Raw genomic sequence first — 144,179 nt, forward strand, 5'->3', positions numbered from 1 at the left:
GTCTTCCATAATATCCTTTCCTTTCCCCAGCAGCAGTGCTATCCCCCAGCATGGTTGGAAGGTTGTCGTTTTTCCCCCCGACAGATGACTTCCCAGTTGAGTCAGTTTCTCTGTCATTCTGAGGACGTCAAATCAGCAAAGCATCCGCAGCAGAGTTGTTGCGTCTCCCCACAGAGTTGGAAGATCGAATCAGAATTGTGTGCTCAACAGAGTGATCGTGGGCTTTCCCTGGAAGGAGTTTCTATCATTTACATCTTGCATGTAGTAGTCATTTGCATTTGCATCCTCAAATCGCGTAGCATTTCCATTCGGCATGGAGCATTATGCCATAGAAAAACTCAAACATATGCATACATGTGTTAAACCAGATTGAATCATATCCCCAACAGATGCAGATCATTTTTCAACATCTGTACGGCACATTTGTTACAGTTGCCCCTGACAGCATTCAGAATCGATGATCCCCAGAGAGGTTTATTTCCTCACCCGTCCGTGAAAGGAAAATTTGATTCTCCCCAGTATGGTCCCCGGCAGGTGTCTGCCTTGTTGTGACATATGTGGATGTCATCCTTGCGATACCGGTAAGTGTCGTGTCGACCCCCGTAAGGTCTGTTTTTTTGGGTGTCCGTAAACATCATCGTTCGATGTCGGTAAACATCGAGTCGTTTGTTAACCATCGGTAAATGGTTTTGTTGTTTCAAATCCCCAGCAGATTTATTATCTGTGGATCCCAGTCATCGGTAAATGTCTGGTTGTGATTCATTTTTCCCAGTCATCGGTAAATGTCTGGTTGTCTTTTTTTGATGTCGGTAAACATCATCTTTCGATGTCGGTAAACATCGAGTTTTTCCCAGTCATCGGTAAATGTCTGGTTATGTACCTTTTTTTTTTCCAGTCATCGGTAAATGTCTGGCGGTGTGCCTTTTTTCCCAGTCATCGGTAAATGTCTGGTCGCCCTTTTTGATGTCGGTAAACATCATCTTTCGATGTCGGTAAACATCGAGTTTTTCCCAGTCATCGGAAAATGTCTGGTCGTTCCTTTCTTTTGGTGTCGGTAAACATCATCTTTCGATGTCGGTAAACATCGAGTTTTTCCCAGTCATCGGTAAATGTCTGGTTGTGTACCTTTTTTCCAGTCATCGGTAAATGTCTGGTCGTGTATCTTTTCTTTGATGAATATCAAAATCCCCAGTAGAGTCGTCGGTAAACGTCTTGCCTGGTTCCAGTTGTAAGTATATCTTTTTCCTCCCCAGTGGAAGCCGCCATCGGTAAATGACCTTGCTTTCCTGCTTCCCAGCTGCCATCGGTAAATGGCATCGCTGACTTTGATATCAGTAAATATCAAATGTTGTTTTGAAGCTACCATCGGTAAATGGTCTCGCTTCCTTTGATATCGGTAAATATCGAGTGCCCAGCTTAGCCGCCATCGGTAAATGGTCCCGCTATCTGTAACATTTGTTCCCCAGCAGCCATCGGTAAATGGTATCGCTGTCTTTGATATCGGTAAATATCAAAAGATTGTTTTGAAGCCACCATCGGTAAATGGTCCCGCTTCCTTCTAATATCAAACCCCGTTTTGAAGCCCCCATTGGTAAATGGCCTCCGTTTCTTCACGTCATCCCCCGCAGAGTGCAAATTCCAGGTTCTTTTGGTATTCAATCCCTGTTTACCTTGAAGGTCTGACAGCCGTTGCTCTCATCCAATCAGGTTCCCAGTTGATTGAATAGGGGCAGCTGTAGCACCTCAAATTTTCACCCCCTACTCATGCATTCATTTCATTTTAGGTCATTGATATTACATTAACATTGCATAGTACATTGCATCTTATCAGTCAAGAATTGGCATCAAGAGGATTCATCAGTGCAAGAGACCAAGCATTTCCTTGAGATGAAGGCCCTATGGTTGTTCTAGAGAGCTTATATGAATCAAGGTTCATTTTGAAGCAACTTTGCCAAGTGCTAGAGGCTCAAAGTCCAAAGTGCAGTTTCAGGTCATCTGGGGCCCATGAAAGTCAACTGCAAAGTCAACTGAGGGCTAGGAGGTGGAGAAATGGTTTGAGACACTTCACTCATGTCCAAAAGAGGTTTATTCATCATGTCAAACATGTACCTTTAAGATTTCGAAGTCAAATCAAAAGTTTCCCAAAATGGAAGGTGACCTGTAATTTCAAGTTTCCAAAAATGGCAAGTTTTTGGACCACATTCAACTTGACTTTCCAACATCAAAGAAGCTTCAAATGAAATTTTTTCCAACAAGAAAGTTGAAGATCTTTCTCTTCCATTTCCAAAAAGTCCAAGATCATGAGCATCTGATGAATGGTTGAGGAGATATGATCAAATCATTGCCAAGTGTGCATGGAACTTCAAAATGCCATAACTTTTGATCTAAAACTCCAAATTGAGTGCCTCTTTTTGCATAATACATGTCATGACCTATATTTTCCAAAACCAACATTGCATTGCATGAAAGTTGTTCACATAATCATTTGGCCATGCATGTGATTTTTGGAGGGAAAATCATGAATTTAAAATTGGTGCATCACATGAGCTTTTTGATCATTCCATGGTGTTCATAAGTGGATTTTAAGTGTAATTGAATGGTAAGGTGGTACTGTTCACGTTCATGTTGCATGCATGGGGTGAATTTTCCAAATTTGCACTACACCTCATTTTGCATTAAAATTTCATTAGCCATGCCTAAGTGTAATTAGCAATGTGATTAAGGAAGCATATAAAAGGCTAATCATAACAGAAATTTTCAGTTTCATTCATTCTAGATCTAGATCCAAGTTTTCCCTCCAAAATTTCTCTCAATCATAATTCAAAAATTCTTCAAGTAACACATGATTTTTATTGCATATTCTGGTTTCTTGATCATCATTTGGTAGAATTCAAGCTCTTGATTGAAGCATTTGGTGAAGAATCAAGGTGTGCAAGCTCAAGAACATGAAGATGGAAGTGGCAAATTAATCAAGATCTAGTTCGTTTCAAGCTTCAATTTTTACATCAGACTTCATAACAAGGTTGATAGAAGACATTTGGACACAGCTAGGCCTTTGAATCCACTGCTGCCATTGATTGATCTTCAAGAGGTGTGAATTTCGAACCTCTTAATTCTCTTTTTTATGCACATAGAGTTGTAGATCTTTGAATGCTGGTTGCACTGATATAAATTTCATGAAATTTGGTTGAGAATTGGCTGAGTTATGTGAAATTAAAGTTTGTGTGTCAAATTTGGTTTTGTTCGATTTGCATTGTACATGATGTTTTAGACTTAATTAATCATGGATTCGTGTTGTACATGTTGAGAGCTTTCGTTCCATATAATTTTCATGAAAATCTGGAAAAAAATTTGTTGTTCACCACTGTAGCGCCACCGTCTTCATGAAGAAGACGGTGGAAACCACCATAGCCTGGCCGTGTAATGTAGCTTAGGGTTTGCTCTGGTTCAGCGTGCCAATGGTACTGTTTGAACGCTATTATCCAACGTAACCTGCGTTCGATTCCATCCCTGAGCGTTTCTTCGTTTTCATTTTATTTTCCTCATTTAACAAAACGTCGTCGTTTTGAGAGGCGCTCCTAGAGCCTCATGACCATGGTTCGAATCTGGCTGTGGCTTGTTTCCATTTTAATTCTTTTCAATTAATATTTTCATGTGTTCATATTTTATCTCATTTCTTTCATGATAATTCCATATATCATAAAAAATTGAAAATTGATCCAAATCACTCCCAATTTTTTTCTACATGATCCTTGAGATGTCTAGTATTTTTATGGTGTGATTTCATGATTTTACCATGTCTAGATTTTTAATTGTGTTCGCTTCTTTGGACATGTATACAAAAGTGACATGCTTCATTCATTCTATTGTGAAATGCTCAATAATTGTCCAAATGCCATGAAATTTTATGTGCTGATTCCCAATATATTGCATGATTTTTGAGGCTTGGTTGTGCATTTTTAGCATTTTTCATCTCTGTTTTAGACACATGATTGTATGGTGTGACAATGTGTGTCACACAATTTGATGTCATACTTGTGCATTTTCATTTCCATATCAATTGAGCTCTATGGATTCTAATTTTTGGTATGATGATTGTGTTTGACATGTTGTGTGCTCATAAAATTTTTTATGATTGTTTGATTCGTTTCTGTTTTGATATGGAATTTTGATTCTTGATGTCCAATTGATGGTTACATTGTGTGCCTTTGCCATATCTTGCTCATGAGATGACTTTGCTTAATGCTTTAGGCTTGGTCCTTTTTAGGACATGTTATTAATTGATTAAACATGCTTCATGTTGAATATTGATTGCTGTTTTGACTTTTTGATTCACCTTTAACCCCAGGCTTTGCCCTAGGGGTTTATACTCACAATTTGAGCTTTGTATTTCAGGTTCAAGCCTTTAGCTCCATGATTGATGTTGCCTCACCATTTGAGCTTTGCTATTTTGCTTTGTTTGCTAACCTTTGGTTATATTGTAGGTCCTTTGGTAGTGAATCACTTGAGTGTTTGCCTCTTGTGGCTTGCCTGTTGCACATATTGGAAATGTCTGACTGTTGTTATCTGTTGGTTATTTGGATGGATATCATACTGATTGTTTAGCTGTTCTTACAGGTACTTTAGCCGCTTTAACTCATTGCTTGAGTTGCTTTGCTTTGCTTGTGGTTGGCATACCACTTAGGTAATTCCCCTATTCTCCATGTAGTCTAGAAGCCCTGTCGTTTATGTTTGGCAGGCATTTGGCTGAAGTCCTCCTTAAGAGGCAATGACTGTGTTTGTTTACTTTTGTGCCATGTACTTCAAGTCCTCCTAAGTGAAGAGGCAATTGGCAGATAGAAGGGACTAGCAGTCAGTCCCCTGCTATTCAATTGAGTCTTTCATCTTGCTCGCACTACGTGCTGATGCATTTGAATAAACACCCAAGATCATTGTATATAGAGTCAGTCAAGTGGAATAGAGTTCCTCATTCTGGACTCCCACACCTTCATTGATTCAAGCTCACCCAGGCCCGGGTTAAGAGCTATGAGGTCTAACCCTCATTACCTTTTCATCTGCTCACCCCGACGGTCAATGTCAGTGGTTAAGAGCCCCCAGATACCCTTCCAGTGCCGACTTATTTATCGAGGTTGATATGACTCCTTGACTAAAGCCCCACCCTTGGATGTTTGAGCCCCTTGTTGGTGTGTTTACTTCAGGTTGCATATGTTTGTGTGGTGTGATTGTATCCCTTAGGTTTGCTAGACTTCGCATAGTCTCTCGTTCGCATGTCAATTAAGGTAGCACAGTTCCTTCGTCTAGGACTTCCTTTCTTGCGTGAGCTTTCCTAAAACACAAACAAACTTGATCTTCTCTTAAGGACACATTAACTCCTTCTACTACAGGTGAGTAAGTCTCCCAAGGTCGAGCATCCGATAGATTGCGTAGTGACGTTGTTCACCTAAAAAACACAACAAACAGAAGTAGTTTAACCGAACTACGGCAACTCTGATTCTCATGTTCAGATGAGATACGTAGGCACGAGATGCGATGTCTTGTCGAGTTTGACTAACAACTAACTTTGATCCTTTTCTCTCGCCCTCGTTGCGATTGAGACCTTCCCTTTCTCTTGCCCTGGTTGCAATCGAGACCCTTCTTCTTCTTGTGTGTGTGCTTGGAGTCTGATGTAAGTCCAGCGATTGGCATTCGGTTTCCTATTGGTGTTTGTTTGTTCGGAGTCTGATGTAAGTCCAGCGATTGGCCTTCGGTTTCCTATGTTCTTTTGTGGAGTTGGATGTAAGACCAACGATTGGCATTCCATTTCCAGTTTGTGTTTGTGTGTTTGCTTTGACGTCTCAGCGTCTTCTTTCAGTGTTTTGTTTCGGCGTGCATTATCCGAGCTACGAGTGCTCTGATTCTTACTCTGGTTAGAGAAGATACGTATGCATAGGATGCGATGTCCTAGCGAGCACGTTTCCCGTTCCCCCGAACTACGTCGACTCTGATGTTTGTGTCTGACAAACTACGTAGGCCCAGGATGCGATATCCTGCCGAGTTACCTTCTTCCGTCTCCTTTCTTTGTGTTATATCCAGTTTGTGCAGTTTTTGAGCAGTTATTTAGCAACTTTATTCTATTCTTTTGAGCGTGGATCCCGTCGAGTACGACGGATGCGTAGGGGTGCTAATACATTCCCTTCGCATAACCGACTCCCGATCCTAGCAATCTCTGGTCGTGAGGCCATTCCTTTCCCTTTTCCAGGTTTACTTCGAGCGTTTCCTTTCCCTCCTTTGGGATAAATAACGCAAGGTGGCGGCTCTGTGTCTTTTCCCGCCGGTTGATTTTCGCGAATGGGACACAGATGAATTCATGTGGATCCCAATACTTGCATTAGATGAAAGCTCAAATCATAATAACTCGGTCTCAGAAATGTTGGCATTGGCCAAGTCCTTTTGCATATTGAATGTTGCCTAATTCTAAGTCCAAAAGTTCAGATCAAACCCAACAGTCCACACAAACATTTTTTTAGGTTTTTTTGTTGTTTATTAAGTATTTTAAGGTCCTAAGACCACAAACACAAACAAAATACACAAGCATATATACACAATCATAACATATGGCTCAAATGAGCAAAGTGAAAATGGCATAAACATAAACAAGTTAAATGATATGTAAAATGACAAATGAAATGGTAAATGACTTGAACTTAAATTGCATAAAGTAAATGACTTGAAAAATAAAACAACATTAATACAAGTTAGTCAAATGTTAGTTGGTTAGATGTTAGTGATGTTTTGCCTTTTAATTGATTAAGTCATTCTTTGGAGAACACTCAACCCTCTATTCACAAGCATGTATCCTTTAACCAAGACATCTTCCAAAGGAAGGGAAAAAAGGGCAAGTTTCCACACAATACCATGTAATGGGGAGACTTACAATATCAGTTACTAGAATGTTATGCCTTTAGGGTCAAATTTAGCTCTATGTTAAGCAATTGTAATTGGACTTATGTAGAAGTCACAACTATCTGAGACCGGGCAATAAAAATTTAGGTGCTAATGCATGTTAGAGATTTGGTATGATGAACCAAACTCCTAAAACATACCACAAACTAAAAGAAAAGATCAAAAGGGTGGACCTATCTCATCCATACTTGTATTGGTTCATCTAACACAAAGTTATTGATGAACCAATTAGCCTTAGGATATTGAGAATTCATTGGTCAATAAAAGGGATGGGAAAGAATGGGATTGAAGATGAAGAGGGAGGGGGGATGATAAAAACACAAATTGGTCATGGGAGGAATTTTATCAAATTAAAATCATTCATTCGTTTTAGGAGGTGAAATGTACATTTCATCAATCCCCTAAATCCAATGATTTTAACTTAACAAAAGTCAAATCAACCTTGACCAAGACCCAAACACATAGTCAAACATCACAAGTCAATAAAAATGGCTCAACATAATTTCTATACAATTAATCAATTAAAAATCAAATTAAAAATGCATTTAAATTCAATTTAGTTTGGTCAAAACCTAAAACCTTTTCAAAACACCAAATAAATGGTCAAGAGATTTATCCTAGGTCAAACAAGGTCAAAGGACCTTAGACAAAAAATTTCATAATTTTTGAAAAGTCAGAAGTATTTTTAAACAATTAAAAATATGCACAAAAATAATTAATTCATGAAAAATATCAAAATTAATCCAAAAAAAAATTTAATTCAGGAAATGAAAGAGGAAAATATTTAAAGATTTTTGGTGAAAGTCCCATATTTTTGGATTAAAAATGATATTAATATGAATTAACCAAAATAAATAGATTAAATGAAAAATCAGAAAATAAGAAAAAACAAGGGCCATCAGACCTCCCTCATTAATTGAGGTGGCAGATCTGATGGTCAAGCGCGCGCGTTCCTTGATGCACTGCAGTCAACGCATCACACACTTGGTAATCAGAACCAAGGGCTAAGATTAAAACAATTTAAATGGATAATGTGGCTGGGAGGTGTGACAACACACCACCGGAGCTAGGGCTTTGGCCTTCTTCTCTGGTGGACCTCACCGAACTGGTGCACCATCAACCATCACCAAAATGAAAAACAAGGACATGGATTCAAATAAAAAATGCCCAGGAGCTCGGATATGGCTTCAATTTTCTCCAATTCCAAGTATATAAAAAGATACAGGGATTTGAGTGTTAAGGATCATGAACTGAGTTGCTTCGATTTGACCTCAAATCAACTCAATCTTCTTGCCTACATTGGTAGGACTTCAGCCAACCGAAAATCACAAAGGATAGTGAAAAATTGAAGGAAAATCGAAGAGATGAAAATTCTAGAAAATTACCTTCGAGGGAGCTTCAAACTTGCTTGATCTTGATTCTAATTGTGCTTGGATTTGTTTCAAAAGCTTGTAGGAAGTGATTAGGATCAATAAATGTCCTGGACTCTTGGATTTTCAATCTCAAAACAGATGGAGATATGAAGCTCGATTTTCAAATGAAAACCTTCAAGATTATCCTTTAATGGTGAGGGTTTGGATTGCAGGTTCAAAGCTTGGGCACGAGGTTCTCAATTCTAAGCAATGAGGGTTGTATTTATAGCCAAAGATATTCATTTCCACACACTTCCAAAAATTGCCAAATTTAGAAATTCTCTTTGCATGCTTGCATGGGCGTGTGATAGGCCCATCAAGTGATGTATTTAGATCCAAAAATGAGTGAGAGTCAAGCTGAAATCATGTCATGTGGCCATGCATTTGTGTATGAAATATGGAAGTGAAAATCATCCAAATGGTACCTCACATTGCACCCATGCGCAAGTCCTTCATTATTTGGCTAAATGAGGTAATTTTGGACTTTTTGGAAAGGTGAGATAAAGGGGAACAACTTTCATGTTGAACACTTTTTAATTTTAAGCTTGGATCATGATGAATTTTGAGGTGGAAGTTTGGGAAATCAAACATATTTGAAAATTTTCTAAGTCCCAAGTCAAATGTTCACTTCTTCCACCTTGAATAACGTTTTCTATGAACTTCAAATGAAAACCGTTCCTTCATCAAATTTGTAGCTCTTTCAAACCTATTAAATTTGGTCACAAATTTGACCTCATTTTGATTTGTCATAATGGAGTTATGCACTTTAGAAGTTGAGGAAAATCACTTATTCAATGGTATTGGCCCAAAATGACCTATAATGTTTCCTCTTCGCACATGCATATGAAAGTTGAATTTGAACTTCCTACAAGCATCAAAGTTGAAGTATACATCTTGAATTTGATCATGGAATTTTAATGGCTTTCATATCATAAAAATTGAGGAATTTTTGGCCTTGGGGAGTTGACCTCCAAACTAGGGTTCAAACAAAATGACCTATAATCTTTAACCATAAAGGATGACCTTACAAGAAAAACTAGCTCTTGACTTAAACATGAACATTGTTTGGAATGTCATTTTGAGTAACTTTAATTTTTGAATCATTTTCATATGAAAAATATTATAGGAGATAGGGTCTAGGGAAACCTAGTTTTGACTAGTTGACTTTCTCTAGTCAATCACCATGAACCAACTTGCTAGCTTGATATTATCTTGAATTTTGGGACTCATGGAGAATCATATATGCATAAGATAATGTAGTATGAAATATCCCTTGAAATATTTGATCAATTGTTGAAGAAACTTGTTGAAGAAGTCACACAAGATACCCAGATGAACATAGGGATCCATATATGATGCTTAGAGATAATGTGAACCATTTCTTGATTGAACTCCTTGCATTGAGGGTCTTAAACCCTAGATATAAGCTTTATAGAGCATGGGTGAACACACACACTACCTACAAAAGTAACAAAATATACATTGACATATTTTTGGTATTTTGGTTAGTAAATAATGAAAAACAAAGTATGATACAATCAAAAATGCTTGGTGATCTCTCCCAATTCAAACCCAATGAGTGAGAGGTAAGGAGGATGCCAAGGTGTGATCCCAATGCTAATGCATATGATGAGATAGCATGAGGGATCTTAGGGTCAAAATTGGGGTCTTGCAGCTGCCCCTATTTAAGGACGTTCTAACTAAGGAGATGAAGGTTAAAATCTTCTTATCGACTCAGTAGAATGGACTTAAATAACAACATATAGAAACAAATTTTGGTCTCTAAGAGACCTCATGATGCATATGATATGAATGTTAAAAAGAATCTTTGTGGGGAAAATGTTTCCACAAAGGAAAAAAATCCGGAGAGACTGAAAGTCCATAGGAGTATAACGCATTCCATAAGGAGAACTCATTGGGGAGATAGAGACTCTGGGGAAAAAGTTGTGCGTAGGCCAGGCTACGACTTAGAAACTGCTGGGGACACGAGGGTACTACCATAAATCAATGGAAAAACTTAGCTGGGGATAAAGGGAAAATTTACTAGGGAAGCGGGTAAATCAGAACAAAACTGAAATACTCGAACCAAAGAGGGGATTGGCGACTTCACTGAGGAAATGCGCACTCAAACTCAACTGGGGAAGAATGAACTTTAACATAGGAGTACCAAAAGTATATTATCCATTACCAGTCACTGGGTAGGAGGATAACATAATCTGACAGAGAAACATCCGTTACCGACTAGGGTAAACATATCAAGGATGACTCGCTGAGGAAATAAGGTATGTTCGTCACCGGCTACTGGGTAAGAACAACCTGCTAGGGAAAATATCAAATAGGATTTACAACTACCGATTACTGGGCAGAAGACCAAAGAAAGAGAATATCCGTCACTGGTTAAAGTGAACATATCAAGGATAAACTCAAAGGGAAGAATATCTGTCATTGGTTAGGATGAACATATCAAGGATATACTGTCGGGGAAAAGTAGGAATTACATCTATCAGTTACTGGATAGAATCCCAAAAAGATAATATCTGTCACCGGTTAGGATGAACATATCTAGGATAGACTCAGAGGGGAAAGCAGGATTTACAACTACCGGTTACTGGGCAGAAGACCGCAAAAAGAAGAAAATCTATCATCACTTAGGATGAACATATCAAGGATTAACTCTATGGGAAATGAAATAGGGATTACAACTACCTTTTTACTAGGTAGAAAACCAAAGAGAGAATATCCGTCACCGATTGAGGTGAACATATCAAGGATAGAATCAAGGGGAAGAATATCCATCATCGGTTAAGATGAACATATCAAGGATAAACTACCTGGGGGAATGCAAAACGAATTCCCTGGGGAAAAGATATGAGGAAGTAGATTACTTTTACCGGGTATTGGGTAAGAGTAAGATACTCGCAAATTGAGAAGAATATTACCAGCTGTCGGGTAATAGGTTCTCAAGGGACCAAAGCATCTATCTAGGTAAGAGCTAGAAAGAAACGGTCAAACAAAGACTCAACCTGGTGAGGATATAACTCAGGGGGAGTGGTTCCATCTAGATAATCAACTGGGGAGGAAGCTGAAATAATAACCATCCACGAGGAAACAACTCAGTGGGGAATGAGAAAGGCTAAATTTTTTCTTCTTAAGGGGATGACACTCTACAATGGAGGGAGGACAGACACGCCAAATATGTATGGGGAAGAATAATGTCACCATAGCAGAGGATCAGAAAAATAATGAATAAAAAAAAGTGATAATAATGCATAATGAAATATCTAATGGATGAATGTATATGTATATGTATATGTGATTGATGATTATGTTGACAAAATAATCACAAAGGAAACAGATGTCACTGATCTGAATCGTCGCTACAACACTCGGCTAATCTCGACAGGATGGAGACATCAACTGGAGAAAAAGTTAAGGATGAACATAAATCATCCATCTCTGAATATCTCAAATACTGTTGAGGAAGGAGAAAAGATCTGCTGATGATTTGATTCATCAACTCTGTGGGGAATTTTAGATCAAAGGACCAAAAATACTGCTCAAGAATCAATGCTGGCAAGGATCAGGAGTGAACTCCTGCTGGCAACCTGAGGGGAATAAAATCATATGCTGGATTTATGCAAACCGTTGGGAATATACGCCTACAACTAAGCTGAGGAGGCGCTTACGAAACATGGCTGAAGAAACTGAATTGTCGTTGGGGAGGAAAAAGTGACCAAACCAACTGCTTGGGGAAAACCAACAATGCTCCACACTTTGGGACTCACCTGTTCTTAGGCTCCTGTTGATGTTCCTTATTGAAATCGATTACTTTTAAAATTAATTGCTTTTTATTATTTTAAGAAAAATGATTTTTATTTCAAAATTTCAATTCTATTTAGCTGAAAGATAAATAAGAGTAGAAACAATTGGTTAAAAAGCTCAACTTTATTTACTAGGATGGTAGTCTGTAAATGACGAGGCTCCACAGATCTTTACAAAAGTTGAAAAATAGTAATTTACATGGAAAAGGGCTACATTGAATACAATGATCACTAATCCTTCTACCAACTTCAATATCCATTGTGCTCTTGGCTTCGATTGAGGATGAATCAAAGTTGATTGGCTTGCTCAAAACTGTTCTCAATATCGGGGTCCAACCGAATGCAGTTACTTGCTATAATCCCTATTTTTTGCATAGGTTGCCCCAAGGTGGGGTACTCAATCTATCAGGATAAATTTTCTCTTTTATGTCTCTAATTTTTTCCTGGATCTCCCTTTCAGGTTTTCAATCCACCGAGACACTCATTTTTGCCTAAGCAACCCTTTCGTGTTTTCAACTTAGCGAGTTGTTCTTTTCTTTTTAGGCGAAGTATTTCTTGACTGCATCGGCATTTACAGGACGAGTGAACTCTTCACCATCCATAGTTGTAAGAATTAAAGCACTGCCTGAAAAGGCTCTCTTAACAACATACGAGCCTTCATAGTTAGGAGTCCTTTTGCCCCTAGCTTCTGGTTTAAAAGATAGAATCTTCTTGAGCACAAGGTCACCTTCTCTAAACATACGAGGCTTGACCTTCTTATCAAATGCTTTCTTCATTCTTTGCTTGTACAATTGACCATGGCACATGGCAGTCAACCTTTTCTCTTCAATCAAATTCAGCTGGTCATATCTAGTTTGGCACCATTCAGCTTCTATCAACTTGGCTTCCATCAAGACTCGCACTGATGGGATCTCAACCTCTACTGAGAGTACAACTTACATACCATAAACAAATGAGAAAGGGGTTTCCCCTGTTGAAGTGCGGATGGATGTACGATACCCATGCAAGGAAAATGAGAGAATCTCATGCCAATCCTTGTATGTCACAACCATTTTCTGAATGATCTTCTTAATGTTCTTGTTTGCAGCTTCAACAACCCCATTCATCTTAGGTCTGTAGGGATAAGAATTATGATGTGCAATTTTGAAGTCTTTGCAAAGAGCTTCCACCATATTATTGTTCAAGTTTGATCCATTGTCAGTAATGATCTTACTTGGCACACCATACCTGCTTATAATCTGATTCCTGATAAAACTCACAACAACTTGCTTGGTTACATTCACATACGACGTCGCTTCAACCCACTTTGTGAAGTAATCAATAGCCACCAAAATGAAGCGATGTTCGTTCGAATCTTTAGGCTCAATCATGCCAATCATATCAATTCCCCGCATGGAGAAGAGCCATGGAGAGGAAATGACATTCAACAGTTTCGGAGAAACATGAATCTTATCTGCATATATTTGACACTTATGGCATTTCTTCACAAACTTGCAACAATCAGATTCCATTGTCAGCCAATAGTAACCTGCCCTCAACATCTTCTTGGCCATAGCATGTCCATTGGAATGAGTACGAAAGGAACCTTCATGGGCCTCAGTCATCAATAGGTCTGCTTCGTGTCTATCGACAAATCTGAGAAAAACCATATCGAAGTTTCTCTTGTAAAGCACATCACCATTCAGGTAGAAGTTGTTAGCTAATCTTATCAAAGTCTTCTTATCTTTAAAAGATGCCCCCTGTAAGTGTTGGTGTAAGCCCTAGAGGCCAATACTTTTGGTACTTGTATCGAATTATTTATTAATAATAAAAGGCTTTTTCTTTATTACGTTTGTTTAATAAAGTCCCTAGAATAGTTAGTCTGTTTAATGTATCAAGTATGACTTAATCATGAGGTCACATTAAACATAAGGACACTATTCTTAAAGTATCCGTAGTCGAGCTTTAGTGTGAAGTGGGATAACATTAAAGCATTAAGACTATTATGTTTGTAGACTAATGATCACATCTCATGGATCATGGATAAATAGTTATCAAGTCTTAAACATAGGTATGAATATTATGAGTAATATTTATACCGGATTGACCCGCTATGAGAATACTATATATAAAGTTATGCAAAGTGTCATAAGTTATTCTCATGGTGATAATGGTGTATACCACTCTTCGACCTGAAACCACCATGGACCCTAGATGTAGAGTCGAGTGCTTTATTGCTGATCAAACGTTGTCCGTAACTGGATAACCATAAAGACAGTTGATGGGTACTCCACGAAGCATGCTGAGGGACATGAGTGACCTAGATGGAATTTGCCCATCCTGCATAACAGGATAAATGTCTATGGGCCCAATATTGAACTGGACAAGGATGACACGGTCTATGCCTTGTGTTCAATATAGACATAAGGGCAAAAGGGTAATTATACACATAAGTACTATCACAGAAGGTTTTGTCAGATCACATGACATTTTCGTGTCTTGGGTAGCAGTGATGTGTTGCTAGATACCGCTCACTATTTATTATGTTAAATACATGATTTAATATAATTGCCAACGCCGCGAAAACCTACAGGGTCACACACAAAGGACGGATTGATGAGAGATAGAGTAACTAAGGAATACCGTAAGGTACGGTGCCCTTAAGTGAATTATAGAACATCGTAAGGTACGGTGTACTTGAGTAGAATACGAAATATGGTAAGGTACCATGGGCTTAAGTGATTTTGGGCATATTATAAGATATGGGCCAAAATACACTTAAGTGGGCTTTTAGCTTGAAGCCCACACAAGTGGTTCTATAAATAGAACCCTTGTGCAGAAGCATTGGTAGCGGTTGCATTTTATTTTCGTTTTCTCTCTCTCTCTCTCTCTCTCTCACTCAAAGCCTTCATTCGTACCAGCTAGCACTGAGATTGAAGGAAGCCGTTCGTGTGGACTGAGTAGAGACGTTGTCATCGTTCAACGTTCGTGATCGCTTCGTGGATTTGCATCAAAGGTTTTGATTGTCACAAGAGATCTGCACCAAAGGTTTCAACCGTCACAAGAGGTAAATATTCTATCACTGATCATGACCATTCGTAAGGATCTCTAAAGGAGAAATTTTTTAATTTTCGCTGCGCTTTGGGTCGCAATTCTCCTTCAGTGGTATCAGAGCCACTTACGAAACCATGAATCAGATAGCTGTTTATTTTCTGTATTAATATGATTAAAAGACAGAATGAATCAATTAATTAAACGGGTAATTAAATTTGGCATCATAAGTGTACGAGTTGAATGATTGATGTTGACTATGCTTCGGAATCCGACATTAGTATGGTGAAGCAGCGATACATCGATCGTCCATAGGTTACGCAATTGAGACCGATCAACTTATATATGATATAAGTAATCCTAATGCAAAGTACGGTATATGTGATATACTGTTTCTGTTTCATTCATTCGAACACTAAATGATTGTTTTCCTTTGAGCGATCAATGGTCATTTGCTTCGGAATCCGACATTAGTATGGTGAAGCAATGACATGTTGATCAATCATACTGAATCAACAATCGAGGTGTGTTTGACAGTCTGAAATTGGCGCATTAGGGTTGGTGACGGCGCAAGGGTTGTGCCGTCAGAGAGTTGTGAATTTAGGGCTTTTGGAACACGTCTGTTGACTATTTCAAAAGTTCTGTTATTATGGCCGTGACGCTCGTGACAAGCTTGTAACGAGCGTAACATGATGGGCGTGACGGTCGTCACGTGCTTTGTGACGGTCGTCACATTCACATGTCCAGAAAACTAAGCGTTTCTGTTTTTGGCCCTGTGACGGTCGTAACGTGTTTTGTGTGACGGTCGTCACACTCACGTGGCCTGTGACGGTCGTCACATGCCTGTGACGGTCGTCACATGCCTGTGACGGTCGTCACACTCACAGAGTCAAAATTTTGGGGTTTCTGATTTTGTGCCTACGCAAGAGTTGTGTTGATGCAAAAATAATGTCCATTTCAAATGAATTGTTCATTAAAATTTTGGACAGGGGTGCTGCCCCTCCAACCCCGGCTAACTCTGCGTAGTGTGATCGGTCGCCGAAATTTAATTTGGTTTTAATTAATTAAAGGAATTAAAAATTAATAATAATAATAATGTGATTGTTATTATTGCCTTGTTGTGATCAGTTATGGCCTTAGTCTTCCTTCATTTTGTTTTGGGTTTTAAATACGACCTGCGTGTCGTGCCTCTCCTTTTGATCTCTTAATGTAACTTCTTTTCTCATCTCAAACCCTCGTATGTAAAACGAGTTTCTTCTGGAATGTAATGTTATGAAGAAAGAGAAGAAGACAATGTTATGAAGAAAGAGAAGAAGACAATGTTATGAAGAAAGAGAAGATTTCAATATCAAAGGAGGACAACCTTCAAGATCAAAGGAGGACAACCTTGAAGATCTTGCTTGGAGAAGCTTAGATCGTTATTAGGTTAGCTTAGGTTCTCTCATTGGCTTGGGAGAACAATTGCGCTAGGGGCCATAACTGTTTCATTGTGTATGTATGTTGATGCATGTGTATGTATGTTGATGCATGTGAATATATGTTGATGCATGTGAGAGACGATTTATATGATAAATAAGCCGGCGAGATCATAACGATTACAATTCCCTCAAATTAAATATTAAGTTTATGCTTTCCAAGTTTTAGCACTCATCAAGACTAGTATCGGATAATGTAGGTTTCGCCAAAGCGAGGTGCATGTTCTATATTAGTAAGGTGCGATGGGATAATTGTAATATCCAACTGCTAAAACAATGGGTCAAACTTAACTAAACAAATTATGAGAATATTATATATGTTTGCTTTCCAAGTTTTAGCACTCATCAAGACTAGTATCGGATAATGTAGGTTTCGCCAAAGCGAGGTGCATGTTCTATATTAGTAAGGTGCGATGGGATAATTGTAATATCCAACTGCTAAGACAATGGGTCAAACTTAATTATAATAATATCATATATGTTTTAGAAGCAAGAGTTGGGAATGATCCATATGATGGATTGGAATAAGGAGTTATTCACCCAACTGAAATTTCGAGAGTTGTATGAGATACAATTGGAAGGAGTTCCTACCTAAATAACCTAGTTTTGTGTAATCCGCCTACGCGGACTTAGAACGAAGTGAAATAGGGATCTCGACCCACTAGAAAATCTTCCAACGGGATTTTCCGAATCAAATGATGAGGGTCATTTGTTTTGAGTAAAATAGTGGGAGCATATTTAATTAAAGGCCAAATTGAATATGTTATTGATACTTATATTTTCATTAATTCTTATGTAGATTACCATGACAACAAACACCTCTAACAACATCTTGCGATCAATCCTTGACAAGGAAAAATTGTCTGGGACAAATTTCCTGGATTGGCACCGAAACCTGAGGATTGTCCTCAAACATGATAAAAAGCTGTATGTCTTGGAGACTCCTGTTCCTGAAGAGGAACCTCCTAGTTCTGCACCTAAGGCAGAAAGAGATGCTTATAAGAAGCATGTTGATGATGCCAATGAAACTGCTTGTCTCATGCTAGCTACCATGAACTCAGAATTGCAAAAGCAACATGAGAACATGTCAGCGTTCGATATGATCGAACACCTGAAGTTGCTTTATCAAGAGCAGGCAAGGCATGAGAGGTTTGAAGTTTCAAAAGCCCTTTTTCAAAGCAAGTTAGCTGAAGGAGCCCCTGTAAGTCCCCATGTGCTCAAGATGATTGGGTATGTGGAAAACCTTGACAGATTGGGTTTTCCCCTCGGAAAGGAACTTGCGACTGATTTGATCTTGCAATCGTTGCCAGATAGATTCAGTCAATTTGTCCTAAATTTCAATATGAATGATATGGATAAATCTCTTCCTGAACTGCTAGGCATGTTAAGAACAGCTGAGCAGAATCTGAAGACAAAAGGGAAGTCCATTTTGATGATCGGAAATTGAAAGAGACAGAACAAAAGGCCCACCAAGCAGGGTGATAAAGGGAAAGGCAAGCAAGTTGCCAAACCCAGACCCACTGTTGCTGCTTTGAAGCCTAGTGGAGGCATAGCAAAGGCAGGCACCTGCTTCCATTGCGGTAAGACCGGACACTGGAAAAGAAACTGCCCAAAGTACCTGGAAGATACGAAGAATGGAGTAGAGACTTCAACTTCAGGTATTTTTGTTATTGAAATAAATTTATCTACTTCTGCATCATGGATATTAGATACTGGATGCGGTTCTCACATTTGTACAAATGTGCAGGGGCTAAAAAGAAGTAGAGATTTGGCAAAAGGTGAAGTTGACCTACGAGTTGGCAATGGAGCAAAGGTTGCTGCTTTAGCCATAGGAACTTATGTATTAACTTTACCTAGTGGTTTAATAATTCAGTTAGAGAACTGTTATTATGTACCTGCAATTAGCAGGAATATTATTTCCATTTCTTGTTTGGACAAGTTTGGTTTTTCATTTATAATAAAGAACAATTGTTACTCAATTTATTTGAATGATATATTCTATGCTACTGCACAAATGAGCAATGGACTGTATGTCCTTGATCTCGAAATGCCTATATATAACATTAATACTAAAAGGATGAAACCTAACGAGTTAAATCCAACTTACCTTTGGCATTGTCGATTAGGCCACATAAATGAGAAACGCATTTCCAAACTCCATAAAGATGGACTCTTGGACTCTTTTGATTATGAATCATATGAGACATGCATATCTTGTTTAATTGGAAAGATGACAAAGTCTCCATTCACAGGAAAAGGTAAAAGAGCTAATGATCTTTTGGCCCTCATACATACCGATGTATGTGGACCACTGAACATACCAGCCAGAGGAGGTTTTCTGTACTTCATCACATTCACTGATGATTTCAGTAGATATGGTTATGTGTATTTGATGAAACACAAATCAGAGTCCTTTGAAAAGTTCAAGGAATTCAAGAATGAAGTACAAAACCAACTAGGTAAGAATATTAAAACTCTTCGATCAGATCGAGGTGGTGAGTATTTAAGCCTAGAGTTTGATGACCATCTGAAAGAGTGTGGGATCCTATCCCAACTTACTCCTCCTGGAACACCCCAATGGAATGGTGTATCTGAGAGAAGAAATCGAACCCTGTTAGACATGGTCCGGTCCATGATGAGTCACGCCGATCTTCCAAACTCCTTTTTGGGACATGCACTATTGACAGCAGCTTACACACTTAACCGTGTTCCATCCAAGAAGGTTGATAAGACACCATATGAGATATGGAGTGGTAAGAAACCACATATGTCTTACATGAAGATTTGGGGTTGCGAGGTTTATGTGAAACGACAAATTTCAACTAAGCTTGAGCCCAAATCTGACAAATGCTTATTTGTGGGGTATCCTAAAGAAACAAAGGGGTATTACTTCTACAATCCTTCTGAGGGCAAAGTATTTGTCGCTCGAACTGGAGTTTTCCTAGAAAAGGATTTTATTTCCAAAGGAACCAGTGGGAGGAAAGTAGAGCTTGAAGAAATTCAAGAATCACAAAGCATAGATACACCTATGGAGGAATTAGAGCAGGAAACACAAGAAGTTGTGGAAGAGCAACCTGCTCAAGTAGAACAAGACCAGCGTAGGTCAAGCAGGATACGTCAACTACCTGAGAGATATGGATATCTCATAACTGATCAAGGTGATGTATTACTCATGGATCAAGATGAGCCTGTGACCTACCAAGAGGCCATAACTGGTCCCGAGTCTGAGAAGTAGCTAGAAGCCATGAAATCTGAAATGGATTCCATGTACACAAACCAAGTTTGGACCTTGGTAGAGCCTCCTATAGGAATTAACCCTATAGGATGCAAGTGGGTCTTCAAAAAGAAGACTGACATGGATGGTAAGGTACATACCTATAAGGCAAGACTGGTTGCAAAAGGATATAAACAAATTCATGGGATTGACTATGATGAAACCTTTTCACCAGTTGCAATGCTTAAATCTGTTCGGATTTTACTTGCTATAGCTGCATATCATGATTATGAAATATGGCAAATGGATGTCAAAACTGCTTTCCTTAATGGAAATCTTCTTGAGGATGTGTACATGACACAGCCTGAAGGATTTGACATACCAGAGGAAGCCCAAAAGATATGTAAGTTACAAAGATCAATCTATGGATTGAAGCAAGCTTCCAGAAGCTGGAATCTTCGTTTTGATGAAACAGTAAAACAATATGGATTCATCAAGAACGAAGATGAGCCTTGTGTCTACAACAAGGTTAGTGGGAGCATGATCGTTTTCCTGGTATTATATGTAGATGACATATTACTCATTGGAAACGATATCCCCACCCTACAACAAGTAAAGTCTTGGTTGGGGAAATGCTTTTCTATGAAGGACCTAGGTGAAGCAGCCTATATATTAGGAATCAAAATCTATAGAGATAGATCACAAAAACTGCTTGGCCTAAGTCAGAGTACATACATAGACAAAGTGTTGAGACGCTTTAATATGCATGATTCCAAGAAAGGATTCATACCTATGCAACATGGCCTGTGTTTATCAAGAACACAATCCCCTTTAACTAAGGAAGAAAGGGATCGCATGAATAAGATCCCATATGCATCTGCAATAGGATCTATTATGTATGCCATGTTATGTACTCGACCAGATGTCTCGTATGCTTTAAGTACAACGAGTAGGTACCAATCTGATCCTGGTGATGCTCACTGGGTGGCTGTCAAGAATATCCTTAAGTATTTAAGAAGGACTAAGGACTCATTCTTGATATATGGAGGTCAGGAAGAGTTGGCTGTAATTGGATACACCGATGCTAGCTTCCAGACAGATAAGGATGACTTTAGATCGCAATCTGGTTATGTGTTTTGCTTAAACGGTGGCGCTGTGAGCTGGAAAAGTTCAAAGCAAGATACAGTTGCTGATTCTACAACCGAGGCCGAGTATATTGCTGCCTCAAGTGCAGCAAAGGAAGCTGTTTGGATCAAAAAGTTCATTAGTGAACTTGGCATAGTCCCTAGCATTGTGGATCCCATTGGTCTCTACTGTGATAACAATGGTGCTATCGCACAAGCCAAGGAGCCTAGATCTCACCAACGATCCAAACACATACTTAGGCGTTATCATCTCATTCGAGAGATAATAGATAGAGGAGATGTGAAAATATACAGAGTACCTACACTTGACAATATTGCTGACCCACTGACAAAGCCTCTTGCGCAGCAGAAGCATGATGGCCATACTAGATCTATGGGTATTAAGGGTATGCCTGATTGGCTCTAGTGCTAGTGGGAGATTGTTGGTGTAAGCCCTAGAGGCCAATACTTTTGGTACTTGTATCGAATTATTTATTAATAATAAAATGCTTTTTCTTTATTACGTTTGTTTAATAAAGTCCCTAGAATAGTTAGTCTGTTTAATGTATCAAGTATGACTTAATCATGAGGTCACATTAAACATAAGGACACTATTCTTAAAGTATCCGTAGTCGAGCTTTAGTATGAAGTGGGATAACATTAAAGCATTAAGACTATTATGTTTGTAGACTAATGATCACATCTCATGGATCATGGATAAAGAGTTATCAAGTCTTAAACATAGGTATGAATATTATGAGTAATATTTATACCGGACTGACCCGCTATGAGAATACTATATATAAAGTTATGCAAAGTGTCATAAGTTATTCTCATGGTGATAATGGTGTATACCACTCTTCGACCTGAAACCACCATGGACCCTAGATGTAGAGTCGAGTGCTTTATTGCTGATCAAACGTTGTCCGTAAATGGATAACCATAAAGACAGTTGATGGGTACTCCACGAAGCATGCTGAGGGACATGAGTGACCTAGATGGAATTTGCCCATCCTGCATAACAGGATAAATGTCTATGGGCCCAATATTGAACTGGACAAGGATGACACGGTCTATGCCTTGTGTTCAATATAGACATAAGGACAAAAGGGTAATTATACACATAAGTATTATCACAGAAGGTTTTGTCAGATCACATGACATTTTCGTGTCTCGGGTAGCAGTGATGTGTTGCTAGATACCGCTCACTGTTTATTATGTTAAATACATGATTTAATATAATTGCCAACGCCGCGAAAACCTACAGGGTCACACACAAAGGACGGATTGATGAGAGATAGAGTAACTAAGGAATACCGTAAGGTACGGTGCCCTTAAGTGAATTATAGAACATCGTAAGGTACGGTGTACTTGAGTAGAATACGAAATATGGTAAGGTACCATGGGCTTAAGTGATTTTGGGCATATTATAAGATATGGGCCAAAATACACTTAAGTGGGCTTTTAGCTTGAAGCCCACACAAGTGGTTCTATAAATAGAACCCTTGTGCAGAAGCATTGGTAGCGGTTGCATTTTATTTTCGTTTTCTCTCTCTCTCTCTCTCTCACTCAAAGCCTTCATTCGTACCAGCTAGCACTGAGATTGAAGGAAGCCGTTCGTGTGGACTGAGTAGAGACGTTGTCATCGTTCAACGTTCGTGATCGCTTCATGGATTTGCATCAAAGGTTTTGATTGTCATAAGAGATCTGCACCAAAGGTTTCAACCGTCACAAGAGGTAAATATTCTATCACTGATCATGACCATTCGTAAGGATCTCTAAAGGAGAAATTTTTTAATTTCCGCTGCGCTTTGGGTCGCAATTCTCCTTCAGTAAGACCCCAATTTTAACCCTAAGATCCCTCATGCAATTTCATCATATGCATAAGCATTGGGATCATACATTGGCATCCTCCTTACACCTCTTTCATTGGGTTTGTTTTGGGAGAGATCACCTAGCACTACGTGATTGTATCATACTTGTATATTTATCATTTTACTAACCAAAATACCAAAAATATGCCTTTGTATTTGTCTAACTCTTTTGTAGGTAGGGCATGATCCCCATTGGTCTATCAAGTTCATATCGAGGGTTTAAGACCCTCATGTTTAAGAGCACAACCAAGGATTGATCCACATAGTCTTTAAGCATCATATATGAGTCCACATGATCTTTACATGTTTATTTTGATCAAGTTTTCTTCAAGAGTTAGGAATTGGTTTGCCTTGGACTCATATATGATGCTTAAAGACTATGTGGATTCCTAATCTTGAGTTAGACATGTAAAATAAACATGTCAAAGTCAAGGTACACTTCAAAATTCATCAATATACATGTAAAGATCAAGGAATTTCAAAATTATATGATCAAGGTACACTTGCAATTCTCTTGACTTTTTAGGCTCATGGTAGATCATATATGCATAAGATGATGAATTTTGAAGTGTACCTTGAGGAATTTGATCAATATATGATGCTTGTCTGGGTATCAAATTCCTCAAGGTACACTTCAAAATTCATCATCTTATGCATATATGATCTACCATGAGCCTAAAAAGTCAAGAGAATTGCAAGTTAGCAAGTTGGTTGATGGTGGTTGGCCAGATGAATTCATCTTATAAAAACTGGGTCTCCCTAGACCCTATCTCCTACAATTTTCACCATATGAAAATGATTACAAAAGAAAAGCTACTCTAAATGACATTCCAAACAACTTTCATATTGAAGTCTAGAGAAATTTTTTCTTGGAAAGTCATTTTATATGTTGAAACATTATAAGTCATTTTGTCTAAACCCTAATTTGAAAGTCAAATTCCCAAGGCCATAACTTGCTCAATTTTTATGAGATGAAAGATTTACAATCTGCATAATCTAATTCAAGATGTCTACTTCAACTTTTATGTTTGGAGTTAAAGCTAAATCAACTTTTATGAGCATGTGATATAAGGATACATTATAGGTCATTTTGGACCAATACCATTGAACAAGTGATTTTCCTCAACTTCAAAAATGCATAAGTCTCTCATTCTAAATCCAAATGATGTCAAATTTGTGACCATTTTGAAATTCTTTTAAATAGATACAACTTTGATGAAGATACGTTTCTCATTTGGAGCTCACATAAAAAGTTTAGTAAGGTGGAACATTGAGGTATATGGCTTGACACTTAGAAACTTTTTCAACATGTTGAATTTTTCAAACTTCTACCTCAAAATTCACCTTGATCCAAGTTCCAAATGGAAAAGTGTTCAACATAAGAGTTGTTCCTCTTGATCCAAGATTTCCAAAGAGTCCTAATTCATTCATTTTGGACCATGTTTGCTAGGGATGCGCATGGTTTTAACAGGCCTGCATCATTGGTGGAAATCAAAGTTCAAATGATCACATAACATTGCCTTGCCATTCAAGCTTCATTCCAACCTCATTTCAGATGCATTTGGACCTAATTGGATTTCTTGATGGGCCTGTACACGCCCATGCAAGCATGCATCATGCAATTGCCAAAATTGGAAACATTTTCAAGTGTGCAAATAACACTTCCAAATACTATAAATATGGACCCTCTGAGCTCATTTGAAAGGATCCTTGTGCGCCAGCTTTGCCCCCTCTCTTCAAACCCTCACCATTCAAAGGAAAACCTGATAATTTTCACTTGAAAATTGAGTTTGAATCTCACTGTTTGGAGATTCAAAAACTCCAGGATCCAAAGCTTCTTTCCATTCTAATCCACTTCTGCAAGTCATTGGAGCAAGATCAAACAAGAATTGAAGCAAGGAATAACAAGTTCTGCATAGCATTTAAGGTATTTTCGATAAACTTTCTTCTATTCGATTCTCACTCAATTCTCATCAATCCTCTTGGATCTTTGGTTGTCTGAAGTCCTACCAATGTAGGCAAGAAGATTGAGTTGCTTTGAGGCCAAATCGAAGCAACTCAGTTGACACACCTCAAAATTCAACTCCTCATATCTTTCTATATATGTGGAGTTAGTTAAAATTGAGATCAGATTCGTGCTCTACGCCATTTTTTCTTTCAGATCATGTCCTCCTTTTTCGTTTATGTGATGGTGATGACTGAACCAGTCCGGCGAGGTTCGCCTAAGAAAGTGACCGGAGGTTTAGCACCGGTGATGTGTTGGACAGGTTCTGAGCCACATGATCAATTCAAAATGTTTTAATCTCGTGCGTTGTTTGTAAATACCACTTGTGTAACACGTTGACTAGTGACTATGGTGGAAAGCGCACTGAGGACCACTTGATATGCCACCTCAATTAATGAGGGAGATCAAGTGGTCCACGTTTTTTTGTATTTTCTGATTTTCATTTTATTCCTTTGATTTTCATTAATTCATACTAATTTTAATATTGATCCAAAAAATATGAGAGTTTCACCATTTTTTAAAAAATAAAATCCCCTTTCATATTCTGAATTAAAATTTTTTTTGGATCATTATTAATATTTTTCATGATTTAATTGATTTTGTGATTATTTTTAATTGTTTAAAAATACTTTTAAGTCTCTAAAAATTCTGATTTTTTTTCTCCAAGGTTCTTTGACCTTGTTTGACCTATGATAAATCTCATGGCCATTTCTTTGGTGTTTTGATGAGGTTTTAGGAATTTGACAAACCATATTTAATTTAATGCATTATTTTTAGTATTTTTAAATTGAATAAATGCCAAATATTTGTGTTGAGCCATTTCGATTGTTTGTATAAGTTTGACTTGTGTCGTTGGGCCTTGGTCAAGGTTGATTTGACTTTGTTAAGTTAAGATCATTGGATTTAGGGGATTGATGGAATGTACATTCCATATCCCAAAATGAATGAATGATCTTAATTTGGTAAAAGTCCTCCTTTATCCAATTTGAGTTTTATTCCATTCCCCTCCCTCTTCATCTCATTCCCCTTCTTTATGCATTCATATCCTTGGACCTATGATATCTCTACATCCTAAGGCTAATTGATTGCAAAATCAACGTAAGTATGGATGAGATTAGGCCACCACTTTTGCATATTCTTTTTGCGTGTGGTATGTTTCATGAGCATAGTCCATTATATTATGTCTCTAACATGCATTAACACCAAGATTCTATTGTGCAGCCTCAAATAGTTGTGACTTCTACATAAGTCCAATTACGATTGCTTAACATAACGCTAAATGTTTGATACAAAAGGCATATCATTCTAGTTAGTGAGATTGCAAGTCTCCCCTCTTTCATGGTATTGTGTGGAAACTTGACCTTTTTTCCTTCCTTTGGAAGATGTCTTGGTTCAAGGATCCATGCTTGTGATAAGTGGGCTGAGTGTTCTCCAAAGAATGGCTTAAAATAAAAAGCAAAAGCAATACTAACTCCTAACTCATTAACAACTAACATTTAATTTCAAGTCATTTACTTTAATGCACTTTATTTTTTTTAAGCTTTATTCATTTGCCATTATTCATACCATTCTAATTGTTTATGTTAATGTCCTTTTCACTTTGTCAATTTGGACCATATTTTGTGATATATTTTGCTTGTGTATATTGTGTTTGTTTGTGTGGTCTTTGATCATTAATGTACATAATAAAAACCAAAACCATGAAAAACATCTTGTGTGGACTGTTGATTTGATATGAGACAATTAGACTTAGAATTTAGGCAACACTCCCTATGCAAAGGACTTGGCCAATGCCAGCTTTCGTGTAACCAAGTGCTTGTAATCTGAAACTTCATTTGATACATCATTGAAGATCCACTTAAGTTCATCTGCAACATGATCATTGTGAATCTGTTATTTTAAACCTGTGACTTGTGGCATTATGGAATTCATCTGCTACATGGGCATATTTGAAGAAGATCATGGAGTTGCTAAGCTTGGATGTGGCTATCTTTATTTGATGCCTTGCTCTTCAAGTTAATATTGTGTGCGTTGTTTGTTGCTTGATTCTAATGTCCAAGAGAATTTGGGTTTCTATATGACATTCTTGTCTATTGGATTGCATCCCATTGGTCAGATCTTTTCAACTCTTAAATTTTAAATTTATGCTTAGGATTAATCTCTTCATCTCCTCCCCACTTCTTTAATTTCAAAATCTCTCTCTCCTTTTAAAAACTTCTTTGTTTGTGCTTGTTTTCTAAACTTAGACCATATTGCAAATTAGAAACTTTGGCCTTATGCCATTGCATTTTCAAACTTCTTCTCTTAATCAAACTTGTAAATAGACTTAACTATACTTGACCTAAAATTTTCAAAAAAAAGCCAAAAACAACTAACTCATTCAAACCATTTTTAGGCCTTTGTGCCTTTCAAACTTAAATTTTTGTTTAAAAAAAAGCAATGCATCCACTTTGAAATTTGTACCACGAACTACGAGGTTTTGATCCCTCATTTTTATGTTGGTACATAGGCACAAGTCCGAAGGTCTTGTCAAACACGAAAATATAATTAATAAATTCTTTTCTCATCCCCCCATTCTATTTTCTTGCAAACATCATTTGTACAAAACACATATGCACACAAGAAAGGGCTCCCTAGGAGTACCTAGGACACTTTGGGTGCTAACACCTTCCCTATATGTAACCAGCCCCCTTACCTTTAATCTCTGGAATTTTATTAGTTTTGATTTGAAAACTTCTTATTTTTGGGTTTTATTCGTACTTTTCCCTTTTCGCTTGGAAACAATAAAAGCGCGGTAGCGGCTCTTGTTATTTGATGTCTAGCTTACCCATAGCTTGATGATCATGAATTTACCACTACAGCCCCATGCGGGTAGATCTGACTTTGGAGAAAACATTTGATATCAAAATACCATGGTTTTTCATCTTTGACTTCTTCAACAGCAAACACATGAGCTGGCCTATCAAGACGCATCACAGTCAGATTAGGGACTTCATTCTAGAACTTCACCATAATCATTGAAGCCAACGTTGCAAGAGCATCTTCCATTCGGTTTTCATCTCGAGGGATATGATGAAACTCAACCTTTGTAAAGAAATTTTAAATTCTCCTTGCATAATCTATATATGGTATCAAACCAGGTTGATTCGTCTCCCATTCACCTTTGATCTGATTCACAACCAAAGCTGAATCTCCATAGACGTCAAGATACTTGATTCTGAGATCAATGGCCTTTTCAAGCCCCAGAATGCAAGCTTCATATTCAGCCATATTGTTCGTACATTTGAAAGCCAATCTAGCTGTAAACGGAGAATGAGTGCATTGAGGAGTAATAATCACTGCCTCAATGCCATTACCATACTGATTAACAACTCCATCAAATACCATGCCCCAACAGAAACCAGGTTCTGGCCCTTCTTCAAGCAATGGTTCATCATAATCTTTCATCTTCAAAAACAATATCTCTTCGTCAGGAAAAAGCATATTGCACTCACTAATAATCATCAATAGGTTGGTGAGCCAAATGGTCAGCCAAGACACTACCTTTGATAGCTTTTTGAGATCGGTATTCAATATCATACTCAGATAACAACATCTGCCAACAAGCAATCCTCCCAGTTAAAGTGGGCTTCTTAAAAATATACTTGATTGGATCCATTTTGGATATCAACAAAGTAGTATGATTCAGCATATAATGGCGCATACGCTTAGCAGCCCAAGCCAATGCGCAACAAGTTTTTTCTAGCACAGAATATCGAGTCTCACAGTTGGTGAATTTCTTACTGAGGTAGTAAATAGCATATTCTTTCTTTCCAGTTTCATCTTGCTGACCAAGAACACAAACCATACTTTCATCAAGCACAGTCAAATACATGATCAAAGGTCTTCCTTCAACGGGCAGAGACAGAATTGGGGGCTCAAGCAGATACTCTTTGATACTGTCAAAAGCTTTTTGGCAATATTCGGTCCAATCACAAGACTGATCTTTCTAAAGAAGCTTGAATATAGGTGCACATGTGGCAGTCATATGCGATATAAATCTTGAGATGTAATTCAAGCGGCCGATAAAACCTCTGACTTGCTTCTCAGTTTTGGGCGCAAACATCTCTTGTATTGCTTTGACCTTGGCAGGATCAACTTCAATACCCTTCTCACTGACAATAAAGCCCAATAACTTACCAGAACGAACACCAAAAGTACACTTATTGGGATTCAAGCGGAGTTTGTACTTCCTCAAACGCTAGAATAACTTCAACAAATGTTTAACATGTCCTTCTTCATCACTTGATTTGGCAATCATGTCATCAAAATAGACTTCAATCTCTCTATGCATCATATCATGAAAAAGAGTAGTCATAGCTCTCTGGTATGTTGCACCAGTGTTCTTTAAACCGAAAGGCATCACTCTATAACAGAATATTCCCTAGGGTGTAATGAATGTGGTCTTCTTTGTAACACCCCGATAATAATAAAATAATTATTTAAATTGAGTTAATAATTTATTTATTAATTTAATTAAATAATTGGAAATTTTATTATTATTATTATTGGATTATTATTATTAATTGGAAAATATATAAGTTGGAAATAAGAGAAAAGTCTCATTTTTGGAAAAAGGTTTTCACGTGAAACTGAGAAGCTGCAGAGAAGAGGAGAAAGGGGCAAAGAGGAAGAACCAGAGAGCAAAGGTTGGAGAAGAGCTTGGAGCTTAGAGATTTTGCCGGATTAACTCAGGTAAGGGGGGTTTATCGTCGTTTAATGGGTATTATGGGTTAGCATGTAATGGGTAGTGATAAACCGTGAATTGACCCTAATTGGGATTCTGAAATGCTGAGAAATTTTGATGAATAAGTTGTGTTAGACTGTAATTGAATCTGTGTTTGGGTTGGTTGTAAAATTCCGAAAGTGTAGCTTTTTACGGAATCGAAATCGGAGGTCCGGAAGTCCTCCAATGGCGGAAAATGCGGAGGATTCTGCATTCTGCCTTGAGTTAGCGCAGGAACAGCTTCTGTCTTGCGTTAACCGGTTAACCCAGGGTGTTAACCGGTTAACACTGTGTTGAATTGTGAAAATGTGCTGTTTTGCTTGCGTTAACCGGTTAACCCAGGGTGTTAACCGGTTAACACTGTTGTGTTTGCTGAAATATTGCTGTTTGTGCTGCGTTAACCGGTTAACCCAGGGCGTTAACCGGTTAACACTGTTAAGTTTTGAGACAGAAAGCGTGTTGTGCTGCGTTAACCGGTTAACCCAGGGCGTTAACCGGTTAACACTGTTGCAGAGTGGAAAAATTGGCTTTTTAATGTTGTGTACATAATTGAGAGTTGGCCTATGTTGGCGTATGATGTAATAGGGATTATTTCCCGCTGTTTTGAGCAGTATAGGTATTAGTAGAGTGTGCTAATACTGTGTTTAATTGATTTACATGATAATGATGTGTTGATACATGTGTTGATGATGTATGATGGTATGCATAATGATGTGAATGTATGTATTATGCATGTATTTGTGAATGGACTGTTGTATGGCTTAGAGTGTGAGCTTATGTCCATTGTGAATTGTTGTTGATGCTGCATTGCTAGATGATTAGCGTGCATAGCATAGCCTTCGGGGCTGTAGCTAATTCCCATGGTGAGGAATTAGTGAGTGAACCATTGTGGGTTTGTTGTTGATGTTTGCATGCTAGATGATTAGTGTGCATAGTCTAGCCTTCGGGGCTGTAGCTAATTCCCATGGTGAGGAATTAGTGAGTGAGTCACTAGGTCTCAAATGAGTGGGACTAGTGAGCTTAGTAGCCGTATCTGGAGGGATCGGTGAGCTTGAACTATATGTTCAAGAATAGTCGGTACCGCATGTGTGGAGTCTCATTGCATAATGTATGTATGGCGTATAATATGAATGGATGTATTCCAATATTATACGTGTGTTTGTGTTGTTGTGGAGTATGATTTGAGATTATACTTATGCTTTATGTTGGTGTTGAGTACGATGTTGAGCTGATGTGCTGTTACTGATTGTACTGTTGTGATTAGGGTGATTAACGTGTTAAATTACTTAACATGACATTATATTCTATAATGCTTATTATATTGATTGAGGAACTCACCCTTACAACTATTTTTCAGGTAACGAGAAATGAGTTGAGTAGAAGCGAATGCTTGGAGTCTAGTGTAGTCTCCTTAGTGGGTCGTGCTCTGATAGATGTAACATCGGGATGGGATATTTGCCTTGTTGAATAATTCACATGTGAATGTTACATGTTTTACATGATTGAGGAGATCTCTATCCGTTGCGTTTTATGCAATTGTTTAATGTTTTGAATTAATAAAAGAGCATGACCGTTATATTGTGAATGGTGGAATATTGTGTGTGACACCCTTGAAGGGCATAATTACTCTGATTGTTATATGTTTATTATTTTTAATTAAATAATTTGGGGTATTCTAGAAGGGTGTTACATTAGTGGTATCAGAGCATAGTCGGTCGAGTCGAGTCGTAATTATTCTGTTCCCCTGTACGGTATAGGTGTTGTGTAACCCTATCAGTACTTATTGTTTTAATTTGTTTGGGTTTTCAGAATAGAGATGGCTGGAAGAGGTAGAGATGATGCTGCGATTGCTGAGGCTCTGGGTATGCTGGCTGGAGTACTTGGAGGAAATCCGAATGTTGTGGGAATGGGAGCTGCTCGTCAACTGAGTGAGTTCCAGAAGAACAATCCTCCAATGTTCAAGGGAGCATACGATCCAGATGGCGCTCAGAAGTGGTTGAAGGAGATCGAGAGAATCTTCCGAGTAACTGAGTGTGCCGATAATCAGAAGGTCAGGTTCGGTACGCATATGCTGTCAGAGGAAGCAGATGATTGGTGGGTTGCTACCCGCACTGAGTTGGAAACTGCTGGGAATGCTGAGATTACTTGGGCGGTATTCAGAGAGAGATTTCTGAGGAAGTACTTTCCAGAGGATGTCAGAGGAAAGAAAGAGATAGAGTTTTTGGAATTGAAGCAGGGTAACAGGTCTGTTACTGAGTATGCTGCTAAGTTCACAGAGCTGTCAAAGTATTATACTCCCTATAATGAGGCTGCTGGAGAATTTTCGAAATGTGTGAAGTTTGAGAACGGGTTGCGTCCTGAGATCAAACAGGCTATTGGATACCAACGGATCAGAGTGTTTTCTGACTTGGTTGACTGTTGCAGGATTTTTGAACAGGATTCCAAAGCCAGAGCAGAGAGCTATCAGCAAAGGGTTGATAGGAAAGGCAAGAGTCAGAATGATCGTGGGAAACCGTATGCAGCTGGCAAAGGTTTCCAGAAGCAGAGTGGGATGAAGAGGCCTAGTGGGGGAGACTCTAGTGCCCCTGCTAAGTGTTATAGATGTGGTCGGGCTGGACATCGTGTTCATGAGTGTACCAGTGCTGAGATGAAGTGTTTCAAGTGTGGAAAAGGTGGTCATTTGGCTGCAGAGTGTCGGTTGAAGACTGTAACTTGTTTCAACTGTGGAGAGTTGGGTCATATCAGTCCACAGTGTCCTAAGCCGAAGAAAGAGAATCAGTCAGGAGGCAAGGTTTTTGCCTTATCGGGTTCTGAGACTTCTGCAGATGATCGTTTGATCCGAGGTACGTGTTATATTAATGGCTTTCCTCTTGTAGCTATTATTGACACCGGTGCTACTCATTCCTTTATATCCTTGGATTGTGCTGTGAAACTTAAGTTAGAGATATCTGAGATGCTTGGAAGTATGGTGATTGATACTCCTGCGAAGGGTTCAGTGACTACTACTTCAGTTTGTTTGAATTGTCCTTTGAGTATTTTTGGTAGAGACTTTGGGATAGACCTTGTGTGTCTTCCATTAGTGCAGATTGATGTTATCTTGGGAATGAACTGGTTGGTGTTTAACCGAGTTTCTATCAACTGTTTTGATAAGACTGTGATATTTCCTGAGATTGAAGAAGGGAAGAGTTTGTTTCTATCAGCCAAGCAGGTGAATGAGGAAGTAGCAGATGGGGCAGAGTTGTTTATGCTGTTAGCGACCTTGGAGGCTAAAGATAAACTAGTGATTGGCGATCTAGCAGTGGTGTGTGACTTTCCTGATGTATTTCCGGAAGAGGTGAATGAGTTGCCGCCAGAGCGTGAAGTTGAGTTCTCGATTGATTTGGTACCTGGTACTAGACCGATATCGATGGCTCCGTACCGTATGTCTGCTGTTGAGTTAGCTGAATTGAAGAGTCAGTTGGAAGATCTGTTGGATAAGAAATTTATTCGTCCGAGTGTGTCACCGTGGGGTGCACCAGTGTTATTGGTTAAGAAGAAAGAAGGTACTATGAGGTTGTGTGTGGACTACAGGCAACTGAATAAAGTGACGATCAAGAATCGGTATCCTTTGCCGAGAATTGATGATTTGATGGATCAGTTGGTTGGTGCGAGTGTGTTCAGCAAGATAGTTTTGAGATCTGGGTATCATCAGATACGTGTGAAAACTGAGGATATTCAGAAGACTGCTTTCAGAACAAGGTATGGACATTATGAGTATTCTGTAATGCCTTTTGGTGTGACTAATGCGCCTGGAGTATTCATGGAGTATATGAATAGGACTTTCCATCCGTACCTGGACAAGTTTGTTGTGGTGTTTATTGATGACATTTTGGTGTATTCGAAATCTGAAGAAGAGCATGCTGAGCATTTGAGAGTGGTTTTAGCAGTGCTACGAGAAAAGAAGTTATTTGCTAAACTCTCTAAGTGTGAATTTTGGTTAGAAGAGGTTAGTTTTCTTGGTCATGTAATTTCAAGAGGTGGTGTTGCTGTTGATCCTTCTAAGATAGAAGCGGTGTCTAAGTGGGAAGCTCCGAAGTCTGTTGCTGAGATTCGAAGTTTCCTTGGATTGGCTGGTTATTATAGGAAGTTCATTGAGGGATTTTCTAAGTTGGCGTTACCGTTGACGATGTTGACTAGAAAGGGGCAAGCGTTTGTTTGGGACTCAAAATGTGAAGAAGGTTTCCAAGAGTTAAAGAGAAGGTTGACTACTGCTCCTATTCTGATATTACCGAGTCCGTCGGAATCATTTGAGGCTTACTGTGATGCTTCGTTGTTGGGTTTGGGTGGTGTGTTGATGCAGAATAAGCAGGTTATAGCTTATGCTTCGAGACAGCTGAGGGTTCATGAGAGGAACTATCCGACGCACGATTTAGAGTTGGCAGCTGTGGTATTTGTTCTGAAGTTGTGGAGGCATTATTTGTACGGGTCAAGATTTGAGGTTTTCAGTGACCATAAGAGTTTAAAGTATTTGTTTGATCAGAAAGAGCTGAATATGAGACAGAGGAGATGGTTAGAGTTTCTGAAGGATTATGACTTTGGTTTGAATTACCATCCGGGTAAAGCAAACGTAGTAGCTGATGCATTGAGTCGGAAATCATTACATATGTCTATGTTAATGGTTAGAGAATTGGATTTAATTGAGCAGTTTAGAGACTTGAGTTTGGTGTGTGAGAGTACTCACAATAGTGTTAAATTGGGAATGTTGAAATTAACAAGTGGTATTCTGGATGAGATCAGAGAGGGTCAGAAATCCGATGTGTTTTTGGTTGATAAGTTGACTTTAGTGAATCAAGGCCAAGGTGGTGAATTCAGAGTTGATGAGAATGGTGTTTTGAAATTTGGTAATCGGGTGTGTATTCCGGATGTTACCGAACTTAAGAAGAGTATTCTTGAAGAAGGACATCGTAGTGGTTTGAGTATTCATCCTGGAGCTACGAAGATGTATCATGATTTGAAAAAGTTATTTTGGTGGCCGGGAATGAAAAGAGAAATTGCAAGTTTTGTTTATTCCTGCTTGACTTGTCAGAAGTCAAAGATTGAGCATCAGAAGCCGTCTGGGCTAATGCAACCGTTGGCTATTCCAGAGTGGAAGTGGGATAGTATCAGTATGGATTTTGTTTCTGGTTTGCCGAGGACAAATAAGAATTTTGAAGCCATTTGGGTGATTGTTGACAGGTTGACAAAATCGGCCCATTTCATTCCGATCAGAATGGATTATCCGTTAGAGAGATTAGCCGAGTTGTATATTGAGAAGATTGTAAGTTTGCATGGTATTCCGTCTAGTATTGTTTCGGACAGAGATCCTAGATTTACATCGAAGTTCTGGGAAGGTTTGCAGAGGGCTTTGGGAACTAAGCTGAGATTGAGTTCTGCATATCATCCGCAGACTGATGGTCAGACTGAGAGGACGATTCAGTCACTAGAGGATCTTTTGAGGGCTTGTGTTTTGGAAAAGGGAGGTGCTTGGGATTGTTATTTGCCTTTGATTGAGTTTACCTACAACAATAGTTTTCAGTCGAGCATTGGTATGGCACCGTTTGAAGCTTTGTATGGTAGGAGATGTCGGACACCGTTATGTTGGTATGAGTCCGGTGAGAGTGCTGTGGTTGGACCGGAGATTGTTCAACAGACTACAGAAAAGATTAAGATGATTCAGGAGAAGATGAGAATTGCTCAGAGTCGTCAGAAGAGTTATCATGATAAGAGGAGGAAGTCACTTGAGTTCCAAGAGGGAGATCATGTGTTTCTTCGTGTTACTCCGATCACTGGTGTTGGTCGAGCTTTGAAGTCGAAGAAGTTGACACCTCGATTTATTGGTCCTTATCAGATTTTGGAGAGGATAGGAGAAGTAGCCTATCGTGTCGCTTTACCGCCGTCGCTTGCGAATTTGCATGAGGTTTTTCATGTGTCTCAGTTGAGGAGGTACATTCATGATCCGTCGCATGTAGTCCAAGTAGATGATGTACAGGTAAGAGATAACCTGACTGTTGAAACATCACCTATGAGGATCGAGGATCGAGAGTTGAAGCAGTTGCGGGGTAAAGAGATTGCCTTGGTGAAGGTAGCTTGGGGAGGACCAGCAGGTGGCAATGTGACTTGGGAACTGGAGAGTAAGATGAGGGAGTCTTACCCAGAGTTGTTCACTTGAGGTATGTTTTCGAGGACGAAAACTCTTTTAGTGGGGGAGAGTTGTAACACCCCGATAATAATAAAATAATTATTTAAATTGAGTTAATAATTTATTTATTAATTTAATTAAATAATTGGAAATTTTATTATTATTATTATTGGATTATTATTATTAATTGGAAAATATATAAGTTGGAAATAAGAGAAAAGTCTCATTTTTGGAAAAAGGTTTTCACGTGAAACTGAGAAGCTGCAGAGAAGAGGAGAAAGGGGCAAAGAGGAAGAACCAGAGAGCAAAGGTTGGAGAAGAGCTTGGAGCTTAGAGATTTTGCCGGATTAACTCAGGTAAGGGGGGTTTATCGTCGTTTAATGGGTATTATGGGTTAGCATGTAATGGGTAGTGATAAACCGTGAATTGACCCTAATTGGGATTCTGAAATGCTGAGAAATTTTGATGAATAAGTTGTGTTAGACTGTAATTGAATCTGTGTTTGGGTTGGTTGTAAAATTCCGAAAGTGTAGCTTTTTACGGAATCGAAATCGGAGGTCCGGAAGTCCTCCAATGGCGGAAAATGCGGAGGATTCTGCATTCTGCCTTGAGTTAGCGCAGGAACAGCTTCTGTCTTGCGTTAACCGGTTAACCCAGGGTGTTAACCGGTTAACACTGTGTTGAATTGTGAAAATGTGCTGTTTTGCTTGCGTTAACCGGTTAACCCAGGGTGTTAACCGGTTAACACTGTTGTGTTTGCTGAAATATTGCTGTTTGTGTTGCGTTAACCGGTTAACCCAGGGCGTTAACCGGTTAACACTGTTAAGTTTTGAGACAGAAAGCGTGTTGTGCTGCGTTAACCGGTTAACCCAGGGCGTTAACCGGTTAACACTGTTGCAGAGTGGAAAAATTGGCTTTTTAATGTTGTGTACATAATTGAGAGTTGGCCTATGTTGGCGTATGATGTAATAGGGATTATTTCCCGCTGTTTTGAGCAGTATAGGTATTAGTAGAGTGTGCTAATACTGTGTTTAATTGATTTACATGATAATGATGTGTTGATACATGTGTTGATGATGTATGATGGTATGCATAATGATGTGAATGTATGTATTATGCATGTATTTGTGAATGGACTGTTGTATGGCTTAGAGTGTGAGCTTATGTCCATTGTGAATTGTTGTTGATGCTGCATTGCTAGATGATTAGCGTGCATAGCATAGCCTTCGGGGCTGTAGCTAATTCCCATGGTGAGGAATTAGTGAGTGAACCATTGTGGGTTTGTTGTTGATGTTTGCATGCTAGATGATTAGTGTGCATAGTCTAGCCTTCGGGGCTGTAGCTAATTCCCATGGTGAGGAATTAGTGAGTGAGTCACTAGGTCTCAAATGAGTGGGACTAGTGAGCTTAGTAGCCGTATCTGGAGGGATCGGTGAGCTTGAACTATATGTTCAAGAATAGTCGGTACCGCATGTGTGGAGTCTCATTGCATAATGTATGTATGGCGTATAATATGAATGGATGTATTCCAATATTATACGTGTGTTTGTGTTGTTGTGGAGTATGATTTGAGATTATACTTATGCTTTATGTTGGTGTTGAGTACGATGTTGAGCTGATGTGCTGTTACTGATTGTACTGTTGTGATTAGGGTGATTAACGTGTTAAATTACTTAACATGACATTATATTCTATAATGCTTATTATATTGATTGAGGAACTCACCCTTACAACTATTTTTCAGGTAACGAGAAATGAGTTGAGTAGAAGCGAATGCTTGGAGTCTAGTGTAGTCTCCTTAGTGGGTCGTGCTCTGATAGATGTAACATCGGGATGGGATATTTGCCTTGTTGAATAATTCACATGTGAATGTTACATGTTTTACATGATTGAGGAGATCTCTATCCGTTGCGTTTTATGCAATTGTTTAATGTTTTGAATTAATAAAAGAGCATGACCGTTATATTGTGAATGGTGGAATATTGTGTGTGACACCCTTGAAGGGCATAATTACTCTGATTGTTATATGTTTATTATTTTTAATTAAATAATTTGGGGTATTCTAGAAGGGTGTTACATTCTCCATATCTTCAGGTGCCATCTTGATTTGATTATAACCGGAAAATCTGTCCATAAATGAAAAGGCTTTGGATTTAGTTATATTGTCTACCAACATATCAATGTGTGGTAGAGGGAAATCATATTTCGGACTAGCTTTGTTCAAATCTCTATAATCAACACACATACAGACTTTTCCATCCTTCTTCAAAACATGCACAATATTGGCCACCCACTGCAGATATTCAGAGGTAACAAGAAATCCAACATCAATCTGTTTTTACACCTCCTCTTTGATCTTCACTGCCATATCAGGATGAGTCCCCCTCAACTTCTTCTTGACCGACGGGCATTCTGGCTTTAACGGCAATCTATGCTCCACAATCTCAGAATCCAAACCAGGCATATCTTGATAGGACTAAGCAAACACATATGAATATTTTCGAAGAATATCAATCAACCCCTTCTTAACTTCTGGACATAATTGAGACCCAATCTTGACTTCCTTCACATCATCTTCGGAACCCAAGTTGACCAACTCAATCTTCTCTTCGAACAACTGAATGGTTTTTTCCCCGTGCTCAAGTAGACGAGATAATTCATCAGATACTTCTTCATCAGTCTCTTCCTCAGCCTCAAACACAGGGAAATCAAAGTTTGGAGAGGGAGTATGATCATTGTATTCAACGGGTTTGAGAACCAACCTGCATAATGATTTGATATTTTGATTTTAGAGAAGTGAATTGCGACCAACTATTATGCAGATGGACAATTATTTATTTATTTATGTTTTTTGTGATTACCATTTTTAGAAAGGCAAAAAGCAAAAATAAAACATCATAGATGTGGATGAATAGAATTGTATTTTATTAATGATAATTGAGAAATGCTTAACAATGTTCACTTCTCCCTTAGGCATAGGAGAAGGATTTTTTCTTAAAACATGGAAAACAAATTACTTAGAGCGATGGACAATAACGGGAACATCAACAGCAACCCAATTGTTGCAAGTCTTGCCATGCGTCACAAAGTTGGCGCAGTCTTTGTCTTCATCATCCTCAATTATAGCAGCTGAGTTTTATTTATTACCATGAATGAACCCTCCACTACGGAAACTAGGTTGTATTTCTTCAGCTTTGACACTGAACGACCCTTGTTGAAAACCCAATCCGGCCCTATTCTTGTTCTCTGCAACTTCTACCATACGGCCCCACTAATCTGGACTGCCTGCCTCAATAGCTTTTCTGAGCATCTTTGAAAGAAGACATGGGTGCCCCAGTTTTCTTCACTTCAGCAATAGACAAGTCTTGGAACGGAGTTCCAACCTTCTCCTCAGCTTCAACATATGTAAAAGATGACATATGGCTCACCAAGAGTGTTTTCTCTCCACCAACAACGACAAGCTTGCCGTTCTTCACAAATTTCAATTTCTGGTGCAAAGTAGACATTACAGCTCATGCTTCATGAATCCATGGCCTCCCCAATAAGCAGCTATAGGTCGGGTGGATATCCATTACTTGAAAAGTAATCTGAAAATCACTCGGACATATCTTGACTGGAAGGTCCACTTCTCCAATGAAGGTTTTTTGAGAACCATCAAACACTTTAACGATCACGCCACTATACCTCATCGGGGCGCCTTGATAGGATAACCTAAACAGAGTTAATTTCGGGAGTACATTCAGAGAAGAACCAGTCTCAACCAGCACATTGGACAACACATTCTCCTTGCAGTTCATCAAAATATGGAGCGCCAGATTGTGATTTCTGCCTTCCTGGGGAAGCTCTTCATCACAAAAACTCATATTGTTACAAGAAGTAATGTTATCCACAATGTGATCAAATTGATCTACAATCACGTCGTGCTCAACGTAGGCTTGCTCTAACACTTTTTGCAATGCTTCTCTATGCACTTCAGAATTCATCAACAGGTACAACACTAAAATCTTCGATGGAGTTTGGAGCATCTGCTCCACCACATTAAACTCACTCCTCTTGATTAATCGTAGTACCTCATCATCATCATTAGGCTTTAGCTTGCTGGATTCACCAGAATGAAAAATTGGAGCACTAATCGGATTCACCATAGGTACATACACCTTCTTACTGGCTAAAACATCCTCTACTTCCTTCGGCAAGACGAGACCAAACACACGACTGCTACGGGTCACCTTTGCAATATCAGCTATATTCACAACATAATTTGGTGTAGGCAATGGAACCTCTTGACCATTCTCCACCATGGCGGCATTATACTAATAAGGAACAAATTTATCAGATGCATATGGACAGGGCCCGCTAACCGTATTACTAACGGCGATACCGTTCTATTGACGTTATTGTTGTTGCTACTATCAAATTGAATTACTACCCGCTAAGGGGTCTTAAATACTAGCATAATTACATTGGCATCATCTACTTACCTTGACTGACAAACTTGGATAAGCCTTTCATCCATCAATCTCTGAATATCCCTCTTGACAATGAAAAATCCTCAAGGGTTCACACTACATACCATACAACCATCATGGTCATGTTCACAATCACTGACCGAACAGATATCTTTATGAATTACAACCAAAGACTGTCTGATATGGCGAATATCATAAACCTTATATTCTCTAGGACAACCATCTACCATGTTGACGGAAGAGTTACCATGGGTGGGCAATGGATTGGCTTTTACATTTGGTGCACGGTCCTCAAAGGACACCATCAGGTAACAGTTCTCATAATCATAGTCGGGAGCTCTTTGATGAAAGGCACAACGAAGTTCAGGCTTATACCACCATGGAAGTGGCTCGGAAATTCGAGGTGGATTTCTTGGTTGAAGTAGGTTCTTGAGAACCAAAGATGGGTAGAGTTCGGCGTATGACATAGGAGTAGTGTCAAAAGAGACCTTCTTCCTCTCGAAGTTTTGTTGTTGATTATTGTTGTTGTTATTGTTGTAGTTGGTTCTTTGTTGCGGTTGTTGTTGACATTGTTGTTGAATTGGCACTGATTGATTGTTGGAATTGTTTGAAAATACTGGAATTATTGATGAAACTTGATGTTAATGCTTACGCGGTTGAGGATTTCTTCTAACACGAGGCCTCCTCTACCTCCCCACGGACATTGCATTGGTTTCCCCTTCCTTCTTTCTGGCAAAACCACTTCCATACTTCTTACTGGACGACACCTATTCCTTAGACAAACGTCCCTCACGGACTCCTTCTTCTAACCTTATCCCCATGTTTACCATCTCGGTAAAGTCACGGGGGCACTGGAAATCATGCGCTCATAATAAAACGAACTCAGGGTCTTCAGGAAAATCTTCGTCATCTCCTTCTCTTCCAATGGAGGATTAATCTGAGCAACAAGTTCTTTCCATCTTTGAGCGTACTCTTTAAACGTCTCTTTATCTTTCTGAGACATAGACCTCAGCTGGTCTCTATCAGGCGCCATATCCACATTATACTTATACTGTTTAACAAAAGCTTCTCCCAAATCATTGAATGTGCATAGAAACATGACCGGGCTAGATGTCAGCATAGAAACAAATGTGGGAGACGACTCAAAATGGTAGATGGTGTCCTCAACACGAGGAAAGGTATGAATAATTAGAGGTGGCACAAACATGACCGGGCTAGGTGTCGGCATAGAAACAAATGTGGGTGCAAACCCTTCAGGCATGAAATTTGGTGGCATCCCCCACGGGAATTCAGCAGGCATAGTTGGGACAGATTGAGTAGTAGCAATAGGCATGGTTGAAGTAGCAACCTCGGAGATGACAATCCTCTAGGGAGGAGTTGCGGGAGTTGGTGAAGACTGATTCTGTGCAGCAAGAACAGACTCCATCATGGCATTCAGCCGAGAAATCTCATCCTTTAGTTCTCTGTTCTCTTGTTCCAAATGCTCCATAATTCTGGGTTGATTAGCACGAGTGTTGTATCGGTGAGTCAGTTTGGCTGAAGCACAAAAGAATAATCGATAAGACATTTGGTAGAAGAAAACCTGTTATGCAAATGATGCATGAAGTCCAATGTTTTTGTTTATTTTTAATTTCAAAGAATATATTGTTTTATTTGCAAATATATAATAATAACAATTTGATTGACCATAAAAATATCTTTTATTCATAAAATTTGGAGGGATTACACTGAGTACAATTTTAGAAACCAAAGTACAAATACAAGAGAAAAGGAAATTAATCATCCTAAGGATCCCCTAACAACAGTGTCAGATGATCTGGTAGCTGGCGCGTACTTCCTTCGGATGTGTCGGATCTCAACCTCAAAAGATGTCTTCATCTGAGCCTTCTCAAGGATAAACTGATCAACAATCTTCTTCCAAGCACCGGAAGGTTAAGGCATACTAGAGGAAGATGGACCCTCTAGCTCTCTCTGTCTCTTCACTGCTCGGTCTTCAAGAAGTTCAATAAGTGCGTCTTTGTCCTTTGACTCAAGCTGCAACTCCTCATTCTTTCGGCTTAAAGCATGGAACCGCTCTTCCCACATATCTCTTTCTTACTTCATCTTGGCGAGTGCGTCTTCCAACTCCTTTACATCTTGATTAGGGAGAGTTAATGGCTCAACCATAACCAAAGACATAGGCCTTTCACATGCATACGATATCTTCCATTCCAAAGCTCTTTTCTTCCCCCAAGTAGTGTAAGCTTCCAAAGCTACACATTTGCACGGACCAAGCTCAGATCTTCCTTTCCTATGCACATAATGCCAAGCATGTATCATCTGCTTCAAATTTTGGGGATCTTTACCCTCTTGATAGAAAATACCTTCTAATTGAGTGTTATTAGGTTTGTCTCTTAAGGGGAACCCAAGTTGACGACGAGCCAAAGCGGGGTTGTAGTTGATTCCTCCTTGTGTAACAATGAGAGGCACATTAGAGAACTCACCACAACTATCAATAATATCCAAGCTACTCAATGCAGAATCATACCAAACAATATCATCATTAGTGAGAGACATAAGTCTCTGAGACCACCGTAGACATTGCTTGTTCTCCACGAAAGCAGGCGACTGAGGCAAGTGCAAAATAAACCACTTGTACAAAAGAGGAACACAACATACAATAGTCCCACCACCTTTAGAATGCCTCAGATGCAAAGAGAAGTACATATCACCCAACAGAGTAGGCATAGGATTCCCAATCAAGAATATTCTAATGGCGTTAACATCAACAAAACCGTCAATGTTAGGGAACAAAGCTAAACCAGATGAGCAACACAAAGATGGATTCAAAAGCGTCCACACTACTGGCTTAAGCAAAGACAATAGCTTTCCCTATGAGAAACTCAGAAGTCAACCTAAAAAGTCCTCGTTTCTTAACCCAATGAGCCTCAATCTCAGACTTCTTCAGATGAAGAGCTTCAGCTATAAGATGAAAGCTGGGAATCTCCTCCAATCCACTAAAAGGCACCTTGTCAGAAACATGTATTCCTAAGAGATGGGCATACTCCTCTAACATAGGCATAAGCTGATAATCAGGAAAAGTGAAGCAATGGTAGAGAGGATTATAAAACTGAACCAACACACTCAAGAGTCCTTCAACCACATCAATAGATAACACAGATAAAAGCTTCCCGTGACGTTGCTTGAAGTCCAAGGGATCTAATACAAAGGATGACAACTTCCTTAGCTCTTTCAAATCAGGACATTTGAAATTGTACTTCTTAGTGTTCCTTCATCCATAATCCATGGTCTGAAAATATTTACAAATAAGACCTTAGTTCCTTGAAGTTATTTTTTGTGTGATGAATGTTATGATGCGCATGAATGCATGAATACAACAATCACAAATAAGGGATCACACACAAGGCAAACAAACAAAGGTCAAGGGATGAATCAAGTCATTGTCAAGATCAATCATCCATTTTGGTGGATTATGGTTTTCACCTTATCAAAACCCAAGTTCCATTGATATTGGCAAAACTTGATTGGATCAACCAAGAATCAAAGGGTTTGTTGTGAGTCACGAGCATGGAGTCAGGTTAAGAACCATCCCAAAGGAGTGTACTAAGGATAAAAACTTATAGATCGTGTTCTAAAAAGTTCCTAGAGTCTTAATTCCATCTATCGGATATTATAAGTTAGGATGATTGACTCATCAACCCATAATATTCTCAAGAGAAACTCGTCTGAGTGTAGTATCGCGTAACAACTGTTATCAAGTCTACACCTGAACAGTCTATGCACTATGTCCTAAATAGGCCAAGTTGGGCTAAATGTTCTACGGTCCTCAGCTTCTCGGACCCCAAATCAGAGAAAGTAACGTCTAACCACAAATAACTTGTGTGACATCAATAGCTCCAAAAGGGTCTCCACTGAGTAGATGGGTCTCAAGCCAACTTGTTAAGGACAACTCCACACACGTCAAACATGACTATACCATCCTCCTATCTTAATTGCACTCAAGTTCGGGTTAGAACTTATCTCACCACTCAGAGATCACCAAGCTCAACAAGCAGATTATATCACACAAAATAAGTATACAAACATCAAATATACAATTATATACACATAAAAAAAGTAGGATAAACCCACTGAGGACTACTCCCCAACAGAGTCTCCACTTAATTTCTGTAGTAGTAAATTCATGACCATCAAGCTATGGGTAAACTTGACGTCAATAAAACCAGAGTCGCCACTGCGCTTTTATTGTTTCCAAAGGAAAAGGGAAAAGTACGAACAAAACCCAAAGATACAAAGTTTTCAAATCAAAACTAATAAAAGGCCATATATTACAGGTAAGGGGGTTGATTACACAGAGGGAAGGTGTTAGCACCCAAAGTATCCTAGGTACTCCTAGGGAGCCCTTTTTTATGTGTGTATGTGTTTTGGAACAAAAGATGTTTGAGAAAAAATAGAGTGTGGGGATGAGAAAAGAATTCATTGATTATATTTTTGTGTTTGACAAGACCTTCGATCTCGTGCCTACGTACTGTGATACGGTGAACTGACTTTGTGTTTTTGCTTTGAAAAACAATGTTGCGAATAGCAAGAGTCGCCACCGACTTTTCTTTTATCCAATAAGGAAAGGAGGAAAAGAACAGGAAAAACCTTGATTAGATTTTGAGTTCGGGAGGTACATTATACAAAGGGAAGGTGTTAGAACCCTTTGTATCCATGGTTATCCATGGGCTCTTAATTGCTTAACTCACTTATGTTTTCCTTGTTTGAGAAAGTGTTTGAGAAATATGGTGTGTTTAGAAAATATTTTGAAAGGAGAGTTTAACTTTGTAATGATTCTTGTACGAATGTATACAAAGTGTTCATCTCGTTTGATTTTGAAAGATGTTTAGAAAAATATAACTCGGCGATGATTCTGGTGCGAATGTATACCAAGTGGTGATTTTCTAAAAGATGTTTTGAAAAGTGTGAGGTGTGAAAAGTATTTTAAGTTGTGACCAAGCATTTAAGAGTTATACCTAACCAAGGTCTTTATAGTTATTTCCTATCCTTAGGAGGGTAAAACTGTCCTTACTATTGAGAAGTAGGTAGTCTTATCCTTTGGATGTAAAGGGACATCGTGGGGTCGTCGATTGGGCATTGAAGGCAACATTTGTAAGGATACCTTAGCATTCGAAGGGACGATCATCATTTAATCGTAGGCTATAACGAAGGGTCATCGAGGGACAAAGTCATATATTCGAAGGCAACGTTTGAGGGACTATGATTTATCTTGTAGGGACATTGACCTTTTGATCGAAGGGACTATGACTTATCTTTTTAGGGATGATGATGATTTAATCGAAAGGGTATTTGCTAAGGGTATCCCCACATTCGCGGGACATGACCGTAATATCGTAAGGCAACAAAGAGAGGGATAAGATCACGTATTCGAAGACAATGTAATTAGCCAAGTAATCAGAATAAGTCTCCACGGTGATATCCCACAAATAAAGTGGAATGCCAGGCTATCTCTTCAAGAGTCATGGGAGCCCTTACAAAAACTAAGCAAACATGTTAGAATAACGGGATGGGGTGCAATCAAGAGTTGCACCGAACAAAAGAATCATAGCAATAATAGTGTCAGGCAAACAACGTGCAAATGCAATAGAAAACATGTCAAACAAGTACAGAACAGATCAGAATGCAAACAGAAAAAAATCAATTACTGTCATGTTCGCTACTGCCTCGCCCAACGAAGGCCTGGCGAAACCTCGCTACACGTTCGCTTAGCGAGGTGCTAGCGAACGACCGCGGGTTCTGGGTTCTTCTTTGATAACAGTACGATTTCAGAAACCCCAAACCCTATGGCATCCATTATAGCAATTACGTGATTGAACATTCAAATTATTGTTTTACACATTCATGCACATCTAAACCCGCATGCAAAACCCTAACGATATCCGTCTTTCCAAATTCAATCATGATGCCTCATACATTTAGCAATTTCAAATTAGGAGCATGGAGTAGTGGGAATAGGGCAAACCTGATTGGAGGGATAGAATGAAATTGACTTGCACCGTTGGGTTTGCCGAGCAACCTTAGGGTTTATGCCTGATAGGGTTGGTGAAGGTAACCTTTGGGCAGATGAGTTCTCTTCAGTATATCTGAAGGCTGCTCTGAATTAGCTTCTAGGGTTTTTTTGTTATTTTTATGATCCCTTTTTTCAAATGAAGTTTTGGAATTTATAGCTGATTTTTTTGTGTCTTGGTGGGCTCAGAAGCAATTCGGGCCCAAAATGTTCTGGTATATCCGTAGGCTCGCTAGGCGAGTGAAGCAGCGAAGGGTTCTCTAGGCGAGCACTCAGCGAGGCTCTAGTGAACACTCCCAGACTTGGATAAAAGCATAGCTAGTACTTACTCGCTAGGCGAGCAGGTAGCGAGCAGGTAGCGAGCATTCCAGTAGCAAAATCAACAAGGTTCGCTGGAGCGAAGGAGGAAGCGTGAGCTTCGCCTAGCGAAGGTTTTGCTCGCCTAGCGAGCATGACAGTTCAGGTCATCTTCTGGATTTGGTAACCTGTGCGTTGGATCTTTGTTCCTTTGAGATTAATGCTTTGAAAAATGAATAGACCCCATTTGAACCTGTTGAAAGTATCATAAAAATTAACAGGCAAATTTTGGGGTATGACAGCTGCCCCTGTTCAATATTCTTAAACCAAGAGAATTAGAATGGTATGGACGCCATTCGTGATCTGGAGGTGGAAGATTATTGAACACTTAGAATGCCCCGAAAATTTGCACTTGTTAATTAAAAGATAGCCTTGATGGAGATGGGCTTAAAGATGCCATCCAGAAAGTCTGATGATGAGAGCTTCAGAGTGCGTCGTATATTAGACTATATCTGAAGACATGGGTGTCACACTGAGTCGTACGCTAGACTGTATTAGGTGATATTAGGGTGAGCTGAACCTGATGAGGTACGGATCAGAATGGGTCATACGCTGGACCGTATCTGAGTTACAGAATGAGTCGTCCCTTAGGCTGGCGACTTCACTGGGGATGAAAGATCAGAATGGATCATACGCTAGATCGTATCTGAGTTGCAGAATGAGCCGTCCGTTAGGCTGTATCTGGAGAAATAAGGATCAGAATGGATCGTACGCTAGATCGTATCTGAGTAGCAGAATGAGCCGTCCATTAGGCTGTATCTGAGATAAAAAAGTAGTCATACGCTAGGCTACATTTCAGAATGTACCGTACACTAGGTAGTATCTGAGTAGCAGAATGAGCCTTCCGTTAGGCTGTATATGGGATAAAAAAGTAGTCATACGCTGGACTACATTTTAGAATGTACCGTACGCTAGGTAGTATCTAAGTAGTAGAATGAGCCATCCGTTAGGCTGTATCTGCTGATAAAAGGGGTAGTCATACGCTAGACTACATTTCAGAATGTACCGTACGCTAGGCAGTATCTGAGGGGATGAATATCCAAATGGGTCGTACGCTAGACCGTATTGGAACAATTGAAGGAGTCATACGCTAGGCTGAATCAGAATGAGTCGTACGTTAGGCTATATCTGATAATATTTGTATATGTTGTATTTGCCATAATTGTCTGGGATGGGTTTAAAGATGCCATCATTAGGAGGATATCAGGATGCTTGTCAGAATGAATATTCATATGGATTATATCTGAAAGATGTATCTGAATCTTGAATGTAATCGATAAAGATATCCGTCTGAATGAATCTTTATTTTGACTGTATCAGGAGGATAATTAACCTGGAAAAAAAGACTTAGCCTCATGCCATGTCATGATGCATGAGATGTTTTATGCTCTTGAAAATAAATGCGAATATTGCATCCATGTGTATGCTGTGAAATGATGCATGAATGAATTATGCGTCTGAAATTTTTTGCCATGGGAAAATAAATCCCGATATTCTGGTTGGAGATATTTGTATTGATGACCCTTTCTTAGCTGGGGATATTTGATTTCTGTCTGATGGTAGAAATATTCAACAGAACCTGACTGGGGATAAAAGAGATGACCAGTCTGTCTAGTAGTGCCAATTTCTTCTGGGAATAACTGGTTTTGCTGGGGAACAGGATTTGCAACCGGACTTGTTAGAAAGCATGGTTAGACCTTATCCTCGATCCTAAAGTCTTTGAGTAATTGCTATTTCTATTTTATGCATGTTTTTTTTTTGGCAAACATCAATCATATTCAAATGCATATATTAATTCGAATTAAATCAATGGACGTTTATGCAAACAAAACGGAGAAAGTAAAACAAAAGTATCTTTTTGGAAATAAAATTGTATTGATTTTGAAAGAGGGCCTATAAACAAGCAATTTTAATACAAGGAGACAGAAATCCTAGTAAGAGGAAATTGTCAAGAAAGCAAAGAAAAAACAGCTATGAAAAAAAAAGTCCTATTGATTTTAATTCTACTACTGCTATTATGTCTTCAAGCATCTCATCTCTTGCTGTCGGATAGAAGTGATTGGCTTGTTCAGTCTCTTTGACTTTGGTGAAGCTGACCGAGAACGGGACATAGTCATACGCTTTAATCCCTAATTTTTGCCTGGACCGCCTTTTCAGGTTTTCAGTCCACCAGGATACCCTTTTTTACCCAAGTCGCCTTTTCAGGTTTTCGACTTGCCAGGTGTACATTTTTATATGTTTATCCCTAATTTTTGCCCGAACCCTTTTGGTTCGCCGGGATGCCCTTACTTTTGCCTAGATATGTCGACCTAACAGGTCTCTTTTATGCATAGTATTTTTTAACTATGTCCGCGTTCACGGGATGCGGGAAATCTTCGCCATCCATTGTAGCAAGCATTATGGCTCCACCAGAGAATACCTTCTTAACTACAAATGGCCCTTCGTATGTGGGAGTCCATTTGCCTCTAGGATCACCTTGTGGTAGAATGATACGCTTTATCACCAAGTCGCCAATTTGATACACTTGTCTCTTGACTTTTTTATTAAATGCCTGGGTTATGCGCTTCTGATATATCTGCCCATGACAAACAACCGCAAGTCTCTTTTCATCAATCAAATTTATCTGATTGAGTCGAGTCTGAATCCATTCATCTTCATCTAAGCCTGCATCTTTCATAATTCTTATAGAGGGAATCTGAACTTCCACTGGTAAAATGGCTTCCATTCCGTAGACTAAAGAGAAAGGAGTGGCCCCTGTCGAAGTGCATACTGAAGTGCGATAACCATGAAGAGCAAATGGTAACATCTCATGCCAGTCTTTGTATGTTACTGTCATCTTTTGTATAATCTTCTTAATATTCTTATTAGCAGCTTCTACGGCGCCATTCATCTTTGGCCGGTACGGAGAAGAGTTATGGTGTTTTATTTTGAATTGCGTGCAGAGTTCAGTAATCATCTTGTTGTTCAAATTAGTACCATTATCAGTGATAACTCTTTCAGGGATGTCATACCGACAAATAAGACTATTCTTGATGAACCGTGCCACCACATTCTTGGTGACAGAAGCAAATGAGGCTGCCTCTACCCACTTCGTAAAGTAATCAATAGCAACGAGAATGAAACGATGTCCATTAGAAGCAGTAGGTTTAATCTCTCCAATCATATCAATGCCCCACATTGCAAAGGGCCAAGGGGCTGTCAACACGTTCAATGGAGCAGGAGGTACATATACTTTGTCCGCATAGATCTGGCACTTGTGACAAGTTCTGGAGTGATGGTGGCAATCAGCTTCCATGGTAGACCAATAATACCCTGATCTCAGAATCTTCTTGGACATCGTATGTCCACTAGAATGAGTCCCAAAAATACCGTCATGCATGTCTTCCATAATCTTTTCTGCTTCCTTTTTATCCACACAACGAAGCAAAGTCGAATCATGATTACGTTTGTATAATACTCCATTACTCAAAAAGAATTTAGCGGAGAACTTCCTCAGAAATTTTCTGTCATTGATGGATGCCCCTTCAGGGTATTCCTGAGTTTCTAAATATCTTTTTACTTCGTGGAACCAAGGTTTCTCTTCTACTTCATCAGCATTAAGTTCATAACAATATGCTGGTTCATCTAATCGTTCAATGGTGATCATGGGAGCTTCATTGTCCCATCTGACTCTGAACATAGATGACATGGTAGCCAATGCGTCTGCCAACTGATTCTCTTCTCGTGGAATATGTTCGAATGTAATCTCTTCAAAGTATGGGATTAATGTCAACACCCGCTCTCGATAAGGGATGAGATTCGGATGTTTAGTGTCCCATTCTCCTTTGATCTGACTGATTACTAAGGCTGAGTCTCCGTACACACTCAAAAACTTGATTCTCAGATCTATAGCAGCTCTGAGTCCCAAAATACATGCTTCATACTCAACCATATTATTGGTACAATCAAAACATAGTCTAGTAGTGAAAGGCGTATGGCAACCCTTGGGAGAAATAATTACAACACCAACACCATTGCCCAATGCATTAGAAGATCCATCAAAAACCATAGTCCATCGGGATCCCAGTTCGGGTCCTTCATCCGGTCCAGGTTCTTCATAATCAGTAACAAGCATAACATCCTCATCAGGGAACTCAAAATTCATAGATTGGTAATCATCAACTGCTTGATGAGCCAAATGATCAGCTAACACGCTTCCTTTGATTGCTTTCTGGGTAGTATACTGGATATCATACTCTGTTAAAATCATCTGCCATCTTGCTATTCTTCCAGAGAGAGCAGGTTTCTCAAATATATATTTGATAGGATCCATCTTAGAAATCAATAAAGTGGTATGATTCAACATATACTGTCTTAGTCGGCGAGCAGCCCAAGCCAAAACACAACAAGTTTTCTCAAGCAGTGAGTATCTTGTTTCACAGTCGATAAACTTTTTGCTAAGGTAGTATATTGCATGCTCTTTTCGACCAGACTCGTCATGTTGCCCCAGCACACACCCCATTGAATTTTCTAACACGGTCAAATACATGATTAGAGGTCTTCCTTCAACTGGTGGCATCATAATTGGAGGTTCTTGGAGATACTTCTTGATTTTGTCAAAAACTTCTTGACATTCATCATTCCATATTATCTCTTGATTTTTACTCAGTAATTTGAAGATGGGTTTGCAAGTAGCAGTCAAATGGGAGATAAATCGGGCAATGTAATTCAAGCGTCCCAAGAAACCTCTGACTTCTTTATCTGTACGGGGAACTGGCATTTCTTGAATAGCTCTCACCTTAGCCGGGTCAACCTCAATTCCTTTACCATTGACAATAAAGCCCAAGAGTTTACCGGATCTTACTCCAAAGGTGCATTTGTTCGGGTTCAATCCCAACTTGTATTTCGTCAACCTCTCAAACAGTTTGTATAAATTATCGAGATGTTCTTCTTCAGTATGAGATTTGGCTATCATGTCATCCACATATACCTCTATTTCATGATGGATCATATCATGGAACAAAACCACCATAGCACGCTGGTATGTTGCCCCTGCATTCTTTAAACCGAATGGCATTACTTTGTAACAGAAAGTGCCCCATTGCGTCACAAACGTAGTTTTCTCCATGTCTTCAGGTGCCATCTTAATCTGGTTATAACCTGAGAATCCATCCATGAATGAGAATACCTTGTGTTGAGCGGTGTTATCTACCAGAACATCAATGTGCGGAAGTGGAAAGTCATCTTTGGGACTTGCTTTATTCAAATCTCTGTAATCTACACACATTCGCACCTTACCATCCTTCTTTGGCACTGGTACCACATTAGCAACCCATTGAGGATAAGAAGTAACAGCTAGAAAACCTGCATTAAATTGTTTCATAACCTCGGCTTTGATTTTCTCAGACATTTCAGGACGCATGCGACGAACCTTTTGCTTAACAGGATGACAATCTTCCTTCATCGGCAAACGATGTACTACTATATCAGTATCCAGTCCTGGCATGTCTTCATAAGACCAAGCAAAAATCTCTACATAGTCATGTAACATCTAAATCAATCTTTCTTTGACACTGTTTTCCAAGCCTGCTCCTATTTTGACTTCTTTCTTGTCTACTTCAGTACCCAGGTTTACAGTTTCAATTGATTCCTCATGCGGCTGAATAGTCTTTTCTTCTTGCAGTAACAGTCTGGCAAGCTCTCCAGGTACTTCGCAATCTTCCTCACTTCCATCCTCGGCTTGGTAGATCGGATTTTCAAAGACATAATTAACATTAGCAGAATTATTATCCACAGGATCCAGAGTGGATATGGATCTGCAATCGATTATGTGAGTGTGTGTAAGAAATCATAGCTTATTTGAAAGGTGACCGGAAAGATAAAGAGTGCAACATTTGAATGCAAAAAGGTCCATTGATTTATTGAATGTGAATATGCTTATGAAAATGACAAAAACCTTGAAAAATTAGCTATTGTGCCCCGGGTATAGACACAATGCCTTAAAAAAATTACAAAATTTGAAACACTAAAATAGCAATAACAATTGCTCCTGGCTAAAGGAAATCGGGATAGTGTCTTCCGCCTTCCAATTATTGAGTCCGTCACCAATTGTTGGGAAAATCCAGCTATCCAAGTCGCAATCGCTATCAGCATCTTCTACAGCATTAACAATCTTGTCATGATTAGGCAGAGGAGCAGTGATGACATTAGGAGTCTCCGGAGGATCAAATTCAATCTCTCCAGCGTCGATCATATCCTGAATCTTATTCTTCAACAACCAACAATCGTTTGTATCATGCCCGGGGCTATCAGAGTAATATGCACACCTGGCATTGGGATTATAACAAGGAGAAGTAGTGTTGGGATTTGCAGGAGGATCTTTGAGGGTAATTAAATTTGCTTTTAGCATACTCTGCAGTGCTTGTGCTAAAGTCATATTGATCTTGGTAAACGGCCTTCTTGGCCTGTCTTGTCTGTGTTGGAAGTTTTGAGATGGCGGTGCTGCAATCGTAACTACTCTAACAGTATGGTCACGATTTTTCTTGTTATGACCCCTTTGACCGTACACAGCATTTGATTCATTCTTCCCCTGATAGGACTTTTTGGTGCTTGCAGAGGTAGCCGCCTGTATCTTTCCACTTCGAATGCCGCCTTCAACATGTTCACCCGTCAATATAAGTTCAGTGAAACCCGATGAGGAACTTCCCAATAGATGACTGTAGAATGGGCCAGTCAGTGTACCCATGAACATGTCCATTAATTCTCGATCAGTCATAGGGGGTTTGACTCTGCCAGCCAAGTCTCTCCATTTTTGAGCATATTCTTTGAAGCTTTCTTTAGAGCCCATAGTCATATTCTGCAGCTGTAGCCGAGTAGGCGCTAATTCAGAATTATACTGGTAGTGCTTGTAGAAAGTTGTCGCTAAATCAGTCCAGGTGCGGATGTTAGAGCTCTCGAGCTGATAATACCACTCTAACTGTGTGCCAGACAGACTCTCTTGGAAGAAATGGATCCATAGCTTCCTATCAGTGGTATACGGCTGGATCTTTCTCACATAAGCTCTCAGATGCATTTGAGGACAAGACGCACCATCATACTTAGTGAAAGCGGGGACCTTGAATTTGCGAGGAATGACCACATCAGAGACCAGACCTAAGCTTTCGAAATCCAGACCGGGCGCCTTCTGACCCTCCATAGCTAGCATACGTTCTTCCAGCAACTTATACTTATCATCTCTCGGAGAGTACTGTTCATTCTCATAATTTTCATAGTCGTCCTCGGGGTCGAGGGGGTCAGCGTTCTCGTCTTCCGAATCATTTTCTGACTCATCTTCTTTGTCCTTCGGAATTCCAATCTTGACTCCTGGAGCCTGTCCTTTAAACCTTCTTCCCGGGTTAATGCAACTCACAGGCTTCTTGTCTTTCTTCTTCTCGAGCAATAGAGCCTTCAGTTCCTCCTGCCCCTTGGATAAGTTCAAGATCATCTCCTGGAATTGAGCATTCTGAGCCTGGAGATCCTTGACAGTTTGTTCGAGAGCCATTTTCCTGATTGAGAGGAAGACCGTGAGAACATTGATCCTTTAGAGTACCTGTTATGCAATGTTATGTTATGCTATGCAATGTATGAAATGTTTTCAAGGACTTTTGGAATTTAACTTTGCGCAAAACCACCAAAAAGGGGAACTTTTATTAATAATTTCTTTAATCAATGTTCATTACAAGAAAAAATGAAAGCTCAAGTCTCCCAGGGACGGCTTCTTTTTGGGCGAAGATATGCATTGAGACCTCGTTCCTCCTTAAGTTGGCTGGTGAGCTCTAATACTTTCTTCCTTTCAGCACAGAACTGAGCTTCAAAAGTATCCCTTTCCTCTCTCAACTGGATCCAAGATTTCTTCAATTCTTCAACATTGGTAGGCATATCTGGATAAGGAATGATCTAAGGGGTATCTCCTTCAACTTTTGGTTCAACAATCAGAGGTCCGATTTTAAGATATGGCATGATAAGCTCACGAGCTCTGGCGCGCACCCATCTGAGATAAGGCTCCATAGGGATAGAGTTTTTCTGTCCTAAAGTGCTTCTTTTCACCATGCCCCAAGCTCGTACAAACCTTTGACGGAGACCTTGAAACTCATTGTCATAGTCAAACACAGTGCCTTGGATAATTGCTTCATGTGGACCCTCTCTTCGAGCATAACCAAACTGACGTAGGGCTAAAGCAGGATTATAAGTAATACCTCCTCTTATCCCCAGGAGTGGTACGTTAGATAATTCTCCACAACGGTCAATGATGATAACATTTTCCTTGGGTTGGGGACACCAATGGATGTCTGAATGGGAGAGCGACATTATCCTTTGAGACCATTTCAAATTTTTCTCATTCTTCAAGACTGATTGAGGAAGGTGCGAAATAAACCACCTAGATAATAAAGGTACGCAGCACATGAGAGTCCCTTGCCTTTTCATAGTACGCGTGTGAAGGGAATGCAAAATGTCTCCAAGCAAGGTGGGCACAGGGTTATGAGTGAGAAATACCTTAACATCATTCATGTCTACGAATTGATTTGGATTAGGAAATAGCACCAAACCGTAGATTAGTAATGCTAGAACATCTTCGAAAGCGTGGACATTCATAGCTTTTAGGAATTCTTGGGCCTTATTTATCAGAAATTTGGCAAGTAAACCCTTAACTCCACTTCTTGTTACCCAATTAGTTTCAATATCGGACTTTGTCATGTGTAAAGCCGCAGCAACCTCTTCAGACCTCGGAATTTTTTCTAGACCATTGAAAGGTGTTTGATCAAGGATAGGTATACCAAGTAACCTGGAAAATTCTTCTAATGTGGGTACCAACTAATAATCTGGGAAGGTGAAGCAATGATGTTTAGGGTCGAAGAACTGGAATAGAACTCTCATCATATCTTCCTTGAAACCGACGGTAACTAAATTGAGGAGATAACCATGTTTCTTGATGAACTGAGCATGATCGAGAAGTTCTGACGCTAAATCCTTGAGTTGAGGAGAGGTCGCTACAAAATTGATCCGGATGGTCTTCCTGGAAGCCATAGCCTTACAAAACAGAGCAAAGTTAAATCCCTAAGTCCTCGAAACGGTTAGTACAATGCCATGACGTCGTGATATCGTGATGTTATGATGTTATGATGTTATGATGTTAGGTGAGTAACAAGCACAAACAAGTCACACCGCAATTATTCTTAGGTTTTAAGGCTTGCATGAGTTCCATAGGTAAGTACCCTCCCCACTGAAGTTTGGTTGGTCCAACCTGTCCTAGAATAGTAACCGGGTTCTAGAAGGATCTCAAATCATTGACCTTTCCTTAAGTCCACTTCAGTGCAACACCAAGCGGTTGACCAAAATTTCCCTAAAGTCCAATCTCAAAGAGTGTAGTATCGAGTATCAACCAACCTCAGTCGGAACCGAAGTCAGTTATCTCACTACTTTCTAATGGCTAGGATGAGTCAATTAGGGTTCTAAAGGTCTGGTTAATGCTTTGATGACACCACGCAGACGCCAAATTTTTCCTAAAGTAAACATGAGGAACATCAGTACATCCAAAGTGTCACATTAACTGTAGCCATCATTTTAACCATTCCAGTATACGTCGGACAGTCGCGATGATCTCTTGCTACTTACCAAAGGTACACTAGATCCGGGTGTAGGATCTTTCACTCAAGCATAGAATACCTATCGCACCTCGAAAAAATGGGGATACGACTTCAAAGCGAAGCGCGATCGCACGCTCGCAATGATGGACTGAACAGAGTCGCCACCGAACTTTATTTATTCCTAAAAAGGAAAGGGGAAATATCGATAAAACCCAAGACAAAGAAAGGATAAGATATGGTCATCGCAACCAATATCAGGGTTCGGGAGTCGATTACGCGAGGGGAAGGTATTAGCACCCCTCACGTCCGTTGTACTCAACGGGAACCATTAGGTCAGTTGTGTGCGTTAGTGTTAGTTGAAATGTTAGGCTTTTCGATTTATTAGGTAGGAGAGAAAGAATAGAATCAAAAGAGATGTTTTTGGATTTTTGACGAAGGACTAAACCTAAGTTTTTTATTAGTGGGCCTGACAAGATTTAAAAATCCTGCTCCTACGTATCTCAAAAGAGAAATCAAGGCTTACGTAGTTCTGGGTAGAAAAATGTTTGTTTGTTAGTCGATTTTAGCGAAAGCTATACTGTATTAATCGACGAAAACATTGTTTTACCCAAAACAGATGAGGAGTGGACGCATACCACACATCGAACGGATTTATAAATCTACATTCGGAAAAGCGTCATCTATCTCTGCTCAACAATCGTGGCCGAAACATTGTTTTGTATCACTTAAGACAATATATCTTTTGTTTATGAAAAAGGTTTTCTGATTAGTCGCATGGCGGCGAGAAAAGAGTTTTATTGGTTGGATGTATTTTGAATGATGGCGAGGGCTTGGATGAGAGAGATATACATCTCGAATCCTAGTCTCAGGAGTGCACGGTATACACCATGTTCCATTTCCATCTTTATTGAAAAAGTATTAAGGTAGGAATTAGGTATTTTGAAGTTTGAAAGACGAGTACTTGTGACTTACAAGCTCTTACAGCTTGGGTCTAATACTCGGGACTACGTCTGGACATTCCACCCAGGCAGTCTGTTTCTTTCCAATATTGCTAAGAAAATGATTCGGATATTTATGAATGTTTTGGAGGGAAGACGAATATTTATGGCTTGCAAGCTCTTACAGCTTGAGCCTAATATTCGGGATTACGATTGGACATTCCATCCAGGTAATCTTTTTCTTCCAACTTTATTAAGAAAATGGTTTAGATATTCATAACTATTTTGGAGAGAAGACGAATATTTATGGCTTGCAAGCTCTTACAGCTTGAGCCTAATATTCGGGATTACGACTGGACATTCCATCCAGGTAACCTTTTTCTTCCAACTTTTATTTAGAAAATGATTTTGAATATTGGAGTGTTAAAGAGAAGACGAATATTAACGGCTTGCAAGCTCTTACAGCTTGAGCCTAATATTCGGGATTATGACTGGATATTCCCTCCAGGATAATCTTTTTCTTCACGCTTTATTTAGAAAATGATTTGAATATTAGAGTGATTTGTGAAATGATCTTGAAATGATTTGTCATGATTGGAACATACCCCATACACAAAAGAAAAATAAATTACACAAACAAAGTAATAAGCACAAGTATAATAATTCATATAAATTTCCAAGACAGAATAATCACCTAAGTTAAAGAATAACAATAAAAAATAGATAAATAGAAGCAAGTTAGTTAAGTGGTAAGACAATATAATTAAATGTGAGAATTAAATAAAATATGAGGAAATCAAAAATGTGGAAGAACCATCATAACGCACCTGGGTATCGAACCCAGGACTTAAGAGGTGATAAACTATCTCCCTATCCACCCGGCCATGAGCGATTGATTGGAAATGCTCTTAAACCAACGATATAAAACACACTTTTAAATGGAGTTTTTTTTTTTAAAAATAAAAAAAGAATGGGCAGCGGATGAATGGGCTCGGAGCGGGTCAAATCCTTCCCGACCTGGCTCGGCTTTATGTTAAAAGCTAAAAAAACCCTAATTTTATGGCCGTTTACCTCTTCTCTCTTATGTGAACGAGAACAAAGACAACCACCGTCCCAAATCACTCTTTCCACTTCGTCGATGAAGAAACAACCCCTTGTCGTGACCGTTCACACTAGACGATCCAAACCTTTCCTTCCGTCTCCGCGGACGAACAACTTGCGATGTATCCTCCGTCGAAGAACCTTCGTTCGTCGTGGTTGAACTGCTTGCAACGTTACCTCCGACGAAGAACCTTCGTCCGCCATGACCGTTTAAGAAAAAACGGTCTTACCATCACCCTCCATCGGAACAGCCGGCTAAAGCCTCAATGACGGCTAACCCAACTCAAAGGATCAGATTTCGGGTACAATATCTCTATTTTTTCTCTTCTATGATGATGAACCGATGTTGTTTAGATGTGTGGGCTCCTTTTTTTTAGCAATATCTTTGAAGCTACTTAGGTATTGATTTCCCTTTTTTTTTTCGGTTGTATGATACTGCTGTTTTTTTATAATGATTTTTTGGATCCCCTTGGAACTTCTTGGTACTGATGTGTTAGAGAAAAAAAGATAGCTATTCTTTTTCAAAAGAAAGAAATCCCCCCTCATACTTCTGCTTGTTGTTTTTTTATATTGAGTACAATAGGGTTTGTGTTTGATTCAAAAGATAAATAAGAACAACCTTCTAAGACACTTTTTTGAAGTCAGAAATTAACCTTCATTTTGGTGAAACTATATGTCTTATTATTGAGAACCTGTGCATTACCCTTTCTATTTTATTTGAAATCATTTTGGATTTTTTCTGAAATTATGCTAACTGTGATACCTGTTTGTATAGGAGGAGAAGCCTCCTGCTTCCTGCTTAGAAATCAGATGTTGCTGCTCCTATATTGACAAGACAAACAAAAAAGGCTACCAACCAAATCAAGTTTTAAGGGGTCCCTCACTTGAACATATTTTCTTTTTTAATTAATTTGTTACTGTAAAAAGAATTGTGCCTTATTATAATGTAAAAACTTATTTTTATATTTTCTGCATTTTTTTCTATGTTTGTGATGTAGAAGACAAAATATAATGTAAAAACTAATTTTAAATTTTTTGAATTTTTTCAATATTTGTGATGTAGAAGACAAAGTGAACTTAAATGTAACTATTTTTTGAATTTTAAGATAGAGCAATAATATTTATTTATAAAATGTGATCAAATATTTTACTTAAATCCAATTAATAGAATCAAAATAAATCCAATTAATAGAATCAAAATAAATTATCTTGACCATGAGTACCCTTTTTTTTAAAACAAGTTTTAATTATTATTATTAGTACTACTGAACATAAGAAACCTCTTGCTATAACCTAAGAACAAGACCATTAGAACCTAATTTTTTTTTTGGAATGCCAAGATATAAATTTAAATAGTAAAACCAAACCTTAATGCAATCCAAGCCATAACCTCTATATATTCAAACACTAAATATAATGCAACAAGTGTAAATTATAGATGTATGATAAAACAAATGCTTGGAAGAACAAATGCATGAATGACATAGTATATGATAGATGTTTGTATGAGTTAATCACAATTTTACGAGTAATTTAGAAAATCAAGACTTTAGTCAACCACAAGTGGCATCCAGAAAGGTCAGGAATCATCCAAATTAATCACCCTATGGTCGAATATAATGAACTGGGTTTATCAAACTAAACACAAACAAAGATATTTAATCCTTAATTATTGAATTTTAAACTATGCATGAAGATGAGATCTTATGACCAGATGAAATGACCATGATGCAAAATGTAATGCTAGTTAATCATGAATGCAAATGAATGGACACAAATGAGTGAATTTAGATGAATGATTGCTCATGAATTGATGCATATGAACTAGGTGGGGCAAAATTTAGGGTATGACAATACCCAAACAATCCCTTAAAAGTAAATCAGACAAAGAAACAATTCGAAAACACAAGTGATCTTATCTTTAAGGTAACCTCTCTTTTTAAGATTCCCCAGCAGAGTCGCCAGTTCTGTGATACGGTGAACTGATTTTTTGTTTTTCCTTTGAAAAACAATGTTGCGGATAGCAAGAGTCGCCACCGACTTTTCTTTTATCCAATAAGGAAAGGCGGAAAAGAACAGGAAAGACCTTGATTAGATTTTGAGTTCGGGAGGTACATTATACAAAGGGAAGGTGTTAGCACCCTTTGTATCCATGGTTATCCATGGGCTCTTAATTGCTTAACTCACTTATGTTTTCCTTGTTTGAGAAAGTGTTTGAGAAATATGGTGTGTTTAGAAAATATTTTGAAAGGAGAGTTTAACTTTGTAATGATTCTTGTACGAATGTATACAAAGTGTTCATCTCGTTTGATTTTGAAAGATGTTTAGAAAAATATAACTCGACGATGATTCTGGTGCGAATGTATACCAAGTGGTGATTTTCTAAAAGATGTTTTGAAAAGTGTGAGGTGTGAAAAGTATTTTAAGCTGTGACCAAGCATTTAAGAGTTATACCTAACCAAGGTCTTTATAGGTATTTCCTATCCTTAGGAGGGTAAAACTGTCCTTACTATTGAGAAGTAGGTAGTCTTATCCTTTGGATGTAAAGGGACATCGTGGGGTCGTCGATTGGGCATTGAAGGCAACATTTGTAAGGATACCTTAGCATTCGAAGGGACGATCATCATTTAATCGTAGGCTACAACGAAGGGTCATCGAGGGACAAAGTCATATATTCGAAGGCAACGTTCGAGGGACTATGATTTATCTTGTAGGGACATTGACCTTTTGATCGAAGGGACTATGACTTATCTTTTTAGGGATGATGATGATTTAATCGAAAGGGTATTTGCTAAGGGTATCCCCACATTCGCGGGACATGACCGTAATATCGTAAGGCAACAAAGAGAGGGATAAGATGACGTATTCAAAGGCAATGTAATTAGCCAAGTAATCAGAATAAGTCTCCACGATGATATCCCACAAATAAAGTGGAATGCCAGGCTATCTCTTCAAGAGTCATGGGAGCCCTTACAAAAACTAAGCAAACATGTTAGAATAACGGGATGGGGTGCAATCAAGAGTTTCACCGAACAAAAGAATCATAGCAATAATAGTGTCAGGCAAACAGCGTGCAAATGCAATAGAAAACATGTCAAACAAGTACAGAACAGATCAGAATGCAAACAGAAAAAAATCAATTACTGTCATGTTCGCTACTGCCTCGCCCAGCGAAGGCCTGTCGAAACCTCGCTACACGTTCGCTTAGCGAGGTGCTAGCGAACGACCGCGGGTTCTGGGTTCTTCTTTGATAACAGTACGATTTCAGAAGCCCCAAACCCTATGGCATCCATTATAGAAATTATGTGATTGAACATTCAAAGTATTGTTTTACACATTCATGCACATCTAAACCCGCATGTAAAACCCTAACGATATCCGCCTTTCCAAATTCAATCATAATGCCTCATACATTTAGCAATTTCAAATTAGGAGCATGGAGTAGTGGGAATAGGGCAAACCTGATTGGAGGGATAAAATGAAATTGACTTGCACCGTTGGGTTTGCCGAGCAACCTTAGGGTTTATGCCTGATAGGGTTGGTGAAGGTAACCTTTGGGCAGATGAGTTCTCTTCAGTGTATCTAGAGGCTGCTCTGAATTTGCTTCTAGGGTTTTTTTTGTTATTTTTCTGATCCCTTTTTTCAAATGAAGTTTTGGAATTTATAGCTGATTTTTTTGTGTCTTGGTGGGCTCAGAAGCAATTCGTGCCCAAAATGTTCTGGTATATCCGTAGGCTCGCTAGGCGAGTGAAGCAGCGAAGGGTTCGCTAGGCGAGCACTCAGCGAGGCTCTAGTGAACACTCCCAGACTTGGATAAAAGCATAGCTAGTACTTACTCGCTAGGCGAGCAGCTAGCGAGCAGGTAACGAGCATTCCAGTAGCAAAATCAACAAGGTTCGCTGGAGCGAAGGAGGAAGCATGAGCTTCGCCTAGCGAGCATGACAGTTCAGGTCGTCTTCTGGATTTGGTAACCTGTGCGCTGGATCTTTGTTCCTTTGAGATTAATGCTTTGAAAAATGAATAGACCCCATTTGAACCTGTTGAAAGTATCATAAAAATTAACAGGCAAATTTTGGGGTATGACACGTACCAACATAAAAATGAGGGATCAAAACCTCGTAGTTCGTGGTATAAATTTCAAAATGAGTGGTTTTCTTTTAATCAAAATTTAAGTTTAAAAGAGGCACAAAAGGCCCAAAAGTTTGAATGAGTGTTAGTTCTTTTTGTCTTTTGAAATTTTAAGTCATTATGGTTAATTTCATTTACAAGTTTGATTTAAGAAAAGCGTTAAAAATGCAATGGCATAACGCCAAAGTTTCTATTTTGAAATAAGGTCTAAGTTTGAAATCACAAGTAAACAAGATTTTAAAAAAGGGGGGAGAAATTTTGAAATTTAAGAAATGGGAGGAGATGAAGAGGATAATCCTAAGCATAAAAATTAAAAGTTAAGAGTTGAAAAGATCTAACCAATGGGATGCAATCCAACAGACAAGAATGTCATATAGAAAACCCACTTTTCCTTTGGACTTTGAATCAAGAAATAATCAGCAAGCCATGAGCAATATGAAGAGCAAGGCATCAAATAAAGATAGCCACATCCAAGCAAGCAAATCCCATAACTAACAGTTTCCTTTGCCTTCTTATGCACTAGATAAAATACTCCTTGATTAACTTAGAATAAGACATTAGACATAGGTTCAAAGTAACAATTGCATCAAGACCATGTAGCATGTGAATTCATGTGGATCCCAATATTTACATTAGATGAAAGCTCAAATCACAATAACTTGGTCTCATAAATGTTGGCATTGGCCAAGTCCTTTTGCATATGGAATGTTGCCTAATTCTAAGTCCAAAAGTTCAGATCAAACCCAACAGTCCACACAAACATTTTTTTAGGTTTTTTTGTTGTTTATTAAGTCTTTTAAGGTCGTAAGACCACAATCACAAACAAAATACACAAGCATATATATACAATCACAATATATGGCTCAAATGAGCAAAGTGAAAATGGCATAAACATAAACAAGTTAAATGATATGTAAAATGACAAATGAAATGGTAAATGACTTGAATTTAAATTGCATAAAGTAAATGACTTGAAAAATAAAAGTAATATTAATACAAGTTAGTCATGTGTTAGTTGGTTAGATGTTAGTGATGTTTTGCCTTTTATTTGATTAAGTCATTCTTTAGAGAACACTCAACCCTCTATTCACAAGCATGGATCCTTTAACCAAGACATCTTCCAAAGGAAGGGAAAAAGGCCAAGTTTCCATATAATACCATGAAAGGGGGGAAACTTACAATCTCACTTACTAGAATGCTATGCATTTACGGTCAAATTTAGCTCTATGTTAAGCAATCGTAATTGGACTTATGTAGAAGTCACAACTACCTGAGGTCGGGCAATAAAACTTTAGGTGCTAATTCATGTTAGAGATTTGGTATGATGAACCAAACTCCTAAAACATGCCACACACTAAAATAAAAGATCAAAAGGGTGGACCTATCTCATTCATACTTGTATTGGTTCATGTAACACAAAGTTATTGATGAACCAATTAGCCTTAGGATATTGAGAATTCTTTGGTCAATAAAAGGGATGGGAAAGAATGGGATTGAATATGAAGAGGGATGAGGAATGAGAAAAATACAAATTGGTCACGGGAGGAATTTTATCAAGTTAAAATCATTCATTCGTTTTGGGAGATGAAGTGTACATTTCATCAATCCCCTTAATTCAATGATTTTAACTTAACAAAAGTCAAATCAACCTTGACCAAGGCCCAAACACATATTCTAACATCACAAGTCAATAAAAATGGCTCAACATAATTTCTATACAATTAATCAATTAAAAATCAAATTAAAAATGCATTTAAATTCAATTTAATTTGGTCAAAATATAAAACCTCTTCAAAACAACAAATAAATGGTCAAGAGATTTATCCTAGGTCAAACAAGGTCAAAGGACCTTAGACAAAAAATTTCATGATTTTTGAAAAGTCAGAAGGATTTTTAAACAATTAAAAATACGCATTAAAACAATTAATTCATGAAAAATATCAAAATTGATCCAAAAAATAATTTTAATTCTGAAAATGAAAGAGGAAAATATTTAAAGGTTTTTGGTGAAAGTCTCATATTTTTGGGATTAAAAATGAAATTAATATGAATTAATCAAAATAAATGGATTAAATGAAAAATTAGAAAATAAGAAAAAATAAGGGCCATCAGATCTCCCTCATTAATTGAGGTGGCAGATCTGGTGGTCAAGTGCGCGTTCCGTGATGCACTGCAGTCAACGCGTCACACACTTGGTAATCAGAACCAAGGGCTAAGATTAAAACAATTTCAATGATCCTCCATCAAGCATCACCAAAATGAAAAACAAGGACATGGATTCAAAGAAAAAATGCTCAGGAGCTCGAATATGGCCTCAATTTTCTCCAATTCCAAGTATATAAAAAGATATAGGGATTTGAATTTTGAGAATCATGAACTGAGTTGCTTCGATTTGACCTCAATGCAACTCAATCTTCTTGCCTACATTTGTAGGACTTCAGCCAACCAAAAATCACAAAGAATAATGAAGAATTGAGGGAGAATCGAAGAGATGAAAATTCTGGAAAATTACCTTCGAGGGAGCTTCAAACTTGCTTGATCTTTTTTCCAATTGTGCTTGGCTTTGTTTTAGAAGCTTGTAGGAAGTGATTAGGATCAATAAATGGCCTGGACTCTTGGAGTTTTAATCTCAAAACAGAAGGAGATTTGAAGCTCGATTTTCAAATGAAAACCTTCAAGATTATCCTTTAATGGTGAGGGTTTGGATTGCAGGTTCAATGTTTGGGCATGAGGTTGTAAATTCTGAGAAATGAGTGTTGTATTTATAACCAAAGATATTCATTTCCACCCACTTCCAAAAATTGTCAAATTTAGAAATTCTCTTTGCATGCTTGCATGGGCGTGTCATATACCCGTCAAGTGATGTATTCAGGTCCAAAAATGAGTGAGATTCGGGCTGAAATCATGTCATGTGGCCATGCATTTGTGTATGAAATGTGGAAGTGAACATCATCCAAATGGTAACTCACATTGCACCCATGCGCGAGTTCTTCATTCTTTGGCAAAATGAGGTGATTCTGGACGTTTTCGAAAGGTGAGATCAAGGGGACCAACTTTCATGTTGAACACTTTTTCATTTGAAGCTTGGATCATGATGAATTTTAAGGTGGGAGTTTGGAAAATCAAACATATTTGAAAATTTTCTAAGTCCCAAGTCAAATGTTCACTTCTTGCACCTTGAATAATTTTTTTATGGACTTCAAATGAAAAACGTTACTTCATCAAAGTTGTATCTCTTTCAAACCTCTTCACTTTGGTCACAAATTTGACCTCATTTGTATTTGGCATGAAGTAGCTATGCATTTTAGAAGTTGAGGAAAATCACTTATTCAATGGTATTGGCCCAAAATGACCTATAATGTTTCCTCTTGGAACATGCATTTGAAAGTTGAATTTGAACTTTCTCCAAACATAAAAGTTGAATTAGACATCTTGAATTTGATCCTGGAATTTTAGTGGCTTTCATATTATAAAAATTGAGCAAGTTATGGCCTTGGGGAATTGACCTCCAAACTAGGGTTCAAACAAAATGACCTATAATCTTTTACCATAAAGGATGACCTTACAAGCAAAACTAGATCTTTACTTCAACATGAAATTTGTTTGGAGTGTCATTTTTATTAACTTGGATTTTGGAATAATTTTCATATGACAAGAATTGTAGGAGATAGGGTCTAGGGAAACCCAGTTTTGATCAATTGACTTTCTCTGGTCAACCACCACGAACCAACTTGCTAGATTGATATTCTCTTGACTTTTTGGACTCATGGAGGATAATATATGCATAATATAATGTAATATGAAATATCCCTTGAAATATTTGATCAATTGTTGAAGAAACTTGTTGAAGAAGTCACACAAGATACCTAGATGAATTAGGGTTTCCAAGGCAAACAAACTCCAAACTCTTGATGATTTCTTGATAAAAATGACATGTGAAGAACATAGGGATCCATATATGATGCTTAGAGCCAATGTGAACCATTTATTGATTTAACTCCTTGCATTGAGGGTCTCAAACCCTAGATATAAGCTTGATATAGCACGGGTGAGCACACACACTACCTACAAAAGTAACAAACTATACATTGACATATTTTTGGTATTTTGGTTAGTAAATAATGAAAAAAAAAGTATGATACAATCAAAAATGCTTGGTGATCTCTCCTAATGCAAACCCAATGAGTGTGGGGTAAGGAGGTTGCCCAGGTGTGATCCCAATGCTAAAGCATATGATGAGATAACATGAGGGATCTTAGGGTCAAAATTGGGGTCTTACAATAACTTACAGGGAGTGGTTCCATCCAGATAATGAACTAAGGAGGATACAAAAATAATAATCATCCACGGGGAAATAACTCAGCAGGAAAGAAGAAAGGATAAACTCTTTTTGCTTAAGGGGATGACAGACTACATTGAAGGAGGGAAGACACACCAAATCTGCATGGGGAAATGATATCACCAAAGTAGGGGATCAGGAAAAGAAATAGGTCAAATGCGTAAAATGCGCAATGAAATATCTAATGCTATGTTTATGCATCTATATGCATGAGTATGTATATGATTATGCTGACAAACAAGCACAAATGATACAAACATGAAGATCCAAACATCACAACTAGATACCTGGCTAATCTCATAAAGATGGGGAGACCAACTGGAGAACCTGCTAGGGATTACAATAAATCATCGAGGATATAAATCCTAACTTCGAATATATTCAATTCCTTGGGGATGGCGCATAACCAAGTGCTCAAGGAAGACCGGGGAGATCACAATCTGAATCAAAGCTCAACTCTGGTTGAGGAAAGGCATGGAGAACATGCGTCCTACCAAAAACTGTTGAAAACTCAGCGCTCAGAGGAAATGAAGAATATATATGTATATCCGTAGCAATCAAAGGGATTAAAACAAATCCAACTCAAAACTCAACTCTCAAAAGAGGAGGTGATACTGCTAGGGGATAAGCCAAGATTGACAAAGATCTTGCTTAAAGTTCAAACTCTCTGGGAGAGGAGAAAAATATATAGCTTAGTAACTTCGCCTGGGATGAAAGTACTGTTGAGAAAATCAACCAAAATGTTAAGGATAAGAGAGATCTGTTGAGGATCCAAATCTTCAAGCTGAGGGATATATATACATACTTCAAGAAAAAAGTCGATGTTGCGGGGAATTTTAGGTGAACACCATATAAAATGGGAGACAACCCTGCAGGGGGACGACTGCATCAATACTGCTCAGAATCAAACAATTGTATGACTGAGGAGATCTTATTTCATAAGACGGGATTCTGTGGGGAATCCACGTCACGACAAGAGGCAAAACTCTGAGTGGGGAACCAGACGACTCATTGGGGATTCTAACAAAAATCAATTCAGTGGGGGACTTCACTAGGGATTCAAAATCTGCCAGGACAAATCAAAGGCCACATGAGGATGAAAATAGCAACAAATCACTCGAAAGGAAAACAAAATTCACAAGAGTCTTCTTGGAGATTGAGAAATAAACCAATTCCAAGGTGCCAAATATTAACCGGATCGGCAGACTCACACTGGGAAATACTACCACGGCTATGGAACAACCAAATAAAGGTGTGTTGGGGATCTAACAACCAAATAAAGATTTTTATCGGAGATCCAAGGTACATTCACAAACGCAAACTGAGGATGAAACTCATGAAAGTCTCAGCTGGGGAAGGATGAACTGCAAAGAGAACAACACATCAGCTCCACCAGGAATAAAGGGTAAACTACTTAGGGAGCAGCTCAACTACGCTGGGAATGAACGACGAACTATTGGGGAAATAAAATCACCAACAACTGCTTGGAAAAGACAACAATGCTTCACACATTCAAGACTTGTCATTCTTAGATGCTGTTGACATTCCTTTTCGAATTCAATGTTCTTGAAGTAAATGTCTTATTATTTCAGGAAAAAAAATGATCATTCATTGATTTATTTATTTCAAAAATTATCATCATAAAAATTCACTTTTATTAAACAGAAGCAAATAAGAATTGCAAATAATTGGATGAAAGCTCAACTTTATTTAATAAAATGGTAGTTTGCAAATGGCAAGACTCCATGGATCTTTACAAAGTTTGAAAATGGTAGTTTACATGGAAAAGGGATACATTGAATACAATGACCACTACTCTCCTTACCAACTTTGAAATCCACTATGCTCTTGTCTTCGGTCGAGAATGATGAATCAGAACCAAATGACGGTGTAGCGGGAAATTCATTATTATCAAGCTATTGACAAGCTAGAGATCAATTAACAAGAGTCGCCACCACGCTTTTATTGATTCCAAGGGAAAAGGGAAAAAGTACGAACAAAATCCAAACAGTAAGAAGTTTTCAAATAAAAACTAATAAAAGTCAGAGATCACAGGTAAGGGGGTTGGTTACACAGAGGGAAGGTGTTAGCACCCAAAGTGTCCTAGGTACTCCTAGGGAGCCCTTTTTGTATGCATATGTATTTTGTACAAAGTGATGTTTACAAATAAATAGAATGGGGGGATGAGAAAAGAATTCATTAATTATATTTTTGTGTTTGACAAGACCTTCGGACTTGTGCCTACGTACCAACATAAAAATGAGGGATCAAAACCTCGTAGTTCGTGATACAAATTTCAAAATGGATGCATTGCTTTTAATAAAATTTAAGTTTGAAAGGCACAAAGGCCTAAAATGATTTGAATGAGTTAGTTCTTTTTGGCTTTTTGAGAGTTTAAGTCAAGTATAGTTAAATTCATTTGCAAGTTTGATTTAAGAAAATAAGTTAGAAAATGCAATGGCATAAGGCCAAAGTTTATATCTTTTGCAAAAGTAGATTTTGAAAATGGAGGGAGAAATTTTGAAATTAAAGAAATGGGGAGAAGATGAATAGACTACCATATGCACAAAATTTAAAAGTTTAGAGTTGAAAAGATCTGACCAAGTGGGTAGCAATCCAATAGACAAAAAATGTCAATAGAAACCCAGAATTCCCTTGGACTTTTAGAATCAAGCAACACACAAATGCACAATTATATTATCTTGAAGAGTAAGGCATCAAATAAAGATGACCTCATCCAAGCTTATCAATTCCACGATCTTCTTCAAAATAGCCCATGCAACAGATGAATTCCACAAGTCACAGGTTCAAAATAACAGCTTCACAATGATCATGTTGCAGATGAATCTTAAAGAAATCTTCAAAGATGTATCAAACAAATTTCAAATTGCAAGCACTTGGTTCTTCAATAATTTGGCATTGGCCAAGTTCTTTAGCTTAGGAAGGTTGTCTAGATTCTAAGTCCATTTGCCCAAGATCAAGCCAACAGTCCACTCAAAAGTTTTTTAGGGTTTTTATGATTATCATGTACATTAATGGTCAAAGACCACACAAACAAACAAATTAACACAAACAAAATATATCACACAATATGGTCCAAATGGATAAAGTGAAAATTACATTAACATAAACAATTAGAATGATATGAACAATGGCAAATGAAATAAAGTGCTAAAAGTAAATTGCATTAAAGTAAAAAACTTGAAATTAAAAGTTAGTAGTTAATAGGTTAGAAGTTAGTTTTGTTTTGCTTTTTCTTTTCAAGACATTCTTTGGAGAACACTCAACCCACTTATCACAAGCATGGATCCTTGAACCAAAACATATTCCAAAGGAAGGAAAGAAGGCCAAGTTTCCACACAATACCATGAAAGAGGGGAGACGTACAATCTCACTAACTACAATGCTTATGCCTTTTATGTCACAAATTTAGCGCTATGTTAAGCAATCGTAATGGGACTTATGTAGAAGTCATAACTATTTGAGGTCGGGCAATAGAGTTTTGGTGTTAATGCATGTTAGACACATAGTATAATGGACTATGCTCATGAAACATACCACACACAAAAAAGAATATGCAAAAGGTGTGACCTAATCTCATCCATACTCATGTCAATTTTTCAATCAACTAGCATTAGGATTTTGAGATGTCATAGGACAAATGAAATGAATGAATTAAGAAGAGGAATGAGATGAAGTGGGAAGGGGATGAATGAGATCACAAATTGGTCAAAGGAGGACTTTTATTAAATTAATATCATTCATTCATTTTGGGAGATGAAATGTACATTCCATCAATCCCCTAAATCCAATGATATTAATTTGACAAAGTCGAATCAACCTTGACCAAGGCCCAACAACAATAAGCAAACTCAAACAAGTCAATACAAATGGTCAACAAAAATAATTGGCATTTATTCAATTAAAAATAATAAAATAGTGCATTTAAATAAAATATGGTTTTTCCAATTTCTAAAATCTCATCAAAACACCAAAGAAATGGCCATGAGATTTATCATAGGTCAAACAAGGTCAAAGGACCTAGGAGAAAAAATTTCATAATTTTTGGACATTTAAAAATATTTTTAAACAATTAAAAACCAATGCAAAATCAATTAATTCATGAAAAATATTAATAATGATCCAAAAAATGATTTTAAATCTGAATATGAAAGAAAAAAATATTTGAATTTTTTTGGTGAAAGTCTCATACTTTTTGGATTAATATTGAATTTAATATGAATTATTGAAGAAAATGCAATAAAAATAAAAATTCAAATAATAAAAAATACGTGGACCATCAGATCTCCCTCATTAATTGAGGTGGCAGATCAGATGGTCCCTAGCGCGCGTTCCACATGTACTTGAGTCAACAGCGCTGCAACTTGGGTAATCAACACCAACGATCAAGATTAAAACGTGAGAGACGGATCATGTGGTTCAAAGCCTTGCCAAGTCATCGCCGGAGCCAGAGCTCCAGTCATCTTCTCCGGTGGACCTCACCGGACTGGTCCACCATGAACCATCACCAAAATGAAAAACAGGGACATGATCTTAAAGAAAAACTGGCACTAAGCTCGAATCTGACCTCCATTCATTCCAATTCCAAGTATATTGAGATATATATGAAATTGAAATTTGAGGTGCATGAACTGAGTTGCTTCGATTTGACCTCAAAGCAACTCAAACTTCTTGCCTACATTGGTAGGACTTCAGACAACCAAAGAATCAATAGAATTGAGCAAGAATTTAAGAGAATCAAAGAGTTTAAAATTTCTGGAAAATACCTTCAATGAAGGTCTGAATTCAGTTGATCTTGATATTGCTTGTGCTTGATCTCACTCCACTTGCTTGCAGGAGAAGGATTGAATGGTTAAGAAGCTATGGATTCCTAGAGAATCGAATTCCAAAATAGTGGAGATTCAAGCTCAAATTCAAGAGAATTTTTCAGGCTTATCCTTTGCAAAGTGAGGGTTTGGAATGGGGGATCAAAGTTGGCGCGAAGGTCTCCCTATTTCTGAGCAATTGAAGCTTTATTTATAGCTGAAATGATTGATAAATGCACACTCCAATTCACTTTCCAATTTTGGCAAATGGTGATGCAATGGTACATGGGCGCGCATAGGCCCTTGAAATGATTGCTAGAGGTCCACAAGTGAAGATCAGATGCTCTGAACTAAGCTTGGATTGCAAGGTAAATGCACATTGATGTTTGAAGCTTGATCCTTGCCAAGTGATATCACCCTGTTTAAGCCATGCGCAGCCTATGCATTTCTTGTCCAAAATGAACGAATTTGAGCTCTTTGGAAAGGTGAGATCAAGAGGAACAACTTTCATATTCAACACTTTTTCATTTGGAGCTTGTAACTTGGATAAATTTGAGGTGGAAGTTTGGACATTTTTGACATATCAAATTTTTTCTAAGTGTCAAGCCATATGTCTCAATATTTCACCTTGCTTAACTTTTTATGGGGGCTTAAAATGAGAAGAGTGTCTTCATAAAAGTTTTATCTATCTAAAAGACCTTCAAAATGGTCACCAATTTCATGTCATTTGGATTTTAAATGATAGAGTTATGCATTTTTGAAGTTTGGAAAAATCACTTGATCAATGGTATAGGTCAAAAGTGACCTATAATGTAGCCTCATATCACATGCTCAAAAAAGTTGAATTAACTCCCAATCCAAACATAAAAGTTGAAGTAGACACATTGAATTTGATTTTTCAACTTGGAAATCTTTCATCTCATAAAAATTGAGCAAGTTATGGCTTTGGGAAGTTGACTTTCAAATTAGGGTTTAGACAAAATGACCTATAATGTTTCAACATAGAAAATGATTTTCCAAACAAAACTAGATCTAGCTATAAACATGAAAGTTGTTTGGAATGTCATTTAGAGTAAGGTTTATCTTGGAATAATTTTCATATGGTGAAATATGTAGGAGATAGGGTCTAGGGAGACCCAGTGTTGATTAGATGAGTTCATATGGCCAACCACCGTCAACCAACTTGCTAACTTCCAATTCTCTTGGCTTTCTTGGCTCATGGTAGATCATATATGCATAATATGATGAATTTTGAAGTGTCCCTTGAGAAATTTGATCTATTGGTGAGATAGCTTATTGGAGAAGTTACTCAAGATACCTAGTCAAACTAGGGTTTCCAAGGCAAATCACCCTCAAACTCTTGAAGAAAACTTGATCAATATAACATGTAGAGATCATTGGAACTCATATATGATGTTCATAACCATTCTTGAATCAATTCTTGATTGTGCTCTTTGTTCATGAGGGTTGTAATACCCCAAAATTTACCCTTCATTTTTCCTGGAAAAAAAAAACGAAAAAAAAAGTTAAAAATAAATAAATAAATAAAATTAATTAAATAAATAAATAAAATATAACAAATTTTTTTATTTTTTTATTTTTTATTTTTTATTTTTTGGACTTGGGTCTCTCTCATTTGAGCCCACAAAGCCATGGAATTCAGTCTATAAATACCAAGGCTTCACTTGAGAAAAGAGGGAAGCAAAAATACTCTGAGGTTTCCTTGGAACAAAACCCTGAGGAAAAAGATAGTGAGAGAAGAACTAACAGAGTTCAGAGCAGCCTCCAAACCCTGAAGGGAACTCAACTGCACAGAATCACCTCTGCCTCACATAAACCCTAAAGATTGTTTTGTAAACCTCACGGGTGCAACTCAATTTCAATCAAGCTCTCCAATCAGGTTTGCCCTATATCCATCATCTTCATGCCTTTAATTTGAATGCTCTAAATGTATGAGGTATTATGGGTGAATTTGATACCCTTTTGATGCATGTGTTTGACAAGAGGTTTAGGCCTCCTACCCTTGGTTGCTTTTTGTGAATTTTGATGGAATTATTCATGTGGTTACATTTTGATTTGGGGGCAACTCTTGGTTACCCTATCTTGTTTCACTAACCCTTTTGTTAAGTTTTTGTGAAGGCACATGACTTTTGCAGGGATAACTTGCGTGGTTTCCCACTTTATTTGTGGGATAACCCCTGGAGGTTCATTCCGATTACCTGTACTGACCCACTTTCTTTGATGATGTTAGCTTGGAAGGATCTCAGGGTTTCCCATTCCTCTAATTGCTGTTACTTCGGATCTTTATCCGTGTGGTACTTTTACATTTTTCCTGCATTTTACTGCTTTCTTAGCTGGAAGACCTCGATAGGAGGCAATGTTTGAGCCCCTTGGTGGCATTTTACTTTGAGATACATGTTTTGTGTTTTGTATTCATATCCCCACATGTAGCGCGGTTCCTTCGTCAAGGACTGCCTGTTTGCCCTCGAGCATCCCAAACCCTAAAACCCAAAGCAACACGTTTACTCCTTCTACTACAGGCGAGTAAGTCTCCAAAGGTCGAGCATCCGGTAGATTGCGTAGTGACGTCGTTCGTCCAAAACCCAATCCACAACCCCGTAGTTAGCCGAACTACGGCTTGCTCTGATTCTCATTCCAGATGAGATACGTAGGCATAAGACGTGATGTCTTAGCGAGCACACATCCCCCAATCCATAGGTCAGCTGAGCTACGAAGACTCTGATTCTCATATTCAGATGAGATACGTATGCAGTGGATGCGACATCCGCGCGAGTCATTTCTCTTAACCTTTTTAGTAAATAAACACATTAGGTAAACCCACACCCTTTAGACAAAAACCACAAAAGTGGATCCCGTAGAGTACTACGGATGCGTAGGGGTGCTAATACCTTCCCTTCGCATAACCGACTCCCGAACCCAAGATTTGGTTGCGAGACCCCGTCTTGTCCTTTCCTTTTTCAGGTTTACTTCGAGCGTTTCCTTTCCCTCCTTTGGGATGAATAACGCACGGTGGCGACTCTTCTGTCTTTTTCTTTCGCCGGTTGTTTTTTTCGCGCACTGTATTTTTCAGGTTGCGACAGCTGGCGACTCTGCTGGGGACACTAAGAAGTTGACCTCTTGTTGGTCCATCTTCCCTAAGCGAGTCCCTCCTAGCTTGTGTGATTTCTTGTTTATTGGGTGTTCATGCTTTTGTACATTTATTTGCTTACCCGCTTGCATGCATCTGTTGTATCTGTTGGATCTGTTTGTTTGTTTGTTGGGATGGGATGTTCTACGAGAGATAAGCCCATTACCCAGGCTTGAGTGTACACATAGGTTTTAGAGTGGATGATCATGAGGCTTGCGTGGCATGTTTCTACGTTAAGTCGTTCGTGAAGAACCACACCCAGACGAGGTTTCTCTTGGATATATTATGTCCTACGGATGTTCCGTAACGACATGATGTTCCTTTAGAAATCGTTGACTCTGGTGACCATTTCCCGAGAACTCAGTCGAGGCCTCTCCTCCGAGACGTGATTATGTTAGCTCTGGTGGGCGCATTCTCGCTGATCAATCCGAGGACCCCGAGACTGGGAACTTGCTTTAGGATGTCCTGTTGAGGGGAGTCAGTGGAGGTCTTTTATCCCGTAATAATGCCAAACCTTCAGTGGTAAACGTATTATTCGCGACTGAAGGGCTGAAGTTGACGAACTTCTGTTCTTAGAACCTACCAGTGAGGGGCGGGCTAAATTCAGGAAACCTTAACCTCCAACCAACCCGGTTTTCTGGAGCAGAGCTTTGATCTTGTATTATATTCCTCAGTGGTTTTCTCTTCAGACAGTGTAACCCGACAGATGTTCAAGCAGATACAGCAATCCTGATTGACATACCACTGCATTGCATTCACATCATCACATCATTCTGCATTCATATCATTTAACACATGTTTATCCATTTCTGTGGGGTTTATATCTTCTTCTTGATTCTAGTCGGGGTTTTTCTGGTACTTTTTAAAAGGGATATTTTATCTGATGAGAGACTGGAATCAAGGGGGTAGAATACCTTTTGGATTTGGTAAACATGTCATTGCATTTTCATATCCATAGCATGTCTTGCATAACAGGTACCACCGCAGTGTTCTCAGTTGTTTGGTGTTCCATCAGCAGGATAGCTGATTCAAGAATTCACCGATACGGTACCCGAAGGAATCAACAGAGAGCAATGGAAGGTGTACAAGCAGAGCTCGCTGAGATGAGGATCCGCATGACCCAATTCATGGATTTGGTTCAAGGGGTGGCTCAAGGACAGCAGGAGCTTAGATTGTTGGTACAGAGGGATCCCGCCGCTACTCAACCAGAGACGTTGGCTGATCCTCCAGCTGGAGAGGCTAATGGTCCCAATGGACCGGGGCCTATCCCGATCCCGCATGTCAACCTAGATCAACAACCCATTCAGGATGGTCAGGATGATCAGTTCCCCTTGCTTCAGGAAGACTTTGGCATGGACCCCATGTTTAGAAGATTGGAAGAGAGGTTGAAAGCAGTGGAAGGACAGAATCTTCTGGGAGTAGATGTTGCTGACTTGGGGCTGGTCTCAGGTGTGAGAGTGCCACCGAAATTCAAGGTCCCGATATTTGACAAATACCATGGCAACTCTTGCCCCAAAACTCACGTGCAAGCCTATTTCCGTAAAATGGTTGCATACTCTGATGACGAGAAGCTACTTATGTACTTCTTCCAGGATAGCCTAGCTGGGGCATCCTTGGAATGGTATATGAGGCTGGACAGAGCCCACATCCGTTGCTGGAGGGACTTGGCAGAGGCTTTCGTGAAGCAGTATCAGTATAATGCAGACATGGCTCCGGACAGAACTCAACTTCAGAATCTGTCTCTTAAAAGCAATGAGTGCTTCAGGGAATACGCTCAACGCTGGAGGGATACAGCTTCCCGTGTTCAGCCTCCTATTTTGGAAAAGGAAATGGCCAACATGTTCATGAATACGCTGCCTGGACCTTACTTGGAGCGTCTGGTAGGTTGCAATGCTTCCAACTTTGCTGATGTGGTCTCTACTGGAGAAAGGGTGGAGAATTACCTAAAGACCTATAAGAGCCAGAGTGGAGGTGGATCCTCATCAGGGGTGAAGAAGTCGTTCATTCATGGACAGAAGAGGAGAGAAGGGGATGCAAATGCCATATCTTCTTATCAGAACAGGGATAACCGGAGGAATAATTTTCAGAATTATCATCAGCAACCGTATGTTGCGGCTGTGACCATTCCAGCTGCATCGCAACTACAACAACAACAATCACAACGTCAACCAGCTCAGTATCAACAGCAGCAGCAGCAACCGGGTAACAGACCCGCTTATCAACAGAGGCAAAGGATGATGGACCGGCGTTTCGACACCCTTCCAATGTCGTACGCTCAGTTGCTTTCTAGTCTTCAACAACTACAACTTGTGCAGTTGCGCACTCTGGCTCCTCCTGTTGGTAGACTTCCGGTGGGTTACGACGCCAACGCTAGGTGTAGCTTCCACTCTGGGGCACCTGGCCACAATATTGAGAACTGCAAAGCTTTTAAGCACGTAGTTCAAGACCTCATAGATTCAAAGGCCATCGACCTTGCACCGGCTCCGAATGTCGTTAACAATCCCATGCCCCAGCATGGTGGTGCAAACATTAATATGATGGAAGGAAAAGCCAAGTCCATTAAGGATGTGTTGAAGTTGAAGACTCCATTGTTGGATATCAAAGGATGCTTGCTGAAGGTCGATGTTTTCCCCGGTTGTGGGAAGGATTGTTTGGATTGTGCCACTCAGAGTGGAGGTTGTTTGAAGCTACAACAGGGTATCCAGGCCTTGCTCGACAAAGGTATCCCCCAGGGTGAAGATTTGTCTGCCCAAGAGTCTGTTGAAGAGGCGTTTGAGAAATATGGCCAGGTCTCTGCGGTCAACGATGAAGATGGGGATAGTGATTGTGACATTGACAACTGGGTGCGTCCGAGGATCCCGGGTGAAGTCATCAACAATTGGTCTTCTGAAGAGATTATCCAAGTCACTCTTCTTGAAGAGTAATTTTCTTTGTTTATTCATGCATGTCCAAGTCTTACGTTCCGCCCAGGGCGTAATGACTCATTGTAGGGCTCATCTATGTGACACTTGCATTTTTTATCATAAATGAAGGACGTCTTTTGCATTCAAATATTTCGTTCCATGTCTTTCTATTTTTGCAGTTTTTTTTAAAACAAAAAAATAATGGCAATGTTTTGTTTAGTTTCCACTTTTTTCTTTCACACTCATAAGCACATACCATCACTCATGCAGATGCACGTCACCGGATCCTATTGATAACGGTTATGCTATGGCTTGCTTCGACTTTGAAAATCCAATCTTTCAAGCTGAAAAAGAGGGTGATGAAGACTGTGAACTCCCTGAAGAACTTGCCAGGTTCTTAAAACAGGAAGAAAGGGTCATTCAACCGTATCAAGAGCCTACTGAAGTGATTAATCTCGGCACCGAGGACGCCAAGAGAGAAATCAAGATAGGGGCTGCTTTGGGAGATGATGTGAAGAAAGGGCTGATTGAATTGCTGCAAGAATACGTTGACATCTTTGCCTGGTCTTATCAGGACATGCCTGGGCTGGACACAGACATCGTGGTACACCGCTTGCCTCTCAAAGAAGGTTGTCCTCCGGTCAAGCAGAAGCTCAGAAGAACAAGACCAGAGATGGCTGTCAAGATAAAGGAAGAAGTGCAAAAGCAGTTGGATGCAGGGTTTCTAGCAGTCACCAATTATCCGCCATGGGTTGCAAACATCGTCCCAGTACCTAAGAAGGATGGAAAGGTACGGATGTGTGTCGACTACCGGGATCTGAACAGAGCTAGCCCTAAAGATGATTTCCCATTACCTCACATCGACGTTTTGGTGGATAATACAGCTCAGTTCTCGGTATTCTCCTTCATGGATGGCTTTTCTGGCTATAACCAAATCAAGATGGCACCAGAAGACATGGAAAAGACAACTTTCATAACCCCATGGGGCACCTTCTGCTACAAGGTGATGCCGTTTGGTCTGAAAAATGCCGGAGCAACATATCAACGAGCTATGGTAACTCTGTTCCATGATATGATTCATCATGAAATCGAGGTTTATGTGGATGATATGATTGCCAAATCTCAGACAGAAGAAGAACATTTGGTGAATTTGCAGAAACTGTTTGAGCGTTTGAGGAAATTCAAACTGAGACTTAATCCGAACAAGTGCACTTTCGGGGTGAGATCGGGAAAATTGTTGGGTTTTATTGTTAGCGGAAAAGGGATTGAGGTGGATCCCGACAAAGTGAAAGCGATACAGGAAATGCCTGAGCCAAGAACAGAGAAACAAGTCCGTGGTTTCTTAGGAAGGTTGAACTACATCGCAAGGTTCATCTCTCACCTAACAACCACGTGTGAGCCAATTTTCAAATTGCTAAAGAAAGATCAGGCTATCAGGTGGAATGAAGATTGTCAAAGGGATTTCGAGAAGATAAAAGAGTATCTACAGAAACCTCTGATCCTTATACCTCCAGTTCCTGGGAGACCTCTGATAATGTACCTATCAGTGACTGAGAACTCGATGGGGTGTGTATTGGGACAGCATGACGAGTCTGGTCGAAAAGAGCATGCCATATACTACCTTAGCAAAAAGTTTACCGACTGTGAAGTCAAATATTCGTAGCTTGAGAAAACTTGTTGTGCTTTGGCCTGGACTGCTCGCCGACTGAGGCAGTATATGCTGAACCATACTACCTTGTTGATTTCTAAGATGGATCCAGTGAAATACATATTCGAGAAGCCAGCTCTCACCGGAAGGTTCGCTCGTTGGCAAATGATTTTAACAGAGTATGATATTCAGTACACGTTACAGAAGGCCATCAAAGGGAGTATTCTGTCAGACTATCTTGCTCAGCAGCCGATTGATGATTATGAGCCGATGAAGTTTGATTTTCCAGATGAAGACATCATGTTCCTCAAGATGAAAGACTGTGAAGAGCCAATTGTTGAGGAGGGACCTGATCCAAACGAAAAGTGGACTTTGTTGTTTGATGGGGCTGTCAACGCCAGAGGAAGTGGAATTGGCGCTGTCATTACAACTCCGAAAGGTGCCCACATACCTTTCACCGCTCGTTTGACTTTTGAGTGCACAAATAATGAAGCTGAGTACGAGGCCTGTATCTTGGGTATTGAGCAAGCCATTGATTTGAGAATCAAGACTTTGGACATCTTCGGAGATTCAACTCTGGTGATCAATCAAGTAAATGGTGATTGGAATACTCTCCAACCGACTCTGGTCCCCTACAGAGACTACACGAGAAGACTGTTGACTTTCTTCACAACAGTAAAATTGTATCATATACCTCGTGATGAGAACCAGATGGCAGACGCACTTGCTACTCTATCCTCCATGATCAAGGTAATTTGCTGGAACCATGCTCCCAGGATCGATGTGATGCGCCTTGACAGGGCCGCATATGTGTTTGCTGCTGAACTGGTAGTCGATGACAAGCCCTGGTATCACGATATCAAGTGCTTTCTGAAGAATCAAGAGTACCCTGCAGGGGCATCCAACAATGACAGAAAGACTTTGAGAAGATTGGCAGGCAGTTTCTTCTTGAACAAAGACGATGTGCTGTATAAGAGGAACTTCGACATGGTTTTGCTCAGATGCGTGGACAGACACGAGGCGGACATGTTAATGCAGGAAGTTCATGAAGGTTCCTTCGGTACTCATGCCGGCGGACATGCAATGGCTAAGAAATTGTTGAGAGCGGGTTATTATTGGATGACCATGGAGTCAGATTGCTTCAAATATGCTCGGAAGTGTCATAAATGCCAGATTTATGCTGATAAGGTGCATGTACCGCCAAATCCTCTGAATGTGATGACTTCGCCGTGGCCGTTTTCTATGTGGGGCATTGACATGATAGAAAAGATTGAGCCGACTGCTTCCAATGGGCATCGCTTCATCCTTGTTGCCATCGACTATTCCACCAAGTGGGTCGAGGCAGCATCGTTCGCGAATGTCACCAGACATGTGGTTGCCCGTTTCATCAAGAAAGAAATCATTTGTCGCTATGGGATTCCCGAAAGAATCATTACTGATAATGGTTCTAATCTCAACAACAAAATGATGAAGGAGTTGTGTCAAAACTTCAACATTCAGCATCACAATTCTTCCCCTTACCGCCCTAAGATGAACGGCGCTGTTGAGGCGGCAAATAAGAACATAAAGAAGATTGTGCAGAAGATGGTCGTCACGTACAGAGATTGGCATGAGATGCTACCCTTCGCCTTGCATGGGTACCGTACTTCAGTACGTACGTCGATTGGGGCAACCCCTTACTCCCTGGTGTATGGTATGGAAGCAGTCCTACCTGTTGAAGTGGAGATTCTTTCTCTAAGAGTCCTGTTGGATGTCAAGTTAGACGAAGCCGAATGGATCCGGACAAGGTTCAATGAGTTGAGTCTTATCGAAGAGAAGCGAATGGCAACCATTTATCATGGGCAGTTGTATCAGAGTCGGATGAAGAGAGCCTTTGATCAGAAAGTGCGTCCTCGTTGTTTCCAAGTCGGGGATTTAGTGTTGAAAAGGATCCTTCCTCCTCAGACAGATCACAGGGGCAAGTGGACTCCTAACTATGATGGACCGTATATTGTCACCAAGGTTTTTGATGGTGGGGCTTTAATGCTTGCAACTATGGACGGTGAAAACTTCACTTCCCCTGTGAACTCAGACGCAGTTAAAAAATACTTCGCATAAAATAGACCCGCTGGACAGTAAAAAGAATAGTCCAGGCAAAAATGGGCATCCCGACGAACCAAGAAAATGAAAAGGTTCGGGCAAAAATTAGGGATTAAAAATGAAAAGATCGTACACCCGGTAAGTTGAAAACCTGAAAAGGAAACTTAGGCAAAAATGGGTATCCCGGTGGATTGAAAACCCGAAAAGGGCGATCCAGGCAAAAGTTAGGGATTAAGCGAATGACTGTGTTCTGAGTTAGTTCTGAATCTCATCTCATGTCGATGACTGGAAATTTTCGAAAGGTAGGAAACAGTCCAATCACCTTTTCAGAAGGCTGATCATCTGGAGGATCTTGAAGACGAGCAAGTCATAGCAGAATTGGAACCCAATAGAAATCCATTTCACATTGCCATTAGATTAATTTCTGTTTTTTGTGCGATCACCTCTTTCCAGGGATTGCTTCCTGATGTAAATGCCTATTCAGAGGCCATTCAATCAATAAAATCATGTTATTCAGTATATCTCTGTTTTCATTTTCATTTTACTGTTTTGTTTGCAAAAATGACGTCCGAATTTTTGATAAACATTGCATCATGACACATAAGGGCTTTACAGGTACATGCTTAATAAACATTTAAAATTGCTGTAAATTTTAAGTGCTTTGGATCGTCTATTCAGAACAGATACCCTCGGGGCATTTCCTTAAAATCCCCTGCAGATGATCGTGAATATCTTCCCCAGTGAAGTCGCCAACAGACGAATCCGGTGTCTTATCCCTGCAGAGCTGATCAGAGTGTTGGATTCTTCAATCCCCAGCAGGTTCTCACCACCGTACTTCCCCAAGCGGTTGTTTCGGAATATACACTCCCCAGTAGAGTTGACAGTGCCAGATTGTATACCCCTAGCGGAGTTGACAGTGCCAGACTGTATCTTCCCAGCAGAAGTGGCTGCTCCTTAGAGTTCGAGGCCAAATCGATAATCCCAATGCCAGATCCATGGTTTCTTTCCTTGAAGCAGAACCTCGGTATCGTATCGGTGTTTGCTTCCCTTGCTGAGTCATCTCTCGCAAATCGTGGTTGCCAGAACCACTATCGCTTTCCCCAACAGCAGGTTTTCAGTGTCGTTCTCTCCCCAGTCAGAATCTCGGTATTTCGTTATTGCTAGAACACCGTGTGGCGGGTCATTTCCCCACAGAATTCTTTGCGCTGTGCATCTCCAACAGCCTTGCCAGGGTCCAGAAGATGGTGATCATTTCCCCAATAGATCCCCTTGCCTCAGCTTGGCATTCTACCCAGCATTTCGCATCCCTGCATGTAGAATCATATTGCATTGCATCCTCCCAAATCGCGTAGCATTTCCATTTTCATGGAGCATTACGCCATTGAAAAATTCAAACATACACATGTAAGCATAAAACATTCTCGGTATCCCAAGTGATAAGCTAGAAGTTGTTTCCAGTACTCAGACTGAAGATTGTTCATGACCCACCTTGGTTATCCCCAGCAAGTGTCATTGGCCCATGCGCCGCCTCTATTATCTTTCCATATTTCTGCCGATGCTGACAGGCATGAAGTTTTCCGGTATCCAGACCGAAGTGACATTCAGGCCAGTTTTCCGGTATCCAGACCGAAGTGACATTCAGGCCAGTTTTCCGGTATCCAGACCGAAGTGGCATTCAGGCCAGTGTTCCGATGTTCAGATCGAAGAAGTTTCCGATGTTCAGGTCGATGCGACTTGTGGCATTCAGGCCAGTGTTCCGATATTCAGATCGAAGTGGCATTCAGGTCAGTGTTCCGATATTCAGATCGAAGTGGCATTCAGGCCAGTTTTCCCGATATTCAGATCGAAGTGGCATTCAGGCCAAGTCTTTCCGATGTTCAGATCGAAGAAGTTTCCGACGTTCAGGTCGATGCGACTTGTGGCATTCAGGCCAATTTTCCGATGTTCAGATCGAAGTCATTTCCAGTATTCAGACTGATGAGCGGCATTCAGGCCATTGTTATTTCTGTGTTACCATTTATTTTGGTATCCAAGTTAACATTCTTTTTCGGTATTCAGACTGACTCTCACCGTACCAGACGGATTCTTCTTTCAAGACCACCTCTTTGCCGATTCTGACAGACATTGTTACTTCACTTCACTTCAGTGCAAATTTTTGGGCTTTTATTGTATTAAATCCCTTGATACCTCGAAAGTACGAAAGCAGCTGCCATCTTCTTTCCGGGTCTCCAGTTGATTGAATAGGGGCAGCTGTAATACCCCAAAATTTACCCTTCATTTTTCCTGAAAAAAAAAAACGAAAAAAAAAGAGTTAAAAATAAATAAATAAATAAATAAAATATAACATTTTTTTTTTGGACTTGGGTCTCTCTCATTTGAGCCCACAAAGCCATGGAATTCAGTCTATAAATACCAAGGCTTCACTTGAGAAAAGAGGGAAGCAAAAATACTCTGAGGTTTCCTTGGAACAAAACCCTGAGGAAAAAGATAGTGAGAGAAGAACTAACAGAGTTCAGAGCAGCCTCCAAACCCTGAAGGGAACTCAACTGCACAGAATCACCTCTGCCTCACATAAACCCTAAAGATTGTTTTGTAAACCTCACGGGTGCAACTCAATTTCAATCAAGCTCTCCAATCAGGTTTTCCCTATATCCATCATCTTTATGCCTTTAATTTGAATGCTCTAAATGTATGAGGTATTATGGGTGAATTTGATACCCTTTTGATGGATGTGTTTGACAAGAGGTTTAGGCCTCCTACCCTTGGTTGCTTTTTGTGAGCTTTTTGTGAATTTTGATGGAATTATTCATGTGGTTACATTTTGATTTGGGGGCAACTCTTGGTTACCCTATCTTGTTTCACTAACCCTTTTGTTGAGTTTTTGTGAAGGCACATGACTTTTGCAGGGATAACTTGCGTGGTTTCCCACTTTATTTGTGGGATAACCCCTGGAGGTTCATTCCGATTACCTGTACTGACCCACTTTCTTTGATGATATTAGCTTGGAAGGATCTCAGGGTTTCCCATTCCTCTAATTGCTGTTACTTCGGATCTTTATCCGCGTGGTACTTTTACATTTTTCCCGCATTTTACTGCTTTCTTAGCTGGAAGACCTCGATAGGAGGCAATGTTTGAGCCCCTTGGTGGCATTTTACTTTGAGATACATGTTTTGTGTTTTGTATTCATATCCCCACATGTAGCGCGGTTCCTTCGTCAAGGACTGCCTGTTTGCCCTCGAGCATCCCAAACCCTAAAACCCAAAGCAACACGTTTACTCCTTCTACTACAGGCGAGTAAGTCTCCAAAGGTCGAGCATCCGGTAGATTGCGTAGTGACGTCGTTCGTCCAAAACCCAATCCACAACCCCGTAGTTAGCCGAACTACGGCTTGCTCTGATTCTCATTCCAGATGAGATACGTAGGCATAAGACGCGATGCATTAGCGAGCACACATCCCCCAACCCATAGGTCAGCCGAGCTACGAAGACTCTGATTCTCATATTCAGATGAGATACGTATGCAGTGGATGCGACATCCGTGCGAGTCATTTCTCTTAACCTTTTTAGTAAATAAACACATTAGGTAAACCCACACCCTTTAGACAAAAACCACAAAAGTGGATCCCGTAGAGTACTACGGATGCGTAGGGGTGCTAATACCTTCCCTTCGCATAACCGACTCCCGAACCCAAGATTTGGTTGCGAGACCCCGTCTTGTCCTTTCCTTTTTCAGGTTTACTTCGAGCGTTTCCTTTCCCTCCTTTGGGATGAATAACGCACGGTGGCGACTCTTCTGTCTTTTTCTTTCGCCGGTTGTTTTTTTCGCGCACTGTATTTTTCAGGTTGCGACAAGGGTCTCAAGCCCTAGATGTGAACTTGATGAATCAATGAGATCATGCCCTACCTACAAAAGAGTTAGGCAAATGCAAAGACATATTTTTGGTATTTTAGTTAGTAATATGATAATATACAAGTATGATATAATTACAAAGTGCTTGGTGATCTCTCCTAAAACAAACCCAATGATAGAGAGGTAAGGAGGATGCCAAGGTATGATCCCAATGCTAATGCTTGTGATGGAATTGCATGAGGGATCTTAAGGTCAAATTTGGGGTCTTACAACTGTCCTTATTTAAGGAAATTCTAACTAAGGAGGTGAAGGTTAAAATCTTCGACTCGACTCAGTAGAATGGGCTTAAATAATAACACATAGAAACAAATTTTGGTCCCTAAGAGACCTCATGATGCATATGATATGAATACAAAAGTTAATGCTCTGTGGGGAAATATTGCCACAAAGATAAAAGAAATCAGAGAGACCGAAAGTCCACAGGAGCATAATGCCTTTCATAAGGAAAACTCACTGGGGAGACAGAGACTCTGGGGAAAAAGGAGTTATGCGTAGGCTAGGCTACGACTTAAAACTGCTGGGGGAATAGAGGGGTTCCACACAAATATGGAAAAGACTCAACCGGGGAAACAACAACATCTGCAGGGGATACGAATAAGTCAGGATAAAACTGAGGTATTCGAATCATGCAGGGGAAAGCGATTTCACTAAGGAAATGCACACTTAACTCAACTGGGGAAGAAATAAACTTCAACACAGGAGGAGCAGAAATCTATTATCTACTACCTACTACTGGGTAAGGAGACAATAAAAATCTGACAGAGAGACCATCCGCCATCGGTTAGGATGAACATATCAAGGATGACTCGCTAAGGAAATGCCAGGAGGGAGTATTCATTACGGGTAACTGGGTAAGAATAGCCTTGTTGGGGAAAACTACGGAAAAGAGGATTTACAACTACCAGTTACTAGGCAGAAGACCAAAGGTGAGAGTATCCGTCATCGGTTAGGATGAACATATCAAGGATAAACTCAATAGGGAAGAAAATTCGTCATCGGTTAAGATGAACATATCAAGGATAGACTTGCCTGGGATGTCAAGAAGGATACCCGTCATCGGTTAGGATGAACATATCAAGGATATACCAACTGAGCAAAAAAGGTAGGAATTACATCTATCGAAATCTGGATAGAAGACCGTCGGAGGGAAAATCCGTCATCGGTTAGGATGAACATATCAAGGATTATCTCTGCGAGGGGACAAAGTAGGATTTACAACTACCGGTTACTGGGTAAAAGACCAATCAAAGAGAAAATCCGTCACCGGTTAAGATGAACATATCAAGGATAGACTCTAAAAAGGGGAGCAAAAATAGGGATTACATCTATCAGTTACTGGATAGAATACCAAAGAAGAGAAAATCCGTCATTGGTTAAAGTGAACATATCAAGGATAGTCTCCGCACAGGGGAAAAAGTAGGATTTACGACTACCGATTACTGGGTAGAAGACCACAAGGAGAATAAAACCCGTCATCGACTAAGATGAACATATCAAGGATTAACTCTCTGAGGAACAAAATAGGGATTACAACTACCTTTTTACTGGTTAGAATACTAAAGAAGAGAATATTCATCACTGGTTAAAGTGAACATATCAAGGATAGACTCCTGCGGGGGAAAGAAAGATATCCATCACCTGGTTAAGATGAACATATCAAGGATATACTTCCAGGGGATTCTACTGAGGAGAAAAGGGTACTTTTGCCGGGTATTGGCCAAGAAGTAACAAACTACAAACTAAGAAGAATATTATCAGTTACTGGGTAATAGACTCTTAGGGGACCAAAATATCTATCTAGGTAAGAGCTAGAAAGAAAACGGTCAATCAATACTCAACCCAATGAGGACATAACTCAAGGGGAGTAATTCCATCCAGTAAATTTACTGGAGAGGAAACTGAAATAAAAACCATCCACGAGGAAACAAACTCAGTGGGGAATGGGTTCTCTCGATCTCTGCGTCAAAAAGAAATTCAACTGAGGGTTCTCCTCGCATACACAAATTAGTAAATTATAAATGACAGAAAAATAATTTTATTGCAGAGCAACAAAATTTTAATTGAAATTAAAATTAAACTCTATTTTGGCAGTCCCCAACAACGGCGCCAAAAACTTGATCGGGAAAATAACAAGTGTACTATTTTGCCTTTTATAGTAATAATGGGGAAATTCCCCGAATGTCTATCTCAAGGACTGCAAGTTAATATTGAGTTTAAATTATCATTCAATTAAATAAAAAGTATTAATTTGGTTTTTAGGAGTAAAATGTAATAATAAAAGTAAAGGCAAATACGGATGAAAATAAGGGTTTATAGAGAAAAAGGAACAATGCCAGGGAAGGTGTATGATTTATCCCTGTAACAACTCTGAGTCACTATTGCATCAACAAATATCAATTACTACCAGTTCTTAAGGGTACTTTCTCCCAAGCCCTTGGTGAGAAAACCTTTAATCAATCTACCCTAATTTTCATGTCCATATCCAATTAGGGTGAAGTTAAGCTGTATAATATCAAGAATACTCAGGTTCATATAGGGTATCCCTAGTCCTAGGTGATATCTACTGTAAAGTAACCTTATGAAAACCTTATCAACGGCGGTCCAGCCTAATTGATAACCACAAATCAATCTCGATTGGTCCGAAAGAGAAAGCAATAAACACATCAAAAGGTCACCGTAAAAACAATATTATAAATGCAAATGTAAACTCAAATTCATTATAATTCAAAATCAGGGACACCCCCTAGCATTGGGGGGTTTAGCTACTCATATTATTTAAAACAAATTCAAGATAAAAATTACACATTACAAGTAATTGGATGACTTTCATCTTCAATCGCTCCCGCTCATGAACACCTTCAGCTCTCTGAATGCCTTGATCTCTGTAATCCTTGATTGCTTCACAATACTATGTTTTTTTGTATTCCAAGATGATTTTTACTTTGGCAGAAGACCCTCTTTTATAGTGAAAATTCCAAGCAGCAGTTGGACAGGTCCAAAAATATCTCTAAAAAGCCCGACGAACAAAAGCCCGAGAAAAACTGAATTTTTGGGGCTTGGGCTGACACGGCCCGTGTCAGCTAACACGGGTGGCCGTGTCAGCCTACTGTTCTGGATGACACGCCCCTGGCAGGGGTGACACAGTTAGGGATGATGCCTGACACGGCCCGTGTCAACTAACACGGGTGGCCGTGTCAGGCTACTGTTTTCTTCAACATGTCCTCCCTTGCCTGACACGGCCCGTGTCAACTGACACGGGTGGCCGTGTAAGGCCTCCTGTACCAGGGTTTTCTGCTCCTCTGCTTGCCGGAATCTCGCATTGTCTCGTTCTGAGTTCCCTGGTTCTTCTACCTGGACCTATCGGACAAAAACACAATTATCCCACGCATAAAATCACTAAAATAAAAGTAAAACATAACAATGATTAAAATGGATTAAATAAAATGACGGAAGTAAAACTAACTCGAAATGTACCATAAATGCTTGCACAGTGTGTCAAAATCCTCTGTTTCGTGTCGGATCAGTAACGAAAACTCAATGCAAATGGTGACTGATCAACCGCCATAATAGAGAATGAGAATCTCAAACAAATCAAATATGAAGATGCATGATATGCAAATTATGAAATTATATGAATGTATATGTATATGTATATATGATGATTATGCTGACAAAACGATCACGAAGGATACAAAGGTGTCGCAAAGAAATTGAACCACCGGTACAATCCTCGGTCAATCCACAAAATAGATGGAGACAACTGTCAGAGAATAGAGAGATCAACATCCCAAGGTCTCAACCCTAGATGAGGATGGAGGAGATCTGTTGAGGATAGAACATCCAAATCTGTGGGGAATTTTAGGTCAGCACCATAGAAATGGGAGATAACCCTACAGAGAAAATAATTAACAAAAGTTGATCAGAAACCAGGAGGAAACTATGACTGGGAGCAAATGCAATCTATTGGGGAAGATCAACCATCTCTGAAGATCAACCCTGCTGAGGAGATACGAACTTCGCTAGGGAAGGCCGAAACTCTGTTGGGGACAAGGATACACCGCAGGGTATCTGAACTAACCAACTCAGCTGGGAACGAGGAAAGGAATTCCACTGGGGATCAAATATTCCGCCGAGGAACGGAATCAACACAAACGTTTAGGGATACCCGAAGAGTTAACTGCTTGGGGAACCACGAATGTTTCGCACTTAAAGACTTGCTATTTATTGAAATGCCATTGATATTCCTTTTACCTGCTTTGGAAAAGTTCTTGCTTTTATATTTTAAAGAAAATTTGATTTTGATTTAAAATTTAAATTTTAAAATGATCATAATAAAATTTAAAACTATTGGTTGAAGTAAATAAGAGTGAAATGAATTGGATAAAAGTTCAACTTTATTTAATGGGATGGTAGTCTGTAAATGACAAGACTCCATAGATTTTACAAAGTTGAAAATGGTAATTTACATGGAAAAGGGTTACATTGAATACAAATGATCCTTAATCCTTCTACCAAATCTTGATATCCGCTATGCTCTTGACCGCTGATGGGATGATGAACTAATGTCAACCCTTGTGCTCAACCAAGTCTTCAAAACCACTGAAGATCAGCAGAATGCAGTTACTTGCCATAATCCCTAATTTTTGCATAAGTTTCCCCAAAGTGGAGTCCTTAACTTATCGATAAATTCTTTCTATTTTATGTCTCTAATTTTTGCCTGGATCGCTCTTTCGGGTTTTCAATCCACCGAGACGCTCATTTTTGCCTAAGTCGCCCTTTCGGGTTTTCAACTTAGCGAGCTGTTCTTTTATTTTTTTTAGGCGAAGTATTTCTTAACTGCATCTGCATACACAGGACGAGTGAACTCTTCACCATCCATAGTTATAAGAATCAAAGCACCGCCTGAAAAGGCTCTCTTAACAACATATGGGTCTTCATAATTGGGAGTCCATTTTCCTCTGGAATCTGGCTTGAACGTCAAAATCTTCTTGAGCACAAGTTGACCTTCTCTGAACACTCGAGGTTTGACTTTCTTATCAAAAGCTTTCTTCATTCTCTGCTGATATAACTGACCATGACACATGGCAGTTAACCTCTTCTCTTCAATCAAACCAACTGGTTAAACCTATTTTGACACCATTCAGCTTCAGTCAACTTGGCTTCCATGAGCACACGCAATGAAGGAATCTCAACCTCTACAGGGAGCTCTACTTCCATACCATATACAAGAGAGAAAGGGGTTGCCCCTATTGAAGTGCGGACGTATGTACGATACCCATGCAAAGCAAATTGGAGCATCTCATACCAATCCTTATATGTGACAACCATCTTCTGGATAATCTTTTTGATGTTCTTATTTGCAGCTTCAACAGCCCCATTCATCTTGGGTCTGTAGGGAGAAGAATTATGATGTGCAATCTTGAAGTCTTTGCAAAGAGCTTCCACCATATTGTTATTCAAGTTCGATCCATTGTGTAGCGGGGTATTCTTTACCATTAGAGATATTGACTAAATCCAAGGTAAATCATATAAGTCGAGTCGCCACCTCACTTCTATTTATCCAAAGGAATGGTTAGAAAGCGAACAAAAACCTAAAAGTTTTATCAAATCAAAAACTAGTAAAAGAGAGTCAGAGATCTGGGTAAGGGGGTTAGTTATGCAATGGGAAGGTGTTAGGCACCCAAAACATCCTAGGTACTCCTAGGGAGCCCTTTTCACACTTGTTGTAAGGTTGTTGTTTTGTGAAAAATTGTTTGTGCAAACATGATTGAAGAGATGAGAAAAGAATATACAAGTTTATTTACATTTTGTGTTTGGATGGATAAACCCATTGCCTACGTACCATCTTAAAAAAGATTAGGATCAAAACCTCGTAGCTCGGGGTAAAAGTCTCAAAATGAGTTAGTGAATTGATTGATCCAAAAGCCTTAAGGTCTTTAGTTATCCAAGGGAGAAAACTCAACCTAAAACCACAAATCCACCATGTGAGGATAGCTTCAACATACTAGTGAGGGGTTAACCCTATAATAAGCATGGAAGACTCATTGTCCATCACTAAGGATATATGTGAGTATTACATCTACCTCAAGGATAACTCAAACCTAATAGCTAAAGGTTATGAAAAAGTTTTGATTAAGAGAGTGGCCATTGAAACCACAAAAAGACATTTGAATGGGTTATATTTACCAATGAAAAGTATGTACAAAATATGGTCAAAGTTGACTTAGAAGTTCAATTCAAAATAAGTGTTATGAAAAGAAAGTTTTAAAATCAAAAGCATAAGGCTTAGGTTTCTAATGTTTGAAAACAATGGTTAAATGTTTGCACAAAAAGTTTTGGCTTGGGTTAGAGTGAAGAGAAGAAGAAGGAAGGCTAAGGTCCTAAACAATGCAAAAGGAGAGGGATAAGAAACAAAACCACAAAAGGAGTTCCTCTCTTGAGATCATATTGATGATCCAAGTAGCTCATCCTTTGGAATAAGCAATCACATAAGCATAAACTCAAGAAATCAACAATCAAATGAACTCTTGGAAGGCTCTTCAATGTATCTTGAATCTCTCTCTCTTAGGAGCTCATGGTAATGGTTCCTCAATTTGGATCAAGTTGGAGTCCCTAGCACAAAGAAACACACACATCAAAATGTTCTATTTACAAACCAAAGAATGGACAAGAGGGAGTTTAGAATATGGTCCTTTTAATGTTCATCTTCAAGTTTTAAGCATTCTAAAGGCATGATGCCTAGTTGCTCTTTGACATTTATAGCACTCTAAAGGCATGAGGCCTAGTTGCTCTTTGACTCCATTAGCTTGGGTAAAGTCCTAAGATCTAAGTCCATTTTGTCCAACTCTTTGCATTTGATCCACAACAAACAAACAAAACACAAGCACAAAAGATATATACACAATTATGTGCTCAAGTGAGCAAAAGGAAAATGGCATTAACATAAACATGTGCTCAAGTGAGCAAAGGAAAAAGCAAATGGATAATATGTGCAAGAATAGTAAATTGCATAAAAGTAAAGAGCAAAAGTAAATGTTAATTGTTAATGGTTAATGTTAGTAGTTAGTGTGCCATAAGGCAAATTTAGCGCTATGTTAAGCGATCGTAATTGGACTTATGTAGAAGTCACAACTATCTGAGGCCGGTCAATAATAATGTAGGCAACAACACAAGTTAGAAGTCTTGATTAGTGAACCAAGTTCCAACAACTTGCCATGCCAAAAAGAAGAAGAGAATTGATCTTGTATTGGTTTAAGTCTTTTGCATGATTTAGGAAACAACCTATCCTTAATGCAAAGCCATTCACTTGATCAATTGATCAAGATGAATTAGATTTGAATCAAGGAAGATTAAGTCTCCCTAATCAATGCTAACTTATCAACCTTTAACTCATTGATCAAGAAGAAAGAAGAAGAAGAAGGAGATGGAGAATGGATAATGGAAAAGGAAAGAATAAAGTGCATAAGGTGAAATCAAATGTACCAATCCATGTGTGTTGACCAAATGACATTGAAAGTCAAACTCAAACAATGAGAAACCAGAAATGGGATGAAGATTGGAGGTCAAATAATAATTAAAATATTTTTGGCATTTTTAATATTAAATAAACTTGAATTAAAAATAAAAGAAAGGTCAAACTTCAAAATCACTTCAAATCAACCTTGAAAGGTCCAAGTGATTTATCCCAAGTTCAATAAGGTCAAACAAAGTTTGACAAAAAATTTCAGCATTTTTAAAAGTCAGAAACTATTTTTAATCAATTAAAAATGAATAAAAATAACCTAATTGAACTAAAATCTCAAATAAATCTCAAATCAATTAAAAAATTGATGAGAATATTTTTCATAGATCCATCATCATTCAAATAGGTTAGGAAAATATTTTTGTATTTTTTGAATATCAAAAACTATTTAAAATGAATTAAAAATAACCAGAAAAGAGAAAATTCCTAAAAAATATCAAATGACAAAATAAAAAATATTAAAAATCAAAATTAGAAACTAGAAATTATTTGGAGACGAATGCAATTGGTCCCATATTTTTTGGATTAAAAATAAAGAAGATATGAATTTTTGAAAAAAATGGAAATAAAAGAAATTAAATGGAAATTCAGAAAATCAGGAAAAAGGAGAGGCGTTGGATCCAGTTCATTAATTGACCTGGCAGATCTAATGGATCTTAAACGCGCGCTCACCATGGTCCTCAGTCAAACGCATCACATGGACACTTAATAAAAGTCATAAGATCAAACGGTTGTGATATAAACTGGAGAAAGCATCCAACGGTCCAGGATCAATCTGGCAATGGGACGGTGGCCAGCGCCACCGTCTTCTCCGGTGAGTACATGAACTCCGGCCAGAATTGCAGGTTCAAAAACCTCAACCAAAATTCACGATCCATATATCAAAATGAAGCTGGGGTGATGTACATCACCCCTGTAACCTTGAATCACACTCAAAATTCCTATAGAGTGAGAAATCTGAGCTGGAAGATTCGGGTATAAAAATGCAGTTCAATGAAACACGAAATTGAAGCTACCACTAGCTTGCCTCTCAAGTGAGGACTTCAGAAAACACATTGGCCAGGCAAATGGATCAAAGAGTAATGAGTTTCAAAGAGAAAACCAGTTGATGATCACCTTTGAATTATGGAGATTTGAGCTTGCTTCCTTGCTTCCTTTGGCCAAACAGAAGATCAATGGAGTATGAGAGAGAGGTCTAGGAACTTTAGATCTAGAAATTCAACCTGATTTAGTTGAATTTCAGATCTGAGAAATTGAAGAAAATTGAAATAGTTCCTTTAGGTGTGGTTCGGTTTTGATTTCTGTAGCACTTCAGGTTGATTCATGGATGAAAATTGAATGGAATGAAGCTCTTATTTATAGCCAAGCATGGTGCAAGCAATGAGAAATCCGTGTGTGCATGGCAAGTGGATACTCTTTGCATGGGCTTGCATGATCATTCAAAAGGCCCAAATTCAATGCCAAATGCAATCTGAGACATAATTGAGCTGAAATGGACGTGTAATTGGCAATTTACAAGCTTGTGTAATGAGTTTCAACATGTTATGCATAATTATGCCTAAAACTTCTCCTCTTCGAAAATGCCATTTGCCAAATCCAAACATGAGCATGTGAGTAATGGTTGGAAAGGTCTTGATGTAAGGAACAAATGTTATGTTGGACAAAAATCCATTTGAAGTGTGGAAATTAATGAATTTTGAGTTTAAAGTGTAAGGTGCAAAACATGCAAAGGCAAAGTTTCCAAATTTGGACAATGTTCAAGCCCTTCTGTTTTGATGATGCAAGCCCCAAATGAAAACAACTCCAACATCAAAGTTGTATATATTTTCAATAAATCAAAATGGACTTAAATTTTGCATCATTTGGATTTTTTATGAAATAGTTATGGGCACTTGAAGTTGGACTTTTTTGCCTTTCAATGCATTTGGTCCAAAGTGACCTATAATGTATTGTATTATCACATGTATTTCCTTGGAGATTTTGAAACTTTGTTCAACATAAAATTTGAAGAAGACATCTTAAGCTTTATAATGAATTTGATCCCACCTTAAAATCATAAAAAATGAATGAGTTATGTTCTTGGGAAGTTGACCCAAAATTAGGGTTTCAGTCAAAATGACCTATAATGTCTTGGAATGGGAGATGATCTTCCAAGCTTCAAATCAATTTTTGATGAACATGAAAGTTATTCATATTGTCCTTAAGAATATATTTTCTTTTGGGATCATCTCCATTTGACCAACACATAAAAAGTTAGGTCTCAGTGCATTTCAAAATAGTCAGATGAATTGACTGATCAACTTCTCAAGTCCATGACTCATATCTTGATGAATTGATGATTGATGACACTCAAATAAGTTCAAATATGCATGAAATGATGAATTAAAGAACTTCCCTTGATTGTATTTGACCATGGGTTGAGGTTGCTTCAAGAGCAAGGCATTGTGGTACACAGATGAATTAGGGTTTCCTTGGGGAACCAACCTCAAACCCTTTGACTTGCTTTGATCAAAAATGATGAATTAAGATTCTAGGGAGGCATATTTGATGGATGAGAGCTTTGGGAACCATTACCATGCTTGCTTTCATCTTTACTTGGCCATATCTCTACACAAAGGATCTCCTTGAAGCTCTTGACTTTGTGATTGCTCAAGCTACAAACAAGAAATGTTAGTGACATATTTTTGTGCTTTTGGTTAGTAAGCAAAATAAGAAAAACAATAATATACAATTCAAGCATGCTTGGTGATCTCAAACCACTCACAAGAGGAGATCCCACCCAAAGGTAAGGAGCCAAGATGCTTATAATCCTTGAGGCAATGCAAATGCAATGTTATGATGCCATGAGGGATCTTAGGGACAAAATTAGGGTCTTACACATTGTTAGTAATGATCTTACTTGGCACACCATAACGGCATATGATATGATTCTTGATAAACCTTATAACAACTTGCTTGGTTACATTTGCATATGATGCCGCTTCGACCCATTTTGTGAAGTAGTCAACTGCCACCAAAATGAAACAATGTCCATTTGAAGCTTTGGGCTCCATCATCCCAATCATATCAATTCCCCACATGGAGAAGGGACATGGGGAAGAGATAACATTCAATAGTGTCGGAGGAACATGAATCTTATCGGCATGAATTTGACACTTGTGTCATTTCTTCACAAATTTGCAACAATCAGATTCAATTATCAGCCAATAGTAACCTGCTCGCAACATTTTCTTTGCCATTGCATGTCCATTGGAATGAGTACCAAAGGAACCTTCATGCACTTCGGTCATCAACAAGTCTGCTTCGTGTATATCCATGCATCTGAGCAAAACCATGTCGCAGTTTCTCTTGTATAGTATATCATCATTCAAGTAGAAATTACCGGCTAATCTTCTCAAAGTCTTATTATCTTTCAAAGATGCCCCAGGCGGGTAAATCTGACTTTGGAGGAAACATTTGATGTCGTAATACCACAGCTTCTCGTCTTTGATCTCTTCAACAACATACACATGAGCTGGCCTATCAAAACGCATCACAGATAAATTGGGAGCTTCATTCCAATATTTTACTACAATCATTGATGCCAATGTTGCAAGAGCATCTGCCATCCGGTTTTCATCTCGAGGGATATGATGAAACTCAACCTTTGTAAAGAAAGTTGAAATCCTCCTTGCATAATCTCTATATGGTATCAAACCGGGTTGATTCGTCTCCCATTCTCCTTTGACCTGATTTACAACCAAAGCCGAATCACCGAAGACATCCAAATACTTGATTATGAGGTTCATGGCCTCTTCAAGCCCCATAATGCAAGCTTCATATTCCGCCATGTTGTTTGTACATTTGAAAGTCAATCTAGATGTAAATGGTAGATGCGTGCCTTGAGGAGTAATAATCACTGCCCCGATGCCATTTCCATATTGATTAACAGCTCCATCAAATACCATGCCCCAACGGGAACCAGGTTCTAGCCCTTCTTCAAGCAATGGTTCATCACAATCTTTCATTTTCAAGTACAAAATCTCTTCATCAGGAAAATCATACTGCACTGACTGATAATCTTTGATTGGTTGGTGAGCCAAATGATCAGCCAAGATACTACCTTTGATTGCTTTCTGAGATCGGTATTCGATATCATACTCTGACAACAACATTTGACAACGGGCAATCCTCCCAGTTAAAGCAGGCTTCTCAAATATATACTTGATTGGATCCAATTTGGATATCAACCAAGTGGTATGATTCAACATATAATGGAGCACACGCTTAGCAGCCCAAGCCAATGCACAACAAGTCTTCTCAAGCATTGAATACCGAGTCTCACAGTCGGTGAACTTCTTACTGAGGTAATAAATTGGAAATTCTTTCTTTCCAGACTCATCTTGCTGACCAATAACACAACCCATACTATCTTTTAGCACTGTCAAATACATGATCAACGGTCTTCCTTCAACGGGCGGAGACAAAATCGGAGGTTCAAGCAGATATTCCTTGATACTGTCAAAAGCTTTCTGGCAGTCTTCGGTTCAATCACAAGATTGATCTTTCTGAAGAAGCTTGAATATAGACGCATATGTGGCAGTGATGTGGGAAATGAATATGGAAATATAATTCAAGCGACCGAGAAAACCTCTGACTTGCTTCTCAGTTTTGGGCGCAGGCATCTCTTGTATTGCTTTGACCTTGGCAGGATCAACTTCAATACCCTTCTCGCTGACAATAAATCCCAACAACTTACTAGAACGAACACCAAAAGTACACTTATTAGGATTCAAGCGGAGTTTATACTTCCTCAAACGCTGGAATAGCTTTAGCAAATGCTCAAAATGTTCCTCTTCATCAATTGATTTAGCAATCATGTCATCGACATAAACTTAAATCTATTTATGCATCATATCATGAAAAAGAGTAGTCATTGCTCTCTGGTAAGTTGCACCAGCATTCTTTAGACCAAAAGGCATCACTCTATAACAGAATGTTCCCTAGGGTGTAATGAATGTGGTCTTCTCCATATCTTCGGGTGCCATCTTGATCTGATTATATCCGGAAAATACATCCATAAACGAAAAGACTTTGAATTTAGCAGTATTGTCTACCAACATATCAATGTGTGGCAGAGGGAAATCATCTTTTGGACTGGCTTTATTCAAATCTCTATAGTCAACACACATGAGGAATTTTCCATCTTTCTTCGGCACATGCATAATATTGGCCACCCATTGCGGATACTCAGTAGTTACAAGGAAACCGACATCAATCTGCTTTTGAACTTCCTCTTTGATTTTCACAGCCATATCAGGATGCATTCTTCTCAACTGCTGCTTGACTGGCGGGCATTCTGGCTTCAACGACAATCTATGCTCCACAATCTCAAAATCCAACCCAGACATGTCTTGATAGGACCAAGAAAACACATCTGAATAATCTCGAAGAAGATCAATCAACCCCTTCTTAACATTTGGACACAGTCGAGACCCAATCTTGACTTCCTTCACATCATCTTCAGAACCCAAGGTGACTAGCTCAATCTGCTCTCCAAACGGCTGAATAATCTTTTCATCTTGCTCAAGAAGACGAGTCAATTCATCACTCACTTCTACATCACTTTCCTCCTCGGCCTCAAACACAAGGAATTCAAAATTTGGAGAAGGAGAAAGATCATTATATTCAATGGGGTTAGGAACCGACCTGCATAATGATTTGATATTTTGATTTTAGAGAAGTGAATTTGTAACCAAATATTATGCAGATGGACAATTATATTGTTTATTTATGTTTTTTTGTGATTACCATTTTCAGAATAAAGCAAAAAGGAAAAACAAACATCAAAGATGTGGATGAATGGAATTAATTTTATTGATGATCAAGTTAAAATGCCCAAACAATGTTCACTTCTCCCTTAGGCATAGGAGAAGGATTTTAAAATATAAAAGCAATTACTTAGATTGATGCAAAATAACAGGAATATCAACGGCAGTCCAATTGTTGCATGTCCTTCCATGCGTTACAAAGTTGGTGCAGTCCTCCCCTTCGCTATCCTCTAGCACAGTAGCTAAGTGTTGTTCACTGCCATGAATGAACCCTCCGCTACGGAAGCTGAGTTGCATATCTTCATATCTAACAGTTGATGAGCCTTTCTAGAACCCCAAACCGGTTTTGCCTTTGTTGTCGGAGACCTCTACCATGTGCCCCCACTGATCAACAGTTCCTTCTTCAACGAACTTCTGAGCATCTTTCAATGAGGACATAGGTGCCCCGACTATCTTCTCAGCAACAATAGACAAGGCTTGGAATGGAGTTCCAACCTCATCCTCAGCTTCAACATAAGAGAACGATGACAAGTGGATAACCAACAACGCTTTCTCTCCTCCCACAATCACTAGCTTGCCATTCTTGACAAATTTGAGCTACTTGTGCAAATTGGAGGTAACAACTCCTGCCTCATGAATCCATGGCCTTCCCAATAAACAGCTGTAGGCCAGGTGGATGTCTATTACTTGAAAAGTAATCTGAAAATCACTCTGACCTATCTTGACTGGAACGTCCACTTCACCAATTACCGTTTTGTGCGAGCCATCAAAGGCTTTGACAATTACCCCACTATACCTCATGGGCACTCCTTGGTAAGATAACTTCGACAAAGCTGACTTCGGAAGCACATTGAGTGACGAACCAGTGTCAACAAGAACATTTAACAAAGCATCTTCCTTACAGTTCATAGAAATATGCAAAGCCAGGTTATGATTTCTTCCCTCCTCAGGGAGTTCTTCGTCACAGAAGCTCAAATTATTGCATGAAGTGATGTTAGCCATAATATGATCAAACTGATCCACAGTAACATCTTGCTCTACATATGCTTGTTCAAGAACTCTCTGTAGTGCTTCTCTGTACGCTTCGGAATTCAAAAGCAGATACAACACAAAAATCTTTGAAGGGGTCTGGAGCAACTGCTCAACCACATTAAATTCACTCCTTTTTATCAATCGGAGTACCTCATCATCATCATTGGCTTTCAAGTTGCTGTATTCACCAGACTTATCCTTTGAACAGCCAACTGGATCTACATTAGGTATCTCCATTTTCTTACCAACAATCATTTCCTCTTTGTTTTCTGGGATCACCGGTCCAAACACTCGACCACTGCGGGTCACCTTCGTAACATCTGCAATGCTCACCACTGAACTAGTCGTAGGTAACGGTACCTCTTGACCATTCTCTATCATTGTAGCATTGTACTGGTACGGTACAACCTTATTAGATGAATACGGGACTGGGCCCGCTAACCGTATTACCAACGGCGACACTGATCTTTGACTGACATTCTCATTATTGCTGCTATCATACTGAATTATCAACCGCTCTTGTTGCTTGAAAACGGGCACTATGACATTGACGTCGTCATCTACATGACGGGATTGAATAATTTGGATCATGCCTTCATCCATCAGACACTGGATGTCCCTTTTCACTATATCACACCCTCTTGGGTTCACACTACAAACAACACAACCATCATGATCATGTTCACAGTCACTCACCAAACAGATATCCTTGTGCATCTGCACCAAAGATCTTCGGATAAACCGGACATCAAAAACCTTGAATTCTCTAGGACAACCGTCCACCATATTCACTGAAGAGTTCCCATGAGCGGGCAAAGGGTTTGCTTTTACATTTGGAGCTCGATCCTTAAAGGACACCATGCCACTCTTCATAAGTTTTTGAACCTCATATTTCAATGGATAGCAGTTTTCAATATCATGGTCGGGTGCTCCTTGATGAAAAGCACAACGAAGCTCAGGTTTATACCACCAGGGAAGTGGTTCTGGAATCTGTGGTGGGTTCCTCGGTTGAATTAAGTTCTTGAGAACTAACGAGGGATACAGCTCTGCATACGACATAGGAATCGGGTCAAAAGAGACCTTCTTCCTCTCAAAGTTCTGTTGATGCTGATTGTTGTTGATATTATTGTTGTTGTAGGTGTTCGTTCTTTGTTGCGGTTGTTGTTGTTGACGTTGATGTTGTTGTTGTTGTTGAATTGGTGTTGCATGCTGATTAGAAAATTTCGGAATAACGGATGACACTTGATGATGATGATGATGATGATGATGTTGACGGGGTGGTGGATTTCTTCTGATCTGAGGCCTCCTCTGCCTCCCACTGGAAATTGCATTCGTCTCACTATCCTTCTTTTTGCTGAAACTACTGCCATACCTCTTACTTGTTGACACCTCATCTCTTGACAAACGTCCTTCACGGACTCCTTCTTCAAGTCTCATCCCCATATTTACCATTTCGGTAAAATCACTGGGGGCACTAGCGACCCTGCGTTCATAATAAAATGAACTCAAGGTTTTCAAGAAGATCTTTGTCATCTCTTTCTCCTCCAAAGGAGGAGTGATCTGGGCAGCCAACTCCCTCCATCTTTGCACATACTCTTTGAATGTCTCTTTATCTTTCTGAGACATAGACCTCAACTGGTCTCTATCCGGCGCCATGTCCATATTATATTTGTATTGCTTCACAAAAGCCTCTCCTAAGTCATTGAAAGTGCGAATGCTTGCACTATCCAACCCCATATACCAACGGAGTGCAGCACCAGTCAGGCTATCCTGGAAGTAGTGAATAAGCAATTGGTCATTATATTTGAGTGGACATCTTGCGAGCATACATCACAAGATGACTGAGCAGACAAGGGTTCCCCTTATATTTTTCAAAGTCAGGCACTTTGAACTTCACCGGGATTTTGACATTGGGTACCAAACATAACTCAGCAGCACTATTCTCAAACAGATCTTTACCTCTCAGCGTTTTCAATTCCTTGCGCAACTTAAGAAATTGGTCTTTCATTTCGTCCATCTTCTCATAGACATCCAGACCCTCAGACAGCTCAGAATGATAGATGGTATCCTCTACACGAGGCAAAGTGTGCACAACTGGAGGTGGCACGGACATGACCGGGATAGATGCCGACATGGAAGCAAATGTAGGCGCAAAGCCTTCTGGCACAAAGTTAGGCGGCATTCCTCACGGGAATCCGGCAGGCAGGTTTGGTGCGAAATGGGCGGTAGCAGCAGGCACGGTAGAGGTAACCACTTCTGAAATAACAGTCCTCGTGGGAGTAGTTGCAGGCGTTGGAGAAGCTTGACTATGAGCAGCAAGAACTGACTCCATCGTGGCAGTCAGTCGGGCGATCTCGTCCTTCAGCTCTCTGTTCTCTTGCTCTAGATGTTCCATAATTATCAGATGATTGGCTCTGGTATTGTATCGGTGAGTCAGCTTGGCTAAAGCACAGAAGAAACACCAATCAGACACCTGGCAAAAACCTGCTTATGTAAATGATGCATGAAATGCAATGCTTGATTATTTTTATTTCAAAGGAACTTACTATATCTTTTGCAAATATATGGCAATTGCAACAATTTGATATGACCAAAAATCTCTTTTTATTTATATAAATTGGAAGGATTACACTGAGTATAATTTCAGAAACCAAAAATAAAAAGATACAAGAGAAAAGGAGACTAGTCATCCTAAGGATCCCTAACGACAACGTCAGAAGATCTGCCTGAAGGCGCGTACTTCCTTTGAATGCGACGAATCTCGGTCTCAAAAGAAGCCTTCATCTGAGTCTTCTCGAGGACAATTTGGTCAACAATCTTCTTCCAAGCAACGGAAGGCTGAGGCATGCTAGAAGATGAAACCTTTGGCTTTCTCTGTCTCTTCGTCACTCGGTCTTCAAGTAACTCAATCAATGCATTTTTGTCCTTGGACTCCAACTGCAACTCTTCATGCTTCTTTCTCAAAGCATGGAAACATTCTTCCCACATATCCTTCTCTTGCTTCATCTTGGCGAGCGCGTCTTCCAACTCCTCTACATCTTGGTTAGGGAGAGTTAATGGCTCAACCGCAACCATAGACATAGGTCTTTCGCAAGGATAAGGCATCTTTAACTCCATAGCTCTCTTCTCCACCCAAAGAGTGTAAGCTTCCAAAGCTACACAATTACGCGGACCAAGCTCGGATCTTCCTTTCCTATGCAGATTATGCCAAGCATGCACAATCTTCTGCTTCAAATGTTGGGGATCTTTACCCTCTTGATAGAAAAAGACCTTCTAACAACATGTTATTAGGTTTGTCTCTCAAGGGGAACCCAAGTTGATGATGAGCCAAAGCAGGGTTGTAGTTAATTCCTCCTTGTGTACCAATGAGAGGCACATTAGAGAATTCACCATAACTATCAATAATCTCCAAACTGCTTAAGGACAGATCATACCAAACTATATCATCATTAGTGAGAGACACAATTCTCTGAGACCACCTTAGACATTGTTTGTTCTCCACAAAAGCAGGCATCTGAGGCAAGTGCGAAATAAACCACTTGTACAGAAGAGGGATACAATAGACAATCGTGCCACCACCCTTAGAATTCCTTAGATGCAAAGAGAAATACATATCACCCAACAAAGTAGGCACAAGATTCCCAATCAAGAAAAGTCTAATGACGTTAACATCAACAAAACCGTCAATGTTGGGGAACAAAGTTAATCCATAGATGAGCAACACAAAGATAGCTTCAAAAGCGTCCACACTACCAGCTTGAGCAAAAGTAGTAGCTTCCTTGATGAGGAAAACAGATGGCAACCCAAATAACCCTCGTTTCTTCACCCAATGAGTCTCTATCTCAGACTTCTTCAAATGAAGAGCTTCAGCAATAATACTAGATCGGGGAATCTCCTCCAATCCACTAAAACGTACTCTACTAGAAACAGGTATCCCCAAAATATGAGAATACTCCTCCAAGGTAGGCACAAGTCTGGGAAAGTGAAACAATGGTAGAGAGGATCATAGAACTGCACTAGCACACTCAAAAGTCCTTCAACCACATCAGCAGACAAGATGGACAGAAGCTTCCGATGATGTTGTTTGAAGTCCAAGGGGTCTAATACAAAGGATGCTAGCTTCCTTAACTCTTTCATATCTGGACATTTGAAACTGTACTTCTTAGTGTTCCTTCGCCCATAATCCATGGTCTGAAAATATTTGCAAATGATACCTTAGTTCCTTGAAATTTTCGTGCGATGAATGTTATGATGTGCATGAATGCATGAATGCAACAATCACAAATAAGGGATCACACACAAGGAAAACAAAGGTCAGGGGATGAATCGAGTCATTGTCAAGATCAATCATCCATTTTTGTGGATTATGGTTTGCACCTTATCAACACCCAAGTTCCATTGATATTGACAAGACTTTATTGGATCAACCAAGAATCAAGGGTTTATTGTAAGTCACGAGCATGAAGTCTGGGTAAGAACCATCCCAAAGGAGTGAACTAAGGATAAAAACCTGTAGATCATGTTCTAAAAAGTTCCCAGAGTCTTTTTTCCATCTATCAGATATTACAGGTTAAGATGACTGAATCATCGATCCATAATATTCTTAAGAGAAACTCGTCTGAGTGTAGTATCTCGTAACAACTGTTATCAAGTCTTCACTTGAACATTTTCCGCACTACATCCTAAATAGGCCAAGATGGGGTAAATGTTCTAAGGTCCTCAGCTTCTCAGACCCAATTAAAAATAGTAATGCCTAACCATAAATACTTGTGTGACATTTCCAAATCCAAAAGAATCTCCACTGAGCGGATGGATCTCAAGCCAACTTGTTAAGGACTACTCCACACAAGTCGAACATGACTATACAATCCTCCTATCTTAATTGCACTCAAGTTCGGGTTAGAACTTATCTCACCACTCAGAGATCACCAAGCACAACAAACAGATTATATCACACATACATATATACAAACATCATATATATACAAATATATTCACACAAAAAGTAGGCTAAACCCACTGGAGACTACTCCCCAGCAGAGTTGCCACTTAATTTCTGTAGCGGGAAATTCATGATCATCAATCTATTGACAAGCTAGAGATCAATTAACAAGAGTCACCACTGCGCTTTTATTGTTTCCAAGGGAAAAGGGAAAAAGTACGAACAAAACCCAAACAGTAAGAAGTTTTCAAATAAAAACTAATAAAAGTCAGAGATCACAGGTAAAGGGGTTGGTTACACAGAGGGAAGGTGTTAGCACCCAAAGTGTCCTAGGTACTCCTAGGGAGCCCTTTTTGTGTGCATATGTATTTTGTACAAAGTGATGTTTACAAACAAATAGAATGGGGGGATGAGAAAAGAATTCATTAATTATATTTTTGTGTTTGACAAGACCTTCGGACTTGTGCCTACGTACCAACATAAAAATGAGGGATCAAAACCTCGTAGTTCGTGATACAAATTTCAAAATGGATGCATTGCTTTTAACAAAATTTAAGTTTGAAAGGCACAAAGGCCTAAAATGATTTGAATGAGTTAGTTCTTTTTGGATTTTTGAAAATTTAAGTCAAGTATATTTAAATTCATTTGCAAGTTTGATTTAAGAAAAAAAGTTTGAAAATGCAATGGCATAAGGCCAAAGTTTCTATCTTTTGCAAAAGTGGTCAAAGTTTAGAACAAAAAGTAGTTCACACAAAGAAGATTTTGAAAATGAAGGGAGAAATTTTGAAATTAAAGAAATGGGGAGAAGATGAAGAGACTACCCTATGCACAAAATTTAAAAGTTTGGAATTGAAAAGATCTGACCAAGTGGGTAACAATCCAATAGACAAAAAATGTCAATAGAAACCCAGAATTCCCTTGGACTTTTAGAATCAAGCAACGCACAAATGCATAATTATATTATCTTGAAGAGTAAGGCATCAAATAAAGATGGCCTCATCCAAGCTTATCCATTCCATGATCTTCTTCAAAATATCCCATGCAACAGATGAATTCCATAAGTCACAGGTTCAAAATAACAGCTTCACAATGATCATGTTCCAGATGAATCTTAGAGACATCTTCAAAGATGTATCAGATGAATTTCAAATTGCAAGCACTTGGTTCTTTAATAAGTTGACATTGGCCAAGTCCTTTAGCTTAGGAAGGTTGTCTAGATTCTAAGTCCATTTGCTCAAGATCAAGCCAACAGTCCACTCAAAAGTTTTTTAGGGTTTTTATGATTATTATGTACATTAATGGTCAAAGACCACACAAACAAACAAAGTAACACAAACAAAATATATCACACAATATGGTCCCAAATGAACAAAGTGAAAATTACATTAGCATAAACAATTAGAATGATATGAACAATGGCAAATGAAATAAAGTGCTAAAAGTAAATTGCATTAAAGTGAAAAACTTGAAATTAAAAGTTAGTAGTTAATAGGTTAGGAGATAGTTTTGTTTTGCTTTTGCTTTTCAAGACATTCTTTGGAGAACACTCAACCCACTTATCACAAGCATGGATCCTTGAACCAAAACATCTTCCAAAGGAAGGAAAGAAGGCCAAGTTTCCACACAATACCATGAAAGAGGGGAGACTTACAATCTCACTAACTAGAATGCTTATGCCTTTTATGTCACAAATTTAGCGCTATGTTAAGCAATCGTAATTGGACTTATGTAGAAGTCACAACTATTTGAGGTTGGGCAATAGAGTTTTGGTGTTAATGCATGTTAGAGACATAGTATAATGGACTATGCTCATGAAACATACCACACACAAAAAAGAATATGCAAAAGGTGTGACCTAATCTCATCGATACTCATGTCAATTTTTCAATCAACTAGCATTAGGACTTTGAGATATCATAGGCCAAATGAAATGAATGAATGAAGAAGAGGAATGAGATAAAGTGGGAAGGGGATGAATGAGATCACAAATTTGTCAAAGGAGGATTTTTATTAAATTAATCTCATTCATTCATTTTGGGAGATGGAATGTACATTCCATCAATCCCCTAAATCCAATGATATTAATTTGACAAAGTCGAATCAACCTTGACCAACGCCCAACAACAATAAGCAAACTCAAACAAGTCAATACAAATGGTTAACAAAAATAATTGGCATTTATTCAATTAAAAATAATAAAATAGTGCATTTAAATCAAATATGTTTTGTCCAATTCCTAAAATCTCATCAAAACACCAAAGAAATGGCCATGAGATTTATCATAGGTCAAACAAGGTCAAAGGACCTAGGAGAAAGAATTTCATAATTTTTGGACATTTAAAAATATTTTTAAACAATTAAAAACCAATGCAAAATCAATTAATTCATGAAGAATATTAATAATAATCCAAAAAATAATTTTAAATCAAAATATGAAAGAGAAAAATATTTGAATTTTTTTGGTGAAAGTCTCATATTTTTTGGATCAATATTGAATTTAATATGAATTATTGAAGAAAATGCAATAAAAATAAAAATTCAGACAATCAAAAATACGTGGACCATTAGATCTCCCTCATTAATTGAGGTGGCAGATCAGATGGTCCCTAGCGCGCGTTCCACATGTACTTGAGTCAGCAGCGCTGCAACTTGGGTCAGCATCAATGTACATGTGCCTTGCAATCCAAGCCTACTTCAACACATCTGATCTTCAATTATGGACTTCAAACCATCATTTCATGGGCCTATGCGCGCCCATGCAGCATTACATCACATTTGCCAAATTTGGAAAGTGAAAGTGAGTGTGCAAATATCACATGATTCAACTATAAATAGAGCTTCAATTGCTCAAAAATGGACACACAATTGCGCCAGCTTTGATCCCCCATTGCAAACCCTCATTTCTCATAGGATAAGCCTGATAAATTCATTTGAATTTGAGCTTGAATCTCCACTGTTTTGGAATTCAATTCTCCAGGAATCCATTGCTTCTAAACCACTTAATCCTTCTCCTACAAGCAAGTAGAGTCAGTCCAATCATAAGCAAGATCAAGATCCATCAAGTTCAGACCTCCATTGAAGGTAATTTTTAGAAATTTTAAACTCTTCGATTCTCTCAAATTCTTACTAAATTCTATTGATTCTTTGGTTGTATGAAGTTTTACCAATGTAGGCAAGAAGATTGAGTTGCTTTGAGGTCAAATCGAAGCAACTCAGTTCATGTACCTCAAATTTCAATTCCACATATCTCTTAATATATTTGGAATTGGAATGAATGGAGGTCAGATTCGAGCTCAGTGCCATTTTTTCTTCAAGATCATGTCTTTGTTTTTATTTTTGGTGATGGTTCATGTTGACCAGTCCGGTGAGGTCCACCGGAGAAGATGACCGGAGCTCTGGCTCCGGCGATGAGTTGGCCAATCTCTGAATCACATGATCCTCCTCTCACGCTTTAATCCTGAGCGTTGGTGTTGATTACCATATTTGCCACGCAGTTGACTCATGTCTATGTGGAACGCGCGCTTTGGATTATCAGATCTGCCACCTCAATTAATGAGGGAGATCTGATGGTCCACGTAATTTAGAATTTCCGAATTTTCATTTTTATTGCATTTTCTTCAATAATTCATATTAAATTCAATATTGATCCAAAAAATATGGGACTTTCACCAAAAAAATTCAAATATTTTTCTCTTTCATATTCTGAATTAAAAATCTTGTTTTGGATCATTATTAATATTTTTCATGAATTAATTGATTTTGCATTTGTTTTTGATTGTTTAAAAATATTTTTAAAGGTCCAAAAATTATGAAATTTTTTCTCCAAGGTCCTTTGACCTTGTTTGACCTATGATAAATCTCATGGTCATTTCTTTGGTTTTTTGATGAGATTTTAGGAATTGGACAAAACATATTGGATTTAAATGCATTATTTTATTATTTTTAATTGAATAAATGCCAATTAAATTTTGTCGACCATTTGTATTGACTTAATTGAGTTTTCTTGTTTGTTGTTGGGCCTTGGTCAAGGTTGATTTGACTTTGTCAAATTAATATAATTGGATTTAGGGGATTGATGGAATGTACATTCCATCTCCCAAAATGAATGAATGATATTAATTTGGTAAAAGTCCTCCTTTGACCAATTTGTGATCTCATTCCTCCCCTTCCCACTTCATCTCATTCCTCTTCTTATTTCATTCATTTCATTTGGCCTATGACATCTCAAAGTCCTAATGCTAGTTGATTGAAAAATTGACATGAGTATGGATGAGATTAGCCACACCTTTTGCATATTCTTTCTGTGTGTGGTATGTTTCATGGGCATAGTCCATTATACTATGTCTCTAACATGCGTTAACACCAAAATTCTATTTCCCGACCTTAAATAGTTGTGACTTCTGCATAAGTCCAATTACGATTGCTTAACATAGCGCTAAATTTGTGACATAAAAGGCATAAGCATTCTAGTTAGTGAGATTGTAAGTCTCCCCTCTTTCATGGTATTGTGTGGAAACTTGGCCTTCTTTCCTTCCTTTGGAATATGTTTTGGTTCAAGGATCCATGCTTGTGATAAGTGGGTTAAGTGTTCTCCAAAGAATGTCTTGAAAAGAAAAAACAAAAAATAGAACTAACCTCTAACCTACTAACTATTAACTTTTAATTTCAAGCTTTTACTTTAATGCAATTTACTTTTAGCACTTTATTTCATTTGCCATTGTACATATCATTCTAATTGTTTATGTTAATGTAATTTTCACTTTGTCCATTTGGACCATATTGTGTGATATATTTTGTTTGTGTTATTTTGTTTGCTTGTGTGGTATTTTACCATTTAATGTACCTAATAAAAAACAAAAACACTAAAAAACTTTTGAGTGGATTGTTGGTTTGATCTTGAGCAAATGGACTTAGAATCTAGGAAACCTTCCTAAGCTAAAGGACTTGGTCAATGCCAACTTATTGAAGAACCAAGTACTTGCAATTTGAAATTCATCTGATACATCTTTGAATATCTCTCTAAGATTCATCTACAACATGATCATTGTGAAGCTGTTATTTTAAACTTGTGACTTGTGGAATTCATCTGTTGCATGGGTTATTTTGAAGGAGATCATGGAATGGATAAGCTTGGATGAGGCCATCTTTATTTGATGCCTTTCTCTTCAAGATAATATAATTGTGCATTTGTTGGTTGCTTGATTCTAAAAGTCCAAGGGAATTCTGGGTTTCTATTGACATTTTTGTCTATTGGATTGCTATCCATTTAGTCAGATCTTTTCAACTCTAAACTTTTAAATTTTGTGCATAGGGTAGTCTCTTCATCTTCTCCCCACTTCTTTAATTTCAAAATCTCACCCTCCATTTTCAAAATCTTCTTTGTGTGAACTATTTTTTTTCTAAACTTAGACCACTTTTGCAAAAAGGTAGAAACTTTGGCCTTATGTCATTGCCTTTTCAAACTTATTTTCTTAAATCAAGCATGTAAATGAACTTAACAATACTTGACCTAAACTTTCAAAAAGCCAAAAAAGAACTAACCCATTCAAATTATTTTAGGCCTTGGTGCCTTTCAAACCTAAATTTTGTTAAAATCCATGCATCCATTTTGAAACTTGTATCACGAACTATGAGGTTTTGATCCCTCATTCTTATGTTGGTACGTAGGCATAAGACCGAAGGTCTTGTCAAACACAAAAATATAATTAATGAATTCTTTTCTCATCCCCCCATTCTATTTGTTTGTAAACATCACTTTGTACAAAATACATATGCACACAAAAAGGGCTCCCTAGGAGTACCTAGGACACTTTGGGTGCTAACACCTTCCCTCTATGTAACCAACCCCCTTACCTGTGATCTCTGACTTTTATTAGTTTTTATTTGAAAACTTCTTACTATTTGAGTTTTGTTCGTACTTTTTCCCTTTTCCCTTGGAAACAATAAAAGCACGGTGGTGACTCTTGTTAATTGATCTCTAGCTTGTCAATAGCTTGATGATCATGAATTTCCTACTACAGAAATTAAGTGGCGACTCCACTGTGGAGTAGTCTCCAGTGGGTTTAGCCTAATTTTTGTGTAAATGTATTTGTATATATGTGATGTTTGTATATATGCATGTGTGATATAATTTGCTTGTTGTGCTTGGTGATCTCTGAGTGGTGAGATAAGTTCTAACCCGAACTTGAGTGCAATTAAGATAGGAGGATGGTATAGTCATGTTCGACTTGTGTGGAGTAGTCCTTAACAAGTTGACTTGAGATCCATCTGCTCAGTGGAGACTCCTTTGGATTTGGGAATGTCACACAAGTATTTATGGTTAGGCATTACTATTTCTAATTGGGTCTGAGAAGCTGAGGACCTTAGAACATTTACCCCATCTTGGCCTATTTAGGACATAGTGCGGAAACTGTTCAAGTGTAGACTTGATAACAGTTGTTACGCGATACTACACTCAGACGGGTTTCTTTTGAGAATATTATGGGTCGATGAGTCAGTCATCTTAACCTGTAATATCTGATAGATTGAATTAAGACTCTGGGAACTTTTTAGAACATGATCTACAGGTTTTTATCCTTAGTTCACTCCTTTGGGATAGTTCTTACCCAGACTCCATGCTCGTGACTTGCATTAAACCCTTGATTCTTGGTTGATCCAATCAAGTCTTGTCAATATCAATGTAACCTGGGTGTTGATAAGGTGAAAACCATAATCCACCAAAATGGATGATTGATCTTGAAAAAGACTTGATTCATCCGTTGACCTTTGTTTGCTTTGTGTGTGATCCCTTATTTGTGATTGTTGCATTCATGCATTCATGCGCATCATAACATTCATCACACGAAAATTTCAAGGAACTAAGGTATCATTTGCAAATATTTTCAGACCATGGATTATGGATGAAGGAACACTAAGAAGTACAGTTTCAAATGTCCCGACTTGAAAGAGTTAAGGAAGCTAGCATATTTTGTATTAGATCCCTTGGACTTCAAACAACGTCATGGGAAGTTTCTATCCATCTTGTTTGCTAATGTAGTTGAAGGATTTTTTAGTGTATTGGTGCAGCTCTATGATCCTCTCTACCATTGTTTCACTTTCCCTGATTTTCAGCTTGTGCCTACCTTGGAGGAGTATTCTCATCTTTTGGGGATACCTGTTTCTAGTAGAGTACCTTTTAGTGGATTGGAGGAGATTCCCATATCTAGTATTATTGCTTAAGCTCTTCATTTGAAGAAGTCTGAGATAGAGGCTCATTGGGTGAAGAAAGGAGGGTTATTTGGATTGCCATCTGTTTTCCTCATCAAGGAAGCTACTACTTTTGCTCAAGCTGGTAGTATGGACGCTTTTGAAGCTATCTTTGTGTTGCTCATCTATGGATTAGCTTTGTTCCCTAACATTGATGGTTTTGTTGATGTCAACGCCATTAGACTTTTCTTGATTGGGAATCATGTGCCTACTTTGTTGGGTGATATGTATTTCTCTTTGCATCTAAGGAAATCTAAGGGTGGTGGAACAATTGTCTGTTGCATTCCTCTTCTGTACAAGTGGTTTATTTTGCACTTGCCTCAGGCACCTACTTTTATGGAGAACAAACAATGTCTAAGGTGGTCTCAGAGACTTATGTCTCTCACTAATGATGATATAGTTTGGTATGATCCGTCTTTGAGCAGTTTGGATATTATTGATAGTTGTGGTAAACTCTCTAATGTGCCTCTCATTAGTACACAAGGAGGAATTAACTACAACCCTGCTTTGGCTCGTCGTCAACTTGGGTTCCCCTTGAGAGACAAACCTAATAACACTTTGTTAGAAGGTCTTTTCTATCAAGAGGGTAAAGATCCCCAACATTTGAAGCAGAAGATTGTGCATGCTTGGTATAATGTGGATAGGAAAGGAAGATCCGAGCTTGGTCCGCGCAATTGTGTAGCTTTGGAAGCTTACACTCTTTGGGTGAAGAAGAGAGATATGGAGTTGAAGATGCCTTATCCTTGTGAAAGACCTATGTCTATGGTTGTGGTTGAGCCATTAACTCTCCCTAACCAAGATGTAGAGGAGTTGGAAGACGCGCTCGTCAAGATGAAGCAAGAGAAGGATATGTGGGAAGAGCGTTCCCCTGCTTTGAGCAAGAAGCATGAAGAGTTGCAGTTGGAGTCTAAGGACAAAGATGCACTGATTGAGCTACTTGAAGACCAAGTGACCAAGAGACAGAGAGAGCCAGAGGTTTCATCTTCTAGCATGCCTCAGCCTTTCGTTGCTTGGAAGAAGATTGTTGACCAGCTTCTCCTCGAGAAGACTCAGATGAAGGCTTCTTTTGAGACCGAGATCCATCGCATTCGAAGGAAGTACGCGCCTTCAGCCAGATCTTCTGACATTGTTGTTAGGGATCCTCAGGATGACTAGTCTCCTCTTCTCTTGTATCTTTTTACTTTAGTTTCTTAAATTATACTCAGTGTAATCCTTCCAATTTATATAAAAAGAGATTTTTTGGTCATATCAAATTATTGCAATTTCCATTTAAATATTATATATTTGCAAATGATATAGTAAGTTCCTTGGAAATAAAAAAAATAATAATCAAGCATTGCATTTCATACATCATTTGCATAAGCAGGTTTTTGCCAGGTGTCCGATTGGTGTTTCTTCTGTGCTTTAGCCAAGCTGACTCACCGGTATAATACCAGAGTCAATCATCTGAGAATTATGGAGCACTTAGAGCAAGAGAACCGAGAGATGAAGGATGAGATTTCCCGACTGACTGCCATGATGGAGTCAGTTCTTGCTGCTCAAAGCCAAGCTTCTCCAACGCCTGTAACTCCTCCCGCGAGGATTGTTACTTCAAAAGTGGTTACCTCTACCGTGTCTTCCATTACCGCCCACTTCGCTCCAAACCTGCCTGCCGGATTCCCGTGGGGAATGCCGCCCAACTTTGTGCCAGAAGGCTTTGCGTCTACCTTTGCTTCCATGCCGGTATCTAGCCCGGTCATGTCCGTGCCACCTCCAGTTATGCACACTTTGCCTCGCATAGAGGACACCATCTATCATTCCGAGTCATCTGAGGGCCCGGACGTCTATGAGAAGATGGATGAGATGAAAGATCAATTTCTTGAGTTGCGCAAGGAATTGAAGACGCTGAGAGGTAAATATCTATTTGGGAAGAGTGTTGCCGAATTATGTTTAGTACCCAATGTGAAAATCCCAGTGAAATTCAAAGTGCCTGACTTTGAAAAATATAAGGGGAACTCTTGTCTGCTCAGTCATCTTGTGATGTATGCTCGCAAGATGTCAACCCATACAGATAATGACCAATTGCTGATTCACTACTTCCAGGATAGCCTGACAGGTGTTGTACTCCGTTGGTATATGGGGTTGGACAGTGCAAGCATCCGCACTTTCAATGACCTAGGTGAGGCTTTTGTGAAGAAGTACAAGTACAATGTGGACATGGCGCCCGATAGAGACCAATTGAGGTTTATGTCTCAGAAAGATAAGGAGACATTTAAAGAGTATGCGCAGAGATGGAGGGAGTTGGCTGCCCAGATCACTCCTTCTTTGGAGGAGAAAGAAATGACAAAGATCTTCTTGAAAACCCTGAGTTCATTTTACTATGAACGAATGATCGCTAGTGCCCCTAGTGATTTTACCGAAATGGTAAATATGGGGATGAGACTTGAAGAAGGGGTACGTGAAGGACGTTTGTTAAGAGAAAAGACGTCAACGAGTAAGAGGTATGGCAGTAGTTTCAGCAAGAAGAAGGACAGAGAAACAAATGCAATTTCCAGTGGAAGGCAGGGGAGGCCTCAAATCAGAAGAAATCCACAACCCCGTCAACATCATCATCATCAAGTATCTTCCGTGATTCTGGTATTTTCTAATCAACAAGCAACACTGTAGCGGGGTATTCGTTACCTTTAGATTTATTGACTAAATCAAAAGTAAATCATACAAATCGAGTCGCCACCGCACTTCTATTTATCCAAAGGAAAGGTTAGAAAGCGAACAAAAACCGAGAAGTTTTATCGAATCAAAAACTAATAAAAATGTCAGAGATCGGGGTAAGGGGGTTGGTTATGCAATGGGAAGGTTTTAAGCACCCAAAACATCCTAGGTACTCCTAGGGAGCCCTTTTGACAATTTGTTGTAAGGTAGGTTGGTATTTGTGAAAAATTTATTTGTGCAAATATGATTGGGGAGATGAGAGAAGAATGTATAAATTATTTAAAATTTTGTGTTTGAATGGATAAACTCATTGCCTACGTACCATCTTAAAAAGATTAGGATCAAAACCTCGTAGTTCGGGGTAAAAATCTCGAAACAAGTTGGTGAATTAATTGGTCCAAAAGCCTTAAGGTCTTTTGTTATCCAAGGGAGAAAATTCAACCTAAAACCACAAATCCACCATGTGAGGATAGCTTCAACATGCTAGTGAGGGGTTAATGTAACACCCTTCTAAAATACCCCAAATATTTAATTAAAATAACAACATATAACTCAGAGTAATTATGCAATTAAGGGTGTCACACAAACACATTTCACACCATTCATCATAATATTTAGTCATGCTCATTATTTAACTCAAAACATCAAGCATTGCACAATACACAGCGGATAGAGATCAAATCGATCATTCAAACATGTAACATATTACATGTAAAATTATTCAACAAAATAAAAACATCCCATCCCGATGTTACATCTATCAGAGCACGACCCACTACGGAGACTACACTAGACTCCAAGCACTAGCTTCTACTCAATCACTGCTCGTTACCTGAAAAATAGTGTAAGGGTGAGTTCCTCAATCGATATAACGAGCATTATAAAATATCATGTAATGCTAAGTAAATAACACATTTCATCACCCAAATCAGATTACACATTCAGCAACGGCAATATCAACTCAATCATACTCAACATCAACACAACACACAACACACAACACACGTATAATACTGGAATACATCCATTCATATTATACGCCATACATCAATTATGCAATGAGACTCCATGCATGCGGTACCGACTATTTGTGAACATATAGTTCACCTCACCGTCCAAATCCAGGCACGGCTACCAAGCCCACTAGTCCCACTCATTTGAGACCTAGTGACTCACTCACTAATTCCTCACCATGGGAATTAGATACCACCCCAAATGGGCCATGCTATGCACGCTAATCACCTAGCATGCAACATCAACAACAGTCCAAAATGACTAACTCACTAATTCCTCACCATGGGAATTAGCTACCACCCTAAAGGCCACAATATGCATGCTAATCACCTAGCAATGCAACATCACAACAATAATCCACAATGGACCTATGCTCACACTCTAAGCCATAAAACAGTCCATTCACAACACATGCATAATATATACATTCACAACATTATGCATACAATCATACATCATCAACATATTCATCACATAATCAAATTATGATATGTCACATAATCAATCACAGCATTAGCACACTCTACTAATACCCCTTTTACTCAAAACAATGGGACATGATCCCTATTACATCATACGCCAACATAGGCCAAACATCAAATGTTTACATAATATTTGAATAACAATTTTCTCACTTTCCAACAGTGTTAACCGGTTAACGCCCTGGGTTAACCGGTTAACGCAGTACAAACACACTTCCTGCCCAAAACTTAACAGTGTTAACCGGTTAACGCCCTGGGTTAACCGGTTAACGCAGGCAAAACAGCACTAATTTCACAATTCGCAACAGTGTTAACCGGTTAACACCCTGGGTTAACCGGTTAACGCAGACAAAACAGCAGTTCCTGCGCTAACACAAAGCAGAATGCAGAATTCTCCGCATTTTCCGCCGTTGGAGGACTTTCGGACCTCCGATTCCAATTCCGTAAAAAGCTATACGTTAGGGAAATTACAACACACTCAATTACAGGTTCAATTTCAGTTTTTACACAACATATCCATCACAATTTTCAGCATTCAACAATCCCAATCAGGGTCAATTCAACGGTTTATCACTACCCATTACATGCTAACCCATAATACCCATTAAACGACGATAAACCCCCCTTACCTGAGTTAATCCGGCAATCTCTAACCTCCAAGCTTTTCTCTTCTCCAATCTTCTTCCTCTTGCTCTGCCTCTTTGCCCTTTCTCCACTTTCTCAATCGCTTCTCTGTTTCACGTGAAAACTTTCTTTTCCAAATGAGACTCTTTTTCCTTATTTCACACTTATATATTTTCCACTTTATATTATTATCCCAATAATAATAATAATTTAATAATTCCAAAATAATAATAATAATAATAATCCAATTATCTAATTAAATTAATAAATATATTATTAACTTAATTTAAATAATTACTATATTATTATCGGGGTGTTACAACTCTCCCCCACTAAAAGAGTTTTCGTCCTCGAAAACATACCTCAAGCGAATAACTCCGGATAAGACTCCTTCATCTGACTCTCCAGTTCCCAAGTCACATTGCCACCTGCTGGTCCTCCCCAAGCTACCTTTACCAAGGCAATCTCTTTACCCCGCAACTGCTTCAACTCTCGATCCTCGATCCTCATAGGTGATGTTTCAACAGTCAGGTTATCTCTCACCTGCACATCATCTACTTGGACTACATGCGACGGATCATGAATGTACCTCCTCAACTGAGACACATGAAAAACCTCATGCAAATTCGCAAGCGACGGCGGTAAAGCGATACGATAGGCTACTTCCCCTATCCTCTCCAAAATCTGATAAGGACCAATAAATCGAGGTGTCAACTTCTTCGACTTCAAAGCTCGACCAACCCCAGTTATCAAGCTCGACCAACCCCAGTTATCGGAGTAACACGAAGAAACACATGATCTCCCTCTTGGAACTCAAGTGACTTCCTCCTCTTGTCGTGATAACTCTTCTGACGACTCTGAGCAATTCTCATCTTCTCCTGAATCATCTTAATCTTTTCCGTAGTCTGTTGAACAATCTCCGGTCCAACCACAGCACTCTCACCGGACTCATACCAACATAAAGGTGTCCGACATCTCCTACCATACAAAGCTTCAAACGGTGCCATACCAATGCTCGAATGAAAACTATTGTTGTAGGTAAACTCAATCAAAGGTAAATAACAATCCCAAGCACCTCCTTTTTCCAAAACACAAACCCTCAAAAGATCCTCTAGTGACTGAATCGTCCTCTCAGTCTGACCATCAGTCTGCGGATGATATGCAGAACTCAATCTCAGCTTAGTTCCCAAAGCCTTCTGCAAACCTTCCCAAAACTTCGATGTAAATCTAGGATCTCTGTCCGAAACAATACTCGACGGAATATCATGCAAACTTACAATCTTCTCAATATACAACTCGGCTAATCTCTCTAACGGATAATCCATTCTGATCGGAATGAAATGAGCCGATTTCGTCAATCTATCCACAATCACCCAAATAGCTTCAAAATTCTTAATCGTTCTCGGTAAACCAGAAACAAAATCCATACTGATACTATCCCACTTCCACTCTGGAATAACCAACGGTTGCATTAGCCCGGACGGCTTCTGATGCTCAATCTTCGACTTCTGACAAGTCAAACAAGAATAAACAAAACTCGCAATTTCTCTTTTCATTCCCGGCCACCAAAATAACTTTTTCAAATCATGATACATCTTCGTAGCTCCAGGATGAATACTCAAGCCACTACGATGTCCTTCCTCAAGAATACTCTTCTTAAGTTCGGTAACATCCGGAATACACACCCGATTACCAAATTTCAAAACACCATTCTCATCAACTCCGAATTCACCACCTTGACCTTGATTCACTAGAGTCAACTTATCAACCAAAAACACATCGGATTTCTGACCCTCTCTAATCTCATCCAGAATACTACTCGTTAACTTCAACATTCCCAATTTAACACTATTGTGAGTACTCTCACACACCAAACTCAAGTCTCTAAACTGCTCAATTAAATCCAATTCCTTAACCATTAACATAGACATATGTAATGATTTCCGACTCAATGCATCAGCCACTGCGTTTGCTTTACCCGGATGGTAATTCAAACCAAAGTCATAATCCTTCAGAAACTCTAACCATCTCCTCTGTCTCATATTCAGCTCTTTCTGATCAAACAAATACTTTAAACTTTTATGGTCACTGAAAACCTCAAATCTTGACCCGTACAAGTAATGCCTCCATAACTTCAGAACAAATACCACAGCTGTCAACTCTAAATCGTGGGTCGGATAGTTCCTCTCATGAACCCTCAGTTGTCTCGAAGCATAAGCTATAACCTGCTTATTCTGCATCAACACACCACCCAAACCCAACAATGAAGCATCACAGTAAACCTCAAATGGTTCCGACGAACTCGGTAATATCAGAATAGGAGCAATAGTTAACCTCCTCTTTAACTCTTGGAAACCTTCTTCACACTTTGAGTCCCAAACAAACGCTTGCCCCTTTCTAGTCAACATCGTCAACGGTAACGCCAACTTAGAAAATCCCTCAATGAACTTCCTATAATAACCTGCAAGTCCAAGAAAACTCCTTATCTCAGAAACTGACTTCGGAGCTTCCCACTTAGATACCGCTTCTATCTTAGAAGGATCAACAGCAACACCACCTCTTGAAATCACATGACCAAGAAAACTAACCTCTTCTAACCAAAATTCACACTTAGACAGTTTAGCAAATAACTTCTTTTCTCGTAGAACTCCTAAAACCACTCTCAAATGCTCAGCATGCTCTTCTTCAGATTTCGAATACACCAAAATGTCGTCAATAAACACCACAACAAACTTGTCTAGGTACGGATGGAAAATCCTATTCATATACTCCATGAATACTCCAGGCGCATTAGTCACACCAAAAGGCATCACGGAATACTCGTAATGTCCATACCTTGTTCTGAAAGCAGTCTTCTGAATATCCTCAGTTTTCACACGTATTTGATGATACCCAGATCTCAAATCTATCTTGCTGAACACACTCGCACCAACCAATTGATCCATCAAATCATCAATCCTCGGCAAAGGATACCGATTCTTGATCGTCACTTTATTCAGTTGCCTGTAGTCCACACACAACCTCATAGTACCTTCTTTCTTCTTAACCAATAACACTGGTGCACCCCACGGTGACACACTCGGACGAATAAATTTCTTATCCAACAGATCTTCCAACTGACTCTTCAATTCAGTTAACTCAACAGCAGACATACGGTACGGAGCCATCGATATCGGTCTAGTACCAGGTACTAAATCAATCGAGAACTCAACTTCACGCTCTGGCGGCAATTCATTCACTTCTTCAGGAAACACATCAGGAAAATCACACACCACGGCTAGATCGCAAATCACCAGCTTATCTTTAGCCTCCAAAGTCGCTAACAGCATAAACAACTCTGCCCCATCTGCTACTGCCTCATTCACCTGCCTCGCTGATAGAAACAAACTCTTTCCTTCCTCAATCTCAGGAAAGATCACCGTCTTATCAAAACAGTTGATAGAAACTCGGTTAAACACCAACCAGTTCATACCCAGGATAACATCAATCTGCACTAGTGGAAGACACACAAGGTCTATCCCAAAGTCTCTACCAAAAATACTCAAAGGACAATTCAAACAAACTGAAGTAGTAGTCACTGAACCCTTTGCAGGAGTATCAATCACCATACTACCCAACATCTCAGATATCTCTAACTTAAGTTTCACAGCACAATCCAAAGATATAAAGGAATGAGTCGCACCTGTGTCAATAATAGCTACAAGAGGAAAGCCATTAATATAACACGTACCTCGGATCAAACGATCATCTGCAAAAGTCTCAGAACCCGATAAAGCAAAGACCTTGCCTCCCGACTGATTCTCTCTCTTTGGCTTAGGACACTGTGGACTGATATGACCCACTTCTCCACAGTTGAAACAAGTCACAGTCTTCAACCGGCACTCTGCAGCCAAGTGACCACCTTTTCCACACTTGAAACATTTCTTCTCAGCACTGGTACACTCATGGACACGATGCCCAGCCTGACCACATCTGTAACACTTAGCAGGAGCACTAGAGTCTCCCCCACTAGGCCTCTTCATCCCACTCTGACTCTGGAAACCTCTGCCAGCTGCATACGGTTTCCCACGATCATTCTGATTCTTGCCTCTTCTATCAACCCTCTGCTGATAGCTCTCCGCTCTGGCTTTGGAATCCTGTTCAAAAATCCTGCAACAGTCAACCAAATCAGAAAACACTCTGATCTGTTGGTATCCAATAGCCTGTTTGATCTCGGGACGCAACCCGTTCTCAAACTTCACACATTTCGAAAATTCTCCAGCAGCCTCATTATAGGGAGTGTAATACTTCGACAGCTCTGTGAACTTAGCAGCATACTCAGTAACAGACCGATTGCCCTGCTTCAATTCCAAGAACTCTATCTCTTTCTTTCCTCTAACATCCTCTGGAAAGTACTTCCTCAGGAATCTCTCTCTGAATACAGCCCAAGTGATCTCAGCATTCCCAGCAGATTCCAACTCAGTGCGGGTAGCAACCCACCAATCATCTGCTTCCTCTGACAGCATATGCGTACCGAACCTGACCTTCTGGTTATCGGCACACTCAGTCACTCAGAAGATCCTCTCGATTTCCTTCAACCACTTCTGAGCGCCATCTGGATCGTATGCTCCCTTAAACATTGGAGGATTGTTCTTCTGGAACTCACTCAGTTGACGAGCAGCTCCCATTCCCACAACATTCGGATTTACTCCAAGTACTCCAGCTAGCATACCCAGAGCCTCAGCAATCGCAGCATCGTCTCTACCTCTTCCAGCCATCTCTATTCTGAAAACCCAACAAGCTAAAACAATAAGTACTGATAGGGTTACACAACACCTATCCCGTACAGGGGAAACAGAATAATTACGACTCGACTCGACCGACTATGCTCTGATACCACTAATGTAACACCCTTCTAAAATACCCCAAATATTTAATTAAAATAACAACATATAACTCAGAGTAATTATGCAATTAAGGGTGTCACACAAACACATTTCACACCATTCATCATAATATTTAGTCATGCTCATTATTTAACTCAAAACATCAAGCATTGCACAATACGCAGCGGATAGAGATCAAATCGATCATTCAAACATGTAACATATTACATGTAAAATTATTCAACAAAATAAAAACATCCCATCCCGATGTTACATCTATCAGAGCACGACCCACTACGGAGACTACACTAGACTCCAAGCACTAGCTTCTACTCAATCACTGCTCGTTACCTGAAAAATAGTGTAAGGGTGAGTTCCTCAATCGATATAACGAGCATTATAAAATATCATGTAATGCTAAGTAAATACACATTTCATCACCCAAATCAGATTACACATTCAGCAACGGCAATATCAACTCAATCATACTCAACATCAACACAACACACAACACACAACACACGTATAATACTGGAATACATCCATTCATATTATACGCCATACATCAATTATGCAATGAGACTCCATGCATGCGGTACCGACTATTTGTGAACATATAGTTCACCTCACCGTCCAAATCCAGGCACGGCTACCAAGCCCACTAGTCCCACTCATTTGAGACCTAGTGACTCACTCACTAATTCCTCACCATGGGAATTAGCTACCACCCCAAATGGGCCATGCTATGCACGCTAATCACCTAGCATGCAACATCAACAACAGTCCAAAATGACTAACTCACTAATTCCTCACCATGGGAATTAGCTACCACCCTAAAGGCCACAATATGCATGCTAATCACCTAGCAATGCAACATCACAACAATAATCCACAATGGACCTATGCTCACACTCTAAGCCATAAAACAGTCCATTCACAACACATGCATAATATATACATTCACAACATTATGCATACAATCATACATCATCAACATATTCATCACATAATCAAATTATGATATGTCACATAATCAATCACAGCATTAGCACACTCTACTAATACCCCTTTTACTCAAAACAATGGGACATGATCCCTATTACATCATACGCCAACATAGGCCAAACATCAAATGTGTACATAATATTTGAATAACAATTTTCTCACTTTCCAACAGTGTTAACCGGTTAACGCCCTGGGTTAACCGGTTAACGCAGTACAAACACACTTCCTGCCCAAAACTTAACAGTGTTAACCGGTTAACGCCCTGGGTTAACCGGTTAACGCAGGCAAAACAGCACTAATTTCACAATTCGCAACAGTGTTAACCGGTTAACACCCTGGGTTAACCGGTTAACGCAGACAAAACAGCAGTTCCTGCGCTAACACAAAGCAGAATGAAGAATTCTCCGCATTTTCCGCCGTTGGAGGACTTTCGGACCTCCGATTCCAATTCCGTAAAAAGCTATACGTTAGGGAAATTACAACACACTCAATTACAGGTTCAATTTCAGTTTTTACACAACATATCCATCACAATTTTCAGCATTCAACAATCCCAATTAGGGTCAATTCAACGGTTTATCACTACCCATTACATGCTAACCCATAATACCCATTAAACGACGATAAACCCCCCTTACCTGAGTTAATCCGGCAATCTCTAACCTCCAAGCTTTTCTCTTCTCCAATCTTCTTCCTCTTGCTCTGCCTCTTTGCCCTTTCTCCACTTTCTCAATCGCTTCTCTGTTTCACGTGAAAACTTTCTTTTCCAAATGAGACTCTTTTTCCTTATTTCACACTTATATATTTTCCACTTTATATTATTATCCCAATAATAATAATAATTTAATAATTCCAAAATAATAATAATAATAATAATCCAATTATCTAATTAAATTAATAAATATATTATTAACTTAATTTAAATAATTACTATATTATTATCGGGGTGTTACAGTTAACCCTATAATAAGCATGGAAGACTCATTGTCCATCACTAAGGATATAGGTGAGTATTATATCAACCTCAAGGATAACTCAAACCTAATAGCTATGGTTTATACAAAAAAGCTTTGGAAAGAAGTGGCCATTGAAACCACAAAAACATTTGAATGAGTTATATTTACCAATGAAAAGTATTTACAAAATATGGTCAAAGTTGACTTAGGATTCAATTCAAAATAAGTGTTATGAAAAGAAAGTTTGAAAAAATCAAAAGCATAATGCTTGGGTTTCTAATTTTGAAAACAAATGTTAATGTTTGCACAAAAGTTTTGGCTTAGGTTAGAGTGGAGGGAAGAAGAAGAATGGCTAAGTCCTAGACATACAAAGATGAAGGAAAAGAAACAAGACCACAATTGGAGTTCCCTTCTTGAGATCATAGTGATGATCTAAGTAGCTCCTATCCTTTGGAATAAGCAAGCAAATAAGCAAATATTTAAGCAATCAATCAATCAAACAAGCTCTTAGGAATCTTCCAATTGCTCTTATATCTCTCACTTTAGGTGCATATGACAATGGTTCTTCAATTTGGCCCAAGTAGAAATCCCTAGCACAAGAACACACACATCAAAAAGTTCTATAATGCAAACAAAGAATGGACAAGAGTGAGTTTAGAGATTAGGTCCTTCCAATTCATCTTCAACATTAAGTCCTTTTTACTCCATTTTTGCATAGGAAAAGTCCTAAAGTCTAAGTCCTTTTGTCCATTTGCATTTGGTTCACAACAATTAACACAAAATACAAGCACAATAATATATACACAATTATGTGCTCAAGTGAGCAAAAGGTTAATTGCATTAACATAAACATGTGCTCAAATGAGCAAAGGGCAAAAGCAAATGAATAATATGTATAAGAATATTTAATTGCATTAATGTAAAGTGCAAGAATTAAAAGTTAATGGTCAATAGTTAGAGTTAGTGTGCCATAAGGCAATTTAGCACTATGTTAAGTAATCGTAAATGGACTAATGTAGTAGTCACACCTATCTGAGGTCGGTCAACAAAAATATAGGCAACAAACACAAGTTAGAGATCTTGATTAGTGAATCAAGCTCCTACAACTTGCCATGCCAAAAGAAAGTGAGAAATGATCTTGTATTGATTTAGGTTTTTTGCTTGATTAAGAAGCAACCTATCCTTTATGCAAAGCCATTAACTTGATCTATGATCAAGATGAATTAGATTTGAATCAAGGAAGGTTAAACCTCCCATACATCAAGGCTAACCACCAATCTTTAACTCATTGATCAAAAAGAAAAAAAAAGATGAAGAAGAAGATGGATAAGAATGTACATTAATTGAACTTCAAATGAAATAAGCAAATTGCATTAACCAAAGACAAATGGAATCAAGGTCAAACACTAGTAAACAGAAGAAAAATGAAACTTAGAAGTCAAGAAGCAAATAGATATTTTTGGTATTTTTGGAAATTAAAATAATACTTGAATTAAAATAAATAATTAAATGTCAAACTTCAAATCCATTTCAAATCGACTTTGAAAAGTCCAAATGGATCATCCTAAGTTCAACAAGGTCAAACAAAGTTGACAAAAAATTTCAGCATTTTTAGAAACCAGAAACTATTTTTAATCAATTAAAATGCATAAAAAAATAACCTAATTGAATTAAAATCTCAAATAAACCTCAAATAAATCAATAAATTGATGAGAATATTTTTCATAGATCCATCATCATTCAAAGAGGTTAAGAAAATATTTTTGTATTTTTTGGATATTGAAAACTATTTAAAATGAATTAAAAATAACCAGAAAAGAGAAAATTCATAAAAAATATCAAATGATAAAATAAAAAATATTAAAAATCATTTTTAGAAACTAGAAATTAAAAGAGAAATAATGCAATTGGTCTCATATTTTTTGGAATTAAAATGAGAGAGATATGATTTTTTGAATTAAAATGGAATAAAAGAAATAAAAGAAAATTAAATCAGAAATTGAAAAATGCTAAATAATGTGGTGCGTTGGATCCAAGCTCATTAATTGAGCTGGCACATCCAAAGGTTCAGGCATGCGTGCGCACCAAACACCTTGGTCAATGAGAAACACAAGGCCATTAAAAAAATCATAAAAATGGAAGGATGAGATTAGATCTGGAGAATGCATCGCACGACTCAGATTTGTTCTGGAAAACAGACGGTGGCGTACACCACCGTCTTCTCCGGCAAGCTCATCAGCTCCGATGAGAGAATTGCAGACATGGCAATCTCAACCAAATGAAGCGATCTATACATCAATGGAAAGTTGGGGTGATGTACATCACCCCTGTACCATTTATTTTCACTCTAGATCTCCATGGGAAGAGAAATCAGAGGTGGAAAATGATGGTGTTCAACTTGAACTCAATGGATTTTCAAAATTAAAAGCACAGTTTAATTGCCTTTGATGAGAGGACTTCAGCCAAACCAATAAATGCAAGAAACAAGCTACAATCAGTGTGTTTCGAAGACGAAAAGTTTGTGTAGCAACCTCTGAAATATGGATCTATGGAGCACAATTCCTCTTAGCTATTGATTACAGTGTGATCTAGAGATAAAGATGAAGCAAGTTCAAGGAATTTTGAGTCTGAAAATCAACTATTGTAGTTGAAAATCATATCTGAATTTTTGAAAAGAAAGTGAGAATTCCTTTAGGTGTGGTTGTGGAATGAGTTTTGCAGCATAACAGGCGCCTTCAGGTTGATCAATTATGAAGCCTAGCACTCTTATTTATAGCAATTGGCAAAGGTAAGCATGAGCATTGTGTGTGCATGAATGAAGAGGGCCTCCATGCATGGGCCTGTACAGCCGCATGGAGGGCCCAAATCTTATTGCAAATGAGTGTTGATATCACACTAAGTTGGAATGGACGTACAGAATTGATGCAATTGGCTTGTGCACACATATTTGACATGGTTTCTAAAAATGCACCAAAACTTTCTCCTCTTCGAAAATTCCTCTTCCAAAAATAAAACATGGCCTTATGGGTAATGGTTGGAAAGCTATTGACATGAGGATCAATTGTTATGTTGAACAAAACTTCATTTGGAATTGGGAAATTGATGAAAATTGGTCATAAAGTGCAAGGGGCAAAACATGTGTATGTGAAAATTTCCAAAGTGGGCCAACTTCAAGCCCTTATGTTTCAGTGATTCAAGTTCCAAATGACAAAACCTTAAACATCAAAGTTGTAGATATTTTCAAGACAATCAATTTGGACTCAAATTTTGCATCATTTGGATTTTTAATGATAAAGTTATGGTCATTTGAAGTTGGACTTTTTCACATTTCAATGTCGTTGGTCCAAAGTGACCTATAATGTTTTGCATTATCACATGTATTTATTTTAGGATTATGAAAATTCTTTCAACATAAAAAATGAAGTATACATCTTAAACTTTCCAATTCATTTGATCCCACCTCAAAACCATAAAGGATGAATGAGTTATGTTCTTGGGAAGTTGACGCAAAATTAGGGTTTCAGTCAAAATGACCTATAATGTTTTGAAATGGATGATGACTTTCCAAGCTTCAAATAAATTTTTGATGAACATGAAAGTTGTTAGCATGGTTCTTAAGAACATGTTTTCTCTTGGGGTCATCTCCATTTGAAAAACACATTAAAAGTTAGGTCTCAGTGTACTTCAAAATAGTCAGATGAATTGACTGATCAACTTCTCAAATCCATACCGCAAATCTTGATGAAATGATGATTGAGGACATTCAAATGAGCTCAAATATGCATGAAGTGATGAATGGAAGAAATTCCCTTGATTTTATTTGATCATGGGTTGAGGTTGCTTCATGAGCAAGACACAGTTGATGCACAGATGAATTAGGGTTTCCTTGGGAAACAATCCTCAAGCCTTTTGGTTTGCTTTGATCAAATTGAAAAATTAAGATACTATGGAGGCATATATTATGATTGAGAGCTTTGTGAACCATTTTCATGCTTCCTTTCACCTTCACCTGGTTATTCTTTGAGCATAGGGGCCTCCTAGGAGCCTTAGATCACATGATTGCTCAAGCTACAAAACAAAATAAGTTAGTGACATATTTTTGTGCTTTTGGTTAGTAAGCAAAGTAAGAAAAGCAATAATATACAATTCAAGCATGCTTGGTGATCTCAAACTAACTCACAAATGTTCCCACCCAAAGGTTAGGAGCCAAGATGCTATGATCCTTGAGGCAAGATGCAAATACCATGTTATGATGCCATGAGGGATCTTAGGGTCAAAATTGGGGTCTTACAGATGCCCCTATTTAAGGTCATTCTATCCGGAGAAGTGAAGGTTAATATCTTCATCTCGACGAGGTAGAATGGGCTTAAATAATAATAAAGAGACGAATTTTGGTCCCTAAGAGACCTCATGATGCAAATGCATGTATGCAAAAGGTAAAACTCTGTGGGGATATATGTCCACAAAGAAGAAAAAAAACAGGGGAAACTAAAAATCCATATGAGTAATATACTCATAAATGGGACAGAGACTCCGGGACTTTACTGGGGGGTAAAAGGGGAATAAAATGTGTGAGCAGGTCACGACTTAAAACTTGCTGAGAGACACAAAGGGATTTCCATGAAAATAAATCAATGGAAAGACTCGAGCTGACGCAAAGATGCATGTATTGGGGAATATGCCAATACAGCAAAACTATCCACAACGGATACTTCGGATAAAAATCCGGACTCGGATGGGGAAAAACCCACCAAGGGACTCAAGCTGGGAACGTTCACAAAGGACTCAGCTGAGGAAACAACAAATGAGGTATTACCGGTTACTGAGTAATAAGCTCAAGGAGACATGTGATCAAAACACCGGTATAAGGGCGAGAGAACCACATGCTCGGGGGGAATGAATATCTAAGACCGTTATAAGGGTGAGAGATATCAAACGTCCAAAACATCTGAGGAAGACCTAAAAAGGTATATTTCAACTCAGGAAAATCTGAATCCACAAGGGACAAAAAGTCATAACAGGGAGCAGAAAGGAAGGGACACCAGGGATACCGGTTACTGGGCATATAATAGGTGACCAATCAGGCGTAAATTGGGGAATATTTCCAAGACACTCATCATCCGTAAGGAGGGCTGAAAAAGCAAACTCGATTACAGGATGGACATTCGATCCCATAAGGAAATACAAATCTTACTCAACAGGGGAAGAAAAAGACTTCGTCTGAAGAGCGCATGAGATATATTATCTATTACCGTCAGAACGTAGATAACATACTCGCATGAAAGATTATCCACAACCAGTTACTGGGTTAATAAAGGATAAATCGACCGAAAAGAAAGGACATCGGGATACCGAATACCGGGTATAAAATGATGACCAATCAAAGGGGAGAAACGATCATTACCAACAAAAAGGGGTGAATGAAAGATGACTCGTCGGGGATACATTGCTTTATCAGAGCAATTATCCAAGAGATACATCACCGGTGACTGGGAGATATACTCAAAACGAAGGAATATCAATACCGAATATTGGATAAAGATAACTGTCAAAGAGGAGATTACATCTACCAGTTACTAGGTAGAAAACCACGGAAGAGAGTAACCGCCATCGGTTAGGATGAACAAAATCAAGGGTTAACTCTGTGAGGGGATAAAAAATGGAGTTTACAACTACCGGTAAGAGGGTAGAAAACCGACAAAGATAGGACTTACGACTATCGGTTACTGGGTAGAAGGCCACAGCAAATTCCATTGGGGAAAAGATGGATAATTACTGGTTACTGAACAATCAGTCATCTAAACCACGGGGAAATAACAAGAGGAGTCAATCTAGGAACGAGCTAGAGAGACACAATGAAACAAAACTCAACCCTATGAGGATATAACTCAGGGGAGAAATTTCATCCCAATACATATTTTTGGGAGGAAACTGAAGTAACAATCATCCACGAGGATATAACTCAGTGGGGAATATGGAAGAAAGGATAGACGTTTTCTGCCTATAGGGTTGACTCTATATGGAGAGATCAAACACCAACATCTGCTTGGGGAAATATATATCACCAAATAGCAGGAGATAATAAACAAAGGTATATGGCAAAGAAATGCAGCATGAGTATCTGAATGTTGTAGCTATGCATGTATATGCGTGGTTTATGTATGATGAATGCTGAGAAACAGACATATTTAACACAAACCGGTCCAAGGAACAATGGACAAACATCCGGTACTACATCTCACAAGATAAAGCCAGGCCCACTGGGGAAAACTCCCAATCTGATGGGGGGGAAGACACCAGGAAACAATGATCTCTGCAGGGGGACGAGAACCAGTCACTCCGCTAGGAAGGAATCAACACATCTTCCTCAGAAGCTCCAACGCCAATCTGTAATCAGGCAAAGTCTTGGCTGGGGAACTAAACATGGATACGATCCGTCATAGAAGCAACTCTACTGGGGAAATTATCCAGGGGAAGGATGAAACTCTGTGGGGAACAACCACCGATCAAAAAGTTTCAAAACCAACGCATTTCCTTGCACTGCTGGATAAATCATCTCTATCGAGGAGAAGAGAAACACTACTCCACGTGGGATGGAAAGATAAACATTTCCGTCACCCTCTCTTCTCAGGAGGAAACAACAGACAGGTTCTAGGGAAACACTGCTGAGGACTGAACCGGGAGCCACCTGTAGGTGATCAGCTGGAGATATCCTGCTTGGTGACCATATTGGGGAGTTAACATGGGATCAACTCTGTGAGGATAAACAAAGTCAAACCTGCTGGATATTCATGTAGGCGAATCCGCGGAGGGAAGCTACAAACCAAACTGTTGAGGATTCCACTCAGGCTGGGGATTTCCTGCTCTCTCTGCGGGAGAATTCCAACCTGAATGAGGGAATACCAACTTCCTCTAAAAGATAGCATATCAATTTATCAATTTATAAGGTATTTTAGGTCTATCCATCCAATGGATGACAACCATATAACTGATAACACAGATGCTAGATCCAACCTCATTGAAGAGTTAGAAGATTAAGGCCAAACTCCAAACCCTCTAGGGAACTGGTGGTGCATAACCTTCTTCTGCACTTGCAAAGGAGACAACCTGAAAGATAATGAAGAGGATACAAGTATGCTAGGAATATGAACAACATGTCTTACCCTTTTGGAGATCATACTATCCTTGGGAGAGCACTGAAGACGTCCCAATTATCCTTTTTGTCATTGTGAATATTCACTTTGTTTAAAAACAATTCATGAAAATTTTAAAACAGTGATATTTATCAATTAAAACATGCAAAATATTTGTTGAACAGAAACAAATAAGAGTGCAAAGAATTGGATAATGGCTCAAATTTATTTGATGGAATGGTAGTCTGCAAATGGCAAGATTCCATGGATCTTTACACATTTGAAATTGGTGATATATATTGGAAAAGGGATACATTGAACATAATGATCATTTCTCCACCAACTCTGAATCCCATGTATTTGAAGCTTCAGTTGACGATGACTGAGCGAAATTCTTTGACAGATGACAGTTGTAGGACAAAGTCTTGTCAGGATGCAGTTACTTGCCAAAATACCTAATTTTTGCCTAGATTTCCCCAGGGTGAGGTACTCAATCTAGCGGGGAAAAAAATTATGTCTCTAACTTTTGCTTGGATCGCCCTTTCGGGTTTTCAATCCACCGAGACGCTCATTTTTGCCTAAGCCGCCCTTTCGGGTTTTCAACTTAGCGAGCTATTCTGTTTTTATTTTAGGCGAAGTATTTCTTGACTGCATCTGAATTCACAGGACGGGTGAAATCCTCCCCATCCATATTTGTAAGTATCAAAGCACCGCCTGAAAAGGCTCTCTTAACAACATATGGACCTTCATAGTTTGGAGTCCACTTGCCCCTGGAATCGGGCGCGAAAGACAAAACTTTCTTGAGCACAAGGTCACCTTCTCGGAACACACGAGGCTTGACCTTCTTATCAAAGGCTTTCTTCATCCTTTGTTGATATAACTGACCATGACACATGGCAGTCAATCTCTTCTCTTCAATTAAGTTCAACTGGTCATAACGGCTCTGAACCCATTCAACATCAGTCAACTTGGCTTCCATCAAGACTCTCATTAACGGGATCTCCACCTCTACTGGGAGTATAGCTTCCATGCCGTAAACAAGGGAGAAAGGGGTTGCCCCTGTTGAAGTGCGGACGGATGTACGATATCCATGCAAAGCAAATGGCAGCATCTCATGCCAATCCTTGTACGTAACAACCATCTTCTGGATAATCTTCTTAATATTCTTATTAGCAGCTTCAACAGCCCCATTCATCTTGGGTCTATAAGGAGAAGAATTATGATGTGCAATATTGAACTCACTACACAACTCTTTCATCATCTTGTTGTTCAAGTTAGATCCATTATGAGTAATGATCTTATCTGGCACATCATAACGGCATATGAGTTGATTCTTGACAAACTTCACAACCACCTGCCTGGTCACGTTTGCATATGATGCCGCTTCAACCCACTTGGTGAAGTAATCAATTGCTACGAGAATAAATATGTGACCGTTGGACGCTTTCGGCTCTATCATGCCAATCATGTCAATTTCCCACATGGAGAAAGGCCATGGTGATGAAACCATATTCAGAAGTGTCGGGGGAATATGAATCTTATCCGCATAAATCTGACACTTGTGGCATTTCTTCACATATTTGCAGTAGTCAGACTCCATTGTCAGCCAATAGTAGCCTGCTCTCAACATCTTCTTTGCCATGGCATGTCCATTGGAATGAGTACTGAATGAACCCTCATGGACCTCAGTCATCAATAGGTCTGCTTCGTGTCTATCCACGCATCTGAGCAAAACCATATCAAAATTCCTCTTATAAAGCACTCCTCCATTGAGGTAGAAACTACCAGATAATCTCCTCAAAGTCTTCTTATCTTTAACAGATGCCCCAGGCGGGTAAACCTGACTCTGAAGAAAACATTTGATGTCATAATATTATGGCTTGTCATCTTTCACTTCTTCTACTGCAAATACATGAGTTGGTCTATCCAAGCGCATCACAGTGATATTGGGGACTTCATTCCAGAATTTCACCATAATCATAAAAGCAAGCGTAGCAAGAGCATCTGCCATCCGATTCTCATCTCGAGGAATATGATGGAAGTCAACTTTATTAAAGAACGTTGAAATCCTCCTCGCATAATCTCTGTATGGGATGAGGCCAGGCTGATTCGTCTCCCATTCACCCTTAATTTGATTAACAACAAGGGCCGAATCACCATAAACATCGAGATGCTTGATCCTGAGATCAATACATTCTTCCAATCCCATAATACAGGCCTCATACTCCGCCATATTATTCGTGCATTTGAAAGTTAGCCTTGCTGTAAAAGGAAAATGTGTGCCCTGAGGAGTAATAATCACTTCCCCAATACCATTTCCATATTGATTTACAGCGCCATCGAACACCATACCCCATCGAGAACCAGGGTCTGGCCCTTCATCGAGCGTAGGCTCATCGCAATCTTTCATTTTCAAATACAGAATCTCCTCATCAGGGAAGTCGTACTTAACTGACTGATAATCCTCAATTGGTTGATGTGCCAAGTGGTCAGCCAAGATACTACCTTTAATAGCCTTCTGAGCTCGATACTCAATATCATACTCAGACAACAGCATCTGCCAACGGGAAATCCTCCCAGTTAAAGCAGGCTTCTCAAAGGTATACTTGATTGGATCCATTTTGGATATCAACTAAGTCGTATGTTTCAACATATACTGGCGTAAGCGCTTAGCAGCCCAAGCCAAAGCACAACATGTCTTCTCGAGCATTGAGTATCGAGACTCACAATCAGTGAACTTCTTACTCAGGTAGTAAATAGCATACTCTTTCTTTCCTGACTCATCTTGCTGACCAAGGACACAACCCATAGAGTCTTCAAGAATTGTCAGATACAAAATCAAGGGTCTCCCTTCCACAGGCGGAGACAAAATCGGCGGCTCGGACAAATACTCCTTAATACTATCAAAGGCTTTTTGGCAATCCTCGATCCAATCATGACGCTGATCTTTCCAGAGGAGCTTGAATATTGGCGCACATGTGGCAGTCATGTGGGATATAAATTTGAAAATATAATTCAAGCGGCCAAGAAAACCTCGGACTTGCTTCTCAGTTTTGGGCACAGGCATCTCTTGTATTGCTTTGACCTTGGTAGGATCAACTTCAATACCTCTCTCACTGACTATAAAGCCCAATAACTTGCCGGAACGGACTCCAAATGTACACTTGTTAGGATTCAGACAAAGCTTATACTTCCTCAAACGCTGAAAAAGCTTCAACAAGTGCTCAACATGTTCAACCTCCGTTCTTGACTTTGCAATCATATCATCAACATATACCTCGATCTCCTTATGCATCATATCATGAAACAAGGTAGTCATAGCTCGTTGATACGTGGCTCCGGCGTTCTTCAAACCGAAAGGCATCTCTCGATAACAGAATGTTCTCAAGGCGTGATGAATGTTGTCTTCTCCATATCCGCGGGTGCCATTTTGATCTGATTATATCCGGAAAATCCATCCATAAACGAGAAGACATTGAATTTAGTTGTATTATCTACCAACATATCAATATGTGGTAGAGGGAAATCATCTTTTGGACTAGCTTTATTCAAGTCTCTATAGTCCACACACATTCAGACTTTTCCATCTTTCTTAGGCACGGGCACAATATTGGCCATCCATTGAGGATAAGTAGAAGTCACCAGAAACCCCGCATCTATTTGCTTCTGAACTTCCTCTTTGATCTTCACTTCCATATCAGGATGAGTTTTTCTGAGCTTCTGCTTCACAGGCACACACTCAGGCTTCAAAGGCAGGAAATGCCGCACGATATCAGTATCCAAACCAGGCATGTCTTCATATGACCAGGCAAAGACATCGACGTATTCTCGTAGCAACTCAATCAACCCCTTCTTAACAGATTCTTCAAGGAGTGCCCCAATCTTCACTTCTCGCACACAGTCCTCAGACCCCAAGTTGACTGTTTCCAGATTCTCAAGATGTGGCTGAATGATCTTCTCTTCATGCTCAAGTAGACGAGTAATCTCATCAGGAATCTCTTCAACATCATCTTCTTCGGCCTCAAATACAGGGAACTCAAAGTTGGGAGATGGTGTTGGATCATTATGTTCAATGGGTTTGATCAACCTGCATAATGATTTTGGATATAAAATAGATTTTAGAATTCAAGCAAGGCAAATCATTATGCAGATGAAAAGATTGATTTTATTCTATTTTTAGGGTTTTATGTGATCACCAATTTCATGCAAAAGGTAAAAAGTGAAAATAATTTGGAAAAACAAACATTTAACATGAATTTATTGAATGAATGTCATTGTATTTATGGGCCAACAATGTCATCACTTCTCCTTTTGGCATGGGAGAAGGGTTTTTAAACAAAAAGTGAACATTACATTGACTTATGGACAACTGTTGGAACATCAACAGCGACCCAGTTATTGCAGACCCCTCCAGGGATGACAAAGTTGCCAGAATCTTCCTCAGCATCCTCTTCCACAATAGCAGCGGCCTCTTGATCTTCAACAGTGTGGATGAACCCACCACTCTGAAACAACCCATGCTTGTTAAAGGTGCCCGAAGAATAGCCTATGCCAGCCCGGGATTTATTGTCTTCCATCTTGATCATTTGTCCTAAACCAGTAGTTGTGACATGCTCGATGGCCAACTTCGCATCATTGTAGGACGCAAATGAAGAAGTTCCTTTCTTAGACGGCTCAGCAATAGATAAGGCTTGGAACAGCGTCCCAACCTCATCCTCAGCATCTATATAAGAAAAGGAAGACAAATGGCTAACCAAGAGAGCCTTCTCTCCCCCTACCACCACCAGCTTTTTGTTCTTGACAAATTTCAATTTTTGGTGTAGGGTGGACGTCACGGCGCCTACCTCGTGAATCCATGGTCTGCCCAACAAACAGCTATATGATGGGTGGATATCCATGACCTGAAAAGTGATATGGAAATCACTTGGTCCAATCTTGACTGGGAGTTCAACCTCACCAATCACAATCTTGCGGGATCCATCAAAAGCTTTTACAACCACTCCACTCTACCTCATGGGAGGCCCCTGGTATGATAATCTAGCCAGAGTGGATTTTGGCAACACATTCAGTGATGATCCAATGTCTACCAGCAAATTAGACATGGCGTCATCCTTACAGCTCATAGATATGTGAAGTGCCAGATTGTGGTCTCTTCCCTCCTCGGGGAGATCAGCATCACAAAAACTCAGATTGTTACAAGCAGTAATGTTTGCAACAATAATATTGAATTGTTCTATTGTGACATCGTGGTCTACATACGCCACGTCCAACACCTTCTACAGAGCTTCACGGTGTGGTTCAGAGTTCATTAACAAAGATAGCACAGAGATCTTTGATGGCGTTTGTAGAAGTTGATCTACAACGTTGTACTCACTCCTCTTGATGAGCCTCAGCATCTCATCACAATCCTCTTTCATCATGCCATTCTGGCCAGCATGGACAGGAGTTTTAACAGCGGTGGCAGGTTTATTAGCAACAAGTGCCGGATTCGGAGAAACAGCAGAATTTCCAACCGGACGAATAACACAATCAGCAACATCAGCCCTTCTGGTGTCAGTCTGGGGTTTCGGTGGAGCCGAGAAAACATGACCACTACAGGTCAGGCCGCTGACATCAGCAATGTTAACAACAGAGGTAGAGGGAAGAGGCACCTCCTTCCCATCTTCCAATGCCACAGCATTTTAACGATAGGGGACAGCTTTATCAGAAGAATATGGCACGGGGCCAGCTGGTTTGATTATGAGAGAGGGAGAAGCCTTTTCCTTGCTACCATCATATCGGATGACAACAGGCTCTGGGATCCTGAATACTGGTGATATCACATTAACTTCATCATCTCCATCGCAATTCTGAAGTATTTCAATTACACCTTCATCCAGCATTTCTTGGATATCTCTTCGAACTTGACGACATCCCCTCTGATTGATAGTGCAGACACGGCATCTGTCATGGTCATGCTTATAATGACTGTATTCACACAACAGTCTGTGCATCTCGACCAATGATTGTCGGATATGGCTGACATATCGGACTTTATATTTACCAGGGCAACCCTGGACCATGTTGACAACAGATTTCCCATGCTCGGGTAATTGGTTCTTCTTGAAGTTAGGACCTACGTCCTCGAAACACAAGATACCGCTTCTCACAAGGTCTTGAACCTTGGTCTTCAACGAGTAACAGTTATCCACATCATGTTCGGGAGCACCGGAATGATAAACACAATGAAGCTCTGGCTTATACCACCACTGAGGGTTGGTAGGTATAGCCGGTGGGTCACGTGGAGTGATCAGTTTTCTCTCTATCAAAGAGGGATATAGCTCTGCATAGGTCATGGTAATAGGATCAAAAGTTACCCTTTTCCTCTCATAGCTGGTACTGGTCTGATTATTGTTTCGAGGCTGGTAGGCCTGCTATTGAGGACAGTGATGTTGTTGTTGATATTGTTGATGTTGCTGGTTATTATTATGCTGATAGTGCTGGTTTTCTCTGAAAACAGGTGCTATGTGAGCCACCTGATGCTGGTTACTGGCAGGACGCACGATCTTCCTCCTCACCGAGGGTCTTCTAGATTTAACATGGGAGGTCACAGCATGTGCCTCACCATCTTTCTTCTTTCTAAACATCCCATATCGTTTGGCAGAAGAGCCTTCTTCTCTAGTCAGGCGCCCTTCACTGACTCCTTCCTCCAGACGCATCCCCATATTCACCATCTCGGTGAAGTCAGAAGGAGAACTGGCAATCATCCGCTCATAATAAAATGAGCTCAAGGTCTTCAAGAAGATCTTGGTCATTTCTTTCTCTTCCAGCGGAAGCACAATCTGTGCAGCTAGCTCTCGCCACCTCCGGGCGTACTCCTTGAAAGTTTCCTTGTCCTTCTGGGACATGGCTCTCAATTGATCCCTATCGGGAGCCATATCCACGTTATACTTGTACTGTTTGACGAAAGCTTCGCCAAGGTCATTGAAGGATCGGATGTTCGCACTATCCAAACCCATGTACCATCTCAGGGCGGCACCGGACAGGCTGTCCTGGAAATAATGAATAAGGAGCTGATCATTGTCGGTCTGATTTGACATCTTCCTCGCATACATAATCAAGTGGCTGAGAGGGAAAGTATTTCCCTTGTACTTTTCAAAGTCAGGCACTTTGAACTTTATAGGGATCTTGACATTAGGAACCAGGCAGAGTTCAACAGCAGACTTGCCAAAGAGGTCCTTCCCTCTGAGAGTTTTGAGTTCCTTACGGAGCTCAAGAAACTGATCGTTCATTGCATCCATCTTCTCATACACATCTGGGACCTCAGACGGCTCAGAGTGGTAAATGGTGTCGTCTACTCTTGGCATAGTATGCACGACCGGCGATGGAACGACGAGGACCGGGCTAGATGTCGACAGAGAAGCAAACGTTGGGGCGAGACCCTCAGGAACAAAGTTCGTGGGCATCCCCTAGGGAAACCCGGCTGGCATAGCAGTAGGCGCGAAGTGGGCGCTAGCAGCAGGCACTATTGAAGAGGCAATCTCAGAGATGACTGTCCTCTGGGGAGGAGTTGAAGACGTTGGAGACGACTGGCTTTGGGCGGCCATGAAAGACTCCATCAGGGCAGTCAATCTGGCCACTTCCTCCTTGAGTTCTCTATTCTCTTGCTCTAAGTGATCCATCAGTCTTGAAGAGTTGGCTCTGGTGTAGTACCGGTGAGTCAGCTTGTCTTCAAAATAAATGAAGAACACAGAGTTAGACCATTAAACAAGAAGCCTGGAGCAAAAACCTGCTTATGCACATGATGCATGCAATGCTTGTGCATATGATTTATTTTATTTATCAGAGGAACTTTAGAGTTCTATTTGCAAATATTGAAAATATTAATTATTTAGACATATATGGAAATATCATATCAATACTATCTGGGAAATATTTTTACACCAAATAAGTACAGTCTTGGTAACCAAATAATACAATACAAGAGAGAAGGAAAATGAACATCCTATGGAACCCTAGAAACAATCGTCTAAAGCTCTCGAGACTGGAAGATAAACTGCACGAAGCCTCTTCACCTCTCTCTCATAGGCTGCCTCCATATCTGCCTTCTCTTTGGCGAGTCGATCGTACTTCCTCTTCCAAAACTTGGAAGACTGAGGAAGAAGAGAAGTCACCACATCATCAGGCTCATCGATAACCTGATGCTCAAGAAACTCTATCAATGCATCCTTATCTCTAAGTTGTTGAAGTAGCTCCTCTCGCTCATGGATCCAAGCACGCGAGCGGTCTTCGTCTCTCAACTCCTCTACTCCTTGGTCCGGGAGGGTTGAAGGCCCAGCCATAACCAAAGGTGTAGGTCTCGGATACTCATAAGGCATAAGGTACTCAGAAGCTCTCCTCCTCACCCACGGGGTATAGGGTTCCAAAGCAATACAGTTCTTCGGACCAAGCTCTTTCCTTCCCTTCCTATGGATCTTGCGCCAAGCGCGGGCCATCCTGCCCTTCAAGCCTTGGGGATCTTTACCCTCTTGAAAGAATACACCTTCTAACAGAATGTTATTAGGTTTATCCTTTAAGGGGAACCCAAACTGACGACGTGCTAAAACGGGGTTGTAGTTAATCCCACCACATGTACCAAGAAGAGGCACGTTGGAGAATTCACCACAAGAGTCGATAATCTGCACACCATCATATACACGGTTGTACCAAAATATATCATCATTAGTGAGACACATAAGTCTCCTGGACCACCGTAGACATCCTTTGTTCTCCTTGAAGGCGACCGTCTGTGGCAAGTGCGAAATAAACCACTTGTACAACAGAGGCAAACAACACACAATGGTACCACCACCCTTTGCATTCCTCATATGCAAAGAGAAATAAGTGTCACCCAACAGAGTAGGAACGGGATTAAGAGTAGAGAAAATCCTAATAGCGTTCACATCCACAAACTTGTCGATGTTGGGGAATAACACTAGCCATATATGAGAAGTACAAATATGGCCTCAAAGGCGTCCTCACTCATGGCCTTCCCATACAAAGTAGCTTGAGCAATGAGGAACTCAGAAGGGAGACCTTGAATTCCACCTTTGGTAGTCATATGAGCACCAACCAGAGATTCATCTATATGAAACAAATCAGTAATCTCTTGAGAAGTAGGAACCCTCTCTAAGCCACTGAACGGCAACTGATCTAGAATAGGTATACCCACAAGATAGGCATACTCCTCAAGCGTAGGCAAAAGCTAGAAATCCAGGAAAGGGGAAGCAATGGTACAAGGGATCATAGAACTGCACCAACACACTCATCAGACCTTCATCCACTTGAGTAGCCAGAATAGACAGAAGCTTCCCATGACGAGCCTTGAACTCCAAGGGATCTAATACATAGGATGTCAAACTCCTTAACTCTTTCAAGTCGGGTTGTCTGAAACTGTACTTCTTTGTATTCCTTCTTTGTCTATCCATGTCTCTGAAAATTTGCAAATAGACCTCTTAAGTTCCTTGAAAATTTTCTCGTTATTGATGATATGGATGCAAATGGGTGCATGAATGCATGGATGCAACAATCACACTCAAGGATCAAGCAAACCACACCACACAAAGGTCATGGGATGGATCAAGTCATCCTCAATATCAATCATCCATTTTGGTGGATTATGGTTTACACCTTATCAAAACCCAAGTTCCATTGATATTAAGGATATACAAGAACGGATCAACCATGAATCAAGGGTTTGTTGCAAGTCACGAGCATGGAGTATCGGTTAAGGACCACCCAAAGGGAGTGTACTATGGTTTAAACCTGCCAATCATGTTCTACAAGAGGTTCCCATAGTCATCATCCCATCTTTCGGATATTATCGGATAAACGACTACTCGTATTCCAAAAATATTCTCAAGAGAGACTCTTATGAGTGTAGTATCGCGTAACAATCGTATCAAATCTTACACTTGAACGACCTTCGCACTATGTCCTAGAAATAGGCCAAGATGGGCTTGGTAAACTACGGTCCTTGGCTTCTAAGGTCTATATTGGAAAGAGTAATGTCTAACCATGACTACTCGTGTGACATTATTGATCCCAACATGACCTCCACCAAGTGAATGGGCTTGCAAGTTAACTTGCTAAGGAATAACTCCACACAAGTTGACAAGACTATACCATTCTCCTATCCTAAGTGCACTCGAGTTCGAGTATAGACCTCATCTCACAAAGATCAACAAACATACAAGGAATTAATATATCAAGCAGCTCAATCATTACATACAATACAGTAATCCCAAATTACATAAAAAATATGTCACAAAATAATATACACAATACAATACAACAAATATGAAAAGTAGGAAAAACCCACTAGGCAAATAGATCCCCAACAGAGTCGCCACTTTTCTGTAGCGGGGTATTCGTTACCTTTAGATTTATTGACTAAATCAAAAGTAAATCATACAAATCGAGTCGCCACCGCACTTCTATTTATTCAAAGGAAAGGTTAGAAAGCGAACAAAAACCGAGAAGTTTTATCGAATCAAAAACTAATAAAAATGTCAGAGATCGGGGTAAGGGGGTTGGTTGGTTATGCAATGGGAAGGTTTTAATCACCCAAAACATCCTAGGTACTCCTAGGGAGCCCTTTTCACAATTTGTTGTAAGGTAGGTTGATATTTGTGAAAAAATTATTTGTGCAAACATGATTGGGGAGATGAGAGAAGAATGTACAAATTATTTAAAATTTTGTGTTTGAATGGATAAACCCATTGCCTATGTACCATCTTAAAAAGATTAGGATCAAAACCTCGTAGTTCGGGGTAAAAATCTCGAAACAAGTTGGTGAATTAATTGGTCCAAAAGCCTTAAGGTCTTTTGTTATCCAAGGGAGAAAACTCAACCTAAAACCACAAATCCACCATGTGAGGATAGCTTCAACATGCTAGTGAGGGGTTAACCCTATAATAAGCATGGAAGACTCATTGTCCATCACTAAGGATATAGGTGAGTATTATATCCACCTCAAGGATAACTCAAACCTAATAGCTATGGTATATACAAAAAAAGCTTTGGCAAGAAGTGGCCATTGAAACCACAAAAACATTTGAATGAGTTATATTTACCAATGAAAAGTATTTACAAAATATGGTCAAAGTTGACTTAGGATTCAATTCAAAATAAGTGTTATGAAAAGAAAGTTTGAAAAAATCAAAAGCATCATGCTTGGGTTTCTAATTTTGAAAACAAATGTTAATGTTTGCACAAAAGTTTTGGCTTGGGTTAGAGTGGAGGGAAGAAGAAGAATGGCTAAGTCCTAGACATACAAAGATGAAGGAAAATAAACAAGACCACAATTGGAGTTCCCTTCTTGAGATCATAGTGATGATCCAAGTAGCTCCCATCCTTTGGAATAAGCAAGCAAATAAGCAAATATTCAAGCAATCAATCAATCAAACAAGCTCTTAGGAATCTTCCAATGGTTCTTGTATCTCTCACTTTAGGTGCACATGACAATGGTTCTTCAATTTGGCTCAAGTAGAAATCCCTAGCACAAGAACACACACATCAAAAAGTTCTATAATGCAAACAAAGAATGGACAAGAGTGAGTTTAGAGATTAGGTCCTTCCAATTCATCTTCAACATTAAGTCCTTTTTACTCCATTTTTGCATAGGGAAAGTCCTAAAGTCTAAGTCCTTTTGTCCATTTGCATTTGGTTCACAAAAATCAACACAAAATACAAGCACAATAATATACACACAATTATGTGCTCAAGTGAGCAAAAGGCAAATTACATTAACATAAACCTGTGCTCAAATGAGCAAAGGGCAAAAGCAAATGAATAATATGTACAAGAATATTAAATTGCATTAATGTAAAGTGCAAGAATTAAAAGTTAATGGTCAATAGTTAGAGTTAGTGTGTCATAAGGCAATTTAGCGCTATGTTAAGCAATCGTAAGTGGACTAATGTAGTAGTCACACCTATCTGAGGCCGGTCAACAAAAATATAGGCAACAAACACAAGTTAGAGATCTTGATTAGTGAATCAAGCTCCTACAACTTGCCATGCCAAAAGAAAGTGAGAAATGATCTTGTATTGATTTAGGTTTTTTGCTTGATTAAGAAGCAACCTATCCTTTATGCAAAGCCATTCACTTGATCTATGATCAAGATGAATTAGATTTGAATCAAGGAAGGTTAAACCTCCCATACATCAAGGCTAACCACCAATCTTTAACTCATTGATCAAAAAGAAAAAAAAGATGAAGAAGAAGATGGATAAGAATGTACATTAATTGAACTTCAAATGAAATAAGCAAATTGCATTGACCAAAGACAAATGGAATCAAGGTCAAACACTAGTAAACAGAAGCAAAATGAACCTTAGAAGTCAAGAAGCAAATAAATATTTTGGTATTTTTGGAAATTAAAATAATACTTGAATTAAAATAAACAATTAAATGTCAAACTTCAAATCCATTTCAAATCGACTTTGAAAAGTCCAAATGGATCATCCTAAGTTCAACAAGGTCAAACAAAGTTTGACAAAAAATTTCAACATTTTTAGAAACCAGAAACTATTTTTAATCAATTAAAATGCATAAAAAAATAACCTAATTGAATTAAAATCTCAAATAAATCCCAAATCAATCCATAAATTGATGAGAATATTTTTCATAGATCCATCATCATTCAAAGAGGTTAAGAAAATATCTTTGTATTTTTTGGATATTGAAACTATTTAAAATGAATTAAAAATAACCAAAAAAGAGAAAATTCATAAAAAATATCAAATTATAAAATAAAAAATATTAAAAATCATTTTTAGAAACTAGAAGTTAAAAGAGAAATAATGCAATTGGTCTCATATTTTTTGGAATTAAAATGAGAGAGATATGATTTTTTGAATTAAAATGGAATAAAAGAAATAAAAGAAAATTAAATCAGAAATTGAAAAATGCTAAATAATGTGGTGCGTTGGATCCAAGCTCATTAATTGAGTTGGCACATCCAAAGGTCTAGGCATGCACGCGCACCAAACACCTTGGTCAATGAGAAACACAAGGCCATTAAAAAAGTCATAAAAATGGAAGGATGAGATTAGATCTAGAGAATGCATCGCACAACTCTGATTTGTTCTGGCAAACAGACGGTGGCGTACACCACCGTCTTCTCCGGCGAGCTCATCAGCTCTAGTGAGAATTACAGACATGGCAATCTCAACCAAATGAAGTGATCTATACATCAATGGAAAGCTAGGGTGATGTACATCACCCCTGTACCATTTGTTTTCACTCTAGATCTCCATGGGAAGAGAAATCAGAGGTGGAAAATGATGGTGTTCAACTTGAACTCAATGGATTTTCAAAATTAAAAGCACAGTTTAATTGCCTCTGATGAGAGGACTTCAGCCAAACCAATAAATGCAAGAAACAAGCTACAATCAGTGTGTTTCGAAGACGAAACGTTTGTGTAGTAACCTCTGAAATATGGATCTATGGAGCATAATTCCTCTTAGCTATTGATTGCAGTGTGATCTAGAGATGAAGATGA

This window comes from Lathyrus oleraceus, chromosome 3 (assembly GCF_024323335.1).
Source record: "Lathyrus oleraceus cultivar Zhongwan6 chromosome 3, CAAS_Psat_ZW6_1.0, whole genome shotgun sequence".
In the NCBI taxonomy this organism is placed as follows: domain Eukaryota; kingdom Viridiplantae; phylum Streptophyta; class Magnoliopsida; order Fabales; family Fabaceae; genus Lathyrus; species Lathyrus oleraceus.